Source organism: Mus caroli, unplaced genomic scaffold (genome assembly GCF_978045245.1).
Source record: "Mus caroli unplaced genomic scaffold, Mus_caroli_1 scaffold_5, whole genome shotgun sequence".
NCBI lineage: Eukaryota > Metazoa > Chordata > Mammalia > Rodentia > Muridae > Mus > Mus caroli.
In genome coordinates this window covers 93,910,032-94,054,210 of record NW_028227260.1, presented here as the reverse complement: position 1 = coordinate 94,054,210, position 144,179 = coordinate 93,910,032, and the positions used below count along the sequence as shown (strand labels likewise).

Genomic DNA, 144,179 nt, shown 5'->3' with positions numbered 1-144,179 from the left:
GTCTTTAATTTTTTATTTTAATCTTTATTTTTATTTTTTATCTGTATGGGTATTTTTGCCTGCCCATATGTCTGCATACCCCATTTCGTGCATTGTCCATGAAGGCCAGAAGAGGGCACTGGGTGCCTTGGGACTGGAGTTACAGACAGTTGTGAGGCAACATTTGGGTGCTGGGAACTGACCCTGGGGCCTCTGGAAGAGCAATCAGTGCTCTTAACTACTCAGTCATCCTCCAGGCCCATATATGTGTTTTGTACAGTGGCATTTTGCAGTTTTAGTCAAACTTGGTATTGCAAAGTGTTAAAGTATATAGTAGATATATGGCTGTATCTCATACCAGTCTCTAACTTTTGGACATTCTTGAAATATTTTATTTTGTAGAGATTTTTAATTCCAATCTGGGGTTTCTACCCTGCCTTTGACCAATTAGTTCCTAGATCAAACACACAACAACCTTTATATTTACAGTAAGCCTTAATCAGCACTAGAGTTGGGCAGATATCTACCCTCTAATGTTTTGACATTGTTTTCATTTTGTTTTGTAAAAAGACACAGCAAACTAAAATTCTTATTAGGACAAGAGTGAAGCTTAACAATGCAATAATTATAACTGGCAAGTTATCAATTTCCTGTAGATCCATCCCTCTTGACCTGTTCTAAATAGTCTTAGTTAAAGTCCAAAAGATCTTCATTTTGTTTATAATCTTTATCTGTCTGTCTATTCTTTTCCCAAAATAACAACTTCCAACCCTATTACCTGATCTGAAGTTTTCTGTGCCTTTGTCTCCCTTTGGTGTTACAATCAGGACTCTGCAGTGGTTTCTGATTCTTTTATTCATAAGGAGAGGCTGCTTGTAGAAAAGAATCCGTGTCTTTTGTGCTCCTGAGCTCGTGTTTTCCTCTGTTTCCTATGTGTGACATGTTATTGCCTTTTTTCTACCGGAAAAAATGGCATAAGTACAGCTGTAAGCCCCCGTGTGGTTTGTTCAGGGCTTGGGCCCTAGCTGCAACTGGTAAGGCAGCATTTGTACCAATTCTAGGCCTTAGCCACCAAGGTATGGGCAGCTGGGAGAGTAGGGCTTGGCTGCCTTGTGTCCTACCTAGACTTGGGAACACAGAAAGCAAGCACAGGCCCAACCTCGAGATGCTCAGATCCGATCACTGTGTGCCAGTGAGAAATTCGGGTTGGAAATACAACTGCTGCTTTTAGGGCTGTGTCCCAGCATACAGTTATGCCTTGTGTTGGGAGGGAGTCTCAGATAGTTTGGTTCTATGCCCAATGCAAGGTAGGCCAAATTGTAGTACAACCAATTCAAACTTATCACCGAATAGCTTACAAATAAATGAGATTCAGACTATGGTTATTTTATTTGGCTTTGACAATTACTGGGGGTAACCTTTAATCTATTCTTCTAACTGTGGTCTGGCTACTGTTATGTCCAGAACATGGGGTTCCCACAAACCACCAGAGATCACCAGGAGTCCAACTCGTATGCAAAAGCAAAGGGTCTTTATTTAAGCTCAAGCTCAGACCTCTCCAACTTCTCCAACATAGTGGACAGGAGTGGAAGGCCCTGAGCTGGTAAAACCTTGCTTTTTTATTCTGTTTTCAGCAGAGTTAGGGTCCTTCCAAGTCGGCAGTTCCACGATTGGTTAATACTTAAGAAATTACAGCTTTGTACATTCTTATTGGCTATCAATGATTTCAACTTGTTATGTATAATGGTGGTTAGCTTAAGAAGGCTTCTGGAACATTTGGTACTTCCAGTTACTAAGGGTGGAGTGGCTGTTGTTAGGGAAGTTATTGCTGTTACTAGGCTGTTACTAGTTGTGGCTCTCTTAGTTCCTAGAACAAGCTGTGGTTGTTCCAGTAACCAAGTTCAAACTAAGGACAAGTTTAACATAAGATGGAGCCTGAACACAAAATGGAGTTTGTAGTATTAGGCTGGGCCCTTCAGCAACCTCCCCAGTGGTGTATCCCAGATACTTGCTGTTTCTCTTGGCCCTGTGCTCATCATCCATTTTTCATCATGTTGGCTTCCTCTCCCTCATGTTTCCTGCTATGGCTTGTAGATTGATGCTGGGGTCCTGTCCTGGTCAGGTATCGAGGTGGGGCACAGGAAGGCCGACCAGAGGCTGATGACCTCTGGCCATTAACTCTCTCTTACTGGTCTGGGGGCCAGAAGCTGATGGCTTCTGGCAATTTAACTAAGTGTTTCTTAGGGTATAAGCCACCAGCACATTGTGGTGTATATCTGAGCAGAAAAGCTTTAGTAATGCATCCAGGTCATAGAAAATATGGGGAATTCTGAGCATTGCACAGAAAGATAACGCACCCTCTAGCAGGGGTGAGTGGGTAGGGGAATAAAGAGATGTTTACAAACTCATAGTCACATACAGAGAAGAGATATAGAATTTAGGTTTATGTCAGAGGCACACTACTACAGATCCACCATATTCTATCGCTGTCCAGTAGACATTGTCCACGTCTAGAAATAAACAAGAAAATCCATTTAAGAAGACACCTGTCATAGGAAATGGCCTTGTTCTGGGTTTGGATGTTTAACAGCATCTTTAGTACAGCGACAGAGGTGAATCATATATCAACATAGTATAGATGGGCTATGAAGAAGTGCATGGGCATGCACAGGTGGAAGTGAAGCTGATGGCCAAGATGATGATGCTCAGGTTCCCCGCTGTGACAATCATATATGTATACAGGAACAGGCTGAGGAGGAGGGGATGATACTCAGTCACCTCTGGCTGTTCCAGGAGGAGGAATTCTTAGATGGTGGTTACCACTGCCTGTCTCCATAGCATCTAATTTTCTTAATTGTGCCTTGGAAATCTGTCTGCCCAGAGGAACAAAGGTAGTCTGGGGAAACATGTATGATACCCCTTGTCATACTTTGAAGTAGTAAGGAAAGAGGGGATGGCACCTGTACAGCCCTCAAGTATGTGTGTAGCTGATGAACTCTCTGTGAGAAACTCAATTGAGAGTCCATTTTGCTTTTGCAACAAGAAAGAATTAGGCAGTAATGAAGACAAAGAGAATTCAAAGTAAAGTCAGAGGCCTGTGGAAAGAGTGGGCAGAGTCAGCAAGGACAACTGCTTTATCAATTTATCAAACCCTCAACAAAAGAAGATGGTATAATTAAACCATCCAAAAGAAAAGACAGGCTGACCAGCACCGGGGTAGCTAGGACGCAGAGTTGGCTGACACACGCCAGCTACCCACGACACCACTACGGGACCTTAAGACTTCTGGTGAGTGGAACACAGCGTCTGCTCCAATCTCTAAACAGAGACAACTATAACAACTAACTCTAGAGATTACCAGATGGCGAAAGGTAAACATAATAATCTTACCAACAGAAACCAAGACCACTCACCATCATCAGAACCCAGCACTCCCACTTCGCACAGTCCAGGGCAGCCCAAAACACTGGAAAAGCTAGAAATTAATAAAGAAAGAAATTAAGGACTTTTTGGAGTTTAATGAAAATGAAGACACAAAATACCCAAACTTATGGGACACATTGAAAGCATTTCTAAGAGGAAAACTCATAGCTCTGAGTGCCTCCAAAAAGAAACTTGAGAGAGCACACATTAGCAGCCTGACAACACACCTAAAAGCTCTAGAACTAAAGGAAGCAAATTCACCCAAGAGGAGTAGACTGCAAGAAATAATCAAACTCAGGGGTGAAATCAACCAAGTGGAAACAAGAAGAACTATTCAAAGCATCAACCAATCGAGGAGCTGGTTCTTTGAGAAAATCAACAAGATAGATAAACCCTTAGCCAGACTCACTAGAGGGCATAGGGAAAGTATTCTAATTAACAAAATCAGAAATGAAAAGGGAGACATAACAACAGATCCTGAAGAAATCCAAAACACCATCAGATCCTTCTACAAAAGGCTATACTCAACAAAACTGGAGAACCTGGATGAAATGGACAAGTTTCTAGACAGATACCAGGTACCAAAGTTAAATCAAGATCAGGTTAATGATCTAAACAGTCCCATATCCCCTAAAGAAATAGAAGCAGTCATTAATAGTCTCCCAACCAAGAAAAGCCCAGGACCAGATGGGTTTAGTACAGAGTTCTATCAAACCTTCAAAGAAGATCTAATCCCAGTTCTTCACAAACTATTCCACAAAATAGAATCAGAAGGTACTCTACCCAACTCATTCTATGAAGCCACAATTACTCTGATACCTAAACCACATAAGACCCAACAAAAATAGAGAACTTCAGACCAATTTCCCTTATGAATATTGATGCAAAAATCCTCAATAAAGTTCTTGCTAACCGAATTCAAGAACACATCAAAACAATCATCCATCCTGACCAAGTAGGATTCATCCCAGGGATGCAAGGATGGTTCAATATAAGAAAATCCATCAATGTAATCCATTATATAAACAAACTCAAAGACAAAAACCACATGATCATCTCGTTAGATGCTGAAAAAGCATTTGACAAGATCCAACACCCATTCATGATAAAAGTCTTGGAAAGATCAGGAATTCAAGGCCCATACCTAAACATGATAAAAGCAATATACAGCAAACCAGAAGCCAACATCAAAGTAAATGGTGAGAAGCTGGAAGCAATCCCACTAAAATCAGGGACTAGACAAGGCTGCCCACTCTCTCCCTACCTATTCAACATTGTACTTGAAGTCCTAGCCAGAGCAATTAGACAACAAAAGGAGATCAAGGGGATACAAATCGGAAAAGAAGAAGTCAAAATATCGCTTTTTGCAGATGATATGATAGTATACATAAGTGACCCTAAAAATACCACCAGAGAACTCCTAAGCCTGATAAATAGCTTCGGTGAAGTAGCTGGATATAAAATTAACTCAAGCAAGTCAATGGCCTTTCTGTACACAAAGGATAAACAAGCAGAGAAGGAAATTAGGGAAACAACACCCTTCTCAATAGTCACAAACAATATAAAATACCTTGGCGTGACTCTAACTAAGGAAGTGAAAAATCTGTATGATAAGAACTTCAAGTCCCTGAAGAAAGAAATTAAAGAAGATCTCAGAAGATGGAAAAACCTCCCATGCTCATGGATTGGCAGGATCAAAATTGTAAAAATGGCTATCTTGCCAAAAGCAATCTACAGATTCAATGCAATCCCCATCAAAATTCCAACTCAATTCTTCAACGAATTGGAAAGGGCAATCAGCAGATTCATCTGGAATAACAAAAAACCTAGGATAGCAAAAACTCTTCTCAAGGATAAAAGAACCTCTGGTGGAATCACCATGCCGGACCTAAAGCTTTACTACAGAGCAATTGTGATAAAACCTGCATGGTATTGGTATAGTGACTGACAAGTAGACCAATGGAACAGAATTGAAGACCCAGAGATGAACCCACACACCTATGGTCACTTGATCTTTGACAAGGGAGCTAAAACCATCCAGTGGAAAAAAGACAACATTTTCAACAAATGGTGCTGGCTCAACTTGCGGGTATCATGTAGAAAAATGCGAATTGATCCATTTCTATCTCCTTGTACTAAGGTGAAATCTAAGTGGATTAAGGAACTCCACATAAAACCAGAGACACTGAAACTTATAGAGGAGAAAGTAGGGAAAAGCCTCGAAGATATAGGTACAGGGGAAAATTTCCAGAATAGAACAGCAAAGGCTTGCGCTGTAAGATCGAGAATCCATAAATGGGACCTCATAAAATTGCAAAGCTTCTGCAAGGCAAAAGACACCGTCAATAAGACAAAAAGGCCACCAACAGATTGGGAAAGGATCTTAACCTATCCCAAATTGGATTGGGGACTAATATCCAATATATATAAAGAACTCAAGAAGGTGGACTCCAGAAAATCAAATAAACCCATTAAAAAATGGGGCTCAGAACTGAACAAAGTATTCTCACCTGAGAAATACCGAATGGCTGAGAAGCTCCTGAAAAAATGTTCAACATCCTTAATCATCAGGGAAATGCAAATCAAAACAACCCTGAGATTCCACTTCACTCCAGTCAGAATGGCTAAGATCAAAAATTCAGGTGACAGCAGATGCTGGCGAGGATGTGGAGAAAGAGGAACACTCCTCCATTGTTGGTGGGATTGCAAGCTTGTACAACCACTCTGGAAATCAGTCTGGCGGTTCCTCAGAAAATTGGACATAATACTACCAGAGGATCCAGCAATACATCTCCTGGGCATATATCCAGAAGATATCCTAACCGGTAAGAAGGACACATGATCCACTATGTTCATAGCAGCCTTATTTATAATAGCCAGAAGCTGGAAAGAACCCAGATGCCCCTCAACAGAGGAATGGATACAGAAAATGTGGTACATTTACACAATGGAGTACTACTCAGCTATTAAAAGGAATGAATTTATGAAATTCCTAGGCAAATGGATGGACCTGGAGGGCATCATCCTGAGTGAGGTAACCCAATCACAAAGGAACTCGCACAATATGTACTCACTGATAAGTGGATATTAGCCCAGAAACTTAGGATACCCAAGATATAAGATACAATTTGCTAAACGCATGAAATTCAAGAAGAACGAACACCAAAGTGTGGACACTTTGCCCTTCTTAGAAATGGGAACAAAACACCCATGTAAGAAGTTATAGAGACACAATTTGGAGCTGTGACGAAAGGATGGACCATCTAGTGATTGCCATATGCAGGGATCCATCCCATAATCAGCTTCCAAACGCTGACACCATTGCATACACTAGCAAGATTTTGCTGAAAGGACCCAGATATAGCTGTCTCTTGTGAGACTAGGCCGGGGCCTAGCAAACACAAAAGTGGATGATCACAGTCAGCTATTGGATGGATCACATGGTCCCCAATGGAGGAGCTAGGGAAAGAAGATTACTTTGAGAAGTCAGGAATAATTCTAATAGGTCTGTGCTTATATGTTACTTGGCCTCTTTCCCTTGCAGCTTTTAATATTCTTTCTTTGTTCTGTACATTTAGTGTCTTGGTTATTATTTGATGGGAGGATTTTTTTTCTGTTTCAATCTATTTGGTGCTCTTTAAACTTCTTCTACTTTCATAGGCATGGTCTTTAGGTTAGGAAATTTTTCTTGTAGGATTTTGTTGAAAAATATTTTCTGGGCTTTTGAGCTGGGATTCTTCTTCTTCCTCAATTCCTAGTATACCTTGGTTTGGCCTCCCATATTTCCTGGATACTTTGTGTCAGGATTTTTTTTACAATTAACATTTCTTTGACCAGTGTATCATTTTCTTCTATTATATCTTCAACGTCTGAGATTTCCTCTTCCATCTTTTGTATTCTGTTGGTGAAACCTGCCTCTGCCATTCCTGTTTACATACCTAAATTTTCATTTCCAGAATTACCCCTGCTTGTGTTTTCTTTATTGATTCTATTTCCATTTTCATGTCTTGAACAGTTTTATTTGTATGGGTTTTTCTTTGAGGGATTTATTCATTTCCCCTAATCACTTGTTTGTGTTTTTCTAGATTAAAAAATTATTCATCAATTAATTTATTTACTGTATATCCCAAGAGCAGCTTGCTCTCCCTCCTCTCCTCCAAGTCCCCCAGTCTTCACTCCTCTCCCTCCTTCCCCTTTCTCTTTACAGAGAAGGGAGGCCTCCTATGGATATCAACCCACCTTAGCATATCAAGTTGCAATAGAACTAGAAACATCTTCTATTGAGCCTAGACAAGGCAGTCCAGTTAGGATAAAGGGATCCAAAGACAGGCAACAGAGTAACAGACAGCCTCTTCTCCAGTTGTTAGGGGACCCACATGAAGACCAAGCTACACATCTGCTACAAATATGTAGGGGGCTTAGGTCTAGCCCCTGCATGCTCTTTGGTTAATGTTTCAGTCTCTGCGAGCCCCCCCCCCATGGTCCCCGGTTAGTTGGTTCTGTAGGTTTTCTTGTGGTAGCCTTGGCCTCTGTGAATCCTTCAATTCTTCCTCTCTTCCACAAGATTCCCCCCACTCTGCCTAATGTTTGGCTGTGGGTCTGTGCATGTTTCCACCAGCTTCTAGATGAAGCCTTTCAGAGGATAGATATGCTAGGCTACTCTCTGCAAGTATAGAAGAATATCATTGGTAGTATGAGGGATTGTCTCTCTTTTATGAAATAGGTCTCAATTTGGACCACTCATTGGATGTCCATTCCCTCAATTTCTGCTCTCCCTTTACCTCTGTATATCTTATAGACAGGACAGATTTTGGGTCGAAAATTTGTAGTTCAGTTGTTGTCCCAATCCCTCCATTGGAAGTCTTGCCGGGTTTTAGATGATGGCCATTTCATTTCTCTAGGGGACTTATTCATTTCCTCTTTAAGGACTTCTATCAATTTCATAAAGTTGGTTTTAAGGTCATTTTCTTGTGCTTCAGCTATTTTGGGATAATCAGGGCTTGCTCTAGTAGAATAGCTGGGCTCTAGTGGAGACATTTTGCCTTGGCTGTTGTTGGTTGTGTTCTGACACTGGCATCTAGTTATCTGAGTTTGAGATTATTTAAGGCTTACCTGCTGATTTCTCAGTATATCTCTGTTATATGGGTTACTACTGCTGCAATAAAACATGATGAAAAAAGCAAGTTGGAGAGGAAAGTGTTTATTTTGCTTACAATTTCATATCACTACTCATCATCAAAGAAAGTCAGGACAGGAACTCAAACAGGGCAGAAACCTGAAGGCAAGAGTAGATGTAGAGAGGCCATGGAGGGGTGTGGTTACTGGCTTGCTCCCCATTGCTTGCTCAGCCTGCTTTCTCACAGAACCCAGGACCACCAGCCCAAGAATGGACCACCCTCATGAATCACTAATTAAGAAAATGCCTTATAGCCCAGATCTTGTGGAGGCATTTTCTCAAGGTTCTCTCCTTTTAGATATCTCCAGTTTGTGAGTCAAGTTGACATAAGACTATGTAGCACAGATTCCAAGTGCAGAAATCCCACGACCTAGGCTTGAGGTTGGTGTATGACCTTGTTCTTTGACTAGAGGGTCTATCTCTTTACTGGACCAGGGAGCACATTTACTACCATATATTCACAAAGAGTCTACTCATAATTCAGTATTATAGTTGATGTACACTTGTAATTGCTTTTCCTAAGGCTCTTTTGCCAAGATTTTTATCATCTAAATCATGCTCTGCCTAATAAGGCCAACAGCATTAACTACTCGACCAGATCCCTCCCCCTTAACCCAATTGCATGTTGCAAAGTCTTCATTTTGTTGCAGTACCACACTTTGAATCCTAAGACTGGGAAGTCTTTTAAAAGTAAATCTAGCTGGATATTTGTCAGATATTGTTGATCAATTTTACCAAGGCTACTGAACTTTCATATTACCTAAACTGGTTCCACTGTAGCCCTGACTTGTAGACAATGAGGCTTATAGGGGGGAAGGATATAGGGTAATTTGAATTCAGACAATTTTTTTTATTATGTATTTTCCTCAATTACATTTCCAATGCTATCCCAAAAGTCCCCCATACCATCCCCCCCAATTTCTTACCCACCCATTCCCATTTTTTGGCCCTGACGTTCCCCTGTACTGGGGCATAGAAAGTTTGCCTGACCAACGGGCCTATCTTTCAAGTGATGGTGGACTAGGCCATCTTTTGATATGTAAGCAGCTAGAGTCAAGAGCACCGGGGTACTGGTTAGTTCATAATGTTGTTGCACCTACAGGGTTGTAGATCTCTTTAGCTCCTCAGGTACTTTCTCCAGCTCCTCCATTGGGGGCCCTGTGATCAATCCAATAACTGACTGTGAGCATTTACTTATGAGTTTGCTAAGCCCTGGCCTAGTCTCACAAGAGACAGCTATATCAGGGTCCTTTCAGCAAACGCTTGCTAGTGTATGCAATGGTGTCATCCTTTCGAGGCTAATTATGGGATGGATCCCTGGATATGGCAGTCTCTAGATGGTCCATCCTTTTTTCTCAGCTCCAAACTTTGTCTCTGTAACTTCTTCCATGGGTGATTGTTTCCAATTCTAAGAAGGGGCAAAGTGTCCACACTTTCGTCTTTGTTCTTCAGTTTCATGTGTTTTGCAAATTGTATCTTATATCTCGCTATACTTAGTTTCTGGGCTAATATCTACTTATCAGTGAGTACATATCATTTGAGTTCTTTTGTGATTGTTTTACCTCACTCAGGATGATGCCCTCCAGGTCCAACCATTTGCCTAGGAATTTCATAAATTCATTCTTTTTAATAGCTGAGTAGTACTCCATTGTGTAAATGTACCACATTTTTTGTATCCATTCCTCTGTTGAGGGGCATCTGGGTTCTTTCCAACTTCTGCCTATTATAAATAAGGCTTCTATGAACATAGTAGAGCATGTGTCCTTCTTACCTGTTGGGGCATCTTCTAGATATATGCCCAGGAGAGGTATTGCGGGATCCTCCAGTAGTACTATGTCCAATTTTCTGAGGAACCACCAGACTGATTTCCAGAGTGGTTGTACAAGCTTACAATCCCACCAAAAATGGAGGAGTATTCCTCTTTCTCCACATCCTCGCCAGCATCTGCTGTCACCTGAATTTTTGATCTTAGCCATTCTGACTGGTGTGAGGTGGAATCTCAGGGTTGTTTTGATTTGCATTTCCCTGATGATTAAGGATGTTGAACATTTTTCAGGTGCTTCTCAGGCATTCGGTATTCGGGAGTGTATGGGGGACTTTTGTTCTAGCATTGGAAATGTAAATGAGGAAAATACCTAATTAAAAAAAGAAATACAGGGGAACACAAGTAAACAGGTAGAATCCCTTAAAGAAGAAACACAAAATAACCCATAAAGAATTACAGGAAAACACAACTGAAAAGGTGAAGGAATTTAACAAAACCATCCAGGATCTAAAAATAGAAATACAAACAATAAAGAAATCACAAAGGGAGACAGAAAGCCCAGGAAAGAAATCAGAAGTCATAGACACAAATGTCACCAACAGCATAAAAGAAATAGAAGAGAGAATCTCAGGTGCAGAAGACACCATAGAAAACACTGACACAACAGTCAAAGAAAATGCAAAATGCTATAAGCTCCTAACTCAAAACATCCAGGAAATACAGGACACAGGGAGAAGACCAAACCTAAAGATAATAGGTATAAAAGAGAGCAAAGATTCCCAACTCAAAGGGCCAGTAAATATCTTCAACAAAATTATAGAAGAAAACTTCTCTAACCTAAAGAAAGAGATGGGGGGCAGCTGGGGCGCAGGGTCGGCTGACACTCGCCAGCTACCCACAACACCCGCCACAGGATCTTAAGACTTCTGGAGAGTGGAACACAACTTCTGCTCCAATCCAATTGCGCGCGGGACCTGAGACTGCATTAGTTAGGGAAGCAGAAACCGGCCTGAGTAGGGCCACAGGCCTCATCCGGCCAGATCAGCACCGGGGTAGCTGGAGCGCAGGGTTGCCTGACACCCGCCAGCTACCCACGATCCCCGCCGCAGGATTTTGGGACTGCTGGTGAGTGGAACACAGCTTCTGCTCCAGTCCAATCACGCGGGACCTGAGACTGCTCTAGTTGGGGAGAGAGAAATCCGGCCTACATAGGGCCACAAGCCTCTTCCGGTCAGAAAAGCACCAGGGCAACTGGGGCGCAGGGTCGGCTGACACTCGCCAGCTACCCACAACACCCACCACAAGATCTTAAGACTTCTGGTGAGTGGAACACAGCTTCTGCTCCAATCCAATTGCACGCGGGACAAGAGACTGCATTAGTTAGGGAAGCAGAAAACCGGCCTGAGTAGGACCACAGGCCTCTTCCGGCTGGACCAGCACTGGGGTACCATCAGCTACCCACGACCCCCGCCACAGGATTTTGAGACTGCTGGTGAGTGGAACACAGCTTCTGCTCCAGTCCAATCACGCAGGACCTGAGACTGCTCTGGTCGGGGAGGCAGAAATCCGGCCTACGTAGGGCCACAAGCCTCTTCCGGTCAGAAAAGCACCAGGGTAGCTAGGGCTCAGGGTCGACTGACACTCGCCAGCTACCCACAACACCCGCCACAGGATCTTAAGACTTCTGGTGAGTGGAACACAGCTCTTGCTCCAATCCAATTGCGCGCGGGACCTGAGACTGCATTAGTTAGGGAAGCAGAAACCGGCCTGAGTAGGGCCACAGGCCTCATCCGGCCGGAACAGCACCTGTGTAGCTAGAGCGCAGGGTCAGCTGACACCCGCCAGCTACCCACGACCCCCGCCACAGGATTTTGATACTGCTGGTGAGTGGAACACAGCTTCTGCTCCAATCTTTAAACAGTGACAACGACAACAACTAACCCCAGAGATTACCAGATGGCGAAAGGTAAATGTAATAATCTTACTAAGAGAAACCAAGACCACTCACCATCATCAGAACCCAGCACTCCCACTTCGCCCAGTCCAGGGCACCCCAACACACCGGAAAAGCTAGACACGTTTCTAAAAGCATATCTCCTGATGATGGTAGAGGACTTCAAGAAGGACTTTAATAACACACTTAAAGAAATACAAAGGAACAGTGGTAAACAGGTAGAAGACAATAAAGAGGAAGCACAAAAATCCCTTAAAGAATTGCAGGAGAACACTGCTAAAGAGTTACAAATCCTTAAAGAAAAACAGGATAACCTAATCAAACAGGTAGAAGTCCTTAATGAAAAACAGGAAAACTCATCCAAACAGATGATGGAAATGAACAAAACCATACTAGACCTAAAAAGGGAAGTAGACACAATAAAGAAAACCCAAAATAAGGCAACACTGGAGATAGAAACCCTAGGAAAGAAATCTGGAACCATAGATACCAGCATCAGCAAGAGAATACAAGAGATGGAAGAGAGAATCTCAGGTGCAGAAGATTCCATAGAGAACATCGGCACAACAATCAAGGAAAATGTAAAATGCAAAAAGATCCTAACTCAAAACATCCAAGAAATACAGGACACAATGAGAAGACCAAACCTATGGATAATAGGAGTGGATGAGAATGAAGATTTTCAACTCAAAGGACCAGCAAACATCTTCAACAAAATTATAGAAGAAAACTTCCCAAATCTAAAGAAAGAGATGCCCATGAACATACAAGAAGCCTACAGAACTCCAAATAGACTGGACCAGAAAAGAAATACCTCCCGACACATAATAATCAGAACAACAAATGCTCTAAATAAAGATAGAATACTAAAAGCAGCAAGAGAAAAAGGCCAAGTAACATATAAAGGCAAGCCTATCAGAATTACACCAGATTTTTCACCAGAGACTATGAAAGCCAGAAGATCCTGGACGGATGTTATACAGACACTAAAAGAACACAAATTCCAGCCCAGGCTACTATACCCAGCCAAACTCTCAATTAACATAGATGGAGAAACCAAAGTATTCCACGACAAAACCAAATTCACACATTATCTCTCCACGAATCCAGCCCTTCAAAGGATAATAACAGAAAAAAAAAATACAAGGACAGGAACCACGCCCTAGAAACTACAAGAAGGTAATCCCTCAACAAACCTAAAAGAAGACAGCCACAAGAACAGAATGCCAACTTTAACAACAAAAATAACAGGAAACAACAATTACTTTTCCTTAATATCTCTTAATATCAATGGACTCAACTCCCCGATAAAAAGACATAGACTAACAAACTGGCTACACAAACAAGACCCAACATTTTGCTGCTTACAGGAAACTCATCTCAGAGAAAAAGATAGACACTACCTCAGAATGAAAGGCTGGAAAACAATTTTCCAAGCAAATGGTATGAAGAAACAAGCTGGAGTAGCCATTCTAATATCTGATAAGATTGACTTCCAACCCAAAGTCATTAAAAAAGACAGGGAGGGACACTTCATACTCATCAAAGGTAAAATCCTCCAAGAGGAACTATCAATCCTGAATATCTATGCTCCAAATACAAAGGCAGCCACATTCATTAAAGAAACTTTAGTAAATCTCAAAGCACACATTGCACCTCATACAATAATAGTGGGAGACTTCAACAAACCACTTTCACCAATGGACAGATCGTGGAAACAGAAACTAAACAGGGACACAGTGAAACTAACAGAAGTTATGAATCAAATGGATCTGGCAGATATCTACAGAACATTCTATCCTAAAACAAAAGGATATACCTTCTTCTCAGCACCTCATGGTACTTTCTCCAAAATTGACCACATAATTGTTCACAAAACAGGCCTCAACAGATACAAAAATATTGAAATTGTCCCATGCATCCTATCAGATCACCATGGACTAAGGCTGATCTTCAATAACAAAATAAATAATAGAAAGCCAACCTTCACGTGGAAACTGAACAACACTCTTCTCAATAGTACCTTGGTCAAGGAAGGAATAAAGAAAGAAATTAAGGACTTTTTAGAGTTCAATGAAAATGAAGCCACAACATACCCAAACTTATGGGATGCAATGAAAGCATTTCTAAGAGGAAAACTCATAGCTCTGAGTGCCTCCAAAAGGAAACTAGAGAGAGCACACATTAGCAGCTTGACAACATACCTAAAAGCAGTAGAACAAAAGGAAGCAAATTCACCCAAGAGGAGTAGATGGCAGGAAATAATCAAACTCAGGGGCGAAATCAACCAAGTGGAAACAAGAAGAACTATTCAAAGAATCAACCAATCAAGGAGCTGGTTCTTTGAGAAAATCAACAAGATAGATAAACCCTTAGCCAGACTCACTAGAGGGCACAGGGAAAGCATCCTAATTAACAAAATCAGAAATGAAAAAGGAGACCTAACAACAGATCCTGAAGACATCCAAAACACCATCAGATCCTTCTACCAAAGGCTATACTCAACAAAACTGGAGAACCTGGATGAAATGGAGAAGTTCCTAGACAGATACCAGGTACCAAAGTTGAATCAAGATCAGGTTAATGATCTAAACAGCCCTATATCCCCCAAAGAAATAGAAGCAGTCATTAATAGTCTCCCAACTAAAAAAAGTCCAGGACCAGATGGGTTTAGTGCAGAGTTCTATCAGACCTTCAAAGAAGATCTAATCCCAGTTCTTCACAAACTATTCCACAAAATAGAATCAGAAGGTACTCTACCCAACTCATTCTATGAAGCCACAATTACTCTGATACCTAAACCACAAAAAGACCCAACAAAGATAGAAAACTTCAGAACAATATCCCTTATGAATATTGATGCAAAAATCCTCAATAAAGTTCTTGCTAACCGAATCCAAGAACACATCAAAACAATCATCCATCCTGATCAAGTAGGTTTCATCCCAGGGATGCAGGGATGGTTCAATATACAGAAATCCATCAACGTAATCCAGTATATAAACAAACTCAAAGACAAAAACCACATGGTCATCTCGTTAGATGCGGAAAAATCATTTGACAAGATCCAACACCCATTCATGATAAAAGTCTTGGAAAGATCAGGAATTCAAGGCCCATACCTAAACATGATAAAAGCAATATACAGCAAACCAGTAGCCAACATCAATGTAAATGGTGAGAATCTTGAAGCAATCCCTCTAAAATCAGGGACTAGACAAGGCTGTCCACTTTCTCCATACCTATTCAACATTGTACTTGAAGTCCTAGCCAGAGCAATTCGACAACAAAAGGAGATCAAAGGGATACAAATTGGAAAAGATGAAGTCAAAATATCACTCTTTGCAGATGATATGATAGTATATATAAGTCACCCTAAAAATTCCACCAGAGAACTCCTAAGCCTGATAAACAGCTTCGGTGAAGTAGCTGGATATAAAATTAACTCAAACAAGTCAATGGCCTTTCTCTACACAAAGAATAAACAAGCTGAGAAAGAAATTAGGGAAACAACACCCTTCTCAATAGTCACAAATAATATAAAATATCTTGGCGTGACTCTAACTAAGGAAGTGAAAGATCTGTATAATAAAAACTTCAAGTCTCTGAAGAAAGAAATTATAGAAGATCTCAGAAGATGGAAAGATCTCCCATGCTCATGGATTGGCAGGATCAAAATTGTAAAAATGGCTATCTTGCCAAAAGCAATCTACAAATTCAATGCAATCCCCATCAAAATTCCAACTCAATTCTTCAACGAATTAGAAAGGGCAATCGGCAAATTCATCTGGAATAACAAAAAACCTAGGATAGCAAAAACTCTTCTCAAGGATAAAAGAACCTCTGGTGGAATCACCATACCAGACCTAAAGCTTTACTACAGAGCAATTGTGATAAAAACTGCATGGTACTGGTATAGTGACAGACAAATAGACCAATAGAATAGAATTGAAGACCCAGAAATGAACCCACACACCTACGGTCACTTGATCTTCGACAAGGGAGCTAAAAACATCCAGTGGAAGAAAGACAGCATTTTCAACAAATGGTGTTGGCACAACTGGTTGTTAACGTGTAGAAGAATGCGAATCGATCCATTCCTATCTCCTTGTACTAAGGTCAAGTCTAAGTGGATCAAGGAACTTCACATAAAACCAGAGACACTGAAACTTATAGAGGAGAAAGTGGGGAAAAGCCTTGAAGATATGGGCACAGGGGAAAAATTCCCGAATAGAACAGTAATGGCTTGTGCTGTAAGATCGAGAATTGACAAGTGGGACCTCATGAAACTGCAAAGCTTCTGCAAGGCTAAAGACACCATCAATAAGACAAAAAAACCACCAACAGATTGGGAAAGGATCTTCACCTATCCTAAATCAGATAAGGGACTAATATCCAATATATATAAAGAACTCAAGAAGGTGGATTCCAGAAAGTCAAATAACCCCATTAAAAATGGGGCTCAGAACTGAACAAAGAATTCTCACCTGAGGAATACCGAATGGCAGAGAAGCACCTGAAAAAATGTTCAACATCCTTAATCATCAGGGAAATGCAAATCAAAACAAACCTGAGATTCCACCTCACACCAGTCAGAATGGCTAAGATCAAAAATTCAGGTGACAGCAGATGCTGGCGAGGATGTGGAGAAAGAGGAACACTCCTCCATTGTTGGTGGGATTGCAAGCTTGTACAACCACTCTGGAAATCAGTCTGGCGGTTCCTCAGAAAATTGGACATAGTACTACCGGAGGATCCAGCAATACATCTCCTGGGCATATATCCAGAAGATGTCCCAACCGGTAAAAAGGACACATGCTCCACTATGTTCATAGCAGCCCTATTTATAATAGCCAGAAGCTGGAAAGAACCCAGATGTCCCTCAACAGAGGAATGGATACAGAAATTATGGTACATTTACACAATGGAGTACTACTCAGCTATTAAAAAGAATGAATTTATGAAATTCCTAGCCAAATGGATGGACCTGGAGGGCATCATCTTGAGTGAAGTAACACAATCACAAAAGAACTCAAACAATATGTATTCACTGTTAAGTGGATATTAGCCCAGAACTTAGGATACCCAAGATATAAGATACAATTTGCTAAACGCATGAAACTCAAGAAGAATGAAGACCAAAGTGTGGACACTGTGCCCCTTCTTAGAATTGGGAACAAAACACCCAGGGAAGGAGTTACAGAGACAAAGTTCCTAGCTGTGATGAAAGGATGGACCATTTAGAGACTGCCCTATCCAGGGATCCATCCCATAAGCAGCTTCTAAACGCTGACACCATTGTATACACTAGCAAGAATTTGCTGAAAGGACCCAAATATAGCTGTCTCTTGTGAGACGATGCCGGGGCCTAGCAAACACAGGAGTGGATGTTCACAGTCAGCTATTGGATGTATCACAGGGCTCCCTATGGAGAAGCTAGAGAAAGTACCCAAGGAGCTAAAGGGATCTGCAACCCTATTGTTGGAACAACATGATGTACTAACCAGAACCCCGGAGCTCTTGTCTCTAGCTGCATATGTATCGAAAGATGGTCTAGTCGGCCATCAATGGAAAGAGAGGCCCATTGGACTTGCAAACTTTATATGCCCCAATATAGGGGAATGCCAGGGCCAAAAGAATGGGAATGGGTGGGTAGGTAAGTGGGGGGCGCTATGGGGGACTTTTGGGATTACATTGGAAATGTAATCGAGGAAAATATGTAATAAAAATATTAACAATTAAAAAAAAAGAATGAACTCCTTCAATGCCACAGTGTAGGGGAATTCCAGGACAAGGAAGTGGGAGTGGGTAGGATAGTGAGCAGGAGGAGGGGGAGGGGATGGGGGGGTTGGAGAGGAAAGGAGGAAAGGGGATACAACTTGAAATGTAAATAAAGAAAATATCTAATAAGAATAAATAAATAGATAAATAAATAAATAAATGGAAGCCTTAAGGAACTTTTGACCCTCCTTATCAACTATAGAGAGCCATGAAATTTAGCAGAGTAGAAGGAAATACTTAGCAGGATATCAATCTCAGATTTCATTATCCACTTTTGGCCTAAGCCAAATGTTATGGTTTTTTACTTCTTTTCAAATCAGTCTTGTTCACACTATGATCATTGTATAATAGTGGCTGCAGTTTCAGCAGATCTGACTTATAAACAACATTGCCAATACCTGTATTATATCTGAGGTTTGTAAATGAAACAATAGCCATTGAGGTTTGAGCTTGGGCTCAGCTAACTGTGTGACCTGGGGAAAGCAGTCCCCTTGGTGAATGGATCCCAGTACAACCTCCTTTCTGACCTCTCTTAGGACTTTCTGAGTTCTTCCTTCACTGCTACTTAAAGCAAGTTACAAACCAGGGCAGCTATTGTAAAGACATGCTTTTCCTAAGATGACACATTCTTCTAGAGACAGCAACTATTACTTGTGAGGACTGCTCTCTATGTTCTTGATAACAGCCTAGAAAGCTACTGTCTGGGCTCTGGGAAACTGTGCTTCCAGGTCAGAGCCATTTGTTTCCTCCAGTGCTCTCTGAGCACTGTCTCTTTGTTTTTCTCTGGTTTCACAATAGCAAATGATATCAGGAAGATATCCAACAAGGCTTCTCCTCAGGTCCCCCTTCAAACACAGATCTGGCTCTTGCAGGTAACCTAGGCCTCTTCTCTAGAGGTTATCAAGAATGTAAGAAAATATTTAGGGAAGATACCCTGGAAGTTTTCACAGCTGGCAACTGCTCTGTGCCCTGGAATGTGCTTTGTAGAATAAAATATAATAAGGAAAAAAAAAGGAAACCACTTTAATGTCAAAGTAATAAGAGACTGATTAGATCTTAATTTATTGTTATTACACTTTTGTTTACACATTATATTATGTGTTACTGACATGCAATTTTAATAAATTATAGTTCATTAATTTATAATTCACTCAAAATAATGCAATAAGTAGAAAAATGAAGAAACTAATATGTATTAACTTATGTAAAAACCTTTCAGACATATTATTTATTAATGGTCATATATAATATGATCTCATTTACTATTTTATATAGACATATTAGCATATGTATGTATATATGTGTGTGTATATATATATATATACATATATATATGTATATATATATATGTCAGGATATGCTGTGTATCTGTGTGTGTGGGCATGTGTGCATGTGTGTGTGTATGTGTGAGTGTGTGAGTGCATGTGTGCATGTGTGCATGTGTGTGTGTGTGTAGACAGAATCTCATGTATCCTATTCTGGCCTAGAAAACACTATATAGCTCATGCTGGCTTTGAACTCCTGATCATCCTGCCTAAGCTTCCCAAGTACTCAGCTTACAGATTCATTCCACTATGACCTGAAAATGGGTGTTTGTATGCACAAAACAAAACAGAAGAGAATATGTCTCACTAAGAATGGTCCTTCTTGGAGAGTAGGAGAGACAGAAAAGGAGAAGACATATTAATATAAACTGACTTGTTATTTTCAAATGTTTTGATCATATGTGATTTCTATTTTCAGGATTTTTGTGGCTTTATTATTTTCAAGGTTCAGGCCCAATGAAAGTAAGATTCCCATATTTCTGTACATGAGAGTAAAAGGTAGAAAAGAGTAAAGTATGGCAAAACTGAGGCCAAGGGTATGCATCCAAAAACACGAAAACAAACAAACAAACAAAAAACAGACACTCAGAAGCTCCTCAATCTTTTTCACGGTAATGAAAGGTTGATGAAGAGACTGTGGGGGAGGTTGAATATTGAGTATACAAAGTTGAGAGGGTGGGCTGAGTCATAGAAGGAGATTAAATTCAACATATTTTGGGTTCCTATTGGGGAAACAGGCTGTTCACCTTGACCTCTGCCAGTCTTTTCATCAGGGCTTTTGTGACTATAGGTGGAGGAGATGGCTGAAGAGGGAAGCTTGTACTAGTATGGGTTCCATTAGGAGACAGAAGTTTGAGCAAGGGCTTGTTGTAATACCAGGAGCAGGGACAGTGATAGGAGCAGGCTCAATGAATGGGGCACTCAGGGAATTCAACTGCAGCACTCTACTCTGAAGTGAAAAGCTGGCATATTGCTCCATCTTATGCACCTGTTAGTTAAATACATACCAAAATTCTGCTCAGTACAGAGTATAAGTGGCTGTGAGACTACAGTGATAACCACCATCTATGTCAAACAAAACTGTAATCAAAATCAGCTTTCTTATTTCATTGATGTTACTTTGAGCCTCAGAAATGTCACATTCCCCCAAATGAACTCTTTAAATAGCAATTCAACTGTCACAAACTCCTTACTGCTTAAAAATTTTAAGATTAGATTTATTGGTTTTCTTTTCATGTATATAGGTGTTTTGTCTGCATGTACATCCCTGTACTACACACATGCCTGATGTCTACTGAGGCCAGAAAACAGTGCTATATCCCATGGAACTGGAGCTATGGATGGTTATGAGTTGCCATGTGGATGTGAGAATAAAACCTGGCTTCTCTGCAAGAACAACATTTGTTCTTAATCTCGGAGCCAGCTCTCCATTACCTCTTATTGACTTTTGATTTTCTGAATACCTAGACTCCTTGGAAACCTTCCCCCTTTCTCATTCCTGTGATGGAAGGGAGCATAGGAAGAAATCAGAGACCGACAATAAAGATTTTGTTTATATTTTTGGATCAAGGCAAGGAGAAAGTCAATTTCTCTTAAGTTTAGGAAACACATCAGACAAGACATTGCTCATTTAACCATCCACTGCCCCTGAGTCTGTTCCAGTTCTGTCCTATTCACTTCCTGCTCCTGCTATGTGTCGTAGTCCAGCCTTTCGCCCCCTGTTCTCAAGGCCAACTGTTGCCAACTGTGGAACATGCAAACATGAGAAATTGACATTTTTTTCAGAAACTCAAAAGGTAAACAGGTTCACATGATTTACTGATTCTCCTAATATGTACCAGCTATTGTTGAGAAGCAGAATTGGACACCATTCTTGCCATTCTGGAACCCATAGACAGGCAATGTAAACAGAACAATAATCAAAGAATTCTAGAAGTCATTGGTGAACAGCATGGTTATGGAAGTTTGGAGGGCTGTGATAGCATAAGGAAGGGACTAATTCAACCAAGAGGTTAGAGAAGACATCCAGAACAGAGTGCCACAAAGTTGGGGTGTTTACAAATAGCCAAGACACAGGAAAGAAAGCAGCTACTGCAAGTTCATCCTCTCTGGTATCCTGTTCATAATCCATTGACTGCTGAAATCCTCGGGGTTTGGAGGTGGTAATAAAGAGATAGCAATATAACTAATATAAAAATTCAAAAGTGGCCGGGCGTGGTGGCGCATGCCTTTAATCCAGCACTCTGGAGGCAGAGGCAGGCGGATTTCTGAGTTCGAGGCCAGCCTGGTCTACAAAGTGAGTTCCAGGACAGCCAGGGCTACACAGAGAAACCCTGTCTCGAAAAACAAAAAAAAACAAAACAAAACAAAAATTCAAAAGTATCTAAGATTAACTTATTACACCTTACTTCCTACAGGATTCTTTGCATCACTTCCAAGGAGTAACCTTACAGGCCTAGTCTCCATTTAAATCTTACTTAATATATCCAGCTTAGCTTCTGCTCCCACCTCAGCCAACTCTTCAAAATGCATAGCATCTCTGTTAGAAGTATTGCATTAAGGTCTAGGAAAAACAAGTTTGTGTTTAGAGGCTGTGTGTGCCAGTTGATCTTCACAACTCAACAGATGAATTAAAGTACTCTCATACAAGCAGTCTTTCATCCTATATCAAGAAAGGATAGAATGTTAAAAGCTGATAGAATGAGAGCAAGGAATACGCCTGGAAGATCAGACTAAATTCTCATCTATGAAAAGGGCTCTAGTGTTTTTTCATGGATAAAACAATTGCTAGAAAAAGATCCTTTCTAGTAAAATAGTTTTACAAAGAGAATAAAAGATGACACCATTGAAGGAAAACCACACCTTAAGCTCTGAATTTATTATTTTAGGCTTTGGGGACCTGGCTGAACTACAGTTTCTCTTTTTTGGACTCTTTCTAGTTATGCATCTCATCACCCTAGCAGGCCATACAACTATTGTACTCATCACCCTTATTGACACCTGTCTCCAGACACCTATGTATTTCTTCCTTCGGAACCTATCTGCCATTGAAATTTGCTACATATTAGTTATTGTCCCTAACATGCTGGCCAACTTCCTGTCCAGAAACCAGCGAATGCCATTCCTGGGATGTGCTCTGCAAATGCACCTATTCATTGCTCTGGGTGGAGCAGAATGTTTCCTCCTCGCTGCAATGGCATATGACCGTTTTGTGGCCATCTGTAACCCACTGCGTTACACACTCATCATCACCCGGGCACTCTGTCTGCAGATGTTGGCTCTGGCATGCATCAGTGGTTTTACACTTTCACTCACCCTTACCACACTGATATTCCTCCTGCCCTTCTGTCAGTCCCATGTCATCAACCATTTCTTCTGTGACATTCCTGCTGTTCTATTCTTAGCCTGCTCTGATACACAAGCCAATGAAATTGCAGTCTTCCTTGTATGCATGCTGATTCTGTTGATTCCCTTCTTGTTGATCCTGTTTTCCTATGGATTCATTATTGCTGCCATCCTCAGAATCCATTCAGCAGAAGGCAGGAGTAAAGCTTTCTCCACCTGTGCTGGCCACCTGTTAGTCTCTGTTATGCACTACGGCTGTGCGATATTCATCTACATTCGTCCCAAGTCCTGCTACACCCCAGAACAGGACAAAATTGTGTCCTTAATCTATACTAATATAACCCCAATGCTCTATCCTATGATCTATAGCTTAAGGAACAAAGAAGTCAAAGGTGCCCTCAGAAGACTCCTGATGAACCATAACAGATGGAGTGGCAGCCCAGTCTAATACAAGTTGAAGAAAAGGAAGGCATAACCCAACAACACTAAACAGGCTCATTTCAACAATTCAGTCATCTCATTGAAGACTGCATGTTCATGCTTTCTTTTGAGGCTTCTCCATGGTTCTTGGTACACATGGAATTTACTGCTCACTTTTCTGTATTGAAAAAGACAAAAATAATCCTAAGATATTTTAGGTGTGGAAAGCATTTCAGAATGTTCTATGGCTTGGAGATCCCCTAGATTATTCATCATTTTTAGATGCTTTTCTTTTCCCTACCATAGACAATTTCATCCATCACCAAGAACACTGCCAGAGATATGAACACTGATAAACAAGGTGATAGGATGAACCAAATAAAGCTTCTCTGGCTAAATATAAGAAACTTCCAGATCAAAACGAGGTAAAGTGAAGAGTTGGGAATAAATAAGCAGCACGGAAGCTGAATTGCTGTGCCATCAAATGATGACGTAAATATTGCTTGAGAAACAATGAAAAGCAGCAGCACTAATATTAACAAAGGCAGTATTGAGGATTTGCAATCTGCCTACAATATGATCCACCTTCAACTGCCCCACCATCCTCCCTAGGACACCTCAGTATTGGATTTCTTTCCTTTCACTCTGGGCTAAATGATCCCTCATTGCTCACATCTTGGTAAAGGGCCAACCTGGTTTTCAAGCCACGCAGGCTGCCCATAACTGACCCAGCAAGGGAAGGAGGTGTCCCTTCTTTGTGACCACATGTGCTTACACATTTTTAGAGCTGTAATTATTTGTATGTCTCCATTACCATCCTGGGTGCTCCTTAAAGGTAAAAACTATGATTCATTTCTATTATCCTAGCACCTAGCCCATAGCAAGCACCTAAGAATTGGTTATTTAGCTGAACTTTGAAACCCCATAAACTTTGGAACAGGGATGTCTTCACATGTTAATTGACTGTAAACTTCTCTTTCTGTGTGTATTGCACCTACATGTGTGCTTGTGTGAAGATACATATGTTTGTGTGGATGTATGCATGTGAAGGTGGATGCATGTGGGGGTGGGGGTGATTACATGCATTTATGTGCATGTAGAGGCCAGACAACAACCGCAGTATTCTCATTCCATATTCCTTATGTGCTGCCTATTTTCTTATTTCACTTTTCTTTATTTTAACTTCTTTATTGTTTGCTTATTAAACATACATTCTCAGACTGACACTTTATCATGAATAAAGCAACAAAAATAAGGCAATACCGTAAGATGTGTTTTACATACAAACGTCATCTTGTAAGAATAGGAAGTCTGAATCCCTATACAACAACGACAAAAAAGCCAGGAATAAAAACCATTGTATTCTGAACCTACACAAATGTGTGTGTGAAAGACAGTACACACAAAATACAGCTTACTTAGGTTCCTTCTTGGGCATAATTCCTTAATCACCATTTTGTGAAGAATGAATCTTAAGAAGTAAAAAATCTTAACTGCATTTATTTTCGCAATATCAATGTTAAACGCAGGAGAAGAAACATCATTGACTAAATGTTAAACGTTTCAAACGTAAAAGGCAACCTTAATTTTTAGTAACCCTCTAAACAGGGACTGGGGGGAAAAAAGTATGAACAAAAGATAGTAAGCAAGCATCATTTAGAATGCCTACATATATAAATCCATCTTGGGAACCATGCTCTTTGCAAGCCTAAGAAACCACTGCAACACAAGTGCAAAGTTAACTCTACACATTTGTGACAATTTTCAATCTCTTGCTTCTAAGACAATTTTAGTATATCTAATAAGTACAGCAGGTCATTTAGAAAAACAGAAACAGAATATATACCCAGTATTTGCAATTCAAACTTTTAACATGAACAATATTCAAATATAAAATTGCACTATTTTTTCTAAATATGATTTATACAATCAAGGTTTTCTTAAACAAGCCAAGCCTTAAAGATATGATGTGTACAAACTAACAGTAGTGTATATGCCAAACACATTCTTCCTATATTATGATATGACATAACTGTTTTCTGAATGAAGGTTTATGTTAAAGTTTAAGGTGTAAACGCCATAACAGACTCCTGAATTTTCAAACTTACATGTAAAAATACATTTACATCTTAAATTTCTAGAAAAGCCACGTTTTAAGTAGAAAAGCAGCACATTTTTAAACCCACCAATTTACTGAAAAAGCCATTACTTTTTATTAGAAACAATAATGCTTCTCAAGGTGTTGGCAACAAGGCATACTAGAGCACACATTTCATACAGTGTATTTCTCCCTTTAATTACTTTCCAGAAGTGGGTGGGACACCTCCTTGGCTGTGGGAAGCTGATGTATTTGATGGACTATGTAAGCTTGTACATCCTTGTACACAAACCAAACATTTCTTCCCCAAAGTATCATATCCAGAAAGCCAAAGATCATGGATACATTCAGGGATCCCATACTAGTCACAGAGACAAAGTGTCACGACAATTCTGAGTTACAAGGATCAAGTTCCTCAACAATTCTGTGTCAAGTAGCTATTTTAATATCTGTAAGAGCTTCAGCCCAGGCCAAGGAACTCACCAACCATTAAAAAAAGTAGCAACAAGATTAACAATAAAGTCAATCATGGCCAGTTTGTGACTATCCCGGTAGAGGTTCCTGTGACCAACATAGAGCAGAAGGGCAGCAATGCAGTAGAGGAACACAAAGAGTGCAAACATAACATAGAACTGTCTAGAAGAGGAGTAATCACCTAGGAGGACATGCTTTTCCCAGTTCACCACAAACACACTGACATTTGGAGGTGTATGAAATGATACCTGATTCAACCTGAATGGATAAACAAAAGTAGCTGTCACAGCCAGGTTCTTATTGCCACCAACTCTAAAAGGACAGTTCGCTTGAATTTCCGTTTTGCCCTTAAACCCACCACAGGTAGCAAAAGCAAAGATGGGAGCAAACCACTCGAGGATCTTGATGAAGCTGAGCAGCTCCTTGAGTGGGTTGAGGTTGATCTGGAAGGCAGACATCCTCTGAGGGAAAGGAGAGACGAGAGTCAGGACGCTGGGCAGAGGAGGGGAGCAGTGATACCAGAGTAAATCGGCAGTGAGAGCGGAAGGCGGGTTATTTTAGTTTTTGAGAAAAGGTCTCACTGACCTTGAACTCATCAAGCCAGCTAGGCTGGATGTTCAATGAGCCCTAGTGATCTACCTATTTCTATCTCTCCAGTTCTGGAGCTACAAGCACAAATCAATATGTTTGGAATTTTAAAATTCAGGTCCTTTGTACTCATGCACTTTATTAATTAAGCTATCTCTCCTGCCTCTAAAACTTTTAAATAACCTATCTTATTGATTGAGACATCACCTATTCTGTGTTCATAGTTCAGGGACAAAGGTCAGTGTTCTGACTATGAAAAAGTATTTGTTGATTCCATTCCCACCCACAGACTGGATTACATGTTATGGGTGCCATAAGTCCCTCTACCATACACTTGGAGAGAGATGTAATTTGAATAATTACTTTTCTAAGAACTGGATTCAGCACTGGAAATATAGAAAAGTTGAAGACAAGGTGTCTCTTCTCAAGGAGATAACAAATAAGCATAGGTTATTAGACACTAAAACAATCCATTTTAATCCAACAGTTACCTCCTATTTGTTCCTTCACCCCCAAAATTTTAGTAACTCTCATTTATGTCAAGTAGGAGAGAGCTTGGTCCCTTGATGGTACACTTCATTGAACAAATAAACATGACCATGGCCACCTTCCTCTGGACTTTGTATTCAATCAACATTTAATTTTGTATGTATTGAACTGAAAATGCATTTCTAAATAAGACATGGAACAGACAGTCTATGGATACTATCGATCTTTAATCTTGCTCAACCTTTTCAGTTTACCCCTCCTACCACTTCTGTCATAATGCCTAAATGATGAGTCTGCCCTCAGAATCACCAAAGAGTCAGAGATAGAGTTAGTATATCTTCAAGGACAGTAACAATGAGCAAGGTAGCTTTGTAGGGAAAGCAATCCTCCACATCCTGGCCAAGGTAACATCATTCTGCAGCAGGTCACCATTTACTTATTTTGTATACTGATGCTATGTGCAGACTTCAGCAAACAAAGGTAATTGCATAATAGTTTGATAGTGTATACTGAGAACTTTGAAATTTCTGATGAAGACAAAGATGTAGTTTACCTCCCCACATGGTTCCTTTCTGGGTCTTGTTTACATCTGGGAGCAGTATAAATTTAGAGCGTATAATTTCATGGAGTAGGAGCCTTCACAGTAACTCCTCTGATTGGGTGGCAAAGGTTTCCTACAAATGAACAGAAGTTAGGGGGAACAGAAGTTTCACACTGAAATGTAAATATATTAGTCCCCTTCTAATATACAGACCACATGAGATATGGTGGACATGAGCATAGCACACCATAGCTTATGTCAATTTCATAAAACAGAGAGGGCCATAGACACCTGTAGCTGGATACAGATATGGAATAGTACAAGAAGGCTAAGCAGCTTTTCTCCTCAAGGAGTATGTGGCTTCTTTTTATTCCCTGAAAGAAAACACACTAAGAGAAAATGTACCTCTGTAATGGTTTGAATATGCTTGGCCCAGGGAATGGCACTATTTGGAGGTGTGGCCTTGTTGGAATAGGTGTGTCATTGCGGGCATGGGCTTTGATAGCCTAGTCCTAGCTGCCTGGAAGTAGGTATCCTGCTAGCAGCCTTCAGATGAAGATGTAGAACTCTCAGTTCCTCCTGTACCATGCCTGCTTGGATGCTGCCATACTCCTGCCTTGATGATAATGGACTGAAGCTCTGAACCTGTAAGCCAGCCTCAACTAAATGCTGTCTTTTATAAAACTTGCCCTTGGTTGTGGTGTTTGTTCACAGCAGTAGAACCCTAACTAAGACAACCTGTGAAACAAACCTACACCTGTAGGTTTGTCTCACAAACCTATCATTCAAACGAGTAGAGACCATGCCCAGCTGATCGGCATGGTCCCCGGTTGAGGGATGGGGCCACCCACTCATCTCAAAAATTTTAACCCAGAATTGTTCTTGTCTAAAGGAAACTCAGGGACAAAAATTGAAGCAGAGACTAAAGGAAAGGATATCCAGAGACCTCCCCACCTTGGGATCCACCCCATGTGCAGACCCCAAACCCTGATGCTATTGCTGATGCCAAGAAGTGCTTGCTGGTAGGAACCTGGTAAAGCTGTCCCCTGAGAGGCTCTGCCAGCACCTGACTAATACAGATGCAGATACTCACAGTTAAACATCAGACTGAGCCCGGGGACCCCAGTGGAAGAGTTGGGGGAGGACTGAAGGGGCTGAAGGGAATTGCAACCCCATAGGAAGAACAACAATATCAACTAACCAGACACCCACACACACAGAGAGAGCTCCCAGGGACTAAACCACAATCCAAAGAGCATACATGGATGGGTTCAGGGCTCCAGCTACATATGTAGCAGAGGATGGTCTAATCTGGCATCAGAGGGAGGGGAGGCCCTTGGTCCTATGGAGGATGGATGTCCCAGCATAGGGAGATGCTGTAGTGGTGAGGCAGGAGTGGGTGGGGGTGGGGGAAGCATCTCTTAGAGGCAAAGGGGAGGGCGTAGGGGATGGGGAGGTTTGCGGAGAGGAGACCAGGAAGGAGGACAACATTTGAAATGTTAACAAATTTGATTCATAATTTCTCTTAGTTTCACTGTGTCCCTGTTTAGTTTCTGTTTCCATGATCTGTCCATTGGTGAAAGTGGTGTGTTGAAGTCTCCCACTATTATTGTATGAGGTGCAATGTGTGCTTTGAGATTTACTAAAGTTTCTTTAATGAATGTGGCTGCCTTTATATGCCTTTATATGCCCCAATATAGGGGAATGCCAGGGCCAAAAGAATGGGAATGGGTGGGTAGGGAAGTGGGGGGCGCTATGGGGGACTTTTGGGATAGTATTGGAAATGTAATTGAGGAAAATATGTAATAAAAATATTTAAAAAAAAAAGAAATGTTAACAAATAAAATAACCTATTAAAAAAAGTCATTCAAACTGTGGTAAGCTTCTTTAACACAGTCCAATAAGGCCAGGAAAGAAGTCAGATGACTTCTGAATGACTGGATTATAGAGAGACAATGAAGTAATACTCTGCCCACTCATGGAGCCACACCCAACATTACTCTCCTGACTAACAATACAAGAGATGGCATCTCATGTTCTTTTGTGTCTTGTTCAGTTTCTTTAGTATTCCTGTAGTAATGGATCTTAAGGGGACTTGCACAAGGTTGCTTACACAGTGCCTCCAACTATTGTGTGTCATGAGATTTTGGCTTGTGATCTTGCTTTCTTATCTTGGCTACCAAGTGTGAAATGTTTAGTTTTTGTTTTGTTTTGTATTGCTATGATAAAAACACTGTGACCAAAAGCAACTTGGGGAGGAAAGGGTGTGTTTCATTTCTCCATCACCGATGGAAATCAGGACATGAGCTCAAAGTAGGGAGCTGGAGGAAGGAGCGGATTCAGTGGAGTACTGCTTTCTGGCTTGCTCCTCATGGCTTGCTCAGTTTGTTCTCTTATGCAACTCAGGACCACCTGCCCATGGGTAGCTCACCCACAGTGCGCTAAGGGCCCTCCCACTTCCATCCTTAATCAAGGAAATGCCCCCACAAGCTTGTGTATAGGCCAATCTTATGGATGCATTTTTTCAACTGTGGTTCCCTCTTCTCATATAACTTGTGTCAACTTGACAAAAACTAGGATAGTTATATACATGAAATCATATCAATCCATGAGTATCTTATACATTCAGAAAAAATCTGGAAGGATATATAATCAGACCTGGAAAGATGGAGGAGTCATTCCCTATAACATGCAAAGGTCTGACATAGCCATATAATTTTAGGGGGATTTATGGTAAGGCATCTATGAAATCTAAAAAAGTAATTGAGAAAAATTTTGCAGCAGCCTTACCAGTGAATGGGTGTTGTGCCTAGAACTTCTGGTGTATTGGCACATTTTTTTGTACCCCATATTGTTCAAGTTGCCCATATCTTATATGATGTGATAAATAGGGGCCATGTAGAATTGGAGCTAAAGGTTCAGGAAGCTTTGTATGAAATTAAGATTTTTGTGCAATATATTGGACTTCTACATTATTTCATGACTGACACCAGAGTCTGTGAAAAAAGAGTGGGAGCAAAACATACAAGAACCGCCAGTCATATATAAATCTCTCAAGCAGAAAAAAATCTATTACTGGACCTCCTTCAGTGAAGAATTTATAGCAGGGCTTGGTGGCACATGCCTTTAATCCCAGCACTCGGGAGGCAGAGGCAGGAGGATTTCTGAGTTGGAGGGGAGCCTGGTCTACAAAGTGAGTTCCAGGACAGCCAGGGCTATACAGAGAAACCCTGTCTCAAAAAAAAAAAAAAAAAAAAAAAAAAAAAAGAATTTATAAGCCTATTTAATGATGGGTTAGATTGACATCTTTGAACAAACACCTTTCTGGGGCTGCACAAAATCAGACTCTATGAAAGTATCATGTGTATTTGTATACTTACAGCAATATGTAGTCTTATCTGATATTCCTGTGACAAATGCATGCAGAACATACATATTGGGAATGACAGCTTCATGTATAACTACTGAATTATGTCCAGCGCAATCACAGTAGCAAGCCCAGATAAGGAGACCCCATCCATTTTTGAAGATATTTGGTATACTGCTGCCACTAGCTGTGGTGCAGAACTAGGATGCTTTGAATTTAGGATAAAATAAATAGAAAGAAGGGAAGGGAGGGGAGGGGAGGGAAGGGAAGGGGAGGGGAGGGGAGGGGAGGGGAGGGGAGGGGAGGAGAGGGGAGGGGAGGGGAGGGGAGGAGAGGGGAGGGGAGGGGAGGGGAGAGAAGGGAAGGGAAGGGAAGGGAAGGGAAGGGAAGGGAAGGGAAGGGAGGGGAGGGGAGGGGAGGGGAGGGGAGGGGAGGGGAGGGGAGGGAAGGGAAGGGTAGCTAGTGAGGTGAGCTAAGAGCCATATAGATAGTGGTAACTCAGGAGAAATAGATACTAGGCCATCTTTGGGGTTTGATCTTATGAAGAAAACAACAAGGAAAGAAGCACTAAAAGTACAAAATTAATCAAAGCTGCTAATAATAGTCTTCCATGTGGCCACTCGTTATGTGCTAAGCCTCAGATAATCAGGAAAAGATACCCTCACAAAGACCAAGTCATTTCCTCCTGGGTGCCTGATGAGTCTGTCCCACTGAACACATGTAAAATCAGAACATGTGGAGGGGGGCAACATAGACTGGAAAATAACAAGCTTTCAGTCATCTCCATAAAGTATTCTAATATTTTACATGATACACAGACATATGAAGCTCATTTCCAGCTATGACATCTAAAAGTGATTACACTACTTGGACATATATATTAAAAATCAAAGTGCTTTTCAAACCCATAGGTAATCATTTCTTTGATGTCTCCCTGAGAAATTCATGCAACAAAATACTTTCCCTCTTGGTGCCCATCTAAGTATATTCCAAGGTCAGGGACAAGGCAAAAATGTCTTTGAGATAAGATAGTAAATATAATCTGTGACTAGAAGCTCAGGAATAAATGCAGAAGGTAGACTTTAAAAAAAAATTCCTGGTGTTGTTGTTATTGATTATATGTTTAAAGAGGCTCGTATTGACTTTGAATATGGTAAAACTGTTAACACATCTTTGGCTTATAGTGAGAATTGAATGGAAAGATTCATGGAGAGTCACATTTAGCTCAAAGCCCAGTATCTAGGTGCCAAACCAATGGCAATGAGCATTTTCCATAGCTTAGAATAGTTGTGAGCAGTACTTCCAACTGAGAGTAATTTCACAGCCTCGGCTTGGCACACTTGACTACCATGAAGTCTTTGCTGGGAACTTGAGCCAAACTTAAGTTTTTTGGAAGACAATTGGAGTGGTAGCCACATGAAATCTATATAGCTCTGGAGAGAGAAAAGTCAAATAAATGTTAATAAGGGAAAAAACAGTGGCCAAAATAGTAGCTGACATTCTACTCCAGCCCCACATGGCTTCTGTGTTTCAAAGGGCGTGCAATAATTGCCTCACTCTCTCTGTCTCTCTCTGTCTCTCTCTCTCTCTGTCTCTCTCTCTGTCTCTCTCTCTCTCTCTCTCTCTCTCTCTCTCACACACACACACACACACACACACACACACACACACACACACACTAATCCATAGGTGCACATATTTTGGGGATAGAACAGACTGGAATGTAATCAGGCCACACCAGTCAGGGAGATCAGGCTTTGGATATCATCCAGAGTACCAATCAGAAGTAGTGAATAGACCAAGCTAAGGGGATGGAAAAGAAAAAGATACCATTAAAAGGACTATCTAACACCATTTGTTGAAAATGCTGTCTTTTTTCCACTGGATGGCTTTAGCTCCCTTGTCAAAGATCAAGTGACCATAGGTGTGTGGGTTCATCTCTGGGTGATCGATTCTATTCCATTGGTCTACTTGTCTGTCGCTCTACCAGTACCATGCAGTTTTTATCACAATTGCTCTGTAGTACAGCTTTAGGTCAGAGGAAGAACCAGAGGTTCTTTTATCCTTGAGAAGAGTTTTTGCTATCCTAGGTTTTTTGTTATTCCAGATGAATCTGCCGATTGCCCTTTCTAATATGTTGAAGAATTGAGTTGGAATTTTGATGGGGATTGCATTGAATCTGTGCTGGCATAACTGGTGGATATCATGTAGAAGAATGCGAATTGATCCATTCCTATCTCCTTGTACTAAGGTCAAATCTAAGTGGATTAAGGAACTCCACATAAAACCAGAGACACTGAAACTTATCGAGGAGAAAGTAGGGAAAAGCCTCGAAGATATGGGTACAGGAGAAAAATTCCTGAATAGAACAGCAATGGCTTGTGCTGTAAGATCGAGAATCGACAAATGGGACCTCATAAAGCTGCAAAGCTTCTGCAAGGCAAAAGACACCGTCAATAAGACAAAAAGGCCACCAACAGATTGGGAAAGGATATTTGCCTATCCTAAATCAGATAGGGGACTAATATCCAATATATATAAAGAACTCAAGAAGGTGGACTCCAGAAAATCAAATAACCCCATTAAAAATGGGGCTCAGAGCTAAACAAAAAAAATTCTCACCTGAGGAATACGGAATGGCTGAGAAGCACCTGAAAAAATATTTAACATCCTTAATCTTCAGGGAAATGCAAATCAAAACAACCCTGAGATTCCATCTCACACCAGTCAGAATTGCTAAGATCAAAAATTCAGGTGACAGCAGATGCTGGCGAGGATGTGGAGAAAGAGGAACACTCCTCCATTGTTGGTGGGATTGCAAGCTTGTACAACCACTCTGGAAATCAGTCTGGTGGTTCCTCAGAAAATTGGACATAGTACTACCGGAGGATCCAGCAATACCTCTCCTGGGCATATATCCAGAAGATGTTGCAACCCGTAAGAAGGACAGATGCTCCACTATGTTCATAGCAGCCTTATTTATAATAGCCAGAAGCTAGAAAGAACCCAGATGCCCCTCAACAGAGGAATGGATACAGAAAATGTGGTACATTTACACAATGGAGTACTACTCAGCTATTAAAAAAATGAATTTATGAAATTCCTAGGCAAATGGATGTACCTGGAGGGCATCATCCTGAGTGAGGTAACCCAATCACAAAGGAACTCGCACAATATGTACTCACAGATAAGTGGATATTAGCCCAGAAACTTAGGATACCCAAGATATAAGATACAATTTGCTAAAAGCATAAAATTCAAGAAGAACGAAGACCAAAGTGTGGACACTTTGCCCCTTCTTAGAATTGGGAACAAAACACCCTTGGAAGGAGTTACAGAGACAAAATTTGGAGCTGTGACGAAAGGATGGACCATCTAGAGACTGCCATATCCGGGGATCCATCCCATAATCAGCTTCCAAACGCTGACACCATTGCATACACTAGCAAGATTTTGCTGAAAGGACCCAGATATAGCTGTCTCTTGTGAGATTATGCAGGGGCCTAGCAAACACAGAAGTGGATGCTCACAGTCAGCTATTGGATGGGTCACAGGGCCCCCATTGAAGGAGCTAGAGAAAGTACCCAAGGAGCTAAAGGGAACTGCAATCCTATAGGTGGAACAACAATATGAACTAACCAGTAGCCCCCCTGGAGCTCATGTGTCTAGCTGCATATGAATCAGAAGATGGCCTAGTCAGCCATCAGTGGAAAGAGACGCCCATTGGTTGTGCAAACTTTATATGCCTCAGTACAGGGGAATGACAGGGCCAAGAAGTGGGAGTGGGTGGGTGTGGGAGTGGGTGGGGGATCGTGTGGGGGACTTTTGAGATAGCATTGGAAATGTAAATGAAATAAATACCCAATTAAAAAAAAAAAAGAAAGGACTATCTAAGGTAAGAAACAAGATCAGGTCTACCAGTCTTGTCAGGTACAGTTGGGTTTCCTGGTCTAAGTCAACCTTATGGTAGATGCATGTCCCTTCCAAGAGGGAGAGTTCCATTTAGGCCAAATAATTACAGAAAAAAAATCCTCAAAATCTGAAATAAACAAGAAAAATAATTTGTCCTCACATAGTTGAAAGATATTGTCCTCTTGGCCTCTGATAACCTAGGGATATTAAGTAGGACATGACTAAGGCAATTGGTCAGATAGAAGGGGAACTAATGGTCTATGGAAATGAGTATTGCTAAGACAGAGAACAAATTTGGGAACTGAAAACAATGCACAGTTTGGTTATGGGTTGATTATTTATTATAGCACGTTATCCAAATTCGTGTGCTATGTATTCTTGGCCATCCAAAATCTTTAGAGATAATTAACATGAAATATTTGAAAAAAATCTGTACTAAAATAAGAAAATAGACCTTTTCCTAACATTATTGTCTAACTAATACAGTATAACAACTGCATAAACTTTACATTGTGTTAGAAATTAAAAAGATTCTAGAAACCATTTAAAGTGCTTCTGGGAGGATAGGTTACATGCAGATAATATACCATTTTATATAAAGGACTTGAGTGTGAGAAATTAGGCATCTAAGAAAGCCCTGAAACCAAACTCTCACAGATGCTAAGGTATAATTGGACTTTCTGAAGGATTCCAAGAAATGTCTTGAGTATCTGAAAAATAGATATTTGTTTAATTCCATTTTCCCCAAATTTATACACTTTTTCTATTTTATTTCTTAGGCTTAACTTATTAAAAGTTGATTTTTCAAATGTTTATTATATTCTAAACATGTCTTCTATAATTTATAAATATGGAAGTTATGAGAGTGTTCAAGTTATGGCTGGCCACATGGAGAAGAGGGACTGCTATGTGCTACGCACTTGCCTTGCTTGCATATATTTTTTGTGTGTTTAAGGATATGTGTGTTTATATGTGAGTAATTGAAGAAACAGAATACAAATGCCATTGTGTAATATTGACAAAATGTTCATTAAGCAAGCTTTCAGAGGCTCTCTTCAGGATAATTTTCAAGAACAGAGTATATGTTGCTTTTTGGAAACAGCTTTAAAGACACAGAAACAGAAAAAACTCCAATGTGTTGATCCTACAGTATCTAGCCCTGGACTCAATGTTCAGTGACTTTAGGGACTTCATTATGGTACAGTCATCCTCACTGCATGGGTAATAGGGAATTAGAAAAACTTTCAGCCTTTAATGAATTATACAGGATAATTAAAACTTCGGCAAAGTAGATCACTTGGGAACTAATTAGAAGTTTTTCTTAATAATTGGTGAATAACTTTTAAATTTTTGTTTTCCTTACAAATGTAATACATGTTAAACATAAAAATATGGGCAACTATGGAAAAGAATGTAAAATCCACCATAATCTTGTCACTTAAGGTAACTATAGTGAGCATGTACATTGAAGTGAAAATTTCTGGATTTTTTTTTTTTTTTGGAGACTCAGTTGTGTCATGTGATATTTTTCTGGAAGCTGTCTTATGAGAGGATGTTCTTCTAAAGCAGACATTTGAGAGGACACATGATGTTTGGAAAGAGTCACCACAAGTGAAACTTAGCAATGCAATATAAGGCGAACCAATACATGTATGTCATCAGCAAAGACTAGCAAGGCAGAGCAAGGCAAACCAATGCTCTAGCTCCCACTGTCTGTGGGCTCATATTTATTTTCTTTCTAAACATGTTGCATCCTTTCACTTGTTTGCTATAGCAAAATATCCTCTCACCTGTGTCTGCTTCAGGAAAACATTCTTTCAGTGTCTGCTTTAGCAAAATATTTTTTCACCTGTCTGCCCCAGCAAAACTTCATTATATCCTAAGTCTCCTAAGAAAACAGAAAATTCCACTTTATACCACATGCTGTTTTTGTTCCTAGACAGCCTCATCTAGATGGACCCTAGTTATGGCAAAGCCTGGAAGTTTTTTTTGTTGTTGTTTTGTTTTGTTTTTTGGGGCTTGTTTTGTTTTGTTTTGTTTTTTGACAATGGTCTTCATTTTCTTGGGAAATGAAAGGAGGGACAAGAGGTAGAGCATGGGAACATGAGGAACAACTTGCTATGATGGTGGGGAGGAAGACAATCCTTTTCTGGTGGGTTGTGAAATTTTGGAGCATTTTGCTAAAAATAGGAAGAGTGAGACTTCAATACCCCACTCTCACCAGTGGACAGGTCATCCAGACAAAAAGTAAACAGATAAATAATGAAACTAACAGATATTATGAATCAAATGGACCTAACAGATAATCTACAGAACATTTCATCTTAACACAAAAGAATATACCCTCTTCTCAGCATCTCATAGAACCTTCTCTAAAATTAACAATAAAGTCAGTCACAGAGAAAATCACAACAGATACAAGAAAATGGAAATAACCCCCTGTACATTTTCAGACCATCATGGATTAAAGTTGGTCTTCCAACAACAACAGAAACAACACAAAGCCCACGAATATGTGGAAACTTAACAATTCCCTGGACTCGATGACCACTGGATTAAGGAAGAAATAAAGAAATCAAAGACTTTCTAGAATTCAATGACAATAAAGACACAACATACCCAAAATTATGGGTCACAGTTAAAGCAGTGGTAAGAGGAAAGTTCATAGCACTGAGTGCCTACATAAAAAGATTTGAGAGTTCTCATATTATCAATGTAACAGAACACCTGAAACCCTTAGAACAAAAAGAAGCAAGCATATACAAGAGGAGTAAATAGCAAGAAATAATCAAATCTGGGACTGAAATCAACCCATTAGAAACAAAGAGAAAAATACAAAAAATGAACAAATCCAAAAGTTAGTTCTTTGAGAAAACCAACAAGATAGACAAACCTGTAGCCAAACTATCAGAAAGGCAAATCAACAAAATCAGAAATGAAAATGGGAGAAAAACAACAGACACTGAGGAAACACATAAAACCATCAGGTCTTATTTTAAAAGCCTGTACTCCACAAAATTAGGAAATCTTAATGAAATGGATGATATTCTTGATTGATACCACCTACCAAAGTTAAGTCAAGATCAGGCAAACTATTTAAATAGGATTATAACCCCTAAGGAAATAAAAGCACTCATTAAAAATCTTCTGATCAAAAGAAGCTGAGGGCCAGATGGCTTTAATGCAGAATTTTAACAGAATTTAAAAGAAGAGCTAATACCAATACTCCTCAAACTATTCCACAAAATAGAAACAGAAGGAACACTGCCAAATTTATTTTATGCGGCCACAGTCACCCTGATGCCTAAACCATACAAAGACTCAACAAAGAAAGAGAATTTCAGACCAATATTCCTTATGAACATTAATATAAATATACTCAATAAAATACTTGCACATCAAATCCAAGAAAAAAGCAAAAACATTGCTTACCATAATCAAATCGGCTTCATATCAGAGAGGGAGGGATGGTTCAATATATAAAAATCCTTCAATGTAATCCACCATATAAACAAACTGAGAGAGAAAAAAAACCTCCAAGATCATCTCATTAGATACTACAAAAAACCTCTGACAAAACCTAATACCCATACATGTTAAAAGTCTTAGAGAAATCAGGCACATACCTAAATACAATAAAGGTAATATGCAGCAAGCCTATGCCCAACATCAAATTAAATGGAAAGAAACATAAAGCAATTCCACAAAAACCAGGGACAAGACAAGGCTGCATAGTCTCTTGTTATCTACGCAATACAATTCATTAAGTTCTGGCTAGAGAAATAAGACAGCTAAAAGAGATCAAGAGGCTACAAAATGGAAAAGAGGAAGTCAAAGTTTCAGTATTTGCAGATGGTATGATGGTATGCATAAGTGACCCTAAAAATTTACCAGGAAATTCCTACAGCTAATAAAGACCTTCAGTGATGTGACAGGAATTAAAACTAGAAATAATGATCAATATCCCTCCTATGTACAAATGATAAATGGGCTAAGAAAGAAATCAGAGAAACAATACCCTTCACAATAGCTACAAATAATAAAACATATCTTGCTACAAATCTAACAAAGCAAGTGAAAGGCTTGTATGACAAGAACATTGAAGAAAGAAATTGAAGAAGATATTAGATGATGGAAAGGTCTCCCATGCCCATGGGTCAGTAGGATTAACATTGTAAAAATGGCCATCTTACAAAAGCAATCTACAGATTCAATGCAGTTCCCCTCAAAAGCTCATCCCAATTCTTTACAGACCTTGAAAGAATAATTCTCAGCTTTATATAGGTAAGCAAAAATCCCAAGATAGCCAAAATAATACAGTACAATAAAAGAACTTCTGGAAGTATCACCATCCATGATTTCAAGCTGTAATACAGAGCAATAGTAATAAAAACTGCATGCTATTGGCACAAAAACAGACAGTTTGATCAACGAAATTGAATTGATGATCAAGAAATGAACCAACATACCTACAGACACTTGATTTTTGATAAAGAAGCCAAAATTATACAACGGAAAAATGAAAGCATCTTCAACAAATGGTGCTGGTCTACTTGAATGTCTGCATGTAGAAGAATGTAAATAGATCCATTTCTGTTTTGTTCTCACGTTTTTCTTATTAGATTTTTTAAATTTACATTTCAAATTTTATCCCCTTTCTTAGTTTTCCCTCTGAAAATCCCCTATCCGCTCCCCCCACCCCTGCTCCCCAACCCACCCACTCCCATTCCTGGCCCTGGCATTCCCCTATACTGGGGCATACAACCTTCACAGGTCCTAGCGCCTCTCCTCCCATTGATGACCAATAAGGCCATCCTCTGCTACATATGCAGCTAGAACCACCAGTCCCACCACGTGTTTTCTTTGATTGGTGGTTTAGTCCCAAGGAGCTCTGGAGGTACTGGTTGGTTCATATTGATGTTCCTCCTATAGGGCTGCAAACTCCTTCAGCTCCTTGGGTACTTTATCTAGCTCCTTCATTGGGGACCCTGTGCTCTGTCCAATGGATAACTGTGAGCATCCACTTCTGTATTTGTCAGGCACTGGCAGAGCCTCTCAGGAGACAGCTATATCAGGCTCCTGTGAACAAGCTCTTGTTGGCATCTGCCATAGTGTCTGGGTTTGGTGGTTGTTTATGGGATGGATTCCCAAGAGGGGCAGTCTTTGTATGGTTGTTCCTTCAGTCTCTGCTCCACACTTGGTCTCTGTAACTCCTTCCATGGGTATTTTGTTCCCCTTTCTTCGAAGGATTCTGAGCTTCTGGGCTAATATCCACTTATCAGTGAGTGCATATCATGTGTGTTTCTTTGTGATTGGGTTACCTCACTTAGGATGATATCCTCCAGATCCATCCATTTGTCTAAGAACTTTATAAACTCATTGTTTTTAATAGCTGTGTAGTACTCCATTGTGCAAATGGAGTACCATATTTTCTGTATCCATTCCTTTGTTGAGGGACATCTGGGTTCTTTCCAGCTTCTGGCTATAATAAATAAGGCTGCTATGAACATAGTGGAGCATGTGTCCTTATTACCATTTGGAATATCTTCTGGGTATGTGCTCAGGAGTGGCATAGCTGGATCTTCTGGTAGAACTTTGTCCATTTTTCTGTGGAACCGCCAAACTGATTTCCAGAGTGGTTGTACAAGCTTGCAGTACCACCAGCAATGGAGGAGTGTTCCTCTTTCTCCACATCCTTGCCAGCATCTGCTGTCACCTGAGTTTTTGATCTTAGCCATTCTGACTGATGTTGGGTAGAATCTCAGGGTTGTTTTGATTTGCATTTCCCTGATAATTAAGGATGTCGTACATTTTTTTAGGTGTTTCTCAGCCATTCGGTATTCCTCAGCTAAGAATTCTTTTTAACTCTGTACACCATTTTTAATAGGGTTATTTGGCTTTCTGGAGTCCAACTTCTTGAGTTCTTGATATATATTGGATATTAGCCCCCTATCAGATTTAGGATTGGTAAAGATATTTTACCAACCTGTTGGTTGCCATTTTTGTTATTGAGAGTGTCTTTTGCCTTACAGAAGCTTTGTAATTTTTAGAGGCCCCATTTGTTTGTTGTTGTTGTTGTTGTTGTTGTTTTTAGTTGATAGTTTAGTATATTTACAAAATTAAACAGGAGCTATGAGTATAACATAGTGATATACATTAGCATAAACATGCATGAAGACCTATATTCATATCTCAGCACCAAAAATATTTGTTCAGTCATGTGCACTCACTGATAAGCGGATATTAGCCCAGAAACATAGAACACCCAAGATACAATTTGCAAAACACAAGAAAATAAAAAAGAGGGAAGACCAATGGGTGGATACTTCATTCTTCTTTAGAATAGGGAACAAAATATCCATGAAAGGAGTTACAGAGACAAAGTTTGGAGCTAAAACAAAAGGATGGACTATCCAGAGACTACCCCACCCAGGGATCCATCCCATAATCAGCCACCAAACTCAGACACTATTGCATATACTAGAAAGATTTTGCTGAAGGGATCCTGTTATAGCTGTCTCCTATGAGGTTATGCCAGTGCCTGGCAAATACAGAAGTGCATGCTCACAGTCATCTATAAGGTGGAACACAGGGCCCCCAATGGAGAAGCTAGAGAAAGCACCCAAGAATCTGAAGGGGTCTGCAACCCGATAGGTGGAACAACAATATGAACTAACCAGTACCCCCAGAGCTCGTATCTCTAATCTGCATATGTAGCAGAAGATGGCCTAGTTGGTCATCACTGGGAAGAGAGGCCCCTTGGTATTGCAAACTTTATATGCCCCAATACAGGGGAATGCCAGGGCCAAGAAGCAAGAGTGGGTGGATAGGGGAGCAGGGCAGAGGGAGGGTATAGGGAACTTTCGGGATAGCATTTGAAATGTATATAAAGAAAATATCTAATAAAAAAAACATTTTAAAAAATTAATGGGAGGCCACATTTGTTGATTCTTGATCTTACAGCACAAGTCATTGCTGTTCTATTCAGGAATTTTTCCCCTGTACCCATATCTTCGAGGCTTTTCCCTACTTTCTCCTCTATAAGTTTCAGAGTTGCTGGTTTTATGTGGAGTTCCTTGATCCACTTAGACCTGAGATTTGTACATGGATAAGAATGGACCAATTCACATTCTTCTACATGCTAACCACCAGTTGAGTCAGCATCATTTGTTGAAGATGCTGTCTTCTTTCCACTGGATGGTTTTAGCTCCTTTGTCAACATTCAAGTGGCCATAGGTGTTTGGGTTCTTTTCTGTGTCTTCAATTCTATTCCATTGATCTACCTGTCTGTCATTGTACCAGTACCATGCAGTTTATCACAATTGCTCTGTAGTACAGCTTGAGGTCAGGCATGGTGATTCCACCAGAGGTTATTTTATTGCTGAGAATAGTTTTTGCTATCCTAGGTTTTTTGTTATTCCAGATGAATGTGCAAATTGCCCTTTCTAACTCTGTGAAGAATTGAGTTGGAATTTTGATTGGGATTGCATTGAGTCTGTAGATTGCTTTCTGCAAGATAGCCATTTTGACTATATCCATCTGCCAATCTATGAGCTTAGGGAGACTATTTCTTCTGATGAGTTCTTCTTCAATTTCTTTCTTCAGAGTCTTGAAGTTCTTATCATATAGACTTTCAGTTGCTTAGGTAGAGTCACACCAAAGTATTTCATATTATTTGTGACTATTGTGAAGGGTGTTGCTTCCCTAATTTCTTACCTAGCTTGTTTATCCTTTATGTTCAGAAAGGCCACTGATTTGTTTGAGTTAATTTTATATCCAGCTACTTCTCTGAATTTATCAGGTTTAGGACTTCTCTTGTTGAATTTTTGGTGTAGGTTATGTATACTATCATATCATCTGCAAATAGTGATATTTTGATTTCTTTCTTTCCAATTTGTATCCCTTTGATCTCCTTTTGTTGTCTAATTGCTCTAGCTAGGACTTCAAGTACTATGTTGAATAGGTAGAGAGAGAGTGGGCAGCCTTTTCTAGTCCCTAATTTTTAGAGAAATTGCTTTAAGTTTCTCTCCATTTAGTTTGACGTTGGCTAGTCGTTTGCTGTATATTGCTTTTACTATGTTTAGGTATAGCCTTGAATTCCTGATCTTTCCAAGACTTACCATGAAGGGGTGTTGAATTTTGTCAAATTCTTTCTCAGCATGTAATGAGGTGATCACATGGTTTTCTTTGAGTTTGTTTATATAGCGGATTCCTTTGATGGATTTCTGTATATTGAACCATCCTTGCATCCTTGGGATGAAGCCTACTTGGTCTTGATGTGTTCCTGGATTTGGTTTTAAGAATTTTTTTTAAAGATTTTTGCATTGATATTCATAAGTGAAATTGGTCTGAAGTTCTCTTTCTTTGTTGAGTCTTTGTGTGGTTTAGGTATCAGAGTAATTGTGGCTTCATAAAACAAACTGGGTAGAGTACCTTCAGTTTCTATTTTGTAGAATAGTTTCAGGAGTATTGGAATTAGGTCTTCTTTGAAGGTCTGATAGAACTCTGCACTAAACCCATCTGGTCCTGGGTTTGTTGTTGTTGTTGTTGTTGTTTTGGTTTGGTTTGGTTTGGTTTAGTTGGGAGACTATTAATGACTGTTTCTATTTCTTTAGGGGATATGGAACTGTTTATATCATTAATCTGATCCTGATTTAACTTTGGTACCTGGTATCTGTCTAGAATATTGCCCATTTCATCCAGTTTTTCCAGTTTTGTTGAGTATTGCCTATTGTGGTAGGATCTGATGATGTTTTGGATATCCTCAGGTTCTGTTGTTATGTCTCCTTTTTCATTTCTGATTTTGTTAATTAGGATAAGGTCCCTGTGCCCTCTAGTTAGTCTGGCTAAGGGTTTATCTATCTTGTTGATTTTCTCAAAGAACCAGCTCCTGATTTGTTTTTTGTTTGTTTCCACTTGGTTGATTTCAGTCCTGAGTTTGATTATTGCCTGCAGTCTACTCCTCTTAGGTGAATTTGCTTCCTTTTGTTCCAGAGCTTTTAGGTGTACTGTCAAGCTGCTCATGTATGTGCTCTCCAGTTTCTTTTTGGAGGCACTCAGAACTATGAGTTTTCCTATTAGGACTGCTTACATTGTGCCCCATAAGTTTGGGTCTGTTGTGGCTTCATTTTCATTAAACTCTAAAAAGTCTTTAATTTCTTTCTTTATTTCTTCTTTGACCAAGTTATCATTGAGTAGGGTGTTTTTCAGCTTTATGTGGACTTTCTATTATTTATATTGTTATTGAAGATCAACCTTAGCCCATGGCGATCTGATAGAATGCATGGGACAATTTCAATATTTTTTTTATCTGTTGAGGCCTGTTTTGTGACCGATTATATGGCCAATTTTGGAGAAGGAACCATGAGGTGGTGAGAAGAAGATGTGTCCTTTTGTTTTAGGATGAAATATTCCATAGATATCTGTTAAATTCATTTGTTTAATAACTTCTGTTAGTTTTACTGTGTCTCTGTTTAGTTTCTGTCTCCAGGATCTGTCCATTGATGAGTGTGAGGTGTTGAAATCTCCCACTATTATTGTGTAAGGTGCAATGTGTGCTTTGCATTTTAGCAAAGTTTGTTTTTTTTTTTTTTTTTTGGGGGGGGGAAGTTCAGGTACTTTATTCAGTTGCAAATTAGGAAGGCACAAGCTCAGTCTCTGGTCTGGTTTTAGAATAGTAAAAAGGTCAGAGACATTCTGGAAGTAGGGGATGTGCTCTGAATTAACTTTGCTAGGTAGTTAAGAATATAAGAATCTCTAATATTGGACTGAATATTAGACCAGTCTAAGATTGGGTTAGAATGACTGGTCATACTGAAGAAAAGAGAAAAATCATTATGACTCTATTAAATGACTGATCTCACTAAGTCAGAATATACAGTCTCTGATGTACTATTGCCATAAAGTTAAAAGGCTTGAAGCTAGTCTAAACTGGAAAGATGGCAAGCAAGGATGGATCTAAAACATGAATCTAATTCATTTTCTTAGTCATTTCAATCAAGACACTGAGTCAACTTACCTGCCAGCTCATCACACGAATTAACCAATATGCTTTTGCAGCGTTCTGTGGAGAGAACTTGTTTTTCCATTTCCTTTTTTTTTTTTTTTTAGAAAGCACTCATTTATTTTATTTTTTTTTTATATTTTTATTACATATTTTCCTCAATTACATTTCCAATACTATCCCACAAGTCCCCCATAGCGCCCCCCACTTCCCTACCCACCCATTCCCATTCTTTTGGCCCTGGCATTCCCCTATATTGGGGCATATAAAGTTTGCAAGTCCAATGGGCCTCTCTTTCCATTGATGGCCGACTAGGCCATCTTTCGATACATATGCAGCTAGAGACAAGAGCTCCAGGGTTCTGGTTAGTACATCATGTTGTTCCAACAATAGGGTTGCAGATCCCTTTAGCTCCTTGGGTACTTTCTCTAGCTTCTCCATTGGGAGCCCTGTGATACATCCAATAGCTGACTGTGAACATCCACTCCTGTGTTTGCTAGGCCCCGGCATCGTCTCACAAGAGACAGCTATATTTGGGTCCTTTCAGCAAAATCTTGCTAGTGTATGCAATGGTGTCAGCGTTTAGAAGCTGATTATGGGACGGATCCCTGGATACAGCAGTCTCTAAATGGTCCATCCTTTCATCACAGCTATGAACTTTGTCTCTGTAACTCCTTCCCTGGGTGTTTTGTTCCCAATTCTAAGAAGGTGCACAGTGTCCACACTTTGGTCTTCATTCTTCTTGAGTTTCATGCGTTTATCAAATTGTATCTTATATCTTGGGTATCCTAAGTTTTGGGCTAATATCCACTTATCAATGAATACATATTGTGTGAGTTCTTTTGTGATTGTGTTACTTCACTCAAGATGATGCCCTCCAGGTCCATCCATTTGGCTAGGAATTTCATAAATTCATTCTTTTTAATAGCTGAGTAGTACTCCATTGTGTAAATGTACCATAATTTCTGTATCCATTCCTCTGTTGAGGGACATCTGGGTTCTTTCCAGCTTCTGGCTATTATAAATAGGGCTGCTATGAACATAGTGGAGCATGTGTCCTTTTTACCGGTTGGGACATCTTCTGGATATATGCCCAGGAGAGGTATTGCTGGATCCTCCGGTAGTACTATGTCCAATTTTCTGAGGAACCGCCAGACTGATTTCCAGAGTGGTTGTACAAGCTTGCAATCCCACCAACAATGGAGGAGTGTTCCTCTTTCTCCACATCCTCGCCAGCATCTGCTGTCACCTGAATTTTTGATCTTAGCCATTCTGACTGGTGTGAGGTGGAATCTCAGGGTTGTTTTGATTTGCATTTCCCTGATGATTAAGGATGTTGAACATTTTTTCAGGTGCTTCTCTGCCATTCGGTATTCCTCAGGTGAGAATTCTTTGTTCAGTTCTGAGCCCCATTTTTTAATGGGGTTATTTGACTTTCTGGAGTCCACCTTCTTGAGTTCTTTATATATATTGGATATTAGTCCCTTATCTGATTTAGGATAGGTGAAGATCCTTTCCCAATCTGTTGGTGGTTTTTTTGTCTTATTGATGGTGTCTTTAGCCTTGCAGAAGCTTTGTAGTTTCATGAGGTCCCACTTGTCAATTCTCGATCTTACAGTACAAGCCATTACTGTTCTATTCAGGAATTTTTCCCCTGTGCCCATATCTTCAAGGCTTTTCCCCACTTTCTCCTCTATAAGTTTCAGTGTCTCTGGTTTTATGTGAAGTTCCTTGATCCACTTAGACTTGACCTTAGTACAAGGAGATAGGAATGGATCGATTCGCATTCTTCTACATGTTAACAACCAGTTGTGCCAGCACCATTTGTTGAAAATGCTGTCTTTCTTCCACTGGATGTTTTTAGCTCCCTTGTCGAAGATCAAGTGACCATAGGTGTGTGGGTTCATTTCTGGGTCTTCAATTCTATTCCATTGGTCTATTTGTCTGTCACTATACCAGTACCATGCAGTTTTTATCACAATTGCTCTGTAGTAGAGCTTTAGGTCCGGCATGGTGATTCCACCAGAGGTTCTTTTATCCTTGAGAAGAGTTTTTGCTATCCTAGGTTTTTTGTTATTCCAGATGAATTTGCAGATTGCACTTTCTAATTCGTTGAAGAATTGATTTGGAATTTTGATGGGGATTGCATTGAATCTGTAGATTGCTTTTGGCAAGATAGCCATTTTTACAATGTTGATCCTGCCAATCCATGAGCATGGGAGATCTTTCCATCTTCTGAGATCTTCTATAATTTCTTTCTTCAGAGACTTGAAGTTTTTATTATACAGATCTTTCACTTCCTTAGTTAGAGTCACGCCAAGATATTTTATATTATTTGTGACTATTGAGAAGGGTGTTGTTTCCCTAATTTCTTTCCCAGCCTGTTTATTCTTTGTGTAGAGAAAGGCCATTGATTTGTTTGAGTTAATTTTATATCCAGCTACTTCACCGAAGCTGTTTATCAGGCTTAGGAGTTCTCTGGTGGAATTTTTAGGGTCACTTATATATACTATCATATCATCTGCAAAAAGTGATATTTTGACTTCATCTTTTCCAATTTGTATCCCTTTGATCTCCTTTTGTTGTCGAATTGCTCTGGCTAGGACTTCAAGTACAATGTTGAATAGGTATGGAGAAAGTAGACAGCCTTGTCTAGTCCCTGATTTTAGAGGGATTGCTTCAAGCTTCTCACCATTTACTTTGATGTTGGCTACTGGTTTGCTGTAGATTGCTTTTATCATGTTTAGGTATGGGCCTTGAATTCCTGATCTTTCCAAGACTTTTATCATGAATGGGTGTTGGATCTTGTCAAATGCTTTTTCCGCATCTAAGGAGATGACCATGTGGTTTTTGTCTTTGAGTTTGTTTATATACTGGATTACATTGATGGATTTCCGTATATTGAACCATCCCTGCATCCCTGGGATGAAACCTACTTGGTCAGGATGGATGATTGTTTTGATGTGTTCTTGGATTCGGTTAGCAAGAACTTTATTGAGGATTTTTGCATCAATATTCATAAGGGATATTGGTCTGAAGTTTTCTATCTTTGTTGGGTCTTTTTGTGGTTTAGGTATCAGAGTAATTGTGGCTTCATAGAATGAGTTGGGTAGAGTACCTTCTGTTTCTATTTTGTGGAATAGTTTGTGAAGAACTGGGATTAGATCTTCTTTGAAGGTCTGATAGAACTCTGCACTAAACCCATCTGGTCCTGGGCTTTTTTTAGTTGGGAGACTATTAATGACTGCTTCTATTTCTTTGGGGGATATAGGGCTGTTTAGATCATTAACCTGATCTTGATTCAACTTTGGTACCTGGTATCTGTCTAGGAACTTCTCCATTTCATCCAGGTTCTCCAGTTTTGTTGAGTATAGCCTTTGGTAGAAGGATCTGATGGTGTTTTGGATGTCTTCAGGATCTGTTGTTATGTCTCCTTTTTCATTTCTGATTTTGTTAATTAGGATGCTTTCCCTGTACCCTCTAGTGAGTCTGGCTAAGGGTTTATCTATCTTGTTGATTTTCTCAAAGAACCAGCTCCTTGATTGGTTGATTCTTTGAATAGTTTTTCTTGTTTCCACTTGGTTGATTTCACCCCTGAGTTTGATTATTTCCTGCCATCTACTCCTCTTGGGTGAATTTGCTTCCTTTTGTTCTAGTGCTTTTAGGTGTGTTGTCAAGCTGCTAATGTGTGCTCTCTCTAGTTTCCTTTTGGAGGCACTCAGAGCTATGAGTTTTCCTCTTAGAAATGCTTTCATTGCGTCCCATAAGTTTGGGTATGTTGTGGCTTCATTTTCATTGAACTCTAAAAAGTCCTTAATTTCTTTCTTTATTCCTTCCTTGACCAAGGTATCATTGAGAAGAGTGTTGTTCAGTTTCCACGTGAAGGTTGGCTTTCTATTATTTATTTTGTTATTGAAGATCAGCCTTAGTCCATGGTGATCTGATAGGATGCATGGGACAATTTCAATATTTTTATATCTGTTGAGGCCTGCTTTGTGACCAATTATGTGGTCAATTTTGGAGAAGGTACCATGAGGTGCTGAGAAGAAGGTATATCCTTTTGTTTTAGGATAGAATGTTCTGTAGATATCTGCCAGATCCATTTGATTCATAATTTCTCTTAGTTTCACTGTGTCCCTGTTTAGTTTCTGTTTCCATGATCTGTCCATTGGTGAAAGTGGTGTGTTGAAGTCTCCCACTATTATTGTATGAGTTGCAATGTGTGCTTTGAGCTTTACTAAAGTTTCTTTAATGAATGTGGCTGCCTTTGTATTTGGAGCATAGATATTCAGGATTGATAGTTCCTCTTGGAGGATTTTACCTTTGATGAGTTAGAAGTGTCCCTCCCTGTCTTTTTTAATGACTTTGGGTTGGAAGTCAATCTTATCAGATATTAGAATGGCTACTCCAGCTTGTTTCTTCATGCCATTTGCTTGGAAAATTGTTTTCCAGCCTTTCATTCTGAGGTAGTGTCTATCCTTTTCTCTGAGATGAGTTTCCTGTAAGCAGCAAAATGTTGGGTCTTGTTTGTGTAGCCAGTTTGTTAGTCTATGTCTTTTTATCGGGGAGTTGAGTCCATTGATATTAAGAGATATTAAGGAAAAGTAATTGTTGTTTCCTGTTATTTTTGTTGTTAAAGTTGGCATTCTGTTCTTGTGGCTGTCTTCTTTTAGGTTTGTTGAGGGATTACCTTCTTGTTGTTTCTAGGGCGTGGTTCCTGTCCTTGTATTGGTTTTTTTCTGTTATTATCCTTTGAAGGGCTGGATTCGTGGAGAGATAATGTGTGAATTTGGTTTTGTCGTGGAATACTTTGGTTTCTCCATCTATGTTAATTGAGAGTTTGGCTGGGTATAGTAGCCTGGGCTGGAATTTGTGTTCTTTTAGTGTCTGTATAACATCCGTCCAGGATCTTCTGGCTTTCATAGTCTCTGGTGAAAAATCTGGTGTAATTCTGATAGGCTTGCCTTTATATGTTACTTGGCCTTTTTCTCTTACTGCTTTTAGTATTCTATCTTTATTTAGAGCATTTGTTGCTCTGATTATTATGTGTCGGGAGGTATTTCTTTTCTGGTCCAGTCTATTTGGAGTTCTGTAGGCTTCTTGTATGTTCAAGGGCATCTCTTTCTTTAGATTTGAGAAGTTTTCTTCTATAATTTTGTTGAAGATGTTTGCTGGTCCTTTGAGTTGAAAATCTTCATTCTCATCCACTCCTATTATCCATAGGTTTGGTCTTCTCATTGTGTCCTGTATTTCTTGGATGTTTTGAGTTAGGATCTTTTTGCATTTTACATTTTCCTTGATTGTTGTGCCGATGTTCTCTATGGAATCTTCTGCACCTGAGATTCTCTCTTCCATCTCTTGTATTCTGTTGCTGATGCTCGTATCTATGGTTCCAGATTTCTTTCCTAGGGTTTCTATCTCCAGTGTTACCTCATTTTGGGTTTTCTTTATTGTGTCTACTTCCCTTTTTAGGTCTAGTATGGTTTTGTTCATTTCCATCATCTGTTTGGATGTGTTTTCCTGTTTTTCTGTAAGGACTTCTACCTGTTTGATTATGTTATCGTGTTTTTCTTTAAGGATTTGTAACTCTTTAGCAGTGTTCTCCTGCAATTCTTTAAGGGATTTTTGTGCTTCCTCTTTAGTGTCTTCTGCCTGTTTAGCAGTGTTCTCCTGCATTTCTTTAAGTGTGTTATTAAAGCCCTTCTTGAAGTCCTCTATCATCATCAGGAGATATGCTTTTAAATCCGTGTCTAGTTTTTCCGGTGTGTTGGGGTGCCCTGGACTGGGCGAAGTGGGGGTGCTGGGTTCTGATGATGGTGAGTGGTCTTGGTTTCTGTTAGTAAGATTATTACGTTTACCTTTCGCCATCTGGTAATCTCTGGGGTTAGTTGTTATCGTTGTCACTGTTTAAAGATTGGAGCAGAAGCTGTGTTCCAGTCACCAGCAGTCTCTAAATCCTGCGGCGGGGGTCGTGGGTAGCTGACGGTACCCCGGTGCTGGTCCAGCTGGAAGAGGCCTGTGGTCCTACTCAGGCCGTTTTTCTGCTTCCCTATCTAATGCAGTCTCTGGTCCCGCGTGCAATTGGATTGGAGCAGAAGCTGTGTTCCACTCTCCAGAAGTCTTAAGATCCTGTGGTGGGTGTTGTGGGTAGCTGGTGAGTGTCAGCCGACCCTGCGCCCCAGCTGCCCAGGTGCTTTTCTGACCGGAAGAGGGTTGTGGCCCTATGTAGGCCGGATTTCTCTCTCCCCAACCAGAGCAGTCTCAGGTCCCACGTGATTGGACTGGAGCAGAAGCTGTGTTCCACTCACCAGCAGTCCCAAAATCCTGCAGCGGGGGTCGTGGGTAGCTGGCGGGTGTCAGGCAACCCTGCGCTCCCGCTACCCTGGTGCTGATCCGGCCGGATGAGGCCTGTGGCCTTACTCAGGCCGGTTTCTGCTTCCCTAACTAATGCAGTCTCAGGTCCCGCGCAATTGGATTGGAGCAGAAGCTGTGTTCCACTCACCAGCAGTCCCAAAATCCTGCGGCGGGGGTCGTGGGTAGCTGGCGGGTGTCAGGCAACCCTGCGCTCCCGCTACCCCGGAGCTGATCCGGCCGGATGAGGCCTGTGGCCTTACTCAGGCCGGTTTCTGCTTCCCTAACTAATGCAGTCTCAGGCCCCGCGCAATTGGATTGGAGCAGAAGCTGTGTTCCACTCACCAGCAGTCCCAAAATCCTGCGGCGGGGGTCGTGGGTAGCTGGCGGGTGTCAGGCAACCCTGCGCTCCCGCTACCCCGGAGCTGATCCGGCCGGATGAGGCCTGTGGTCCTACTCAGGCCGGTTTCTGCTTCCCTAACTAATGCAGTCTCAGGTCCCGCGCAATTGGATTGGAGCAGAAACTGTGTTCCACTCTCCAGAAGTCTTAAGATCCTGTGGCGGGTGTTGTGGGTAGCTGGCGAGTGTCAGCAGACCCTATGCCCCAGCTGCCCCGGTGCTTTTCTGACCGGAAGAGGGTTGTGGCCCTATGTAGGCCGGATTTCTCTCTCCCCAACCAGAGCAGTCTCAGGTCCCGCGTGATTGGACTGGAGCAGAAGCTGTGTTCCACTCACCAGCAGTCCCAAAATCCTGCAGCGGGGGTCGTGGGTAGCTGGCGGGTGTCAGGCAACCCTGCGCTCCCGCTACCCCGGCGCTGATCCGGCTGGATGAGGCCTGTGGCCCTACTCAGGCCGGTTTCTGCTTCCCTAACTAATGCAGTCTCAGGTCCCGCGCAATTGGATTGGAGCAGAAGCTGTGTTCCACTCACCAGCCGTCCCAAAATCCTGCGGAGGGGGTCGTGGGTAGCTGGCGGGTGTCAGGCAACCCTGCGCTCCCGCTACCCCGGCACTGATCCCTCTCTCTTTTTAAAAATTATTCTTTAATCATTTTTTTACAATCCAGACTTTATCCCCCTCCTGGTCCACCCTCTGACTGTTCCACATTCCACACTTCCTCCCCCTATTCCAGTCTCCATCCCCACCCCAACCACCTCCCCACTTCCTGGGACCCCAAGTCTCTTGAGGATTAGGTGAATCTTCTCTGACTGAGTTCAGACCCTGAAGTCCTCTGTTGTATGTGTGTTGGGGGCCTCAAATCAGCTAGTGTATGCTGCCTGGTTTTTGGTTCAGTGTCTGAGAGATCCCGGGGGCCCAGGTTAGTTGAGACTGCTGGTCCTCCTACAAGGTCACCCTCCTCTTCAGCTTCTTCCAGATTTTCCCTAATTCAACCACAGTGGTCACTAGCTTCTGTCCACTAGTTGGGTGCTAGTATCTGCATCTGACATTTTCAACTGCTTGTTGCTTCTCTTGGAGGGCAGCTATGATAGGCTCCTGTCTGTAAGCACATCATAGCACCAGTAATAGTGTCAGGTCTTGGAGCTTCCCCTTGAGATGGATCCTAAGTCCCTCTCCCCACTGTAGGGCATTTCATCTAAGGTCCTATCCTTTGAGTCCTGAGAGTCTCTCACCTCCCAGGTCTCTGGTGCATTCTAGAGGGTCCCAACCTCCCCCTATCCCAGGATGCATATTTCCATCCACTCTGCTGTCCTTTCAGGCCGTAAGGACAGGAGGACTGTGGTCACCACAGGCTACCACCCTGGGGGACGCCCTGGGAAGTGGGGAGAGCCAGGGATGCCTGGTAGTCTCTGGAGATCGGTCAGAGGGACCAAGTTCTGTTTATGAAGTGGAAGCTTACCCCTCCAAAATCGTCTAATTCTTTTGCCTGCTTGTGGAGGACGAGAAAGGGTCCCATGTGTCTGGATCTGTTGGTTTCTGTTTTGTGTGTTTTTGTGTATGTGTTTAGAGCTATGTGAAAATCTAGAGAAGCACTAGTGTGGCTGGAGAAGCCCTGCTAGGAGCCGATTGCAAACGCTGCTCTTAAAGGGACCAAGCCCTGCTAGGAGCTGATTCTTCTCAAGTTCTATGGTAAGGGAACTGATGGCTGTTTTTCCTACAAAAATCTCTGTACTTGTGATTATTGGATTCATCAGGTGACAAGGTGCTCCTCTCTTGAAATTACAGCTAGAAAAATTAAGAATTTTGATTGTTTTAAATAAGCAAATGTATGCAGCCATTTCATTTTTGTTTCTGAATGGTTTTAAAGGTATAAATGTTTTCTATATGTCTTGGTTATAGATCATTGGCTCATAAGTTATTGGTTAGGATTAAAAGTTTGTAACATTAGTGACAGAAAGTTGGCTTAAAAGTGGTAGCTCAGGGCTGGAGTCATTTTCAAACAAAAAGCACCTGGCATAAACCAGCCCAGAAAACTAGGCCTCCAAAGATACTTCTAAATTGAGATAATATTTTATGTAATTCTTATCCTAGAAAGTAGACTTATAGAGATAAGATTTTAAAACAATGTCTCTTTAATGGAACATTAAAATTTACACTGTCATGCATTCATGAATTGGCAGCCAAACTTCGCAATATTTCTAATATTGACTTTAGAGAGAATAAATTATTTAAAATTGGGTCTTGCTTTCCAAAAATATTAGATATATCCTAATATTGCAACAAAAACTTAAAAATTATGGTTAAAATTGCCAGTGTTCCATTGACTGCAGCCTGCAGTTTGATCACAAGCTTAAGATTTTTAACTCACCCATATATTGTTAATTAAGATTATTACAAGAGTAATCATCTTATGAGAGCACTAATGCTGCTCACTTTGGCCATTCAGCCATACAAAGCAAGGCAGAGTTAACTAGATATATTCGCCTTTGTGCAGAAATTAGACCCTCACACAATCAGTTTGGCTATGGTTGTGGCCTTGCAGGACCATAAGAGGTTATAAAAAAATGTTTAAGGTATAAGTCATCTTAAGAAATACTGTACAAAATTAGAGGCATGGACAGACAGACAGTTGAATTGTTCCCCTGGAATCTGTCCTCACTGCAGGAGGGCCAAGACTCAGGCAGTATGCACAGTTTAAGAAATACTTACAGTTAATGCAAAGCTCAGAGCAGCCTCAGAGAGGCTTGTCCTTGTCTGGACCCAGAATCTTGCCTGGAGCCTGCTTCTTTTGTTCCACCCCAAGACTGGAGTTCCTGCCTTGGCCTGCTTCCCTATTATAGCTGAAAGATTGAGGCTTGTTTCCTTGTCCTTGGCCAAAGTCAGATTCCTGCCTAGTGGCATTCCATAGGTCTCTCCTCAAAGCATTCCATAAAAATACATCTACTATATTTATAAACCACTTCTATGGGAGAGAAGTATATGTGACTAGATCACATGTTTGTTCTTTTGAGTTTCCTCCTACTTCAACACAGATAATCGAATAGTGTGCTGTAGCCAGTGTTTTAAAATGTTAAAAAATCAAGCTTTAATTTGTATATTAATATATATGTGTATATATATATATATATATATATATATATATAGAGAGAGAGAGAGAGAGAGAGAGAGAAAGAGAAAGAGAAAGAGAAAGAGAGAGAGCATGCTCAGAGTTTACAATTGCTTAAAATTGTTCATCCCTCAGATACTATGAATTTGCAATTTTGCAATTGTTTATGCATATACAACTCATAAGAACACAAAAATAACTAGCCATATAACCTTGTTCTTTACATCATCAAAATAGTAATGGCTTAAGATAATACTTTAGTATTAAAAAAATGTGCATGTCAAATTGTAAAAGTTTATTCTCAGTGTCCACAGTTTCTACCTGTTTCCACATAATGGTGTTAATTCTTGAAGACTTATACTTAATTATTGCAAATGGATACTCTTATTTCTGATTAAATAAATAATTAAATAAATAAAATATGCACATGTGACTATTTAATATCTTTTCAGGTTTTCTAGTTACAACTGCTCTACAAGAGAAACAACTGAAAGTGTAATTAGTCACTGCCTGTGTTAATTTTTTAATAGACTTGGTGTTCCAAATCAGATTAAAACAGATATTAAAACTGAGTATAACAGTCAAGTATTTGAGATGTTTTGTTAACAATTTAATAATTCTCAAAGACAAGGTATTGTGGAACTTTAAAAACTCTACCTTCTTAAAAAACAAAGAAGGGGAGGAATTATATCCCCATGCACATTATTTAAATCACATTTTTATTTTTAAAAATTTTAAATTTGGATGTCAAAGAACTTACTAAATGCCTCATAGTATCCTAAAACTAGACATAATTATGTCTAGGTGAGATGGAAAGGATCCACTTATTGACACATGGCATGAGCCTGTTCAGATATTTATTATGGGGGGAAGGGGGCGGTGTTTCTGTTTTTTTTTCCACAGAATGCTGCAGGAGCATGCTAGCTTCCAGAATGATTCGTGTGACAGGCTGACCTGTGAGTTCCGGAGTGCCCTGAAAGTGGTGACAAGAAAGCTGTATTGAGTGCACAGAGAAAGAGGAATTGGGGAGAGCAGCCACTTGCAAGCAGGATAAAGAAACTCTTCCTATCAACGCCATGGGCTACAGCAAGGAGAGCGGACCTGGTGTCAACTTGGGGACAACTAAAAATGATGACCCGTGAGACAGAGGGACCGCTACAGTGTATTTGACAAGATTTCGTCAGAGACACTTTTTGGCCATTCAGGCCAACTCCCCGATAGCTGTGAAAGCTTGTGTACCTACCTATATGCTGTATTGTTAGATAATTTTAAAAGTTAAGATCACCAATCTTGACAAGTCCTTTCATATTCATTTTAATTCTTGTCAATTAACGAATTGTGTAGATCCTAATTTAGATTGTAGGTTGGCGGGTGTCAGCCGACCCTGCGCTCTAGCTACCCCGGTGCTGGTCCAGCCGGAAGAGGCCTGTGGCTCTACTCAGGCCGGTTTTCTGCTTCCCTAACTAATGCAGTCTCAGGTCCCGCGCGTAATTGGATTGGAGCAGAAGCTGTGTTCCACTCACCAGAAGTCTTAAGATCCTGTGGCGGGTGTTGTGGGTAGCTGGCGAGTGTCAGCCGACCCTGCGCCCTAGCTACCCTGGCGCTTTTCTGACTGGAAGAGGCTTGTGGCCCTACTCAGGCCGGATTTCTGCCTCCCCAACCAAAGCAGTCTCAGGTCCCGCATGATTGGACTGGAGCAGAAGCTGTGTTCCACTCACCAGCAGTCTCAAAATCCTGTGGCGGGGGTCGTGGGTAGCTGGTGGGTGTCAGCCGACCCTGCGCTCTAGCTACCCCGGTGCTGGTCCGGCCGGAAGAGCTGAAAAGTTTCTATAAGGCAAAGGACATAGCCAATAGGACAAATTGGCAACCTACAGATTGGGAAAAAGTCTTCATTAACCCCACATCCAATAGAGGGCTAATATCTGAAATATATAAAGAACTCAAGAAGCTAACCACCAAGAAACCAAACAACCCAATCAAAATATGTCTTTGTTTTTATACCCTGACAAGTTCCAATTTGCTTACCAATATGTCCTTGAGAGACTGCCCAAGCCTGAAAGAAATGGCCTTAGTCAAACATAGATACAGTGTACCATAAACTTGCCACAAAAGGATTTGTGGTCATTATTTATCATCCTGAAATTAGTCATGCTTTGTGCTGGTTGCTTTTAAAAGACACTGAAAAAATAGACTTGCTCACTGGCATGGTATTAACCAGCAACCCTCCCATCTCTGTCTCTTGCATCTTCTTTCTGCCTTTCCTATAATCATCCTCACTCCCACAGTCATGGCTCCCATGTTGACAGACCAGCAGGCTCCAGTAGAATGGCTACCAATGTGAAAGCTCTCCTATGGGGAGTGGGGGGAAGCAGTGAAGGACACTGCTGGAAGTAGAGGCTCAAGAAAAGTGAAACTTTTGGCAGCAGTGAGTAACTTTTGGAATTAAAAGACATAGGAAATCACAGATAAGGGAGTTCAGAAAAAGTAAGGGAACTCAGAAAAAATAAGGGAGCTCATAAATTTAAAAGTCAGAAAGAAAAAAGGGAGAAAAGTAGAAAAAAGAAAAGAAAAATGGGAACAGGGACAGCATGCTTTTTGTGCAAATGCTTAATATGCTTCTCTAAAATAGAGCAAGCACAATTACATCACTTTTTAGATTTTGTAGAGGTTTGTCCTTGGTGTCCTGAGGAAGATACAATAAATTTAGTAACCTGGAAGAAACTTGGAGAAAAGACTTCAAAATTATTATGATGTGCACAGACTAGGTAAAGTGCCTTTAGATACCTTTAGTCATTGGATCCTGACTAGAGATAGTTTAGACCCTAGACATGAGAGGGAAAAATGGGTTTTGGAGAAGCGGTCCTTCTAGTTGTCCAGGAATGCTTTGGAGAAAAAAAAAAAAAGGAATGAGAAAGTAAGCTGTTTTAGAACCCTTCTAATGTCAAGAGGAAGTCAGGAGACATCTTGCTTCCTCTCTGGTTCCCACTGGAGGAATGCCTAGTTCTGGTTCTGGGTACCTTTGGTAGGATATCTGGGTCCCTTTTTGTGGTACATCTGGTTCTCTTCCCTATTTCCTGTCCTTGGCACACCAGTCTGTCCATGTCTGTCAGTTTGTGTCGGTGGTTTCGTTTTGTTGCTTGATAGTTGCTCTGTTTTTGTTGTTGTTGTTGTTGTTTATTTGTTTTATTTATTTATTTATTTAGAACAGAAGTATTTTTTAATTAGGTATTTTCTTCATTTACATTTCAAAAGCTATCCCAAAAGTCCCTATACCCTTCACCCCCCACTCCCCTACCCAACCACTCCCACTTCTTGGCCCTGGTGTTCCCCTGTACTGAGGCATATAAAGTTTGCAAGCCCAAGGGGCCTCTCTTCCCAATGATGGCTAACTAGGCCATCTTCTGATACATATGCAGCTAGAGATACGAGCTCTGGGGGTACTGGTTAGTTCATATTGTTGTTCCATCTATAGAGTTGCAGACCCCTTTAGCTCCTTGGGTACTTTCTCTAGCTCCTCCATTGGGGGGCTTGTGATTCATCCAATAGCTGACTGTGAGCATCCACTTATGTGTTTGCCAGGCACTAGCATAGCCTCACAAGGGACAGCTATATCAGGGTCCTTTCAGCAAAATCTTGCTAGTGTATGCAATGGTGTCAGTGTTTGGAGGCTAATTATGGGATGGATCCCCAGGTGTGGCAGTCTCTAAATGGTCCATCCTTTTGTCTCAGCTTCAAACTTTGTCTCTGTAACTCCTTCCATGGGTGTTTTGTTCCCAATTCTAAGAAGGAGCAAAGTATCCACACTTTGGTCTTCATTTTTCTTGAGTTTCATGTATTTTGCAAATTGTATCTTGTATCTTGGGTATTCTAAGTTTCTGGGCTAATATCCACTTATCAGTGAGTACATATCATGTGAGTTCTTTTGTGATTGGGTTACCTCACTCAGGATTATGCCCTCCAGGTCCATCCATTTGCCTAGGAATTTCATAAATGCATTCTTTTTAATAGCTGAGTAGTACTCCATTGTGTAAACGCACCACATTTTCTGTATCCATTCCTCTGTTGAGGGGCATCTGGGTTCTTTCCAGCTTCTGGCTATTATAAATAAGGCTGCTATGAACATAGTGGAGCATGTGTCTGTCTTACCGTTTGGAACATCTTCTGGATATATGCCCAGGAGAGGTATTGCTGGATCCTCCGGTAGTACTATGTCCAATTTTCTGAGGAACCACCAGACTGATTTCCAGAGTGGTTGTAGAAGCTTGCAATCCCACCAACAATGGAGGAGTGTTCCTCTTTCTCCACATCCTCGCCAGCATCTGCTGTCACCTGAATTTTTGATCTTAGCCATTCTGACTGGTGTTAGTTGCTCTGTTTTGTATTCAAAAGAAAAAGTGATTAAAATTTTATCTTCTGGCCATTCGCCCCTTTATTTAGTTTTAAACTCATATTGAGGATTTTGTGAGGGGAAAATAAACCTCTGAATTGGCACAACAATAACTGATAAACTACTCTTGGAGCCTTGTAACCTGCAGCTACAAGTCTATCATTGCTGGTGAAAGCACTGATAGGGGCTTCTTGTCTGTACAAACCACTCATAAAGAAACCAGCAGCTGGCTGGGCGGTGGTGGCGCATGCCTTTAATCCCAGCACTCGGGAGGCAGAGACAGGTGGATTTCTGAGTTTGAGGTCAGCCTGGTCTACAAAGTGAGTTCCAGGACAGCCAGGGCTATACAGAGAAACCCTGTCTTGAAAAACAAAAACAAAAAACAAACGAAAAAAACCCAAAACCAAAACCAAAAACCAAAAAACAAAAAACAAACAAACAAACAAAAAAAACCCCAGCAGCTTCAACAGTGAGGAAACTGATGGCTGTTTCTCCTACAAAAATCTCTGTGATTGTGATTATTGGGTCAGTAGGTGACAAGGTGCTCCTCCCTTGAAATTATAGCTAAAAAAAGTAAGACAATTTTGTCTGTCTAGTGTAAATATGTAAACGTGTGTAGACATTTCATTTTGTTTCTCACTGGTGTTAAATGAATAAATATTCTGTACATGTCTTGGTTATAGATTACTGGCTTATAAGTCATTGGGTACTGTTGAAAAAAAGATTGTAACATTAGTAACAGAAAATTGGCTTAAAAATGGTAACTCGCCGGGCATGGTGGCGCACGCCTTTAATCCCAGCACTCGGGAGGCAGAGGCAGGCGGATTTCTGAGTTTGAGGCCAGCCTAGTCTACAAAGTGAGCTCCAGGACAGCCAGGGCTACACAGAGAAACCCTGTCTCGAAAAGCAAAAAAAAAAAAAAAAAATGGTAACTCAGGGTTGGAGTCATTCTGGGCAACAACACATGGCATGAGCTGACCCAGGGTAATAGGTCTATAAAGATATCTCTAAATTGAAATAATGTTTTTATGTAATTCCTGTCCTAGAATCCAGACTTATGAAATATAAGATTTTTTAAAAAATGTTTCTTTAATGAGGTATTAAAAGCTGCACCATCATGCATTCATATACAAGATGAAAATAATGTACTTGGTATTGATTTTATAGAGACTGGATTGTTTAAACTGTTAAAATTATGGTTACACTCTTAAAAATGTGTTTTGCATGCCAAAATAATGGTTATGCTCTGATGTTGCAAAACAATTTTAAAATTATAGTTAAATATATATAAAGCTAACAGAAAATTGGCAGTTTACAATTCAATCACACGCTCAAGATTTTAATTCCCCTTTGGTTGTCTTCTGAACATAAAATTAAAGATGCTTTTCATCGTGCTAAAAACATCTCTGTTCAATCTGTATATTTAGCCTTCTGGGTTGAGAGAAAAAGTTCTGTGCCTTTTAAGTCAAACCAATAGGTCTCAAAGGCATGAGTCTACTCCTGTTGTCTAACAGACATCTGTTAACTATATTTCTAAAATATGGATTTCAATACAATGGAAAATACTAATGTACATCCTCTTTTAAACTAAAGTTCACATAAGCTTCAGGGAATCAAGAGTCTAAGACTTTGATCTCCCTGTCACAGATCAAATGAACTCCAGATAACTATACCTGCTTGTTTTGATCCAATCCAACAGGTGCCCCCAAATATAATTTATATAAACTAACATGTACCATACAAGTTAGAAACTATATACATTAAAACATGTATATAATAATGACGTGTATGTTTGTACATGCATGTGTAGATATAAATTATACATTAAGTACAATTTATACAAGTTAAATATAACATGATTTATATACATGAATATATATTATATACAGTAAAAATAAATAATATGTATTAAATATTAAGTACATACTTTAAATGGAAAGTATATATATATTAAATATATACTATATATGCTAAAATATGAATTAAACATGAATTAAAACCAAAAAAGTATGTTGTAATCTATATAATACACATAATTTCACATGTCCTCAAGGACAGGGAATTATAGAACACATCCATGGAACTCTAAAAAATAAGTTACATAAAATAAAAAGGGGGGAGTTGTATAATCCTTAACCACAAATTTTTATTTTGAATTTTTTGACCTTTGATACCAAGGGACTCTCTACTGCTGCATGTCTATGGCATCCTACAACTCACCATATTTATGCCCTTTCGAAATAAAAGAATCCACTTATTTGCGTATGGCATGATTCTTATCTAGTATTAATATGGGGAAGAGAGTATATTTGTGGTTTTTGTAGGATGCTGAAGGAGGGAGGTGGCAGCCAGAGTGATTGGTGAGACATGCTGATGCTGGGACAAAGAATGATGCTGACTATGATCTTGCTGAGTGCCCTAACAATGGTAACAAGGAAGTTGTATTGGACATATGTTCCTGACCCACCTTTGCTACACCCTTCTGCATGGTCAAGACCAGAAGAACTTTGTGACCTGTAGTAATACTCAGATGTTTGGATTTCCTTGGTCTGAGAGTAAAAAGTATTGCAAATTGGTAAATTACACTGTTTTGGGTGAGGGCCTACCTATTTGTTTTACTAGAAATAGTACCCGCGCTGGAAGTGTTTCTGTATACCCTCAGACTTGAAAGAAGAATATCTCAAGATTGTAATGCAAAGTATTAAGATAGGAATGCCTATATCTCAGACTGGACAGGCTGCCTTGCTTCGGGCTTTTAGGCATTGCAGGGCAGCTAACATGGAGACTGGAACTTGCCTTCAACAAATCAATCAAATAGAGAAGTTGTTATAATGACCCTCCTCTATCCTTTAATGTGACAGGTTATTCCAATTTAATCAAGGACTGGTCTGGAAATCAACCCAATATTGACAAAAGGAAGTGACAATAGGCATTTGGAAGGCTGGTTCTGGAAATTTTCAGAGACATATTTGGAAATTGGCAGCTACCTTGTATGATATTATGTTTACTGTAGGTAAAAATGGAACAATTTCTGGGGTTAAGCTAAATGTAACATCCTGTATTACCACACCTAATCTTTTACTAATTGGGACTGTTACCTTTGTTATAGGCTCTGATGAGTTCAATGTTTCTTGTTTTAATTGTCTTTTGTCTAGTTGTGTTACTGTGCTGGATGATGGTCAATATGTTATGGTAGTACATCAACCAGCTTTTATTATGATTCTTGAACGTTCATCCGAACCCTGGTATTTCTAAAAATGCTTACAAGTATTAGAAGAATTACATCACACTCTAGAAAGGAGCAAATATATGGTTGGGCTGATCATTGCCAGTATTGTTGCTCTCATAACACTTATATCTAGTGCTACTACTTCTGCATTAGCTTTAGCATAATAGGTACAAACAGCTAGTTTTGTTAATCATCTTACAGAAAATGTAACAGATGCCCTTAGCATATACAAGAATTTGGATAGAAGGCTAGAACAAAGAATTGGTGCATTATATGATATAGTGCAGATCATGGGAGATGAGGTACAAGGAATCAAAGTCAGAAGCCACATGGAATGTCATGCTTGATACCTATGGATTTGTATGTATAATGAGAGGCAGCAAAGTGGACAAGAGTAAAAAGACACCTTTGAGATATTTGGCATAATACTAATGCTAATTATTCCTTAGATTTGTTCACCCTGCATAAGGAAGTTGTAAGTTTGAGAAATGCAAAGCCTTTGTCTTTTGATGCTTCTAGCACTGCAAATAATATTCTCAAAAGATTATAGGCCAATTTTTCCTTCATGGTCCTTGTTTACATCTCTCATATTGGGCATAGCAGGTGTACTGGCTAGTTTTGTGTCAACTTGACACAGCTGGAGTTATCACAGAAAAAGGAGCTTCAGTTGAGGAAATACCTCCATGAGATCCAACTGTAAGGCATTTTCTCAATTAGTGATCAAGGAGGAAAGGCCCCTTGTGGGTAGGACAATCTCTGGGCTGGTAATCTTGGTTCTATAAGAGAGCAGGGTGGAGTCTGCTCAGTGGAGAGTGTGGACTGCAGAAGCTAACAGCTTCTGGGTCAGGCAGAAGCCACAGAGCTTCTGGGGCAGACAGCAATTCAGGCTCCAGACATCCGGGCACCTTCCCTGCCAGAGGAGAGGTGTCTGCCCCACCCGGGAGGGCTATGCCACAGTATCTGGGGAAGCCATCTTGGGTTCCCAAATTCCACCAAGACTGGTCTGCGCAGGGGAGAGTGTGGACTACAGAAGCTACACAGTTTGTGGGACAAGCCCTGTGGCAGGCTTTCATCTTCTGCCAGGAGGCAGGTCCAAATGCCAGATATCTGTCCACCTTTCCTGCAAGAGGAGAACTTGCCTGCAGAGAGTGCTCTAACCACTGAAACTCAGGAGAGAGCTAGTCTTCCAGGTCTGCTGATAGAGGCTAACAGAATCACAAGAGAAACAAGCTCTAACCAGAGGCAACTATAACAACTAACTCCAAAGATTACCAGATGGCAAAAGGCAAACATACCAATCCTACTAACAGAAACCAAGACCACTCACCTTCATGAGAACCCAGCACTCCCACCTCAGCCAGACCTTGGTACCCCAACACACCTGAAAAGCAAGACCCGGATTTAAAAGCATATCTCATGATAATGGTAGAGGACATCAAGAAGGACTTTAATAACTCACTTAAAAAAATACAGGAGAACACTGCTAAAGAGTTACAAGTCCTTAAAGAAAAACAAGAAAGCACAACCAAAGAGGTGGAAGTCCTTAAAGAAAAACAGGAAAACACTTCCAAACAGGTGATGGAACTGAACAAAAACAAGCTAGACATAAAAAGGGAAGTAGACACAATAAAGAAAACCCAAAGTGAGGCAACGCTGGAGATAGAAACCCTAGGAAAGAAATCTGGAACCATAGATGCGAGCATCAGCCCCAGAATACAAGAGATGGAAGAGAGAATCTCAGGTGCAGAAGATTCCATAGAGAATATCTGTACAACAATCAAAGAAAATACAAAATGCAAAAAGATCCTAACTCAAAACATCCAGGAAATCCAGGACACAATGAGAAGACCAAACCTAAGGATAAAAGGAGTAGATGAGAATGAAGATTTTCAACTTGAAGTGCCAGCAAATATCTTCAACAAAATTATAGAAGAAAACTTCCCAAACCAAAAGAAATAGATGCCCATGAACATACAAGAAGCCTACAGAACTCCAAATAGACTGGACCAGAAAAAAATTCCTCCCAACACATAATAATCAGAACAACAAATGCACTAAATAAAGATAGAATATTAAAAGCAGTAAGGGAAAGGGGTCAAGTAACATATAAATTCAGGCCTATCAGAATTACACCAGATTTTTCACAAGAGACTATGAAAGCCAGAAGATCCTGGACAGATGTTATCCAGACACTAAGAGAACACAAATGCCAGCCCAGGCAACTATACCCAGCCAAACTTTCAATTACCATAGCTGAAGAAACCAAAGTATTCCACGCCAAAACCAAATTCACACATTATCTTTCCACAAATCCAGCCCTTCAAAGGATAATAACAGAAAAAAAAATCAATACAAGGACAGAAACCACGCCCTAGAAAAAGCAAGAAAGTAATACTTCAACAAACCTAAAAGAAGACAACCACGAGAACAGAATGCCAACTCTAACAACAAAAATAATAGGAAGCAACAATTACTTTTCCTTAATATCTCTTAATATCCATGGACTCAATTCCACAATAAAAACACATAGACTAACAGACTGGCTACACAAACAAGACTCAACACTTGCTGCTTACAAGAAACCCACTTCAGGGAAAAAGACAGACACTACCTCAGAGTACAAGGCTGGAAAACAGCTTTCCAAGCAAATTGTCTGAAGAAACAAGCTGGAGTAGCCATTCTAATATCTAATAAAATCGACTTCTGACACAAAGTTATCAAAAAGACAAGGAAGGGCACTTCATACTCATCAAAGGAAAAATCTTCCAAGAAGAACTCTTAATTCTGAATATCTATACTCCAAATGCAAGGGCAGCCACATTCATTAAAGAAACTTTAGTAAAGCTCAAAGCACACATTGTACCTCATACAATAATAGTGGGAGACTTCAACACACCACTCTCATCAATGGACAGATTGTGGAAACAGAAATTAAACAATGACACAGGGAAACTAACAGAAGTTATGAAACAAATGGATCTGACAGATATATACAGAACATTTTATCCTAAAACAAAAGGATATACCTTCTTCTCAGCACCTCATGGTACCTTCTCCAAAATTGACCATATAATTGGTCACAAAACATGCCTCAACAGATACAAAAATATTGAAATGGTCCCATGCATCCTATCAGATCACCATGAATTAAGGCTGATCTTCAATAAAAACATAAATAATAGAAAGCCAACATTCACGTGGAAACTGAACAACACTCTTCTCAATGATACCTTGGTCAAGGAAGGAATAAAGAAAGAAATTAAAGACTTTTTAGAGTTTAATGAAAATGAAGGCACAACGTACCCAAACTTATGGGACACAATGAAAGCATTTCTAAGAGGAAAACTCATAGGTCTGAGTGCCTCCATAAAGGAACTAGAGAGAGCACACATTAGCAGCCTGACAACAGACCAAAAACTCTAGAACAAAAGGAAGCAAATTCACCCAAGAGGAGTAGATGGCAGGAAATAATCAAACTCAGGGGCGAAATCAACCAAGTGGAAACAAGAATAACTATTCAAAGAATCGACCAAAGGAGGAGCTGATTTTTGAGAAAATCAACAAGATAGATAAACCCTTAGCCAGACTCATTAGAGGGCACAGGGACAGCATCCTAATTAACAAAATCAGGAATGAAAAGGGAGACATAAAAACAGATCCTGAAGAAATCCTAAACACCATCAGATCCTTCTACAAAAGGGTATAGTCAACAAAACTGGAAATCCTGAATGAAATGGACAAATTTCTACACAGATACAAGGTAACAAAGTAAAATCAGGATCAGGTTAATGGTCTAAACAGTCCTATATCCCCTAAAAAAATAGAAGCAGTCATTAATAGTCTCCCAACCAAAAATAGCCCAGGACCAGATCGGTTTAGTGCAGAGTTCTATCAGGCCTTCAAAGAAGATCTAATTCCAGTTCTTCACAAACTATTCCACATAATAGAAGCAGAAGGTATCCTACGCAATTCATTCTATGAAGCCACAATTACTCTGATACAGAAACCACACAAAGCCCCAACAAAGATAGAGAACTTTAGACCAATTTCCCTTATGAATATCGATGCAAAAATACTCAATAAAATTCTTGCTAACCAAATCCAAGAACACATCAAAACAATCATCCATCCTGACCAAGTAGGTTTCATTCCAGGGATTCAGGGAAGGTTTAATATATGGAAATCCATTAACATAATCCATTATATAAAGAAACTCAAAGAAAAAAACCCCATGATCATCTCCTTAGATGTGGAGAAAGCATTTGACAAAATCCAACACTCATCCATGATAAAAGTCTTGGAAAGATCAGGAATTCAAGGACCATACCTAACCATGATAAAAGCAATCTACAGCAAACCAGTAGCCAACATCAAAGTAAATGGTGAGAAGCTGGAAGCAATCCCACTAAAATCAGGGACTAGACAAGGCTCCCCACTTTCTCCCTATATATTCAACATTGTACTTGAAGTCCTAGCCAGAGCAATTCGACAACAAAAGGAGATAAAGATGATACAAATTAGAAAGGAAGAAGTAAAAAACATCGCGTTTTGCAGATGATATGATAGTATATATAATTGACCCAAAAAATTCCACCAGAGAACTCCTAAACCTGATAAACATCTTCAATGAAGTAGCTGGATATAAAATTTACTCAAAGAAGTCAATGGCCTTTCTCTAAACAAAGGATAAACAGGCTGAGAGAGAAATTAGGGAAACAACACCCTTCTCAATAGTCACAAATAATATAAAATACCTTGGCGTGACTCTAACTAAGGAAGTGAAAGATCTGTATAATAAAAACTTCAAGTCTCTGAAGAAAGAAATTAAAGAAGACCTCAGAAGATGGAAAGATTTCCCAAGCTCATGGATGGACAGGATCAATATAGTAAAAATGGCCATCTTGCCAAAAGCAATCAACAGATTCAATGCAATCCCCATCAAAATTCCAACTCAATTCTTCAACAAATTCTTCAACAAGGGCAATCTGCAAATTCATCTGGAATAACAAAGAACCTAGGATAGCAAAAACTCTCCTCAAAGATAAAAGAACCTCTGGTGGAATCAACATGCCTGACCTAAAGCTGTACTACAGAGCAATTGTGATAAAATCTGCATGGTACTTGTATAGGGACAGACAAGTAGACCAATGGAAAAGAAATGAAGACACAGAAATGAACCCACACACCTATGATCACTTGATCTTTGACAAGGGATCTAAAACCATCCAGTGGAAAAAAGACAGCATTTTCAACAAATGGTGCTAGCAGTACTGGCAGTTATCATGGAGAAGAATGTGAATTGACCCATTCCTATCTTCTTGTACTAAGGTCAAATCAAAGTGGATCAAGGAACTCCACATAAAACAAGAGAGAGTGAAACTTATAGAGGAGGAAGTGGGGAAAAGCCTCGAAGACATGGGAAAAAGGGAAAAATTCATGAATAGAACAGCAATGGCTTGTGCTGTAAGATGGAGAATTGACAAATGGGACCTCATAAAACTGCAAAGCTTCTGTAAGGCAAAAGACACCGTCAATAAGACAAAAAGGCCACCAACAGATTGGGAAAGGATATTTGCCTATCCTAAATCAGATAGGGGACTAATATCCAATATATATAAAGAACTCAAGAAGGTGGACTCCAGAAAATCAAATAACCCCATTAAAAATGTGGCTCAGAGCTAAACAAATAATTCTCACCTGAGAAATACTGAATGGCTGAGAAGCACCTGAAAAAAATGTTCAGCATCCTTAATCAAGAGGGAAATGCAAATCGAAACAACCCTGAGATGCCACCTCACACCAGCCAGAATGGCTAAGATCAAAAATTTAGGTGACAGCAGATGCTGGTGAGGATGTGAAGAAAGAGGAACACTCCTTCATTGTTGGTGGAATTGCTAGCTTGTACAACCACTCTGAAAATTGTTCTGGCAGTTCCTCAGAAAATTGGACATAGTACTACCGGAGGATCCAGCAATACCTCTCCTGGGCCTATATCCAGAAGATGTCCAAAAAAAAAAAAAAAAAAAACCAAACAAACAAACAAAAAAGAATGCCGGGCATGGTGGCACACGTCTTTAATCCCAGCACTCGGGAGGCAGAGGCAGGTGGATTTCTGAGTTCGAGGCCAGCCTGGTCTACAAAGTGAGTTCCAGGACTGCCAGGCTACACAGAGAAACCCTGTCTCAAAAAAACAAAAACAAACAAACAAACAAACAAACAGAAGATGTCCCAACCGGTAAGAAGGACACATGCTCCACTATGTTCATAGCAGCCTTATTTATAATAGCCAGAAGCTGGAAAGAACCCAGATGCCCCTCAACAAAGGAATGGATACAGAAATTATGGTACATTTACATAATGGAGTACTACTCAGCTATTAAAAAGAATGAATTTATGAAATTCTTATCCAAATGGATGGACCTGGAGGGCATCATCTTGAGTGAGGTAACACAATCACAAAGGAACTCACACAATATGTATTCACTGATAAGTGGATATTAGCCCAAAACTTAGGATACACAAGATATAAGATACAATTTGCTAAACGCATGAAACTCAAGAAGAATGAAGACCAAAGTGTGGACACTATGCCCCTTCTTAGAATTGGGAACAAAACACCCATGGAAGGAGTTACAAAGTTTGGAGCTATGATGAAAGGATGGACCATCTAGAGACTGCCATATCCAGGGATCCATCCCATAATCAGCTTCCAAATGCTGACACCAGTACATACACTAGCAAGATTTTGCTGAAAGGACCCAGATATAGCTGTCTCTTGTGAGACTATGCCGGGGCCTAGCAAACACAGAAGTGGATGCTCACAGTCAGCTATTTGATGGATCACAGGGCTCCCAATGGAGAAGCTAGAGAAAGTACCCAAGGAGTTAAAGGGATCTGCAACCCTATAGGGGGAAGAACATGATGAACTAACCAGTACCCCCTGGAACTTGTGTCTCTAACTGCATATGTATCGAAAGATGGCCTAGTCCGCCATCACTGGAAAGAGAGGCCCATTAGACTTGCAAACTTTATATGCCCCAATACAGGGGAATGCCAGGGCCAAAAGAATGGGAATGGGTGGGTAGGGAAGTGGGGGGGTAGTATGGGGGACTTTTGGGATAGCATTGGAAATGTAATTGAGGAAAATACATAATAAAAAAAAATTGTGGAAAAGAAAAAAAAGAAAAAAGGGGGGGGGGAAGAGATCAGCCTGAGCCAGCCAGGGGAAGCAAACCAGTAAAGATCATCCCTCCATGTCCTCTGCATCAGCCTTGGAGTAAAGGGGTCATGCAGTACTTTGGAGATGCCAGTACCATGAGATGACCATCAAGAGCATCAGCAGTGGAGTACAGGCATCTGGAGCCTAGAGGATGATGCATGTGCTACAAAGGGCATGGCTGGAGAAGTGACCCAAGTCCTTGGAGCAGCCCAGAAGATTGTGAGTTTAATACTAGACATTGGATGGTTAGAGATTGATTTTTGCTTTTGATTGTGACTGTGCCCTGATATTTTCCCTCTTGAAGGAAGAAACTATTTTAGTGGCGCCCACAGTTAAGAGACTTTTAATTGTAAAAAGACTTTGGATTTTAAAAGATTTTGGACATTTTAAAGGGATTGACTTTTAATATGTAAAGACTGTGGGACTTTTAAAGTTGTTTAGATCGTGGGGATGAATAAGAAATTAAGGGTTGAGGCTTACTAGTGATGTATTTGTGTGTCAAGTTGACAAGGGGTCAATTGTACTGGCTAGTTTTTTGTCAACTTGACACAGCTGGAGTTATCACAGAAAAAGGAGCTTTAGTTGAGGAAATGCCTCCATGAGATCCAACTGTAAGGCATTTTCTCAATTAGCGATCAAGAGGGAAAGGTCCCTTGTGGGTGGGACCATCTCTGGGCTGGTAATCTTGGTTCTATAAGAGAGCAGGCTGAGCACGCCGGGGGAAGCAAGCCAGTAAGAACATCCCTCCATGGCCTCTGCATCAGCTCCTGCTTCCTGATCTGCTTGAGTTCCAGTCCTGACTTCCTTGGTGATGAACAGCAGTATGGAAGTGTAAGCCAAATATACCCTTTCGTCCCCAACTTGCTTCTTGGTCACGATGTTTCTGCAGGAATAGAAACCCTGACTAAGACAGCAGGATTTGGATTTGTTATCCGTTTATGGCATGTCTATTACATGTACTTTTGAGAGTAATCATCAGAGGTTTTACAGATATCAAAGCAGAGTTATATAAATTCAAGCTCCAACATCTTCCATGGCAGAAGTTGGGAGTCAATGATGGGTAAAACCATCTTCAAAACCTTCTCAACGTAAGACAGGACATGAATAAAGATTGTTCACATGCCAATGATGGCTATGAGCTGTGTTTTCAGATGGCAATCTAAGACAGGCACAACTTTCTGGTCCATTGACTGATAAAGTGCCTCTTATAGATTAAAAAAAGAAAAGATAAGTAACATTCTTTCAGAGGTGTATCAACCTAAGACAGGGCATGAATACTAGTATTCATGTGCCAATGACAGATAAGGTCCACACCCCTTGAGGAGATGCCCAAGACAGGTACAATCTTTATGTGCCAATAGCTGAGACAGCTTTGGTTTGTATAGATAAAAAGGCATGCGTGTGGGGAGCACTTTTAGAATTAATTTGACTAACTTCTTGCTTGTGATTAATCATGAATGAGTCTGTTGACATTTGTCTCTGTTTTTATACCCTGATAATTTCCTCTGCTCATCTATATGTCCTTGGGAGACTGTCCTAGCCTGATGGAAATGACCTTAGTCAAACATAGATGCTCTGTACCAAAAATTCACCATGTAAGGATTTATGGTCATTGTTTATCTTCCTGGAATTGGGCATGATTTGTGTTGCTTGCCTTTAAAGCACACTGAAAAAATACACTTGTTAGATAGCATGGTACTGAACTGCAGCCCTACCATCTCTGTCTCTTGCATCTTCTTTCTGCCTTTTCTATAATCATCCTTACTCCCCCAGTCATGGTTCCCATGCTGACTGACCTGATCAGCAGTAGATGAAAAGAAGTAATAGTTGTACAGAAATTAATGAAATAGAAACAAAAATGAGTAAAACTAAGATTTCACTCTTTGAAAATATAAACCATTGCCATAAATCTAACCAAACTAACCAAAACAGACAAGACATAAATTAATAAAATTGAAGATGAAAAGGGAAACATTATAAAGATACTAGTTACATTGAGAAATTTATTAGAATATTGTGGCAGCCCTTGGCCACATGAACTGGGTCCTCCTGAAAAGCAGGCTGGGGCTAAAAAGAGAATAGACAGCTGTAAGAAAAGAGACAAGGCCACGACAAATGCTGACCAAAGCCCAATGTTTACTAAAAATCTGGACCATTTAGAGACTGCCGTATCCAGGGATCCATCCCATAATCAGCTTCTAAACGATGACACCATTGCATACACTAGCAAGATTTTGCTGAAAGGACCCAAATATAGCTGTCTCTTGTGAGACGATGCCGGGGCCTAGCAAACACAGGAGTGGATGTTCACAGTCAGCTATTGGATGTATCACAGGGCTCCCAATGGAGAAGCTAGAGAAAGTACCCAAGGAGCTAAAGGGATCTGCAACCCTATTGTTGGAACAACATGATGTACTAACCAGAACCCCGGAGCTCTTGTCTCTAGCTGCATATGTATCGAAAGATGGCCTAGTCGGCCATCAATGGAAAGAGAGGCCCATTGGACTTGCAAACTTTATATGCCCCAATATAGGGGAATGCCAGGGCCAAAAGAATGGGAATGGGTGGGTAGGGAAGTGGGGGGCGCTATGGGGGACTTTTGGGATAGCATTGGAAATGTAATTGAGGAAAATATGTAATAAAAATATTAAAAATAAAAAAAAATCTGTGCTTATATAGGGGGAAAGCCCATCTCCCTCCGATCCACTCTTGAATCCTGTCACCAGCCTATAGGCAATTTGTCTGACAGCAAGTAAATTGGCAGTAAGGTGTTAACTGGGTTGCCTGCTGTCTCAGGAATTTCTCAGGAAAGCATGTTCACCCTCTCAGTAGGTAGCAGCATCTTGGAGAAGAACAGCACCAGTAACAGAACAATAGAATCATCTAGGTGGGAAGACTACACCCCAGGTGATCTCATTCATAGTGGCAGCAAGGTCTGAATCAGCCTGCTCAAGACTGGGGGAGGCTACAGGATATACTTTATATTACATCTCATTTAACTGAAAGAGGTTAAAAAAGAAAGGATGGATTTTCAGAAGCAAGTAACCTGGCAAAACTAAACCAAGACAAGTTAATTTATAGGCATCTGTGGCACACTCATATCTAATGGGAATAGTGAATCTCATAAAGCCAGCACAGCTGCTTGACAGAAACCTGCAAAGCTGAGCCAAGTCCTGCAGTCTTCCACTTTTGGTCTCTATCTCTAGAGGTTGTGTGCATGGGTGGGTCTTGATATTTGTACAACTTCAGATATTGGATTGACAGAAATTTTCTTATGAATCATTTATGGCTTTCCCCAGGAGTACTGCTTCTAAGCTTCCTCAAGAAAGTCCTGAGCATACTACCCCTCCAACTTCTAGGGAAATATCCTTATTTGGCCCTTCTTGAAGATTTACCTTACACCCTTGAAGGTGACTAAAATAAAGACACTGGAGAATGAGGCTCTGACTACAAGATATGCTTGGAACGTCTGACCTTGTACTCAGGAACAAGATAATCTAAGCAAAGTAAACTTATAAAAGTAAACAAGATTTGGTGGGCTAGAACAGCAGATCACGTTAAAAGCCTCTTCTTACTATACACTCATGCAATTACGTGGCATATAAGATTTTGGCCACAAATGGTATGCCCCTCTAGGAAAAGTTATAGCAACAAAGTTAGATTGGCCTGAGTTATCTCTGCCTTACACAGTGGCTTATATTGATGGATAAAGAATGGTGTGGATAAATGATAAAAGAATGAAGTATTAAGAACTCCCTTTCTTAGAAAAGTTAGTTTGTATAGGACCACTGTTGTATGTCCAAGGAACAAAAGAATACCAAAATTAGACATATAAATAAATTCTACAAAGATATAAAATATAAACATTGTATTATGGCAGAAATTGAGTAGTAACTACAGCATCTTTGGTCTGACGATTTTTCTTGGTCCTAATGACAATAAACATTCTAACCATTAAAATTTGATAATACACAGCTTGGGACATAGCAGTCTTTCCAGGCTTGAATAGATATTTTCTTTCTGTCTAGTACCTTTGAAAACAAAAGATTGTTAAAAGTTGGGTGTTGCAGTAATTCTTTTCAACCCAAATATGCCACAGCAATGAAAACACAACTCAATTAATATAAATACATGCTGTGTGCCTAGATTGGGCAGATCTACTGCTACACTACCGTCTTCTACAGCTTATGAGACCCCTTAGAACTTGCAGTTTCTCCAGGCCATGTGCTTCTGCTCCACTTTTCTTCTTCCTCCTGCTCTGCATCCTCTCCCTCTTCCATTTTCTCCTTCTTCTCTCTCCCCCTACCTTCTGCTCCACCTTCCCTTTATCTGCCCAATCATCAGCTCTCCTTTATTTTACAAATTAAGGTGGGAAGCAGGTTTACAGGAAATTACCTGAGTGTTGACTCATTCCTTGTTTGCAGCCACTCACAGGAGAATGGAATTAACATCAAATATAATTAGCCCCAGGGCTATCCTTTCTGTCCAATTAAAAGACTATTTTATCTCAGATATAATTGAACATAACTATTATTATTCTGTAATTTATAGAGTAGAAGAAACCTAACACCCAGTTCATCATCTTTGTTATTAAATAGACACACTGTCATCTATCCTTAAAGACTATAGTTATGCACCTGGCTATGGCTTGGCTTTAGATTGAATGCCATCTGAAAACCGTTCTCTCAAAACTGTTCCTCTCAAAGTAAAAGCCTGGGTTAGCTAGGGGACTATGTGGTTTTTCAATCCCATCAGAAATCCAAGAATGACTGATATTAACTGAAAATATGTAGGAAGCCTAACACAGCTTCCAAAACTTAGCCAATTTATAGAGACCACTGATCACTTGGACAGTCCCTTACTTCAACATGTTGGAGCATCAGCCTTCAGCTTACTGGCCAGAGTCATTAGACAGACTTAGAGAAACAGGAATATTAAGGACTAGACTACTCTCTCTTTGCAGAATCAAGCTGTCCTAACCTGTAATTGTGTCCTTTTTTTATGTCTGTAGATGAAATGAGGCAAATCTTGCCTAGTGGCTATTTTGCCACAACTGGAGTAACTCAAAGATACTCAGTTTCTTCTTTGAATCCAAGACAGGGAAAGCTGTCAGGAGCAGACTAGTCTCAACAACAAGTAAATAATAACATTAAACATCACATTCTGTGGACTTCTGATGTTTTTGAAAACAAACCATCAATCTGAAGTAATCTAGACTATTGTCTGTTAACTACTCTCAGCCATTTCTGATTAAAATAACTGAAAACACACTAACAATAAACTCAGAGCCATGAATTTCCTATTTGGCCCTTAACTCACAGGCTTAAACTTCTCAGATCTCTTTATAACAACAGCAATAGAAGGACTGTGTCTAAGCCTTGTACTTCAAAATTTTTAGTGTCAAAGACAACCTATAAAAACACCCCCAGTCCCAAAGCTCAGGGAACTGGGATGACGACTCTTCATAACTTCTTCAAGCTGAATATGGGCATTGAGATATTTTTGAAGGGAGGGGGAAGTGTAGGGAAATGGGGGACTTGGTTGGCCTTAAGAAGGCCACACCAATGATTGTATTAGTCTCTGATGTCTGTGTCCTGACTGGATCCAGATGAAAAACCAAGACATCAGGAGTCCAGGCAGGTCAGTTAAGCATGGCTGAAGATGAAATTCACCAAGGCTGTATACTCTGTAATATATAAATCTCAAAACAAAATTTTAGTATCATCAAGATAAACTTTTTGTTTGATTCTCTGGAATCTAGTTCTCAGGGGGTCTCCCTCTATCAAATCTGATCCATAGAAATCTGGAAGGTGTAAATACCTTAATTACCTTTTGCAAACACACAAAGACAAAATCTTTCCCCCAACTCAGCATAGCCTTCAGCCGTAACCAGGGAAACCTGTAGCTTGCCCTCTGTCCCAGAAGAACAAAAAACCAACAACAATACTCAAAATTACACACATTTTAACCTATTTAGGCCTTTCTAATTTGTCATGTCAGGATTTAAACCCAAAATTCCTGTGGAGCCCATGTCAGACAGAATATGATTCTCCTGCAAACTTTATTATAACATCTTTAAAACAATTGATTCACACTTCTATTTTCCTTTCCTTTTCCCCCTTTCCCCCTTTCCCCCTTTCCCCCTTTCCCCCTTTCCCCCTTTCCCCCTTTCCCCCTTTCCCCCTTTCCCCCTTTCCCCCTTTCCCCCTTTCCCCCTTTTCCCTTTTCCCCCTTTCCCCTCCCCTTTCTCCTTCCCTTCCCTTCCCTTTCCTTTTCTTTCTATACCTGTTTATAAGAGGCAGCTTGTCAAACCAGGATTTAAACCCAAAATTCCCATGGAGCTCATGTTAGACAGAAATGAGTATCCTGTAAGACTTATTGTATCTTTATACCATCTTTAAGTATCAAATGGTTATATTTCTTTCTTTATATAAATGAATTACCTGGTCCAGCGCCCTTTGTACCTTTGTCTCCCAATTCTTTATTCATAGGGAGAAGCTGAGTGTAAAAAGACCCGCATTGTCTGTGTCCCTGTTTGGAGATGGGGGAGGCAGGGTGGGGAGCGAAAGATATAGGGAAGCAAACACAGAAAGGCTCTCTCAGGCATAGATGCTTCTCTACAGTTCTCTGTAGGCTCCTCAAACCCAGTCAGCTTCAAATCCATGCTGCTACAGTCTAGGTAACTGCCCAAGCCCCATTCAGGGGTTGGGGGGCAGTGATTTTTTTATCTTAGGTTAGTTGAGTTCAAATCAATACGTTGGGCGCCATTTTGTTGCAGTAAATCTCCACCCACATATGCCCCAGCAATGAAAACCTGAGTGCTGACTCATTCCTTGTTCGCAACCACTCACAGGAGAACGGAATTAACATTGAATATAATTAGTTGGGTTGTGGGGTTGATGAGGAAAACTTATAGTGAAAGATAACTCTGCTGTGCCACTGTTTATTAATAACGACTAAACTATGACCAAGAGAAAGTTAAAACACATGTCCAGGGACAAAAATAATATCATCTATGGCTTGGAACAACATGAATCTAAACTTGCCTACTGAGTTCTGTATAAATGATCACTCTGACTGCCAGTCAGTCAGGATGCACGTCACCCCCTACCCTGAGAGTCATCACTACCACTGTGCCTGATTCATTCCTTCTTTATCTCCACTAAGGGACCTGGCAGATCTTTAATAAGTAAAAATTAATTAATTAATTAATTAAAAAATGAAACAACAAAAACAAAAATTCTGACTTGGCACACTTTTAATCCCAGGACTCCAAGAGGCAGAGGAAGGCAGATCAAGAGTTCTAGGCCAGCTTAGTTTATTTAATGAGCTTCTAGACAGAATTATGTAATGTAGAAATACCATAGCTAAAGAAGAAGGGTCCTGTTTATTAATAATCAATAATATTTATTTACAAATAAAATTATTTATTACCAATAAATAATTTATTATTTATAAATAATAAATCCATTATTTATCCAATGGTAAATAATGGATTGGGGAAATTGTGGATCATCATCTCCAATGGCTGTTGTACAAAATATTGACACAAGGTAGGGCTATTTAACATTCCTTGTGGCAGGAATTTCCAATGATATCTTTTTATTGGGCAAACTCTATTGAAGGTAGGTACTGAGAAAGCAAACCTTCCCTTATCACATTCATGTAGAGGAATTGTGAAAAAGCAATCTTTTAGATCAATCAATATGATAGGCCATTCCTTAGGCAACAAGGAAGGCAATGGGATTCCAGGTTGCAAAGAACCCATTGGCTGAATACTAATCTGATTAATTGCTCCGAGATCTGTTAACATCCTCCATTTGCCAGATTTTTAAAAATGACTAATACTGGAGAATTCTAAAGGCTGGTGGACTCCTCTATATGCTAAGCCCCCCAGCTGCTCCTGGACTAGCTATTCTAGTGCCTATAGTTTTTCTTTTGCCATAGACCATTGATCACTCCAAATGGGTTGGTCAGTCAACCACCTTAGTGGTAAAACTGTTGATGTCTTATCAGCAGTGACTCCTTGAGATAGAACTACATTGTCAGCCCCTGCTGTACCTTGTTTATGGACAGCCTGGATAGTCTGTAACTGCCTTCAATAACGTTCCTTAACTATTTTTTTTTAATTAGGAGCCTGACTGGTTTTGTGGCTGGCCTCTGAAATTGAGGGGATATTAATTTGTTCTTTTTTTTTCCACTGCTGTAACAGATCTCTTCCCCATAAGTTAATGGCTATATCAGCCATGCATGGCCTCAATTTTCCTATCTGACCTTCAGGTCCTGTACATTTAAGCCATATGGCACTTTGCTTTGTTTTGGATAAAGTCCCAACTCCTTGAAAGTGTATGTCTATTTCTTGAAGTGGCAAACTTGCAGGCCAAGATTTTGGAGAAATAATGGTGACATCTGCTCCAGTGTCGACCATCCCTTCAATCTCAATATTGTTTACTAGTTAGTATTCTTGGCTTGGGCCTTTTATCTTCTATAGAAGTTTGCCAATATATTCAGTTTTGGCCCCCTTTTAGGTTTTTTGAATTGTCTATAGAATTTGCCTCCACCTTGTTATCTGGTCTCACAACATCTGTTCTTAGAGCAGTGACGTTTAATTGTCCTGAGGAAGACAACTCTCCCTATCTGGCATTGAGGCCTGCAAGAGCCCCACCCCAGGAGTTTTTTGGTAAAGTGTTGCCCCATTTGTCTATTGCTCTATATTCCCTAGCCAAATGTCAGCCTTTGCCAGATCTTTTACATGTTCCAGAAGGCATAGGCCCCTGTGGGGGATTAATTTGGTTTTCCCTGAAGTTTATTCTGAGATGACTCTGCTCACCACAATTAAAACATTTGAAGTTTTGGGTCATCTCTAGGTCTCTAGTGGCAGCTATTAAGGTCATATCAGTGGAACAAGGTCTAACTTCAGCTGTATATCTAACCTACTCTTCTATTGATGCTGACCTTGCCCTCAGTGGTCTGACTACTTCCTTGTATTCAGAATTAGCACTTTTTAAAGGTTAGACTCAATCATTGCCTTTCTTGCTGCTGGATCTGATACATTCCTTTCCACAGCTGGAGTTAACCTTTGCAAAAAGTCAATGTAGGTTTCTTTTGTACCTTGCATGACTGGAGGAAGTGGTTCGTGTCTTTTCCTGATTCTGTGACTTTGTCCCAGGCATTTAAGGCTGCCAATGAGCACGATGGCAGAGTTTCCTCATCATATACAGCCTGTACCTCTACCTCAGCAAAGCGACCTTCACCTAGCAGCTGATCTGTGGAAAGCTCTCTACCCCTGGCTCTATTTTGTCATGCTATCACCTTTGCCTCTTCTCTCCACCATGAGAACCATTGTAAATGTGAAGCTGGATCTAGTATTGCTTTTGCCATAGCCTTCTAGTCTTGGGGAGTTATTCTATTTTTAATAGCCCAAGAAATCAGGATTTGTTTTACAGATGGCAAATGCATTCCAAAATTAGTGACATTTTCCTTAAATTTTCTCAGTTCTAACACATCCACGGGTTGCCATATGAATTCCTGATAATCCTGGAGATGATCATCTTCTGGAGGGCTTTGTTGTATACTAATCAGATGAACTAAAGTTTGTTTTCTGATAACCTTTGGTTGGCGGTCTCTAATTTTATCTTCTGTCTCTACCTTCATTTTCCTTAATCGAAAATTTAAGTTCCTCCCTTAAGGTCTGTGCCCATGCTTCATATCTCTTCTTTTGTCTCTCCTCCTGTTCCTTGCATTCCTGTATTCTCTGCTCAAGGTTCTGCTTCCACATTTCAATTTTTTCTTTATATTGCAATTCTGATATTCTACTATCAATTTTATTTTGATTGATTAATTTTAAAAGGTTATTCTCCATGTCCTGCTACCAATACTCATTTTCTCTCTGCTGCTCAGTCTGATCTGTGAGCTCCTGTATCCTTTATTCTAGCATCTTTTTCAGCTCCTGTCTCCCATGTTCATTTTCTTTCTTTCTTTCTTTCTTTCTTTTCTTTTCTTTTTTTTTTTTTCCCGAGACAGGGTTTCTCTGTGTAGCCCTGGCTGTCCTGGAACTCACTTTGTACACCAGGCTGGCTTCGAACTCAGAAATTCACCTGCCGCTGCCTCCCAAGTGCTGGGATTAAACGCGTGCACCACCACCACCCGGCTTCCCACCTTCATTTTTGACTTTCTGTATCTTATTCTGGTCTATAATTTCCTGTGTCTTCAATTCTAGTGTCTCCTCTAGGCCGTGTTGCAAAATCTTAAATTTCTCTTTCTGTTGTTCATGCTGCTCTGTAAATCCCTGTTTCTTCTTCTGTTCTAGGATCTGCTTCCATAATTTTAGCTTCTCCTTATGTTGTAATTCTGATATTGTAGCATCTAGCTTACTTTGATTTACTAGCTTTAGTAAATATCCTCTAGACTTTGCTTCCAAACCTTATCTCTATCTCCTTGCAGCTAAGTCTGGTCAATGAAATTCTGCATCCTTTTTTTCTAACATCTCTTCCAGATCCTGTTTCCTCTTTCTGTTGCTTATCTTGACCTATAAAATTATATATATTATATATTGTATATTTTATGTTGTCTCTTATATCTTATATCTTATATATTGTATATTACATTATATTATATATTATGTATCATATATTGTATATTATATATCATATGTTATGCTATATGTTATTATATGATATATAAAATTATTATATATTATGTATTGATTGTTATATATTAATTATATGTCATATATATTGCATGTTGTATATTGTATATATAATCAATTTATAATTATTACCTGATCTGCAGCCCTTTTTACCTTTGTCTTCCTCTGCTGTTCGATTCAGGACACTGCAGTCCTCTCTGATTCTTTTATTTGAAGGGAGGGGCTGACTGTAGAAAGACCCTAGGCTTCTGAGTTGGCTCTCTGTCTTTTGTTTGGGTTGCAGATGTCAGTGTGTGTGTGTGTGTGTGTGTGTGTGTGTGTGTACTAATCTCAGGCAGCCTCCAGCACAAGCAGTTGGGAGAGTAGGTCTGGCCCTCCTATGTCCTGTGTAGACATGGAGGACACAGGGGAGGGAGCACAGAAAGGCTCCCTTGGGCATAGGTGCCCCGAATTGCTCACTGTATCTGCCAGAAAAACTACTATCTCTCAGGCAGTTACACTACAGAATCCCCTGTCTCTCCCTGGGAATCCAACACAGTGCTGCCCAAGTCCAGCTCCAAGCTGGGGTGCTGCCTCTGACTATAGCTGTCTGCCTGGGACTTGGGGAGGAAGTCTCTCAGCAGTTCTCTGTAGACCCCTCAGATCCAGTCAGATTTTAATCCACATACTGCTGCAGCCTTAGCTCACTGCTGAAGCCTTTTATTGAGAGGTAGGAGGTGCATGGAAGGACAGTGGACCTGTAGACTTTTTCCAATCAGGAAGTCTAGCTAAGAAAGAAAACTACAGATGCAAATGCCATCAGCCATCTGTCCTGGTCTCTCTCCTTTAAAAAGTGATGATGGAGACTGAAGAGATGTCTCAGCACTTAAGAGCACCTCCTGCTTTTGGTCAAGATCTGGACTCAGTTTTCAGCATCTACATCAACTCACTCATGACTTCCTGTAACTCCAGTTCCAGGGAATCTGGACTCCATTGGCACCAGCACACATACACATATATACTCCATGCTTGGATGTGCAGATGCATGCATACATGTAAAATACATAGGTACATAAATAAATAAATCTCTCTTTTAAAAGTTTGGCAATGGCTGGTGACAAGTGCTAGGCCAGGAAGAGGAGTGAGGAAATAGAGAAATGGGGAGGGTTTTTTAATTAATTATTTTATTTATTTACATTCCAGCCATTGCCCCCTCCAGCACCCTGCCCCCAGTTCCTCAACCCATTTCCCCTCCCCCTTGCCTCTGAGAGGGTCCTTCCCCTCTCCTTTCCCACAGGCCTCCCCCTTCCCTGGGGACTCAAGTCTCAAGAGCCAGGGGTCTCGGTAAATTGAGACTACTGGTCTTCTTATGGGTTGCCCTCCTCTTCAGATTCTCCAATTCTTCCCCTAATTCTTCCATAGGGGTCCCTGACTTTAGTCCAATGGTTAGGTGCAAGTATCTGTTTCTGTCTCAGTCAGCTGCTGGTAGGGCCTCTCAGAGGGCAGTCATGCTAGGCTCCTGTCTATAAACACATCATAGCATCAGTAACAGTGTTGGGCCTTGGTGCCTCCCCACCTCCATCAAATGGATCCCAAGTTGGGCCAGTCACTGAGTAACCTTTCCTTCAGTCTCTTCTCCATTTGTGTCCCTCCAGTTCTTTTAGATGCGGACAATTCTCGGTCAGAAATTTTGATTGTGTTTTAATAACTCTATCCCTCCACTTGGGGCTCTGTCTATCTACTGGAGGTAGACTCCTCGAGTTCCCTCTCTCACTGTTGGGAATTTTGGCTAAGGTTACACCCATTGAGCCCTAAGAATCTTTCACCTCCTGGGTTTCTGGGACTTTCTATAAGGATCCTAACATTCTCCCACTCCTCAAACCGCATATATCCATTCATTCTCCTGATCCTTTGGGCTTCTCTCCTGTCTCCCCCACACACCTGATCCTGCCTCCCATTTTCTCCGTCCTCTCCCATCTCCCACCCCACTCCCTCCCTCCCACTGCCTCCCATGATTATTCTGTTTTCTCTTCTAAGTGAGATTGAAGTATCCACTGTATGGTTTTGGCTTCTTTGTCGAAGTTTAATAGGGGTGTGGGTTTATTTCTGGGTCTTCTATTCTATTCCATTGATAAAATATCTTCTTCTAACTCTTATCAATCAAGTGAAAGATATGTAAGACACGAACTTCAAATTGAAAAGGACCTCTGCAGAGCTCCGGCGAGCCTGCCACGAGGTTCTCGGGAGATCTGCCACCTCCATCCCAAGTGCCTGTGTCTGGCAGAGCCGGTATGAGAAGAGACAACCCTTCTCCGCCTCCGGGATAATCAAGAGTTTTGGCCGGACCTTTGAGTACACCACGGGATAGTGAGGAACCCGGTGAAAAGCACAGACTATGGCGCTGAAACGGATTAATAAGGAACTTAGTGATTTGGCCCGTGACCCTCCAGCACAATGTCCTGCAGGTTGGAGATGACATGTTTGACTGGCAAGCCACAATTATGGGACCTAATGACAGCCCATATCAAGGTAGTGTATTCTTTTTGACAATTCATTTTCCTACAGACTACCCCTTCAAACCACCTAAGGTTGCACTTACAACAAGAATTTATCATCCAAATAGTAACAGTAATGGCAGCATTTGTCTTGATATTCTAAGATCACAGTGGTCTCCTACTTTAACTATTTCTAAAGTTCTTTTATCCATTTGTTCACTGCTATGTGATCCAAACCCAGATGACCCCCTAGTGCCAGAGATTGCACGGATCTATAAAAGAGACAGAGATAAGTACAACAGAATATCTCGGGAATGGACTCAGAAGTATGCCATGTGATGCTACCTTAAAGTCAGAATAACCTGAATTATAGCTGGAATAAACTTTAAATTACTGCTCCTTTTTTGGTTTTCTTATCCGGCTGCTCCCCTATCAGACCTCATTGTTTTTAATTTTATTTTTTGTTTACCTCCCTCACACACAACCAGCAAATGATGTCTTACAGGTACGAGTTCACTCTGCACGCTGGACTCTGATAGGGTATCTCCACTCATGGCAAGAATATAAGGTACTTCTGAGTCTGGGGGGCGGGGGCTAAATTGAGGCTCCTACCACATAGGTACCAAAAGGTCAGTGGTTAACTCTGGCTTCAAGACCTAGCAGAGTATCCTTGTCTTATATTTCCAACTGCAGCTATAGCAGCTGTAGCAGCTTTAGCAGCTGTAACAGCTGTACCAGCTGTAACAGCTGTACCAGCCGCATCTGCCACAGCAGCATCTTGGCCATCAGCTTGCAATGTTACTCACACTTCTTCCACACCCTAAGAGCCCCTCATCACCCAACTCCCTCCAATCAGGAAACACAATTCCCCAACCCGGGAAACACAGAGAAGTTCTACCCCTCAAAGCACTTGCGGCTTTGCTGAGCATGCAAATACATCTCTTCCATATGACAAGGGCAAGCTTGTGTCCTGGACTCCAAGCAGAGGCTGCTGCTGTAACAGATAGTTTCTATATGCCCACTCTGCTTATGGAACACAGTAATCCAGGGCCATGATAAGCTTACCCTTTCAGTCACACTAATCAGTGTCACTAGGCAATGCCAGATGAAGAGAACTGAATTGTAATTGTTTGTGAGGATGTCATGAGTCAATGCAGAAACGTTTGGGTGGAGCAGTAGGTCAGAACCAATATAGTCTTAACAGGTCAGGGTGTTAGGGACGCGGGTCAGTCAACTTGCACTGGTTCTCTGAATACCCGCCTGACTGAGCTTCCAAAGCCTCAAGTTTGTTAGGATCAGTGCCATTCGTGGGTGGAGCAGCCTGGAAGAAGCCTAAGTCCCTATACAACCTATACAAGTCCCCTGAGAAGGAGCTGTGTGAAACAGCTCTACTTTTCTGGCTCTCAGAGATGCCGAGCTCCCCTCCCCCCGCCCTTCCCACAGAGTCTGGACAGAACACTAGGTTACAGGGAACCAACCCTCGCGAGATCTTGTTTGCTCATGCGCAGTGAGTCTCACGTGCTGTTCGAGGCATAAACCCGCTGCCTGCGCTTAGCACGGGAACATCCTTTTCTTAGTCAAATTGAGAGTGGTACGGTTGTGTTAGTGACTGAATTGGGGCACTGAGGGAAAAGCCAGAGTAGTCATGCAGGACCCTGTTGAGGGCTTAGATGAGAGATCAGGGGTTGAAGAAGGTGAAGATAGCCAACGGAGGCCTGAAGCTCCCGATGCCCAGGCTAGCTCTCAAAATTCGGCAACTGAAGGTGACCATGGCAACGACCCTCAGAGTTGCCCACAAGATTCTGGGAGACCAGCTGCTCCTAGGACCCCGGCTACCCCTGGAAGTCAGGCTGCTCCAGGCAGCCCCAGCCCAGGGAGTGCTGTAGGGTCTGGAGCAGCAGCTGAAGAGGCAGCTGGCATTCCTCACAGCGAGCAGGCGACACTTGTCCCTGGGCCCAGCGGAGATACTGCATCAACTGGAAATCGACTCCTGGAGTTGTATCCTTTCCGAGGAGACCGTGGCAGGGCCTACCGGAAGATAAGGAGGCTAAAACTTCCATGAAAGGCTTCCGGAGCACAGCTGACTAGGGGTAGGACAGACAGGTACAATGTGGGCAGGCAGTCGTGACAGGACAAGGAGACTCCTTGCCTGAGAGGGCTGAAGAGTATAGAAGAAGATGAGGACCACTGGGGAGGTAGGAGATGACTGGGCTTTGGTTGCAGGAGGGTTCTTTGCCAGGCAGGCCTAGTAGGTCTCTCCAGGCAAAGGTAGAGTATGCAGCGGATAGTGCCTTAACATCATCTCGTCCCAGCTCTGTAACAGTGCCTTTCAGGACTGCAGTGGAGGCAGACATGGCACGCAGATCCCTGGTCGCCAGTGCCCGTCCCCAGCAAGCGATGGTTCAGCAGGAGTTAACAGTGAATGACAGTATCCTGGCTGTGTCAGTATTCCAAAAGTCTGGAGGGGTGGCATCAAGTTTGGGAGGCAGTGTGCACTCTAGTGGTGCCCTAAGGGAGACACTGGAGGGATTTTAAGTAAGCAGGAAGACATTGGGGTGGCGGACCCGAACAGATCCCTCATCATTTCCCCGACAGTGTCTCTTCTCTCTCAATTTTAGTGGATGGACTACTGATGACCCTGTCTTCTTCCGGATTCCAATCAACACTTTCCTTGACCAGCTCTCCCTGGTGATGAGAAACATTCAGCGCCTGGAGTTTGTGGCTGTTGTCAAACGAGGACAAGGAAGAAATCGTGAATCCTAACATGTTACCAGATACAAGAAAAGTCAGAGCGTTTCCTGTTTTGAGTAGTTGTTATTTTGAACTTAACCTTCAGCGCTGCAATGCTGTGTGCTCCATATCAGTCAGTATCTTTCAGTTACTGAAGGAATGCGTGTTTAAATGTTACTGAACAAAATAAAAAAGAGCAAATATTTTTCATCTGATTTTACTTTAAAGTGGCAGAAACCTCCAGAATTTCTCTCATCTGTGTGCTCCGGTGGAGAAAAAGTTCTGGAATTTAAATGTTTGAGTAGTCCAAAGTAATGTAAGACAGTTTGGGATATGGAAGGAAAATTCAATTCTGTAATTTCAGTCAAGCAACACAAATTATTGACAATATTTTACAAATCCAGATGCTTGTATATGTACTGGTTCATTTTGTGAGGATCACATATTTGCACGTGCATGTGTTTGTGTGTATACAAACATGTATGCTTTGTATATGGAAGCCAGATGTAGACTGGGGATGTCTACTCTAGGGGCCTGGATTACTTTGTTGTTTGTTTTATTTTATTTTATTTTGTTTTGTCTGTTAGCGAATCCAGAGATTAAAGCTTACCAATTTCGGTTTGTAGAGCAGCTGTGCCACTTAAGGAAGACTCTGGCAGTAAAAGGAACCCCTGATGAATGACCTGGCCAGGTCAGCAGAATTCAGAAGGGGACACTTTCCTTCCAGGGAGGTGATGGGACATCTAACTTGCAACCAGCTCCCCCTTCCCTTCCCTTCCCTTCCCTTCCCTTCCCTTCCCTTCCCTTCCCTTCCCTTCCCTTCCCTTCCCTTCCCTTCCCTTCCCTTCCCTTCCCTTCCCTTCCCTTCCCTTCCCTTCCCTTCCCTTCCCTTCCCTTCCCTTCCCTTCCCTTCCCTTCCCTTCCCTTCCCTTCCCTTCCCTTCCCTTCCCTTCCCTTCCCTTCCCTTCCCTTCCCTTCCTTCCCTTCTTCCCTTCCCTTCCCTTCCCTTCCCTTCCCTTCCCTTCCCTTCCCTTCCCTTCCCTTCCTTCCCTTCCCTTCCCTTCCCTTCCCTCCCTTCCCTTCCCTTCCCTTCCCTTCCCTTCCCTTCCCTTCCTTCCCTTCCCTTCCCTTCCCTTCCCTTCCTTCCTTCCCTTCCCTTCCCTTCCCTTCCCTTCCCTTCCCTTCCCTTCCCTTCCCTTCCCTTCCCTTCCCTTCCCTTCCCTTCCCTTCCCTTCCCTTCCCTTCCCTTCCCTTCCCTTCCCTTCCCTTCCCTTCCCTTCCCTTCCCTTCCCTTCCCTTCCCTTCCCTTCCTTCCCTTCCCTTCCTTCCCTTCCCTTCCCTTCCCTTCCTTCCCTTCCCTTCCCTTCCTTCCCTTCCCTTCCCTTCCCTTCCCTTCCCTTCCTTCTCCCTTTCCCTTCCCTTCCTTCCCTTCCCTTCCCTTCCCTTCCCTTCCCTTCCCTTCCCTTCCCTTCCCTTCCTTCCCTTCCCTTCCCTTCCCTTCCCTTCCCTTCCCTTCCCTTCCCTTCCCTTCCCTTCCCTTCCTTCCCTTCCCTTCCCTTCCTTCCCTTCCCTTCCCTTCCCTTCCCTTCCTTCCCTTCCCTTCCCTTCCCTTCCCTTCCCTTCCCTTCCCTTCCCCTTCCCTTCCCTTCCCTTCCCTTCCCTTCCCTTCCCCTTCCCTTCCCTTCCCTTCCCTTCCCTTCCCTTCCCTTCCCTTCCCTTCCCTTCCCCTTCCCTTCCCTTCCTTCCCTTCCTTCCCTTCCCTTCCCTTCCCTTCCCTTCCCTTCCCTTCTTCCCTTCCCTTTTCTTTTTCCTTTCCTTTTCTTTTTTCTTTTCTTTTTTCTTTTCTTTTTCCTTCTTTTCTTTTCTTTTTCCTTCTTTTCTTTTCTTTTTTTTTTTTCCTTTTCTTTTCTTTTTCCTTTTCTTTTCTTTTTCCTTTTCTTTTCTTTTTCCTTTTCTTTTCTTTTTCCTTTCCTTTCCTTTCCTTTCCTTTCCTTTCCTTTCCTTTCCTTTCCTTTCCTTTTCTTTTCTTTTCTTTTCTTTTCTTTTCTTTTCTTTTCTTTTCTTTTCTTTTCTTTTCTTTTCTTTTCTTTTCTAACTGTTTTCAGCTTTACAAGGCTGACATAGATGAGCCCTATAATGAAGCTTCCTCATAATATGGCTACTGATTATTGCAGGTATTTTACAGTAAATGTTTAGCTCCACTGGTCAGGACAAACTGGATGTTTTTCTTGTGTAAATGTTGGGAATCATCAGCCTGCAGCTTCCTATTATATTTGAGGTCTTCCTTCCTCCTTCCTTCCTTCCTTCCTTCCTTCCTTCCTTCCTTCCTTCCTTCCTCCCTCCATTCTTTCCTTCCTCCCTTCCTTTATTTCTTCCTTCCTTCCTTCCTCCCACCCTCCCTACCTCCCCTTCCTTCCTTCCTTCCTTCCTTCCTTCCTTTCTTCCTTCCTCCCTCCCTTCATTTCTTTTCTTCCTTCTTTACTCACACCTTCCATCCATCCCTCCCTTAGTTCCTTCTTTCCTTCCTTCCCTTTCAAACCAGATAATTTCAACTTAGGGGTGTCCAAATAATGGAATGTGATGCAAGATTAGTATCATTTAAATTCGTGACAGGGAACAAATACCAAAATTGTACCTAATCAGTCACTTAGCTGGATATAGAACCTGTAACTCACCAGCCCCAGCTGCCTGATGCCATGTGAAGGAACAAACTGGTTTTGGATTTTTTTTTCTTTACAGCTTTAATGTGATATAATTAATTTGAAACTTAGTTTTAATAAAACCGGTTTTCAGACATAGGTAAGTATAGAAATAAATAGGCAGAGCCTTGCAAGTGATTCCACTTGGCAGGATAGGGTGGGAATGTTTTCTAGTGATTCTGTTTCCTGCTAAAGGGTGGCACTCATGGAGCAAGGAACTATGGTTCTCTCTTAGGATGTAGAAGAGTAGTAAGCAGCCATGCCTACTGTGGGACAAGGGGCACAGGCTTTCTCATTCTCTTCCCCACCCCCACCCCACTCCCATTTTCCTAAAAATTAGCAACTGCAGAGGCACATTCCAGTTACCAAGTAAAACTTGACTTGAGCTCGGTGTCAGAACTCTTGTTGCCAACTTGTCACTCCTGATGACCAGGTGTTTTTCTTGTTGCCTGTTGCCTGTTTTGTCCTGAGAAATGGCTCCACACAGCACAGGCTGGCCTCAGAATCAGCATGTAGCAAAGTAACACTTTGAACTCCTGATCTTGCTGCATCTACTGATAGAGTGCATGAACCAAGGACCCATAACCCCTCCCACCACCACCTGGTACCACCACCCTGGATCAATCCACTATCCCACATTTCACAACACCAAGGTCTGTCCACACTGGACCATCTCCACCATCCTTCTGTGCTCTCCCTATTGCCCGAGATGTACCTTGCACAGAAGTGTCTCCTTGGTGCCCTCCAGAAACCCCCCTAAGACCAACATACATACTCAGACATACAGACATGCCATAAACCTAGACCTGCTATTGACTGGACAGAACCTGACACAAATGTAGGCATCCTTCTCCTGGCCCTTTCTGGCTGTGGGTCCAGGTTATCCATCTAGTCCTTATGTAGTGTCCTAGCAGATGGTTCTTGCTAGTCTTCCCTCCCATGTCATCAAGTACCCTGGGCCCAGAGCACACTGAGAGTGGCCATAGGGACAAATTCCCTTGTACCTATCCTGCTGACTGTCCATTCTAATCCAGTTCTGACTGTGTATGTTCTCGCATGTTCACGTGTGCATGTGTGTATACATGTGCGTGTGCATGTTATGGATTTTCGGGAAACAGATCGAGCAAGGCAACTTGGTCGAACCACCATGAGGGTCTTGAGGTCTCCAGGTGTCTAGAACCCAGACCAGGCCTGGTTTCATAGGCAGTCTGAACATTGCTGTCACCCTAAGCTTTCTGAAGCCCTGGGGTTGCATGACCCTTGTGAGTGGGCCAGTTTACCGAGAATGGGTGGTATGGGGTCCATTTCAGCAATCCAGCTGCAGATCATCAGAGGTTCTTGAGGTCTATGGGAAGTACCGTTTTGGCCAGAGCCAATTCTCGCTTGGTCCTGTTTTCACAAGCTCTGTGGGCCTCACCTCACGTGGTTCACTGTGGAGAACAGAGTGGGATTTGGAGCAGGCACCTCAGTCTTTCCTAGAACCTGCAGGGGACAGTGGAGTCGGTGGTGGATCCCGAGACTGCCTGAGCAGCCATGAAGGTCCCCAGCAGCAGCACGGGTGACTCACGGAACAGCAGAGATGACCATAGTTGCCTCCCAAGCTCTGGTGCCCAGGATAGTGGAGATGGTGCCGAGAGGGCCGAGGGTAATGCCAGGGTGCCAAATGGTTCTGGCTGCTCTGAATCCCCCGAGGTGGTGAAGGCACAGAAGAGGACGAGAAGCCACCACAGGATCCAGAGTAGGAGGCAGAAGGCGAGGAAAGCCAATTCCTAGAGTTGTATCCTTTCAGACGTTTGTGACAGCAGCTGAGAGGGGTAGCCTAGAGGTGTCCTGAGTTGGCCAGGGAGAGGGGTTGTGGGGACATCACCTCATTATCGGGACGTCTTAAGGAAGTGGTGGTGGAGGAATGGTGGGAATCGAGGGCCCTGGAGGAGGCAGCCTGTGTGGAGAGGACAACACGACGAAGTCACCTTAACAGAATCCCCACCAGTGACCACAAGTGCCTTTCATGTCCTTCATAGATGCAGAGATCACGCATATGTACCTGACCCAGGATGAGGAGTCCCTGGAAGGAGCAGTTCACAGGGAGCTCAGAGTGGCTGGCAGTGACTGTGAGGAGCCGCCCTCACATTCGACATTACAAGATGGCGCTGACCTCCTGTGTTCTAAGTAGTAAACAAATTATCTGCGCATGTGCCGCGGCTTTCCATTCCATGTTCTCTGCCTTCCCCGTGATGACAACTCCAGTGGATGGGCTGCAGCCAATCAGGGAGTGACACGTCCGAGGCGGCAGACAATCCTCCATAAAAGGGATGGGGTTTCGCCATTCTCTCTCTCTTCTCCTCTGGCTCCTGAAAAGTAAGCAATAAAGCTTTTGCCACAGAAGATTCTGGTTGTCCTGGGCGTGTTCTTGCTGGTGGGGACAAAAGCTCGGGATAAGTGACCTGGTGATGTAAGTTCTAGAAGGGGAGGAGCCTGCTTGGGGGGCAGTAGGCAGCTGTTTATTGCACCCCACTGTACATTTGCAGACACCTAAAAGACTCACTGTGAGGAGGGGGTGTGAGCCTGACAGGGAGCCTGAGGGAGTCCTGGAAGGACTGGGTCCATGGGCTTGGCAGGAGGCATGGAGGAGGATTGGGCCGAGGTGAGCATTCAGTGGCTCCTAGTGTGACTTTTCCTCTCCCCTCGCTTTCAGTCAAGTAACTTCTGAAGACTCCGGCCTCTTCTATGGTTCTGTCTCCTCCCTGCTCAGCCAGCTTTCTACAGTGGTGACTGCCCTGAGGTTCTTTGTGCCTGAGTTCTTCGAGCCTCATCTGGAGTAGAGGGCTTGGGCTCTCAGCATGCATCCTCCAGCCCGTACACACTGTACCCTTCCCTAGGGCAAAGACTCCCACAGTAGTTGCTTTACTGGGGCAGGGAGGGTGGTGGTGGTAATCCTTTCTCTGTGCTTGCCCTGGGATGGCTCAATGTTCGCCATCACTAAAAATAAAATAAAACAGGGAGACTGGTCTGTGCCTCTGCCTCTGCCTTTGCCTCTGCCTCTGCCTGTACCTTTACCTGTGCCTGTGCCTGTGTTTGTGTTGTCATTGTGTTGAACTTTTTTCAGCTTTCATATATATGTGGGCTTCCTGTATTTTGCTGTTGTTGAATACCAACCTTAGTCTGTGGTGATTTCATAGAATCCATGGGATAATTTCAATACTTTTGTATCTCCTGAGGCCTGTTTTGTGACCGATTATATTGCAGTTTTTTAGGAGGTACCTTGAGATGCTGAGAAGAAGGTATATTCTTTTGTTTTAGGATGAAATATTCTTAGATATCTGTCAAAACCATTTGGTTCATAACTTCTGTTAGTTTCACCACATCTCTGTATAGTTTCTGTTTCCATGATCTGTTCTTTGACGAGCATGGGGTGTTGAAGTCTCCTACTATTATTGTGTGAGGTACAATGTGTGTTTGGGCTTTAGTAGTTTCTTTTATGTATGTGGTTACCCTTACTTTTGGAGCATAGAATTTCAGAATTGAGAGTTCATCTTGGTAGAATTTTCCTTTGATGAGTATGAAGTGTCCTTCCTTATCTTTTTTGGTAACTTTTGGTTCAAAGTCCATTTTATTGTATATTAGAATGGCTACTCCAGGTTGTTTCTTGGGACCATTTGCTTGGAAAATTGTTTTCCAGCCTTTTATTCTGAGGTGGTGCCTGTCTTTGTCACTGAGGTGTATTTCCTGTATGCAGCAAAATGCTGGATCCTGTTTATGTATCTAGACTGTTAGTCTATGTCTTTTTATTAGGGAATTGAGTCCATTGATGTTAAGAGATATTAAGGAAAAGGGATTGTTGCTTAGTGGGGTTTTTTCTTGTTGTTGTTAGAGGTTGAATTATGTTTGTGTGACTATCTTCTTTTGGGTTTGTTGAAAGATTAATTTCTTGCTTTATCTAGGTTATAGTTTCCCTACTTGTGTTGGAGATTTCCATCTATTGTCCTTTGTAGGGATGGATTTGTGGAAAAATATTGTGTAAATTTGTTTTTGTAATGGAATATCTTGATTTCTCCATCTATGGTAATTGAGAGTTTTGCTGGATATAGTAGTCTGGGCTGGCATTTGTGTTCTCTTAGGTTCGGTATGACATCTGCCCAGGATCTTCTAGATTTCATATTCTCTGGTGAGAAGTCTGGTATAATTTAGATAGGTCTGTCTTCATATGTTACTTGACCCTTTTCCCTTACTGCTTTTAATATTCTTTCTTTGTTTTGTGCATTTGGTGTTTTGATTATAATGTGACAGGAGGAATTTCTTTTCTGGTCTTGTCTATTTACAGTTTTGGAGGCTTCTTGTATGTTCATGGGCATCTCTTTCTTTAGGCTCAGGAAGCTTTCTTCTATAATTGTGTTGAAGATATTTACTGTCCCTTTAAGTTGGGAATCTTCACTCCCATCTATACCTGTTATCCTTAGGTTTGGTCTTCTCATTGTGTCCTGGATTTCCTGGATGTTTTGGGTTAGGACCTTTTTGATTTTTTCATTTTATTTGATTGCTGTGTCAATGTTTTCCATGGTATCTTCTGCACCTGAGATTCTCTCTTCTATCTCTTGTATTCTGTTGGTGATGCTTGCATTTATGACTCCTGATCTCTTTCTAGGTTTTCTATCTCCGGAGTTGTCTCCCTCTGTGGTTTCTTTATTGTTTCTATTTACATTTGGAAACCATCTTGGATGTTTTTTTTTTTCAATTCCTTCACATGTTTGGTTGTGTTTTCCTTTAATTCTTTAAGGTATTTTTGAGGGCTTCTACCCGTTTACCTGTATTCTACTGTATTTCTATAAGGAAGTTATTTATGTCCTTCTTAAAGTCTTCTATTATCATCATGAAATGTGATTTTTACCATTAGGTATTTTCTTTATTTACATTTCAAATTTTATCCCCTTTCCTCCTTTACCTCCCCCGGAAAACCCCATTGTCCCTTTCTCCCTCCCCCTTCTCACTAACCAACCTATTCCTGCTTCTCTGTCCTGTCATTCCCCTATACTAGGGCATTGAGCCTTCACAAGACCAAGGGCCTCTCCTCTTTTTGATGTCCACAAGGCAATCCTCTGCTACATATGCGACTGGAACCTTAAGTTGCTCCATGTGTACTCTTTCATTGGTGGTTTATTCCCTGGGAGCTCTGGGGCTACTGGTAGGTTAATATTGTTGTTCCTTCTATGGGGCTGCAAACCCCTTCAGCTCCTTGGGTCCTTTCTCTAGTTCATCCATTGGGTATCCTGTACTCGGTTCAATGGATGGCTGTGAGCATACACTCCTGTACAGGCACTGGCAGAGCCTCTCAAGAGACAACTATATCAGGCTCCTGTCAGCAAGCACTTCTTGGCATCCTCAATAGTGTCTGTGTTTGGTAACTGTATATGGGATGGATCCCCAGGTGGAACAGTCACTGGATGGCCTTTCCTTCACTTTCTCCTCCAAACGTTGTCACTGTATCTGCTCCCATGGGTATTTTGATCCTTCTTCTAAGAAGAACTGAAGTATCCACACTCTGCTCTTCCTTCTTCTTGAGCTTCATGTGGTCTGTGAATTGTATCTGGAGTATTCGAAACATTTGAGCTAATATCCACTTATCATTGAGTGCATACCATGTGTGTTCTTTTGTAATTGGGTTACCTCATTCAGGATGATATTTTCTAGTTCCTTCCACTTGCCTAAGAACTTCATGAATTCATCATTTTTAATAGCTGAGTAGTACTCCATTGTGTAAATGTACCACATTTACTGTATCCATTCCTCTGTTGAGGGACATCTGGGTTCTTTCCAGCTTCTGACCATTATAAATAAGGCCGTTGTGAACATAATGGAGCATGTGTCTTTACTACATGTTGGAGCATCTTTTGGGTATATTCCCATGAGTGGTATAGCTGGTCCTCAGGTAGCACTATGTCCAATTTTCAGAGGAATCACCAAACTGATTTCCAGGGTGGTTGTTCTTGCTTGCATTTCTGCCAGCAATGGAGGAGTGTACCTCTTTCTCCACATCCTTGCCAGCATCTGCTGTCACCTGAATTTTTGATCTTAGCCATTCTGATTGGTGTGAGATGGAATCTCATGATTGTTTTGACTTGCATTTCTCTGATGATTAAGGATGCTGAACATTTTTTCAGGTGCTTCTCAGCCATTCGGTATTCCTCAGGTAAGAATTCTTTGTTTAGCTCTGAGCCCCATTTTTTAGTGGGGTTATTTGATTTTCTGGAGTCCACCTTCTTGAGTTCTTTATATATATTGGATATTAGTCCCTTATCTGATTTAGGATAGGTAAAGATCATTTCCCAATCTGTTGGTGGCCTTTTTGTCTTATTGACGGTGTCTTTTGCCTTACAGAAGCTTTGCAGTTTTATGAGGTCCCATTTGTCAATTCTCGATCTTACAGCACAAGCCATTGCTGTTCTCTTCAGGAATTTTTCCCCTGTGCCCATATCTTTGAGGCTTTTCCCCACTTTCTCCTCTATAAGTTTCAGTGTCTCTGGTTTTATGTGGAGTTCCTTGATCCACTTAGACTTGACTTTAGTACAAGGAGATAGGAATGAATCAATTCACATTCTTCTACATGATAACCACCAGTTGTGCCAGCACCATTTGTTGAAAATGATGTCTTTTTTCCACTGGATGGTTTTAGCTCCCTTGTCGAAGATCAAGTGACCATAGGTGTGTGGGTTCATTTCTGGGTCTTCAATTCTATTCTATTGTTCTACTTGTCCGTCTCTATACCAGTACCATGCAATTTTTTTTTTATCACAATTGCTCTGCAGTTCAGCTTTAGGTCGGGCATGTTGATTCCACCAGAGGTTCTTTTATCCTTGAGAAGAGTTTTTGGTATCCTAGGTTTTTTGTTATTCCAGATGAATTTGCAGATTGCTCTTTCTAATTCCTTGAAAAATTGAGTTGGAATTTTGATTGGGATTGTATTGCATCTGTAGATTGCTTTTGGCAAGATAGCCATTTTTACAATGTTAATCCTGCCAATCCATTGAGCATGGGAGATCTTTACATTTCCTGAGGTCTTCTTTAATTTCTTTCTTCAGAGACTTGATGTTCTTATCATACAGATCTTTCACTTCCTTAGAGTCACGCCAAGGGATTTTATATTATTTATGACTATTGAGAAGGGTGTTGTTTCCCTAATTTCTTTCTCAGCCTGTGTATTCTTTATGTAGAGAAAGGCTATTGACTTGTTTGAGTAAATTTTATATCCAGCTACTTCATTGAAGCTGTTTTTCTGGTTTAGGAATTCTCTGGTGGAATTTTTAGGGTCACTTATATATACTATCATATCATCTGCAAACAGTGATATTTCGACTTCTTCCTTTCCAATTTGTATCCCCTTGATCTCCTTTTGCTGTCTAATTGTTCTGGCTAGGACTTCAAGTACAATGTTGAATAGGTAGGGAGAAAGTGGGGATCCTTGTCTAGTCCCTGATTTTAGTGGGATTGCTTCCAGCTTCTCACCATTTACTTTGATGTTGGCTACTGGTTTGCTGTAGATTGCTTTTATCATGTTTAGGTATGGGCCTTGAATTCCTGATCTTTCCAAGACTTTTATCATGAATGGGTGTTGGATTTTGTCAAATGCTTTCTCCGCATCTAATGAGATGATCATGTGGTTTTTGTCTTTGAGTTTGTTTATATAATGGATTACGTTGATGGATTTCCGTATATTAAACCATCCCTGCATCCCTGGAATAAAACCTACTTGGTCAGGATGGATGATTGTTTTAATGTGTTCTTGGATTTGGTTAGCGAGAATTTTATTGAGTATTTTTGCATCGATATTCATAAGTGAAATTGGTCTCAAGTTCTCTTTCTTTGTTGGGTCTTTGTGTGGTTTAGGTATCAGAGTAATTGTGGCTTCATAGTACAACTTGGGTATTGTTCCTTCTGTTTCTAATACTCTAATAGTTTGTAGAGTATTGGTATTAGGTCTTCCTTGAAGGACTGATAGAATCTTCACTGTGCACTAAACCCATATGGTCCTGGGCTATTTTTGGTTGGGAGACTTTGAATGACTTCTTCTATTTCTTGTACTGGCTGATTTTATGTGTCAATTTGACATGAGCTGGAGTTATCACAGAGAAAAGAGACTCCCTTGAGGAAATGCTTCCATTAGATCCAGCCGTAAGGGATTTTCTCAATTAGTGATCAAAGGTTGGAGGACCCCTTGTGGGTGGTGCCATCCCTGGCCTAGTAGTCTTGGGTTTTATAAGAGTGCAAGATGAGCAAGCCAGGGGAAGCAAGCCAGTAAGTAACATACCTCCATGGCCTCTGCATCAGGTTCTGATTCCCAACCTGCTTGAGTTCCAGTCCTGACTTCTTTTGGTGATGAACAGCAATGTGCAAAGTGCAAGCTGAGCAAACCCTTTCCTCCCCAAATTGCTTCTTGGTCATGATGTTTGTGCAGGAGTAGAAACCTTGACTAAGACAGACCTTTACTCATCAATAAAGCTTCTTTACATTATATATGATGAGCACACAATGTTCAGTAGCATGTCCCTGTGTCTGCTATTTTGGATGAGGGGTTCATAAGCACTCCCATATGTTTTCCCAGGTAGAAGTGTTTGTGTCTCTTGGATTCCACCACACACATACTTTTTCATTGTCCTTTTAAAGATTTATTTTATTTGTAGGTTTGGGGAGGGAAGAGCAGATGCTTGTGAGTACACATGGCCCTGGAAGCCAGAGGCTTCAGGTCTCCTGGAACCAGAGATACAGACATTCATGAGACACCCCTCCCCCAGAGTGGGTGCTGTGAATTATGGTCCTCTGGATGAACAGTAAGTGCTCTTCATTGCTGAGGTATCTCTCCAAACCCTGCTAGTTGATTTTAATTATGCCAAAAGTAGTGGGTTTTGGTATGGGGTTTTCCTAGATATTTTGTCTTGATTTCTTCCCCCACCCCCTCCATCAACCCAATACCCTCCCCTGCTGAGTCCTTGTCTCTTCATTCTACTTCCTCTTTTGTTTTCATGTACTTTGTGTTTTGTTAATCACTATTTTTCATTTTTAATTTTTTTAAAATTTGTATGTGTGTTTTCCATGCATGTATGTCTGTGCACCATGTATATGTACACTTGGTGCCGACAGAGGCCAGAAGAGTGCATTAGCTAACCAACACATGAGTGCTGGGAATTGAACCCATGTCCTCTTGAAGAACAGTCAGTATTTTTAACTGCTGAGCCATCTCACCAGGCCCCTCTTCCTCTCTATTTTTCTCCTTTTCTTCCTCTCACTAACTTTTCTTATTGCTTGTTACTTGTTGCTGTGTTATTTACAATAATGAAGAAACAGAACAAGCCTATATGTCCATCAATGGATGAATAGGTAAGAAGAGCTGATACATATGAACACGGTGCCAGAATTGTTGATGGGCTGGTGATACTCTGGTTGCAAATGACTTCACCAACAACAGAAGGCAGATGTAGACTTTATAAGATACACCACAGGGTAGATACTGTAAGCATGACAGTAGAAAGTGTTGGCACAGTGGCAATCAAAAAAGTTGCTAACATGTGGGGGGGGGAGCAGTCAGTCGGTGTTTTAGTGAAATGGTGTCCTGGAAAGGTTGTACTTGGGGCTTATCCTATCTAGTATCATACATGCCTTGGGTAATGGTGGTCTTGTCTCCTATAAAAAATGGCTCACTATTGAATACACATCTGCCATAGTTAGCTTTTGTGAACTTGACACAAACTAGAGTCACCTGGGAAGAGGCAGCCTCATTTAAGGAATTGCTTCCATCGGCTCTGTCTGTGAACCCAAGTATGGGGCAGTTTCTGAATTGATGATGGATGTGGAAAGGTCCCATCCCACACTGGGCAATGCCATCCATGGAGAGATGGTCCTGGATTATGTAAGAAAACAAGCTAAGTAGCTCTTGGGAAGCATGACTAGGTGAGCAATGTTCCCCTATGGTTTCTGTTTCAGTTCCTACCTTGAATTACTGTCCTCCATGATGGGATGTAAAATGTAAGCCAAAGGAACCATTTTCTTCTCAAATTGGTTTTGTTCAGTGTTTTATCACAGTAACAGAAAGCAAATCAGAACAAGTATCCTAAATTGGCATTGATGTGTTTCCAGCGGAGAATACTATCTCTTCTCTCCAGCTACACTGCTCATCACAAGGGTATGATAGATATCTCTTTGCCACATTACAATGTGGACATTGAATGCATGTAAAACTCACAAAATAGGTAGGCTTTGGTGGGAGGTTGGAAAGGGCACATGAATGAAAAATTTAGTTCCCACACAAACAAGTTCTCCTCCCAAGACCTTATACATGAGACTCACCTAATGAGGTCAGCAGATGAGCAAATGGACACATAAAAATGAATACAGTAGAAATATAGGGGCAATCTGGATACCAGTCAGATGAGTCTTCTTGAGAGCCCTTCCCTGTGAAAGGGACAAAGATAGAAGGAGAATGATGATGATGAGGAGGAGGAGGAGGAGGAAAGAAAGGAAAAATACCTTTGCTCAGAAGCAAAAAAGACTGTCAACAAGACCAAAACTTGATCTCTCTAAAGAAGACCTAGTGTACTTCCTTTATGTTTTTTGTAACTTATAATGAAGGGAATGAGCATGGGAGCTTACACTGTAACCCACAGAATCCTTCAACAAATACACATTAAGTTTGGTTCCACCAACAGGTGAAAAACTATAAGTGCAAAAGACTCATCTTGCTCAGAGAAGAATTCAGTCTCAAGGTGGCTAAGAAAAGGTGCTAGCAGCAAAGAGAAATGAAAAAGAAGGAATGAAGAAGAGTGTTTCTTAGGGTATAAGCCACCAGCTCATTGTGGTGTATATCTGAGCAGAAAAGCTTTAGTAATGCATCCAGGTGATAGAAAATATGGGGAATTCTGAGCATTGCACAGAAAGATAACGCACCCTCTAGCAGGCGTGAGTGGGTAGGGGAATAAAGATATGTTTACAAACTCATAGTCACATACAGAGAAGAGATATAGAATTTAGGTTTATGTCAGAGGCACACTACTACAGATCCACCATATCCTATCGCTGTCCAGTAGACATTGTCCACGTCTAGAAATAAACAAGAAAATCCATTTAAGAAGACACCTGTCATAGGAAATGGCCTTGTTCTGGGTTTGGATGTTTAACAGCATCTTTAGTACAGCGACAGAGGTGAATCATATATCAACATAGTATAGATGGGCTATGAAGAAGTGCATGGGCATGCACAGGTGGAAGTGAAGCTGATGGCCAAGATGATGATGCTCAGGTTCCCCGCTGTGACAATCATATATGTATACAGGAACAGGCTGAGGAGGAGGGGATGATACTCAGTCACCTCTGGCTGTTCCAGGAGGAGGAATTCTTAGATGGTGGTTACCATTGCCTGTCTCCATAGCATCTAATTTTCTTAACTGTGCCTTGGAAATCTGTCTGCCCAGAGGAACAAAGGTAGTCTGGGGAAACATGTATGATACCCCTTGTCATACTTTGAAGTAGTAAGGAAAGAGGGGATGGCACCTGTACAGCCCTCAAGTATGTGTGTAGCTGATGAACTCTCTGTGAGAAACTCAATTGAGAGTCCATTTTGCTTTTGCAACAAGAAAGAATTAGGCAGTAATGAAGACAAAGAGAATTCAAAGTAAAGCCAGAGGCGTGTGGAAAGAGTGGGCAAAGTCGGCAAGGACAACTGCTTTATCAATTTATCAAACCCTCAACAAAAGAAGATGGTATAATTAAACCATCCAAAAGAAAAGACAGGCTGACCAGCACCGGGGTAGCTAGGGCGCAGAGTTGGCTGACACCCGCCAGCTACCCACGACACCACTACGGGACCTTAAGACTTCTGGTGAGTGGAACACAACGTCTGCTCCAATCTCTAAACAGAGACAACTATAACAACTAACTCCAGAGATTACCAGATGGCGAAAGGTAAACATAATAATCTTACCAACAGAAACCAAGACCACTCACCATCATTAGAACCCAGCACTCCCACTTCGCCCAGTCCAGGGCAGCCCAAAACACTGGAAAAGCTAGAAATTAATAAAGAAAGAAATTAAGGACTTTTTGGAGTTTAATGAAAATGAAGCCACAACATACCCAAACTTATGGGACACAAAGAAAGCATTTCTAAGAGAAAAACTCATAGCTCTGAGTGCCTCCAAAAAGAAACTAGAGAGAGCACACATTAGCAGCTTGACAACACACCTAAAAGCTCTAGAACGAAAGGAAGCAAATTCACCCAAGAGGAGTAGATGGCAGGAAATAATCAAACTCAGGGGTGAAATCAACCAAGTGGAAACAAGAACTATTCAAAGAATCAACCAATCAAGGAGCTGGTTCTTTGAGAAAATCAACAAGATAGATAAACCCTTACAGACTCACTAGAGGGCATAGGGAAAGTATTCTAATTAACAAAATCAGAAATGAAAAGGGAGACATAACAACAGATCCTGAAGAAATCCAAAACACCATCAGATCCTTCTACCAAAGGCTATACTCAACAAAACTGGAGAACTTGGATGAAATGGACAAGTTTCTAGACATATACCAGGTACCAAAGTTAAATCAAGATCAGGTTAATGATCTAAACAGTCCCATATCCACTAAAGAAATAGAAGCAGTCATTAATAGTCTCCCAACCAAAAAAAGCCCAGGACCAGATGGGTTTAGTGCAAAGTTGTATCAGACCTTCAAAGAAGATCTAATCCCAGTTCTTCACAAACTATTCCACAAAATAGAACCAGAAGGTACTCTCGCCAACTAATTCTATGAAGCCACAATTACTCTGATACCTAAACCACAAAAAGACCCAACAAAGATAGAGAACTTCAGACCAATTTCCCTTATGAATATCGATGCAAAAATCCTCAATGAAGTTCTTGCTAACCGAATCCAAGAACACATCAAAACAATCATCCATCCTGACCAAGTGGGTTTCATCCCAGGGATGCAGGGATGGTTCAATATACGGAAATCCATCAACGTAATCCAGTATATAAACAAACTCAAAGACAAAAAACACATGATCATCTCATTAGATGCTGAGAAAGCATTTGACAAAATCCAACACCCATTCATGATAAAAATCTTGGAAATATCAGGAATTGAAGGCCCATACCTAAACATGATAAAAGCAATCTACAGCAATCCAGTAGCCAACATCAAAGTAAATGGTGAGAAGCTGGAAGCAATCCCACTAAAATCAGGGACTAGACAAGACTGTCCACTCCCGCCCTACCTATTCAACATTGTACTTGAAGTCCTAGCCAGAGCAAGTAGACAACAAAAGGAGATCAAGGGGATACAAATTGGAAAGGAAGAATTCAAAATATCACTTTTTGCAGATGATATGATAGTATATATAAGTGACCCTAAAAATTCCACCAGAGAACTCCTAAGCCTGATAAACAGCTTCAATGAAGTAGCTGGATATAAAATTAACTCAAACAAGTCAGTGGCCATTCTGTACACAAAGGATAAACAGGCTGAGAAAGAAATTAGGGAAACAACACCCTTCTCAATAGTCACAAATAATATAAAATACCTAGGCATGACTCTAACTAAGGAAGTGAAAGATCTGTATGATAAGAACTTCAAGTCTCTGAAGAAAGAAATTAAAGAAGATCTCAGAAGATGGAAAGATCTCCCATGCTAATGGATTGGCAGTATCAACATTGTAAAAATGGCTATCTTGCCAAAAGCAATCTACAGATTCAATGCAATCCCCATCAAAATTCCAACTCAATTCTTCAAGGAATTAGAAAGGGCAATCAGCAGATTCATCTGGAATAACAAAAAACCTAGGATAGCAAAAACTCTTCTCAAGGATAAAAGAACCTCTGGTGGAATTACCATGTGGGACCTAAAGCTGTATACAGAGAATTGTGATAAAACCTGCATGATATTGGTATAGTGACTGACAAGTAGACCAATGGAACAGAATTGAAGACCCAGAGATGAACCCACACACCTATGGTTCTTGATCTTTGACAAGGGAGCTAAAACCATCCAGTGGAAAAAAGACAACATTTTCAACAAATGGTGCTGGCACAACTGGCGGTTATCATGTAGAAAAATGCGAATTGATCCATTTCTATCTCCTTGTACTAAGGTCAAATCTAAGTGGATTAAGGAACTCCCCATAAAACCAGAGACACTGAAACTTATAGAGGAGAAAGAAGGGAAAAGCCTCGAAGATATGGGTACAGGGGAAAAATTCCTGAATAGAACAGCAATGGCTTGTGCTGTAAGATCAAGAATCGATAAATGGGACCTCATAAAATTGCAAAGCTTCTGCAAAGCAAAAGACACCTTCAATAAGACAAAAAGGTCACCAACAGATTGAGAAAGGATCTTTACCTATCCTAAATCAGATAGGGGGCTAATATCCAATATATATAAAGAACTCAAGAAGGTGGACTCCAGAAAATCAAATAACCCCATTAAAAAATGGGGCTCAGAGCTGAACAAAGAATTCTCACCTGAGGAATACCGAATGGCAGAGAAGCACCTGAAAAAATGTTCAACATCCTTAATCATCAGGGAAATGCAAATCAAAACAACCCTCAGATTCCACTTCACTCCAGTCAGAATGGCTAAGATCAAAAATTCAGGTGACAGCAGATGCTGGCGAGGATGTGGAGAAAAAGGAACACTCCTCCATTGTTGGTGGGATTGCAAGCTTGTACAACTACTCTGGAAATCAGTCTGGTGGTTCCTCAGAAAATTGGACATAGTACTACCGGAGGATCCAGCAATACCTCTTCTGGGCATATATCCAGAAGATGTCCCAACCGGTAAGAAGGACACATGCTCCACTATGTTTATAGCAGCCTTATTTATAATAGCCAGAAGCTGGAAAGAACCCAGATGCCCCTCAACAGAGGAATGGATACAGAAAATGTGGTACATTTACACAATGGAGTACTACTCAGCTATTAAAAAAAATGTATTTATGAAATTCCTAGGCAAATGGATGGACCTGGAGGGCATCGTCCTGAGTGAGGTAACCCAATCACAAAGGAACTCGCACAATATATACTCACTGATAAGTGGATATTAGCCCAGAAACTTAGGATACCCAAGATATAAGATACAATTTGCTAAACGCATAAAATTCAAGAAGAACGAAGACCAAAGTGTGGACACTTTGCCCCTTCTTAGAAAGGGGAACAAAACACCCATGGAAGGAGTTACAGAGACAAAATTTGGAGCTATGACGAAAGGATGGACCATCTAGTGATTGCCATATGCAGGGATCCATCCCATAATCAGCTTCCAAACGATGACACCATTGCATACACTAGCAAGATTTTGCTGAAAGGACCCAGATATAGCTGTCTCTTGTGAGAATATGCCGGGGCCTAGCAAACACAGAAGTGGATGATCACAGTCAGCTATTGGATGGATCAAACGGCTCCCAATGGAGGAGCTAGAGAAATTACCCAAGGAGCTAAAGGGAACTGCAACCCTATAGGTGGAACAACAATATGAACTAACCAGTACCCCGGAGCTCTTGTCTCTAGCTGCATATGTATCAAAAGATGGCCTAGTAGGCCATCACTGCAAAGAGAGGCCCATTGGACTTGCAAACTTTATATGCCCCAATACAGGGGAATGCCAGGGCCAAAACGGGGGAGTGGGTGGGTAGGGGATTGGGGGGGTAGGTATGGGGGACTTTTGGGATAGCATTGAAAATGTAAACGAGGAAAATACCTAATAAAAAATAAATTAAAAAAAATAAAATAAATGAGATTCAGACTATGGTTATTTTATTTGGCTTTGACAATTACTGGGGGTAACCTTTAATCTATTCTTCTAACTGTGGTCTGGCTACTGTTATGTCCAGAACATTGGGTTCCCACAAACCACCAGAGATCACCAGGAGTCCAACTCGTATGCAAAAGCAAAGGGTCTTTATTTAAGCTCAAGCTCAGACCTCTCCAACTTCTCCAACATAGTTGACAGGAATGGAAGGCCCTGAGCTGGTAAAACCTTGCCTTTTTTATTCTGTTTTCAGCAGAGTTAGGGTCCTTCCAAGTTGGCAGTTCCACGATTGGTTAATACTTAAGAAATTACAGCTTTGTTCATTCTTATTGGCTATCAATGATTTCAACTTGTTATGTATAATGGTGGTTAGCTTAAGAAGGCTTCTGGAACATTTGGTACTTCCAGTTACTAAGGGTGGAGTGGCTGTTGTTAGGGAAGTTATTGCTGTTACTAGGCTGTTACTAGCTGTGGCTCTCTTAGTTCCTGGAACAAGCTGTGGTCGTTCCAGTAACCAAGTTCAAACTAAGGACAAGTTTAACATAAGATGGAGCCTGGACACAAAATGGAGTTTGTAGTATTAGGCTGGGCCCTTCAGCAACCTCCCCAGTGGTATACCCCAGATACTTGCTGTTTCTCTTGGCCCTGTGCTCATCATCCATTTTTCATCATGTTGGCTTCCTCTCCCTCATGTTTCTTGCTATGGCTTGTAGGTTGATGCTGGGGTCCTGTCCTGGTCAGGTATCGAGGTGGGGCACAGGAAGGCCGACCAGAGGCTGATGACCTCTGGCCATTAACTCTCTCTTACTGGTCTGGGGGCCAGAAGCTGATGGCTTCTGGCAATTTAACTCTCTAGCTATGCAGGAGCTAAAAGCTCTTGGCTTCTGGCAATTAAATCCTGATAATAGCAGCAGGGGAATTAGAAACTTAGTTACTTGTGCTCTCTTCTCTTTGACTCAGGGAATTCTGGCCAAGAGAGAGGCTTGGAGGTACTTAACTTCATGAGCCAGATAGAAAAGAAAAAGAGAGGAAGGAAGGAGAGAGGAAGGAAGGAAGGAAGGAAGGAAGGAAGGAAGGAGGGAGGGAGGGAGGGAGGGAGGGAGGGAGGGAGGGAGGGAGGGAGGGAGGGAGGGAGGGAGGGAAGAAGAAAGGGAGGGAAAGAGGGAGGGAGGGAGGGAGGGAGGGAGGAAGAAAGGAAGGGAGGAAGGAAGGAAGGAAGGAAGGAAGGAAGGAAGGAAGGAAGGAAGGAAGGAAGGAAGGAAGGAAGGAAGGAAGAGGCAGAACAGCACACATAGACAACATGCATACTGAATGAAGCAGGAAAAAGCCACACCACTAATTTATTGTTGTTCTTAGTTTTATTTCCTTCTCAGGATAATTGATCACATTTAAGCATTGTTTTACACTCCCTAAGTTCATAGTAAGTATAAGGCAATAGTTTATGTCATAAGCTGATAAGTCTTAAGGAGTTACAGCAGAATTGTTTACATGTGTTCCCATTAAGACTAGTACCTGACTGAACATTCATTATCTATTTTCTAGCTCCATTAATTCCTTAATAGGTTTAAAGCAATAATTTTCATATCATAATTTAGCATGGATTTGTCAAGAGAAAATTCATCTGCCTTGTGTCTTATTATTTTGATGTCTTGTATAGAAAAACTTGACCATCATTTATTTTCTTTCCTTGCACCTACAATAAATTGCCCATTCCCAGTTTATGGCTTTTAGTTACCAGATAGTGGCCTCGTTCCTAACCTAGAAGGAATGCTTTCCTTGAATGCAAATTTGTTCCAAACCTGCCTTCTTTTCCTAGTTCAATTAGCCCACGACACAGGAAGGTTTACAGAGCTCTATTTGCAGCTTTTATTCTACATGGGACTTGAGATTACTTGTATCAATTTAGGAGTTCTTTAAAATCATGATCAGGAATTGTGAAATCATCAATTGCTTACACAGCATTGCTACATGAAAGTGCATCTTCCTATTGATTCTGCAGGAGATTGCCTAACAAGAGATCTGACCAACAAAGTCGATAAATACCCCCCAAATCATTAAGCTATGTAATAGTGGCAGGAAAGGCATGCCAGCAGTGAGAAGTAATTCTGGGATGAAGTCTCTGAGGACCCTGTATCTCAAAGAGCACTACCACAGCCGTGCAAAATAGTGAGTTGGCCATCATCAGAAAACTCACTTGCTTGCCATAGCCTTTCTTAGATGGCTTCTGAGAGGTTGAATAAGCAAACAGAGGTTCACATCATGAGAAGTTTAATTCTGGGATCTCAATCTGAGTACATTACATAACATATTCATGACAATGCTTACAAAGTAGCCTGTGGTATAGTACAGTATTTTTCTTAATTCTTGATCTATGTCCTCAGCCCTATGATGTTTACAATTTTCCATCTATGGACAAGATACACACTTTCTTATCCCACTGATATTTACTTAATCATATGACTTCCACAATATAATGCAATATGGACAATTTAGCAACATGCTAATTTCATCTCCAGCCCTAAGAGGCATCACAACTATCTCACTCAAACTTTTGCCAAAATTACAAAAGAATATATATCCAGATTACCTTCTTTTCCCAGAATAAGAAACTCATGGTGGGATGGGCATTCTAGCTATGTGATGTTCTATAAAATAGGCATACTGTAATTTATTTAGACATTGATCAAAAGGGCACTTAGGACCTTCATTCAAAACATTTTACAAGTCTAAAGAGTGCTTTAACAAGCATTTTGCATGTACATAGGCAAGCATTTCGGTGCTATAGACTCATCTAGGTGGCATGATGATATAAGATAACTCATAGTTTTCCCGCTATTTTCCTGGAATTGATGACTAAAGTTCACAGCCATGAAAACGCTTCATGATATCCTCCATCATAAGGGATCAGAGAAACTCATTCAGCATAAGTCAACTTTCTGTACCTTCCTTACTAAATCAGCAGAGGTGCTAGAATTAACTTTTGTGAGAAATACCCATTGTCCCAAGATTCTTCTAGATTGAGAAGGATCCAGAGGCATGGTAAGTGACAGCTTGTTCCATGTTATATATTTTTAGAACTATCAGGCTTGCAAATATACCAATCTATTCTCTAAGCAGCCGATTGGGAAGATATTTGTCATCTGGGGACCATGTTCCTAAACAAATGGGTAACCTAAAAGTTTGATTTTTATTGTTATTTAAATTGTTCCCCCTAAAGGCTGTTCAAGTTTTTATTCTACCTTGAATGACATTTCCTTAAACCCTCATCAACACTAAATGTTTTCATTTTTTAGTTAATACAAGTTAAAGTACCAACAATAGTTAATCTATTGTTGCTTAACTGTAAATGTTAGTTCTTTACAGAATTGGATGTTTGTACCCTTTTGCCATTTTCCAACTGGAATATTTATTATCTATATTAATTGCATGCGATTTATCTATAAAGACCATAAATAATTTTCTGTCATGAACTTGCAAACTCTGGTCCTCATGTGGAACTTGCATTTTAATTTTACTTAAGATGAAGCAGTTTTATACTTTTGCCATAAAATTCTTGTTCTTGTGTGACTTCAATTATTCAAAAGCTTTGCAAGTCCTTTCCCATTTCTAAAGTGACAATCAGAGATGTGAAGTTACCAGGAAAACTAAAACCACCATCTAGTATGCTGTTGTGTGCTTGAGGAATTAGGACTTGACCCCACAATTTACCCTCCTGAGAACAGCTTTCACGTCCTTATTTCTTAGGGTATAGATGAGTGGATTTAGCATTGGTGTCACTGCTGCATAAAATATTGAGACAATTTTGTCCCCATTGTGAGATATTTTGCTCTGTGGTCTCATATAAATATATATTAGTGTCCCAAAGTATATAGTAACTACAATCAAGTGAGAGGCACATGTAGAAAAGGCTTTAAGCCTGGCCTTAGTTGGATGGATTCTTAAAACAGCCTTGAGGATGCAAAGGTAAGAGATAAGAATGAAAATTAAAGGTACTGGCATTGAAATGACAGCACAAGCTATCATCATAATCTGTAAAGAAATGGTATTAGAACAGAGCAATTTGAAGATGGCTTGAACCTCACAGGAGAAATGATTGACTACATTCTGCCCACAGAAACTGATTGGAAAGAGTAGAATGGGCAGAACAGTGAGAAGGAGGGCTGCCATCCAGGCAAGCAAAGCCATGAAAATACATACTCGAGAAGACATAACCAGATTATACCTTAGTGGATTTGAAATAGCTACAAGTCTGTCATAAGCCATAATGGCAAGCAGAAAACATTCGGCCAGTGCTAAGAAAGCCCTGAAAGCAAGCTGGGTAAAACAGGAGCTGTAAGAGATAGTGGAGAAGTTATACAATGAATTCACCATGATCAAGGGTACAACACTGGTAGAAAATAGAAGATCCAGTAAAGACAAGTTACCAAGAAAGAAATACATTGGTGTGTGCAATTGAGAGTTGCCTCCTACTAGGAAAATAATCAAACTGTTTCCTGCCAAAGTAACTATATAGAGAAACATCAGTGTCCAGAAGACAACACTCTGGGATGTGGGATGCCTAGACAGTCCCACAAGAATGAATTCAGTCACTTTGGTATAGTTTCCAATTTCCTGATAATTCATTATCTTCATCCACAGCTACAGGAGGGGTCAGAAAACAGAAGAATCAAATCTTTGTCAATGTAATATTACCATGTTGGTTAAAGCAATCAACCTTTGACACAAGTTCATCTCTAAAGTTTAAGCCACTAAACTGACAGAAGTTTCATTAACACACCCCCATCCTTGATTGAAAAATAAAGACAATCCCTTAGTGAAATGATGAAGATTTGCAGATTTCTGTGAAGACAAGTATTTAAGGAAGAAATGTAAGGTGATCTGTTGAGCCTTCTGGACAACAAGCTTCCCATGAACTTCCAATTCAAGCTAAATGAAGCCTGAACACAAATGGAAACCAGTGATTCAATCACTTAAACACCAAAAAAGATACTATGGCACCACAGGATAAAGAAAAGACAAAAGAAAATTTAAGACTAGTAAGTAAGGCTATTTAGAGGAAGGACCAAATGAAGACCTGTCATGCTGGGTGTCTCTACTCTCTTCAGGGTGCCTATATGTGAGAAAGTGGATGGTTCTGTTGGACTGGGAAAACCACATTTTGGCTTTTGTCTCAAATAGTCTTTCAACCTGACAAAATATAGGCTAATCTTCATTGCATCAAAATGATGAGATTTGAGATTTTGATCATTTCCAGCATATCCTGAAGCAACAATGACAGAATAAACAGATATAAACAGCTTTTCATATACATAATATTTTGGAGTTTTCAAAATAAGAATTAGTAAGAAAAATATTACTCACTTCAGTTGTAGAGAAATGAGCCTGCCCCTCACTTTATCTGTGCCCCAAAGTCTTTGAACAGTCCTGTCAAGAAAAGGGGTCCTCTTTGCCACCTCATGATTGGTGAGTCAAATCTCTGTCATATGATTGCTCACATTTCTCCAACTGCTTCCCACCTTGTGACTTGGATACTTTGAGTAGTGATAGATCCTCAAAAAGGGTGCAGGGCTTAGAAAATGATCTGAGCAAAGCAGGATTGCAGAGTGGATGTAGAGAAGAGAAGGCGACTTTCCCGTAATACAGGAAAGTAATTGTCATATCCACTTACAGTGCTCCATATCATAGAATTGACAATTGAGAGGACTACAACTAGTATGGGCTAAATCCTCAAAGATCTGCCAAACCTTCTGCCTCTAGAACAGTAGATTGCAAATATCTTTATTTATCTCCCTTCTGGAGAATGCTGGAGACCTGTTCACACATAGGCATTGAAAGTTGTTATTTGGATTTAAGTTTAGTTGAAAAGATATAATTTCTTGTTTACCACAATTACTTATAATTTAAGACTACCCCTGGATTAATATTCTTCAGAAAATCCTGGGCACAGCTGATTTTAAACAGAACTAAGACCATAGAATCTGTCAAAGATCACTGGCAGATATGTTGCATGGTGGGCTCCTGATGAAAATGTTGCTGCCATAGTATTCAACCCAGAACACAACAGTCATTTTGGAAGGTGGTCATTTCTTGTTGTCATCTCCAATCTCACACAGAGCCTTTTCCTTATAAAATCACAATATGCTTTCCCAAACTCAACAATGTTTTGGACAGCTGTTAAGTCTTCACATACCTGAAATATGGACTTGCAGTTCTCTTGGAAGATAACTGTTGTTTATGAAGGTAGAAAATGAACATGGAGATACAGATAAGGATTTTTTTTCCTATGAGGAATAGGCTAAATTTCACTCTTTCCATAACTATTAACATTTCCCAATGAGTTGGTCCCAAGATCCTGAGGTCCACCTGGGACAGGCACAAGGGACATCTCTCTCTAAACACAATCTTGTTAAAACCTTCAGAGGCCTGGAGTATGGAAATACTGGAAGTAAAATTGTCTGAATTCAAATTACCCTATATCCTTCCCACCTATAAGCCTCATTGTCTATAAGTCAGGGCTACAGTGGAAACAGTTTAGGTAATATGAAAGTTCAGTTGTCTTGGTAAAATTGATCAACAATATCTGGCAAATATCCAGCTAGACTTACTTTAAAAAGACTTCCCAGTCTTAGGATTCAAATTGTGGTACTGCAACAAAATCAGGACTTTGCAACATGCAATTGGGTTAAGGGGAGGAATCTGGTCGATTAGTTAATGCTGTTGGCCTTATTAGGCAGAGCAAGATTTAGGTGATAAAAATCTTGGCAAAAGAGCCTTAGGAAAAACAATTACAAGTGTACATGAACTATAATACTGAATTATGAGTAGACTCTTTGTGAATATATGGTAGTAAATGTGCTCCCTGGTTGAGTAAAGAGATAGACCCTCTAGTCAAAGAACAAGGTCATACACCAACCTCAAAGCCTAGGTCGTGGGATTTCTGCACTTGGAATCTGTGCTGCCTAGTCTTATGTCAACTTGACTCACAAACTGGAGATATCTAAAAGGAGAGAACCTTGAGAAAATACCTCCACAAGATCTGGGCTATAAGGCATTTTCTTAATTAGTGATTCATGTGGGTGGGCCATTCTTGGGCTGGTGGTCCTGGGTTCTGTGAGAAAGCAGGCTGAGCAAGCAATGGGGAGCAAGCCAGTAACCTCACCCCTCCATGGCCTCTCTACATCTACTCTTGCCTTCAGGTTTCTGCCCTGTTTGAGTTCCTGTCCTGACTTTCTTTGATGATGAGTAGTGATATGAAATTGTAAGCAAAATAAACTCTTTCCTCTCCAACTTGCTTTTTTGATCATGTTTCATTACAGCAGTAGTAACCCATATAACAGAGATATACTCAGAAATCAGCAGGTAAGCCTTAAATAATCTCAAACCCAGATAACTAGATGCCAGTGTCAGAACACAACCAACAACAGCCAGGGCAAAATGTCTCCACCAGAGCCCAGCTATCCTACTACAGCAAGCCCTGAATATCCCAAAATAGCTGAAGCACAAGAAAATGACCTTAAAACCAGCTTTATGAAATTGATAGAAGTCCTTAATGAGGAAATGAATAAATCCCCTAGAGAAATGAAATGGCCATCATCTATAACCAGGCAAGACTTCCAATGGAGGGATTGGGACAACAACTGAACTACAAAATTTTCGACCCAAAATCTGTCCTGTCTACAAGATATACAGAGGTAAAGGGAGAGCAGAAATTGAGGGAATGGACATCCAATGACTGGTCCAAATTGAGACCTATTTCATAAAAGAGAGACAATCCCTCATACTACCAATGATATTCTTCTATACTTGCAGACAGTAGCCTAGCATATCTATCCTCTGAAAGGCTTCATCTAGAAGCTGGTGGAAACATGCACAGACCCACAGCCAAACATTAGGCAGAGTGGGGGGAATCTTGTGGAAGAGAGGAAGAATTGAAGGATTCACAGAGGTCAAGGCTACCACAAGAAAACTTACAGAACCAACTAACCAGGGACCATGGGGGGCTTGCAGAGACTGAAACATTAACCAAAGAGCATGCAGGGGCTAGACCTAAGCCCCCTACACATTTGTAGCAGATGTGCAGCTTGGTCTTCATGTGGGTCCCCTAACAACTGGAGAAGAGGCTGTCTGTTACTCTGTTGCCTGTCTTTGGATCCCTTTATCCTAACTGGACTGCCTTGTCTAGGCTCAATAGAAGATGTTTCTAGTTCTATTGCAACTTGATATGCTAAGGTGGGTTGATATCCATAGGAGGCCTCCCTTCTCTGTAAAGAAAAAGGGGAAGGAGGGAGAGGAGGGAAGACTGGGGGACTTGGAGAAGAGGAGGGAGAGCAAACTGCTCTTGGGATATACAGTAAATAAATTAATTGATGAATAATTGTTTTAATCTAGAAAAATACAAACAAGTGATTAGGGGAAATGAATAAATCCCTCAAAGAAAAACCCATACAAATAAAACTGTTCAAGACATGAAAATGGAAATAGAATCAATAAAGAAAACACAAGCAGGGGTAATTCTGGAAATGAAAATTTAGGTATGCAAACAGGGATGGCAGAGGCAGGTTTCACCAACAGAATACAAAAGATGGAAGAGGAAATCCCAGATGTTGAAGATATAATAGAAGAAAATGATACACTGGTCAAAGAAATGTTAATTGTAAAAAAAAAGTTCTGACACAAAGTATCCAGGAAATATGGGAGGCCAAACCAAGGTATACTAGGAATTGAGGAAGAAGAAGAATCCCAGCTCAAAAGCCCAGAAAATATTTTTCAACAAAATCCTACAAGAAAAAATTCCTAACCTAAAGACCATGCCTATGAAAGTAGAAGAAGCTTAAAGAGCACCAAATAGATTGAACCAGAAAAAAAAAAATCCCCCCATCAAATAATAACCAAGACACTAAATGTACAGAGCAAAGAAAGAATATTAAAACCTGCAAGGGAAAGAGGCCAAGTAACATATAAGCACAGACCTATTAGAATTATGCCTGACTTCTCAACAGAGACTCTAAAAGCTAGAAGGGCATGGACAGATATTCTACAGATTCTAAGAGACCACAGATGCCAGCCCAGACTACAATACTCAGCAAAACTTTCAATTACCATACATGGAGAAAATATATTTCATGAAAAAGTCAAATTTAAGCAATATCCATCTACAAATCCAGCCCTACAGAAAGTGCTAGAAGAAAAATTCCAACCCAAGAAGGTTAACTACATCCATGAAAACACAGGAAATAAATAACCACACATCAGAAAAACCAAAGTAAGAGACTTTCTCTCTCTCTCTCTCTCTCTCTCTCTCTCTCTCTCTCTCTCTCTCTCTCTCTCTCTCTCATACACACACACACACACACACACACACACAGATACACACACACACACAATTGCCAACAACAACATAAGAATAGCAGAAATTAACAATCATTGTCCATTGATACTTTTCATTACTAATGGCCTCAATTCCCCAATAAAAGACACAGATTAACAAATGGGTACAGAAACAGAATTCATCCTTTTACTGGATATGAGAAAAATACCTCAACATCAAGTATAAACATTACCTCAAGGTAAATAGTTGGGAAAGGATATTTCATGCCAATGAACCTTAGAAGCAAGACAATGTAGCCATTTTAATATCTAACAAAATATTCAAACCACAATTAAGCAAAGAGATGGGGACATACACTACATATTCATCAGAGGAAAATCCATCAAGATGATATTTTAATTCTTAACATCTATGCTCCAAACACAAGGGCACCCATACTTGTAAAACAAAAAGTACCACAATTTAAATCACACATTGATCGTAACACATTGATAGTAGGGAAGTTAAATACCCCATTCTCACCAATGGACAAATCATCTACAAAACAATTAAACAAAGAAATGCTGGAGCTAACTGGAGTAATAAACTAAATAAACATAACATATACTTACAAAACATTACACCCAATTGCAATATTATGGACCTTCTTCTCAGCAACTCATGAAACTTTCTCCAAAGTTGACCACATACTCAAATAAAGAGCAAGTCTCAACAGAGACAAGAAAATTGAAACAACACCCTGTACTCTAGCAGACTACTGTAGATTAAAGCTGGATTTCAACAGCAACAGAAACAACAGAAAGCTTACAAACTCATGGAAACTGAACAACTCTCTACTCAATGATTACTCAGTCAGGGAAGAAATTAAATATATATATATAGACTTTGTAGAATTCAATGAAAATGAAGACACAGCATACACAAACTTACTGGACACAATAATATGAGTGCTGAGAGGATAATTTATAGCACTAAGTGCCTTCATAAGGAAACTGGAGAGATCCTACACTAGCAAATTATCAGCGCAACTGAAAGCTCTAAAACAAAAAAGAAGCAAGCACACCCAAGAGGAGTAGATTAGCTAGAGCAACAAGACTACTAAAGGTGATCAAGGGCCTACAAAACGGAAGTCAAAGTTTTACTATTTGCAGATGATATGATAGTATACATGAGTGAACCCAAAAATTTACCAGGAAATTCCTACAGCTAATAAAGACCTTCAGTGATGTGGCAGGATATAAAACTAGAAATAAAGATCAATATCCTTCCTATGTAAAAAATGATAAATGGGATAAGAAAGAAATCAGAGAAACAAAACCCTTCACAATAGCTGCAAATAATAAAACATATCTTGCTGCAAATCTAACAAAGCAAGTGAAAGGCTTGTATGACAAGAACATTGAAGAAAGAAATTGAAGAAGATATCAGATGATGGAAAGATCTCCCATGCTCATGGGTCAGTAGGATTAACATTGTAAAAATGGCCATCTTACAAAAGCAATCTACAGATTCAATGCAGTTCCCCTCAAAAGCTCATCCCAATTCTTTACAGACCTTGAAAGAATAATTCTCAGCTTTATATAGGAAAGCAAAAATCCCAAGATAGCCAAAATAATACTGTACAATAAAAGAACTTCTGGAAGTATCACCATCCATGATTTCAAGCTGTAATACAGAGCAATAGTAATAAAAACTGCATGCTATTGGCACAAAAACAGACAGTTTGATCAACAGAATTGAATTGAATTGCTCTCTATACCAAATCTACCAGGAGACAGCTGGTCTCCTAGGAGTGCTGACATACTTGAGAGCACAAGTAAGACCACCACTTCTGCTCAAATACCTGGCCCAAAAGGAACCCACCCAGAGCCTTCAGGACACAGGAACCAAGGAACAGCCTGGGACAGGATCTATTTGGATTCCATCTGCCCCTCCTGTGCCACAGCTCTCCATACACAAATTCTTCCCAGAGAATGCTGGTCTCCCAGGAGTGCTGACACACAGACTTACAGGAGACTTACAAGCCACATTCAAGACAGCAAGACCAGCTAACACCAGAGATAACCAGATGGGAAGAAGCAAGTGCAAGAACATAAGCGACAGAAACCAAGGTATTTGGCATCATCAGAACACAGTTCTCTCACCACAGCAAGTCTTGGATACCCCATCAAATTGGAAAAATAAGAATTTGATTTAAAATCACATCTCATGATGATGATAGAGGACCTCAAAAAGGACATAAATAATTCCCTTAAAGAAATGCAGGAGAACACAAGTAAACAGGTAGAATCCCTTAAAGAAGAAACACAAAATAAACCATAAAGAATTACAGGAAAACACAACTTAAAAGGTGAAGGAATTTAACAAAACCATCCAGGATCTAAAAATGGAAATACAAACAATGAAGAAATCACAAAGGGAGACAGAAAGCCCAGGAAAGAAATCAGAAGTCATAGACACAAATGTCACCAACAGCATAAAAGAAATAGAAGAGAGAATCTCAGGTGCAGAAGACACCATAGAAAACACTGACACAACAGTCAAAGAAAATGCAAAATGCTATAAGCTCCTAACTCAAAACATCCAGGAAATACAGGACACAAAGAGAAGACCAAACCTAAGGATAATAGGTATAAAAGAGAGCAAAGATTCCCAACTCAAAGGGCCAGTAAATATCTTCAACAACATTATAGAGGGAAACTTCTCTAACCTAAAGAAAGAGATGCCCATGAACATACAAGAAGCCTACAGAACTCCAAATAGAAAGAACTGGAAAAGAAATTCCTCCTGTCACAAAATAGTCAAAATATCAAATGCACAAAACAAAGAAAGAATAATAAAAGCAGTAAGGCAAAAAGGTCAAGTAACATGTAAAAGGAGACCTATCAGAATAATACCAGACTTCTCACCAGAGGCTATGAAAGCTAGAAGATCCTGGGCAGGTTTCATACAGTCCTTAAGAGAACACAAATGCTGGCACTGGCTACTATACCCAGCAAAGCACTCAATTATCATAGACAGAGAAAACAAGATATTCCATGACAAAAACACATTTACACAATATCTTTCCATAAATCCAGCCCTAGAAAGGATAATAGATGGAAAACTCCAACACAAGGAGGGAAACTACACCCTTGAAAAAGCAAGAAAGTAATCTTCTTTCAAAAAACTTAAAAGCAGATAGCAACACAAACATAATTCCATCTCTAACAATAACACCAAAAAACAACAGAAAGCAACAATCACTATTCCTTAAAATCTCTTAACATCAATGAACTGAATTACCTAATAAACAGAAATGTACTAACACACTGGATACATAAACAGGACCCATCATTTTGGTGCTTACAGAAAACACACTTCAGTGACAAAGACAGGCACTACCTCAGAGTAAAAGGCAGGAAAACAATTTTCCAACCAAACTGTGCCAAGGAACAAGCTGGAATACCCATTCCAATACCGAATAAAATCAACTTTCATCCACAAGTTATCAAAAAAGATAATGAAGGACACTTCATACTCATCAAAGGAAAAATCTACCAAGATAAACTCTTAATTCTGAACATCTATGATCCAAATGCAAGGACATCCACATTCATAAAAGAAACTTTACAAAGGGTCAAAGCATACATTGTACCTCATACAATAATATTAGAAGATTTGAACATCCAACTCTCATCAACTGAAATATCATGTAAAAAGAAACTAAACAGAGATGCAGTGAAATTAACAGAATTTATTAGCCACATGGATTTAACAGATGTCTATAGAACATTTTGTGCTAAAACAAAAGTATGTACCTTCTTCTGAACACTTCATTGTACCTTCTCCAAAACTGACCATATAATCAGTCACAAAAGAGGCCTCAAAAATACAAAAATATTGAAATAATCCCATGCACCCTTTCAGATCACCACGAACTAACACTGGTCTTCAAAAATAACAAATACAAGAGAAAGCCCACATACACATGGAAGCTGAACAATGCTCTCTACTCAGTGATAACTTGGTCAAGGAAGAAGTAAAGAAATAAATTAAAGACTTTTTCGAGGTCAATGAAAATGAAGGCACAACATACCCAAACTTATGGGACACCATGAAAGCAGTGCTAAGAGGAAAACTTATAGCTCTGAGTGCCTTCAAAAAAGGAACTGGAGAGAGCATACACTAGCAGCTTGACAGCACACCTGAAAGATCTAGAAAAAAAAAGAGGCAAATTCACCCAAGAGGAATAGACATCAGGAAATAATCAAACTCAGGGCTGTAATCAACCAAGTAAAAACAAAGAAAACTGTAAAAAGAATCAATGAAACTAGGAGCTGGTTCTTTGAGAAAATCAACAAGATAGATAAATTCTTAGCCAAACTAACCAGAGGGCACAGAGACAGTATCCAAATTAGCAAATCAGAAAAGAAAAGGGAGACATAACAACAGAAACTGAGGAAATTCCTAAAATCATCAGATCCTACTGCAAAAGCCTATACTCAACAAAATTGGAAAATCTGAAAGAAATGGACAATTTTCCAGACAGACACCAGGTAACAAAGTTAAATCAGGATCAGATAAACCATCTAAACTGTCCCATAACACCTAAAGAAATAGAAGCGATCATTAAGTCTCTGAGCCAAAAAAAAAAAAAAAAAAAGTCCAGGACCAGATGGTCTAGCATAGAATTCTATCAGACCTTCAAAGAAGACCTAATACCACTACTCTTCAAACTATTTCACAAAGTAGAAGCAGAAGGAACACTACCCAATTCGGTCTATAAAGTCACATTTATGCTGATACCAAAAGCACACAAAGACTCAACAAAGAAAGAGAAAATTAAAGCAATTTCTCTTACAAATATCAATGCAAACACATTTTGGAGAGGATGTGGTGAAAGAGGAACACTCCTCCATGGCTGGTGGGATTGCAAACTGGTACAAACACTCTAGAAATCAATCTGGAGTTTCCTCAGAAAATTGGAAAGAGATCTACCCAAAGACACAGCTATACCACTCTTGGAAATGTACCCAAAATATGGCCCATCATGCCACAGGGGCATGTGTTCCAAGTGGCCTTATTTTTGATAGCCAAGAGCTGGAAACAACCTAGATGTCCCATGACAGAAGAATGGATACAGAAAATGTGATTCATTTACACAATGGGATACTACTACTCAGCTATTAAAAATGAGGACATACTGACTTTTGTGGGCAAATGGATTGAACTAGAAAATATCATCCTGAGTGATGTAACTCAGACTCAAAAGGACATGCATGGTATGTACACACTAATAAGTGGATATTAGACACACACACACACACACACACACACACAAACCATACAGAATACACAAGTTAGAGTCCACAGAATTCAAAAAGCTCAACAAGCTGAAGTGCCCAAGTGAAGATACCTCAGTCCCACTTGAGAGAGAGAAGAAAGCAATCATAAGTGGGGAGGGAGGAAGGGACCTGGGAGGGAAAGTGAATGGGGAGAGGGGAACCTGATCTGGTATTGGGTGAGGGAAAAGGACTGAAGCCCCAAGGAGCCTGAGGAAAAGAAGGTCCATTGACAGGCCCAAAAAGGGGATCCAGGTCAAGGGGAGGACCCAAGGCCTGACTCTATTACTGAGGTTATGGGGTACTCACAATAAGGAAGAGTCAGATGCAGATATTTGCACCAACCAATGGACAGATGCAGTTGACCCATGTTGTTGAATTAGGGAAGGCTGAAAGAATTTGAGAAGGGTGATCCTATAGGAAGACCAGCAGTCTTAATTAATCTGGATCCCCAAGATCTTTCAAACACTGGACCACCAAACAGACAGCATACACCAGCTGCTATGAGGCCTCAAGCACACATACAGTAGAGAACTTCCAGGTCTATGTTCATTCAGATATGATGCACCTAACTGTCAAGACACTGGAGGCCCCAGGGAATTTAGAGGTCAGATGGGGTGGTGGGTGGGGGCATCCACGTGAAGACAGGGTGTGGTGGGGAGGAAATGTGAGCAGTTGGAGGGTGGGAGGGGAGGGGAATGGAATATGGAGTGTAAAAAATGAATTACAAAAAAATTAAATAAAAAATATACTCAATTAAATTCTCACAAACTGAATCTAAGAACACATCAAAACAGTCATTCATCAGGATCAAGTAGGCTTCATCCCAGGGATGCAGGGATGGTTTAATATAGGGCAATCCATCAATATAATCCACTACAGAAACAAACTCAAAGAAAGAAATCACGTGATCATCTCATTAGACGGTGAAAAAGGATTTCACAGAATTCAACACCCCTTCATGGTAAAAGTCTTGGAAAGATCAGGAATTCAAGGCCCATACCTAAACATAATAAAAGCAATATATAGTAAACCAGTAGCCAACATCAAACTAAATGAAGTGAAACTTGAAGCAATCCCACTGAAATCAGGGAATAGACAAGGCTGCCCACTCTCTACCTATTCAATATAGTACTTGAAGTTCTAGCTGGAGCAATTAGACAACAAAAGGAGATCAAGGGGATACAAAATGGAAAGGAAGAAGTCAAAATATCACTATTTGCAGATGATATGATAATAGAATTAATTGACCCCAAAAATTGCACCAGAGAACTTCTAAACTATATATATATATATATATGTATATATATATATATATATATATATATATATATATATATATACACTTCAGCAAAGTGGCTGGACATAATATTAACTCAAACAAATCAGTAGCCTTCCTTTATATAAATGATAAACAGGCTAAGAAAGAAATTAGTGAAAGGATACCCTTCACATTATACACCAACAAAAGAAATAACCCAATTAAAAATTGAACACAGACTAAACAGATAATTCTCCAAAGAGGAATTTCTTTCTTTCTTTCTTTCTTTCTTTCTTTCTTTCTTTCTTTCTTTCTTTCTTTCTTTCTTTCTTTCTTTTTTTTTTCAACACCACAGTTACATCATCTTTTATTAAAAGCAGATATATGAATTCTAAATTCATCTTAGAAAGAACATGTTTCCATGACCCCACCCCCACCCCGCACCACAGAAGGAGTCTGCCATCCTAGGCAAGTATCCGGGTGCAGTGCAGACATAACGAATGCTGCGTGTCCACACAGGCTGCTTTCCTGGATCCTGCGGTACCACAGGATGTTGTTGGTCTTGATGTACACTTTGGCCCACTTACCTTTACATTCCAGGCACACTATATAGCATTCAGTATTTACATACATTTGAACAGAGCAGACATAATGTGTGTTCCAAGAATAACATTTTGTGGACTTATGTGTTAGAAAGAACTCCATGTTTCAATCTCTTTATGTCTTAGCTACCTTTGAGAAGACCAGTTCCATATAAATACATAAGCTGGAACATACATTTAGAAAAGCTTACAGAAATCAATGTAAACTACATTGTATCTGCCCATAACAAATTAATTAAGCCCTGTTTCCTCTAATGCTAAAATAAAAAAGCAGCTGGCCATTACACTTTATAGTAGGTTCCAGACCAAATATAATGTGATCATTGGCATTGTGGGCCAGATGGGTCTGTGTCTACCGCTGTCATTCTGGGATTTGTTCCTTTTTGTCAAAGTGTTCTACATACATTTGCCAAGAACATTTACATTAAACTTCAAATTACTCCTGGTTGTATCCAGAATATATGTTAGGAGCCTCTAAAAGGAATTTGTTTTCTGCCAACTATGCCATGTTAGTAATTACTGAGACAACAGTGAAGCCTCTGGGGAAGGCAGGTGCCCAGTGTGCAGGCACAGGTCAAACAATAACTCAGCAGCACTCAGTTCTTCTTGCTTTTCTTCAGGTAGCGATTCCGCAAAGACTTGTTGAAACCCATGATTATTTTAAAATACATCCAACGAGGCATGATTGAGTTTATTGAGCCCATGAGAGCGTGGATCACATATCCAGTGGTTCGGGTCTGCAAACCTACTGTTTTAATTGCAGACTTCACAAATGTCTCTGCAGAGGGCTTATCCAAAGTCGGCTTCCGTATTTTTGCCAGTTTTGTAGCTACAAGGTATGGCATGACACTCTGCACAAAGATGCCCTTGCTCTTATACTCCTCATGGAGGCACTGAGAGAAGAAATCTACAAAGGCCTTGGTTGCAGAGTAGATTGTCAACAACGGAACCGGGAGCATGCCACTGGCTGAGGAGATGTTGAGAATCACCCCTTTAGATCTTTCTACCATGCCAGGCAGCACCAAGCGTGTCACCTTGCAAACGGAAAGCACATTAATATTTATCAGTTTCTTGATGGTGTTGTCCAAGTCGGGAATTTCCAAAAAGTATTCCGGATACTCGTATGACATGCCCACATTGTTCACTAAAACGCCAATCTCAAGACCAGACAGGCCTGTCTTAATTTTATCATAAATATCATCCAATGAAAAGTCGACAGCAATGGTCCTTGTTTCAACGTTGAATTTTTCTTTGATGTTGTTGGAAACCTGATTCAGTTTATCCTGGGACCTGCTGATCAGGACAATCTTCATTCCACGATTTGCTAACTCTTCTGCATATGCTTTTCCAATTCCATCAGTGCCACCTGTAACAACTGCCCATTCTCCGAGCCGCGGGCCGACCGAGGCCTCGTTGCCCACGCACCACACCTGGAAGGCCCTGAAGAGCGAGTACAAGGCTCGCAGGGCCAAGTAGGCAATGGTGCTCGCGCCCACCCAGTACAGGAAGCCGGCAGCCGGGGGAGCGCACTCCATGGCTCGTGACTAGGCCTCACTACTACGGTGAATGGGTCTTTCTTTCTTTCTTTCTTTCTTTCTTTCTTTCTTTCTTTCTTTCTTTCTTTCTTTCTTTCTTTCTTTCTTTCTTTCTTTTTTTTACAGTGTGGGAAAGGAAGTTTATTTAAGGATGTGGGGAGAACATGGCAGCGCCCTTGGGCTAGCCAGCAAGGCAGCAATCAGTCAAGGAGAACAAGGCGGCAATCAGTGGAGACTGAAACACTGCCCAAATCCTATCCAGGGAGGGCACGGGTGGGTGGGGGGTCAAAAGGGCATGGGGCAGCGCTGGCTGCAACTCCAGAAGACAAAGCCTGGTGTCTGATGCCAGGATGGGAGTTTGAATCCTGGAGGCAGAAGATGGCGGCAGGAATCTGAAGGCAGTGTGAGCCCAGCAGAACCTAAGTGGTGGTGGGGACTCCATTACTGCCTGGAAACTGGCTCCACAGGCGCTCTACAGGGCTGGGCTCTGGAGCCCAGAGGCTACTCACTCGGGCGCCCTCAGCACTGACAGCAGCTCCCTCTGCTCTCTGTATAGAACCTGCTATGTTTGCTGGAGGGCCTGAACCTGCTGCTGCAGTTCCTCCACCTGCCTGTGCCCTGCCAGTTCCTGGTTTTTGGCTTCCTGTTTCCGAACTTGATGGCACAGGGTATCCTGTTGCTTCAGGAAGTAGGGTGCCATGACACTACACAGGTCTTTCTCTGGGATTCCACTGGGTCTCCAGGCTGGCTCTCCGTACTCTCTGCCTTCTTCTTCTTCTTCTTTTTTTAATTTTTAATATTTTTTATTACATATTTTCCTCAATTACATTTCCAATGCTATCCCAAAAGTCCCCCATAGCGCCCCCCACTTCCCTACCCACCCATTCCCATTCTTTTGGCCCTGGCATTCCCCTATATTGGGGCATATAAAGTTTGCAAGTCCAATGGGCCTCTCTTTCCAGTGATGGCCGACTAGGCCATCTTTCGATACATATGCAGCTAGAGACAAGAGCTCCGGGGTACTGGTTAGTACATCATGTTGTTCCAACTATAGGGTTGCAGATCCCTTTAGCTCCTTGGGTACTTTCTCTAGCTTCTCCATTGGGAGCCCTGTGATACATCCAATAGCTGACTGTGAGCATCCACTCCTGTGTTTGCTAGGCCCCGGCATTGTCTCACAAGAGACAGCTATATTTGGGTCCTTTCAGCAAAATCTTGCTAGTGTATGCAATGGTTTCAGCGTTTGGAGGGCTTCATCTTGAGTGAGGTAACACAATCACAAAAGAACTCACACAATATGTATTCACTGATAAGTGGATATTAGTCCAAAACTTAGGATACCCAAGATATAAGATACAATTTGCTAAACGCATGAAACTCAAGAAGAATGAAGACCAAAGTGTGGACACTGTGCCCCTTCTTAGAACTGGGAACAAAACACTCATGGAAGGAGTTACAGAGACAAAGTTTGGAGCTGTGATGAAAGGATGGACCATCTCTGCCTTCTTCTATGATCTTATCCAGGGAGTCAGGACAGCTTCTAGGATCCCCTCCTCTTTGATTTCTGAGATTTCCTCCTGAGCAGAGAGGAAGAAAGACCTCATGCAGGCCCTCCGTGGAAGGAAGCATCTGTACTGCTAACAGAAGTGGGTGGATGTCTGCAACTGAGCCACAAACTTGTCATAGATCCTCTGCGTCACCTCAGGGTTCAACTGGTAGAAGTGTTTGTAAGAAGTGGTGAACCTCTCGTAGCTCCTGTCAGCGACTAGCTTCTGGAGGAAAGTGTCTACTATGGTGTCCAGGAGTTTCACCCTGGGGATGGTCGAATCCCCTGGCACAACTTCCAGAGAGGAGCCCTCAGGCCCCCTTTCCGAAGCCTCGCTATCTCGGCTCATCTCCTCTTTTTTTTTTTTTTTAACAATTTTTATTAGATATTTTCTTCATTTACAATTCAAATGCTATCCCGAAAGTCCCGTATACCCTCCTCCCCCTGCTCCCCAAACCACCCACTCCAGCTTCCTGGCCCTGGCAATCCCCTGTACTGGGGCATATAATCCTCACAAGACCAAGGGCCTCTCCTCCCATTGATGGTCGACTAGGCCATCCTTTTCTACATATGCAACTAGAGACACAAGCTCTGGGGTGTACTGGTTAGTTCATATTGTTGTTCCTCCTACAGGCTTGCAGACCCCTTCAGCTCCGTGGATACTTTATCTAGCTCTTTCTTTTGAGGACCCTGTGTTCCATCCAATAGATAACTGTGAGCATCTACTTCTGTATTTGCCAGGCACTGGCACAGCCTCACAAGAGACAGGTATATCCCGGTCCTATCAGCAAAATCTTGCTGGCATATCCAATAGTGTCTGGTTTGGTGGTTGTTTATGGGATGGATCCCCGGGTGGGGCAGTCTCTGGATGGCCCTTCCTTCTGTCTCAGCTCTGAACTCTGTCTCTGTAACTCCTTCCATGGGCATTTTGTTCCCCATTCTAAGAAGGAACGAAGTATCTACACTTTGGTCTTCCTTCTTCTTGAGTTTCATGTGTTTTACAAATTGTATCTTGGGTATTCTAAGTTTCTGGACTAATATCCACTTATCAGTGAGTGCATATCATGTGAGTTCTTTTGTGATTGGGTTACCTCACTCAGGATGATATCCTCCAGATACATCCATTTGTCTAGGAATGTCATGAAATCATTGTTTTTAATTGCTGAGTAGTACTTCATTGTGTAAATGTACCACATTATCTGTATCCATTCCTCTGTTGAGGGGCATCTGGGTTCTTTCCAGCTTCTGGCTATTATAAATAAGACTGCTATGAACATAGTGGAGCATGTGTCCTTCTTAACAGTTGGAGAATTTTCTGGGTATATGCCCAGGAGTGGTATTGCTGGATCTTCCGGTAGAACTATGTCCAATTTTCTGAGGAACTGCCAAACTGATTTCCAGAGTGGTTGTACCAATTTGCAGTCCCACCAGCAATGGGGGAGTGTTCCTCTTTCTCCACATCCTCGCCAGCATCTGCTGTCACCTGAGTGTTTGATCTTAGCCATTCTGACTGGTGTTAGGTGAAAACTCAGCATTGTTTTGTTTTGCATTTCCCTGATGATTAAGGATGTTGAACATTTTTAGGTGCTTCTCAGCCATTTGGTATTCCTCAGTTGAGAATACTTTGTTTAGCTCCAATATAATTTTTAAATAATTTTTTTTACAGTCCAGTTGTTACCCTCCTCCTTTTCTGCCCTCCCATCCCATTCCTCATCCCACTCCTCCTCCCCCATGTCTCCAAGAGAATGTTTCCCTCCTCCCAGTCCCCATCCCCTACCCAGTCAGACCTCTCTACTCCCTGGGGCCTCTAGTCTCTTGAGCATTAGGTGTGTCTTCTCCCACTGGGGCCAGAGTAGGCAGTCCTCTGCTCTATAGGTTTCTAGAGCCTCAGACTAGCTTGTGCATGCTGCCTGATTGGTATATCAGTGTCTGAGAGATCTTGGGGTCCAGGTTAGTTGAGACTTTGACCAATATAATTTTCAGTGGGCACCTGCTTGCTCAGCCTGCAGAAGAGGAAATGTGCATTTGGAGTTAAAAGAAACCCCTAAGTCATTATATGTTACAGTTGTTCCCTCAAGATGAGAAAAGATGAAAAACTTTAGGTTCTCTCTGGTTCTGTTTACCTAAACAAGGTAACAGGGTAAATGTGAATATCTCAGGGCATTTGTAGTGAAGTAGTTCTTTTCAATATTCCCAAGGACTTCTCCTGGGAAGGACTTGGCCTGTCTCAGGTTTCCTGGCCATGGCGCATTGCATTGTGTCCCCTCTCAAAATTTGTATAGGCCTTTACCTCTAGAACCTACAAATATGATCTTATGTGGAAATAAATAGGATGACTGTACATGTGGTCAAATTAAAACAAAAGAAATTATTGCGAGCATTACAGTAAAGGGAGGTGGTATAGAGTATTTTCTAGGATGCAGAATTATTGGCGAGGAAACTAACAGAAATCTGAGGTTTTCAATTCAGATATTTTTGCACATCAGATACTACAATTACTAAGAAATTCATAATATTAACACTTAGATTGAGAGTTTTGGGAAGTAAGATTTGGTTAAAAACAGTGCACCTTGTTGCAGCCATAATGAGTTCTGACAAAATTGAGAAATATCACAAGGCAGTGTCAGCATATAGGAAATGAAACTCAGGTTTTATACCGGTGTATGGTTATTTGCTGCAACTTACTGTAGAAGTCAAATGTGCATACCAATTCCCAACATATCCACTAGTGTAAACCTGCAATGACCCATTAAAGGAAAGTGTTGAGTTTGTAGAACAGGCTGATATCACTACTTTTCACATAGCTGAATGAAAAGGTTGGGGGAAAAGAGGATATCTTCCCATACCTAGAACCTTTGGTATTTGATTTAAAAATGAAAAAGCTGAATATTTTACCAAATATGATGAAATGTTTACATCCTAGAGGAAACTAGAAAGAAAGAGTTATCCCAGAGTGCACATATAATATTTGACAGATTTTAATGTTTCTCAATTTACTGGGCTTAACTATTAAAGTCTGTGGTGTATTCATGGGAAAAAGTTTTTTTTTCTTTCTGTTTTCTCAACTCAAATTATCTGTGTCTACCATTGCCAATATATCTCACAGAAGTTTCTATAAGACCACACAACAATTACTAGAATTTTCTCTAACAATAAAATCCAGTTTGCTAAGTTGTTTCTAATATGAATTCTTTCCTGCCATAGATTACACTGGGATGAAAATAATGTTCGAAATGAATGTAATTTGAAGGCTTAAGTGCAATGACATTATAAAAGGGGGCTAATTATGTCTGTTAATCTTATTAGGTAGATTTAAAAGAGATTGAAGTCCTAATTCCAATCTCTTTTTAACCTCATATGGAGGCTCTGGGTGGTTTGTGGGGCCAGAGCTCTAAAATTTAAGCCACTATCCATGTTCATTCAGTGACTCCTGGTGAAGATTTTACTTTTTCATTGTTTATTTATAACAAACATTCTTCATAATAACCTCCAATCAGAAATTCTTTGACACTATGCTTTCAGTCTTTATCAGTCACACAACAGAATCATATGATGCATTCATCCTGTGACTGGACCACGGATAGCATCATTTCTAAACTGGCTATTTAAGCTGTCTGTAACCTTGTTAATTTTAAGGCACATTCATCTGGACTGATGCATGGTTTTTGGAGCCAATGATGTGGTTGTGTGTGGAACTTTTGTTTTTTTTTTTTTTTTTCTGTTTTGTTTTGTTTTTTGGATTTTCGAGACAGGGTTTCTCTGTATAGCCCTGGCTGTCCTGGAATTCACTTTGTAGACCGGTCTGGCCTTGAACTCAGAAATCGACCTGCCTCTGCCTCCCAAGTGCTGGGATTAAAGGTGTGTGCCACCACGCCCCACTTTGTGTGGAACTCTTTTAAGGCACATATAGTCTACAAGGTCACTTGCATCATTCTGTATGTCCAAGCCATGCCTCGCTCACATAAATGTAGTGCAAGGGCAGAAACTTCATGATGAGCTTTATATTCTAACTCTCTGGAATTTACTTTCATTGTTTAAAAACATCTAGCAATTTGCAAAGGCAACAACCTCAATATCTTTTCTCATTTGAGGTGGCTTACTTTCAAGGTGTTAAGTTTATACTTAAAACCCAAGTTTATAAGGGGTGTTTAGGTTCCATGTTTCTTGTTTAATGATGTGTACAGGGGACTACTCCCTGATGTTGTCAAGAATCCAACACTGTAGTCCCCCTAATCCCAGGATGTTAGGCAACTCTATTATGCCATTGTCAAGGTTCTGTAATTATTATTACCTATGCTCTATAATGATGGATGCCATTCTGGCAACTGAAAATATAGATTAAGAATGAACTCCTTCAATGCCACAGTGTAGGGGAATTCCAGGACAAGGAAGTGGGAGTGGGTAGGATAGTGAGCAGGAGGAAGGGAAGGGGATGGGGGGGTGGAGAGGAAAGGAGGAAAGGGGATACAACTTGAAATGTAAATAAAGAAAATATCTAATAAGAACAAATAAATAAATAAATAAATACAAAAATGGAAGCCTTAAGGAACTTTTGACCCTCCTTATCAACTATAGAGAGCCATGAAATTTAGCAGAGTAGAAGGAAATACTTAGCAGGATATCAATCTCATTATCCACTTTTGGCCTAAGCCAAATTTTATGGTTTTTTACTTCTTTTCAAATCAGTCTTGTTCACACTATGATCATTGTATAATAGTGGATGCAGTTTCAGCAGATCTGACTTATAAACAACATTGCCAATACCTGTATTATATCTGAGGTTTGTAAATGAAACAATAGCCGTTGAGGTTTGAGCTTGGGCTCAGCTAACTGTGTGACCTGGGGAAAGCAGTCCCCTTGGTGAATGGATCCCAGTACAACCTCCTTTCTGACCTCTCTTAGGACTTTCTGAGTTCTTCCTTCACTGCTACTTAAAGCAAGTTACAAACCAGGGCAGCTATTGTAAAGACATGCTTTTCCTAAGATGACACATTCTTCTAGAGACAGCAACTATTACTTGTGAGGACTGCTCTCTATGTTCTTGATAACAGCCTAGAAAGCTACTGTCTGGGCTCTGGGAAACTGTGCTTCCAGGTCAGAGCCATTTGTTTCCTCCACTGCTCTCTGAGCACTGTCTCTTTGTTTTTCTCTGGTTTCACAATAGCAGATGATATCAGGAAGATATCCAACAAGGCTTCTCCTCAGGTCCCCCTTCAAACACAGATTTGGCTCTTGCAGGTAACCTAGGCCTCTTCTCTAGAGGTTATCAAGAATGTAAGAAAATATTTAGGGAAGAAGGGAAGATACCCTGGAAGTTTTCACAGCTGGCAACTGTTCTGTGCCCTGGAATGTGCTTTGTAGAATAAAATATAATAAGGAAAAAAAAAAAAGGAAACCACTTTAATGTCAAAGTAATAAGAGACTGATTAGATCTTAATTTATTGTTATTACACTTTTGTTTACACATTATAATATGTGTTACTGACATGCAATTTTAATAAATTATAGTTCATTAATTTATAATTCACTCAAAATAATGCAATAAGTAGAAAAATGAAGAAACTAATATGTATTAACTTATGTAAAAACCTTTCAGACATATTATTTATTAATGGTCATATATAATATGATCTCATTTACTATTTTATATAGACACGTTAGCATATGTATGTATATATGTGTATATATATATACATATATATATATATGTCAGGATATGCTGTGTATCTGTGTGTGGGGGCATGTGTGCATGTGTGTTTGTATGTGTGAGTGCATGTGTGCATGTGTGTGTGTGTGTATGTGTGTGTGTGTGTAGACAGAATCTCATGTATCCTATTCTGGCCTAGAAAACACTATATAGCTCATGCTGGCTTTGAACTCCTGATCATCCTGCCTAAGCTTCCCAAGTACTCAGCTTACAGATTCATTCCACTATGACCTGAAAATGGGTGTTTGTATGCACAAAACAAAACAGAAGAGAATATGTCTCACTAAGAATGGTCCTTCTTGGAGAGTAGGAGAGACAGAAAAGGAGAAGACATATTAATATAAACTGACTTGTTATTTTCAAATGTTTTGATCATATGTGATTTCTATTTTCAGGATTTTTGTGGCTTTATTTTTTTCAAGGTTCAGGCCCAATGAAAGTAAGATTCCCATATTTCTGTACATGAGAGTAAAAGGTAGAAAAGAGTAAAGTATGGCAAAACTGAGGCCAAGGGTATGCATCCAAAAACACGAAAACAAAAACAAAAAAACAGACACTCAGAAGCTCTTCAATCTTTTTCACGGTAATGAAAGGTTGATGAAGAGGCTGTGGGGGAGGTTGAATATTGAGTATACAAAGTTGAGAGGGTGGGCTGAGTCATAGAAGGAGATTAAATTCAACATATTTTGGGTTCCTATTGGGGAAACAGGCTGTTCACCTTGACCTTTGCCAGTCTTTTCATCAGGGCTTTTGTGACTATAGGTGGAGGAGATGGCTGAAGTGGGAAGCTTGTACTAGTATGGGTTCCATTAGGAGACAGAAGTTTGAGCAAGGGCTTGTTGTAATATCTGGAGCAGGGCCAGTGATAGGAGCAGGCTCAATGAATGGGGCACTCAGGGAATTCAACTGCAGCACTCTACTCTGAAGTGAAAAGCTGGCATATTGCTCCATCTTATGCACCTGTTAGTTAAATACATACCAAAATTCTGCTCAGTACAGAGTATAAGTGGCTGTGAGACTACAGTGATAACCACCATCTATGTCAAACAAAACTGTAATCAAAATCAGCTTTCTTATTTCATTGATGTTACTTTGAGCCTCAGAAATGTCACATTCCCCCAAATGAACTCTTTAAATAGCAATTCAACTGTCACAAACTCCTTACTGCTTAAAAATTTTAAGATTAGATTTATTGGTTTTCTTTTCATGTATATAGGTGTTTTGTCTGCATGTACATCCCTGTACTACACACATGCCTGATGTCTACTGAGGCCAGAAAACAGTGCTATATCCCATGGAACTGGAGCTATGGATGGTTATGAGTTGCCATGTGGATGTGAGAATAAAACCTGGCTTCTCTGCAAGAACAACATTTGTTCTTAATCTCGGAGCCATCTCTCCATTACCTCTTATTGACTTTTGATTTTCTGAATACCTAGACTCCTTGGAAACCTTCCCCCTTTCTCATTCCTGTGATGGAAGGGAGCATAGGAAGAAATCAGAGACCGACAATAAAGATTTTGTTTATATTTTTGGATCAAGGCAAGGAGAAAGTCAATTTCTCTTAAGTTTAGGAAACACATCAGACAAGACATTGCTCATTTAACCATCCACTGCCCCTGAGTCTGTTCCAGTTCTGTCCTATTCACTTCCTGCTCCTGCTATGTGTCGTAGTCCAGCCTTTCGCCCCCTGTTCTCAAGGCCAACTGTTGCCAACTGTGGAACATGCAAACATGAGAAATTGACATTTTTTTCAGAAACTCAAAAGGTAAACAGGTTCACATGATTTACTGATTCTCCTAATATGTACCAGCTATTGTTGAGAAGCAGAATTGGACACCATTCTTGCCATTCTGGAACCCATAGACAGGCAATGTAAACAGAACAATAATCAAAGAATTCTAGAAGTCATTGGTGAACAGCATGGTTATGGAAGCTTGGAGGGCTGTGATAGCATAAGGAAGGGACTAATTCAACCAAGAGGTTAGAGAAGACATCCAGAACAGAGTGCCACAAAGTTGGGGTGTTTACAAATAGCCAAGACACAGGAAAGAAAGCAGCTACTGCAAGTTCTTCCTCTCTGGTATCCTGTTCATAATCCATTGACTGCTGAAATCCTCGGGGTTTGGAGGTGGTAATAAAGAGATAGCAATATAACTAATATAAAAATTCAAAAGTGGCCGGGCGTGGTGGCGCACGCCTTTAATCCAGCACTCTGGAGGCAGAGGCAGGCGGATTTCTGAGTTCGAGGCCAGCCTGGTCTACAAAGTGAGTTCCAGGACAGCCAGGGCTACACAGAGAAACCCTGTCTCGAAAAACAAAAAAAACAAAACAAAAAAAAAATTCAAAAGTATCTAAGATTAACTTATTACACCTTACTTCCTACAGGATTCTTTGCATCACTTCCAAGGAGTAACCTTACAGGCCTAGTCTCCATTTAAATCTTACTTAATATATCCAGCTTAGCTTCTGCTCCCACCTCAGCCAACTCTTCAAAATGCATAGCATCTCTGTTAGAAGTATTGCATTAAGGTCTAGGAAAAACAAGTTTGTGTTTAGAGGCTGTGTGTGCCAGTTGATCTTCACAACTCAACAGATGAATTAAAGTACTCTCATACAAGCAGTCTTTCATCCTATATCAAGAAAGGATAGAATGTTAAAAGCTGATAGAATGAGAGCAAGGAATACGCCTGGAAGATCAGACTAAATTCTCATCTATGAAAAGGGCTCTAGTGTTTTTTCATGGATAAAACAATTGCTAGAAAAAGATCCTTTCTAGTAAAATAGTTTTACAAAGAGAATAAAAGATGACACCATTGAAGGAAAACCACACCTTAAGCTCTGAATTTATTATTTTAGGCTTTGGGGACCTGGCTGAACTACAGTTTCTCTTTTTTGGACTCTTTCTAGTTATGCATCTCATCACCCTAGCAGGCCATACAACTATTGTACTCATCACCCTTATTGACACCTGTCTCCAGACACCTATGTATTTCTTCCTTCGGAACCTATCTGCCATTGAAATTTGCTACATATTAGTTATTGTCCCTAACATGCTGGCCAACTTCCTGTCCAGAAACCAGCGAATGCCATTCCTGGGATGTGCTCTGCAAATGCACCTATTCATTGCTCTGGGTGGAGCAGAATGTTTCCTCCTCGCTGCAATGGCATATGACCGTTTTGTGGCCATCTGTAACCCACTGCGTTACACACTCATCATCACCCGGGCACTCTGTCTGCAGATGTTGGCTCTGGCATGCATCAGTGGTTTTACACTTTCACTCACCCTTACCACACTGATATTCCTCCTGCCCTTCTGTCAGTCCCATGTCATCAACCATTTCTTCTGTGACATTCCTGCTGTTCTATTCTTAGCCTGCTCTGATACACAAGCCAATGAAATTGCAGTCTTCCTTGTATGCATGCTGATTCTGTTGATTCCCTTCTTGTTGATCCTGTTTTCCTATGGATTCATTATTGCTGCCATCCTCAGAATCCATTCAGCAGAAGGCAGGAGTAAAGCTTTCTCCACCTGTGCTGGCCACCTGTTAGTCTCTGTTATGCACTACGGCTGTGCGATATTCATCTACATTCGTCCCAAGTCCTGCTACACCCCAGAACAGGACAAAATTGTGTCCTTAATCTATACTAATATAACCCCAATGCTCTATCCTATGATCTATAGCTTAAGGAACAAAGAAGTCAAAGGTGCCCTCAGAAGACTCCTGATGAACCATAACAGATGGAGTGGCAGCCCAGTCTAATACAAGTTGAAGAAAAGGAAGGCATAACCCAACAACACTAAACAGGCTCATTTCAACAATTCAGTCATCTCATTGAAGACTGCATGTTCATGCTTTCTTTTGAGGCTTCTCTATGGTTCTTGGTACACATGGAATTTACTGCTCACTTTTCTGTATTGAAAAAGACAAAAATAATCCTAAGATATTTTAGGTGTGGAAAGCATTTCAGAATGTTCTATGGCTTGGAGATCCCCTAGATTATTCATCATTTTTAGATGCTTTTCTTTTCCCTACCATAGACAATTTCATCCATCACCAAGAACACTGCCAGAGATATGAACACTGATAAACAAGGTGATAGGATGAACCAAATAAAGCTTCTCTGGCTAAATATAAGAAACTTCCAGATCAAAACGAGGTAAAGTGAAGAGTTGGGAATAAATAAGCAGCACGGAAGCTGAATTGCTGTGCCATCAAATGATGACGTAAATATTGCTTGAGAAACAATGAAAAGCAGCAGCACTAATATTAACAAAGGCAGTATTGAGGATTTGCAATCTGCCTACAATATGATCCACCTTCAACTGCCCCACCATCCTCCCTAGGACACCTCAGTATTGGATTTCTTTCCTTTCACTCTGGGCTAAATGATCCCTCATTGCTCACATCTTGGTAAAGGGCCAACCTGGTTTTCAAGCCACGCAGGCTGCCCATAACTGACCCAGCAAGGGAAGGAGGTGTCCCTTCTTTGTGACCACATGTGCTTACACATTTTTAGAGCTGTAATTATTTGTATGTCTCCATTACCATCCTGGGTGCTCCTTAAAGGTAAAAACTATGATTCATTTCTATTATCCTAGCACCTAGCCCATAGCAAGCACCTAAGAAATGGTTATTTAGCTGAACTTTGAAACCCCATAAACTTTGGAACAGGGATGTCTTCACATGTTAATTGACTGTAAACTTCTCTTTCTGTGTGTATTGCACCTACATGTGTGCTTGTGTGAAGATACATATGTTTGTGTGGATGTATGCATGTGAAGGTGGATGCATGTGGGGGTGGGGGTGATTACATGCATTTATGTGCATGTAGAGGCCAGACAACAACCGCAGTATTCTCATTCCATATTCCTTATGTGCTGCCTATTTTCTTATTTCACTTTTCTTTATTTTAACTTCTTTATTGTTTGCTTATTAAACATACATTCTCAGACTGACACTTTATCATGAATAAAGCAACAAAAATAAGGCAATACCGTAAGATGTGTTTTACATACAAACGTCATCTTGTAAGAATAGGAAGTCTGAATCCCTATACAACAACGACAAAAAAGCCAGGAATAAAAACCATTGTATTCTGAACATACACAAATGTGTGTGTGAAAAGACAGTACACACAAAATACAGCTTACTTAGGTTCCTTCTTGGGCATAATTCCTTAATCACCATTTTGTGAAGAATGAATCTTAAGAAGTAAAAAATCTTAACTGCATTTATTTTCGCAATATCAATGTTAAACGCAGGAGAAGAAACATCATTGACTAAATGTTAAACGTTTCAAACGTAAAAGGCAACCTTAATTTTTAGTAACCCTCTAAACAGGGACTGGGGGGAAAAAGTATGAACAAAAGATAGTAAGCAAGCATCATTTAGAATGCCTACATATATAAATCCATCTTGGGAACCATGCTCTTTGCAAGCCTAAGAAACCACTGCAACACAAGTGCAAAGTTAACTCTACACATTTGTGACAATTTTCAATCTCTTGCTTCTAAGACAATTTTAGTATATCTAATAAGTACAGCAGGTCATTTAGAAAAACAGAAACAGAATATATACCCAGTATTTGCAATTCAAACTTTTAACATGAACAATATTCAAATATAAAATTGCACTATTTTTTCTAAATATGATTTATACAATCAAGGTTTTCTTAAACAAGCCAAGCCTTAAAGATATGATGTGTACAAACTAACAGTAGTGTATATGCCAAACACATTCTTCCTATATTATGATATGACATAACTGTTTTCTGAATGAAGGTTTATGTTAAAGTTTAAGGTGTAAACGCCATAACAGACTCCTGAATTTTCAAACTTACATGTAAAAATACATTTACATCTTAAATTTCTAGAAAAGCTACGTTTTAAGTAGAAAAGCAGCACATTTTTAAACCCACCAATTTACTGAAAAAGCCATTACTTTTTATTAGAAACAATAATGCTTCTCAAGGTGTTGGCAACAAGGCATACTAGAGCACACATTTCATACAGTGTATTTCTCCCTTTAATTACTTTCCAGAAGTGGGTGGGACACCTCCTTGGCTGTGGGAAGCTGATGTATTTGATGGACTATGTAAGCTTGTACATCCTTGTACACAAACCAAACATTTCTTCCCCAAAGTATCATATTCAGAAAGCCAAAGATCATGGATACATTCAGGGATCCCATACTAGTCACAGAGACAAAGTGACACGACAATTCTGAGTTACAAGGATCAAGTTCCTCAACAATTCTGTGTCAAGTAGCTATTTTAATATCTGTAAGAGCTTCAGCCCAGGCCAAGGAACTCACCAACCATAAAAAAGTAGCAACAAGATTAACAATAAAGTCAATCATGGCCAGTTTGTGACTATCCCGGTAGAGGTTCCTGTGACCAACATAGAGCAGAAGGGCAGCAATGCAGTAGAGGAACACAAAGAGTGCAAACATAACATAGAACTGTCTAGAAGAGGAGTAATCACCTAGGAGGACATGCTTTTCCCAGTTCACCACAAACACACTGACATTTGGAGGTGTATGAAATGATACCTGATTCAACCTGAATGGATAAACAAAAGTAGCTGTCACAGCCAGGTTCTTATTGCCACCAACTCTAAAAGGACAGTTCGCTTGAATTTCCGTTTTGCCCTTAAACCCACCACAGGTGGCAAAAGCAAAGATGGGAGCAAACCACTGGAGGATCTTGATGAAGCTGAGCAGCTCCTTGAGTGGGTTGAGGTTGATCTGGAAGGCAGACATCCTCTGAGGGAAAGGAGAGACGAGAGTCAGGACGCTGGGCAGAGGAGGGGAGCAGTGATACCAGAGTAAATCGGCAGTGAGAGCGGAAGGCGGGTTATTTTAGTTTTTGAGAAAAGGTCTCACTGACCTTGAACTCATCAAGCCAGCTAGGCTGGATGTTCAATGAGCCCTAGTGATCTACCTATTTCTATCTCTCCAGTTCTGGAGCTACAAGCACAAATCAATATGTTTGGAATTTTAAAATTCAGGTCCTTTGTACTCATGCACTTTATTAATTAAGCTATCTCTCCTGCCTCTAAAACTTTTAAATAACCTATCTTATTGATTGAGACATCACCTATTCTGTGTTCATAGTTCAGGGACAAAGGTCAGTGTTCTGACTATGAAAAAGTATTTGTTGATTCCATTCCCACCCACAGACTGGATTACATGTTATGGGTGCCATAAGTCCCTCTACCATACACTTGGAGAGAGATGTAATTTGAATAATTACTTTTCTAAGAACTGGATTCAGCACTGGAAATATAGAAAAGTTGAAGACAAGGTGTCTCTTCTCAAGGAGATAACAAATAAGCATAGGTTATTAGACACTAAAACAATCCATTTTAATCCAACAGTTACCTCCTATTTGTTCCTTCACCCCAAAAATTTTAGTAACTCTCATTTATGTCAAGTAGGAGAGAGCTTGGTCCCTTGATGGTACACTTCATTGAACAAATAAACATGACCATGGCCACCTTCCTCTGGACTTTGTATTCAATCAACATTTAATTTTGTATGTATTGAACTGAAAATGCATTTCTAAATAAGACATGGAACAGACAGTCTATGGATACTATCTATCTTTAATCTTGCTCAACCTTTTCAGTTTACCCCTCCTACCACTTCTGTCATAATGCCTAAATGATGAGTCTGCCCTCAGAATCACCAAAGAGTCAGAGATAGAGTTAGTATATCTTCAAGGACAGTAACAATGAGCAAGGTAGCTTTGTAGGGAAAGCAATCCTCCACATCCTGGCCAAGGTAACATCATTCTGCAGCAGGTCACCATTTACTTATTTTGTATACTGATGCTATGTGCAGACTTCAGCAAACAAAGGTAATTGCATGATAGTTTGATAGTGTATACTGAGAACTTTGAAATTTCTGATGAAGACAAAGATGTAGTTTACCTCCCCACATGGTTCCTTTCTGGGTCTTGTTTACATCTGGGAGCAGTATAAATTTAGAGCGTATAATTTCATGGAGTAGGAGCCTTCACAGTAACTCCTCTGATTGGGTGGCAAAGGTCTCCTACAAATGAACAGAAGTTAGGGGGAACAGAAGTTTCACACTGAAATGTAAATATATTAGTCCCCTTCTAATATACAGACCACATGAGATATGGTGGACATGAGCATAGCACACCATAGCTTATGTCAATTTCATAAAACAGAGAGGGCCATAGACACCTGTAGCTGGATACAGATATGGAATAGTACAAGAAGGCTAAGCAGCTTTTCTCCTCAAGGAGTATGTGGCTTCTTTTTATTCCCTGAAAGAAAACACACTAAGAGAAAATGTACCTCTGTAATGGTTTGAATATGCTTGGCCCAGGGAATGGCACTATTTGGAGGTGTGGCCTTGTTGGAATAGGTGTGTCATTGCGGGCATGGGCTTTGATAGCCTAGTCCTAGCTGCCTGGAAGTAGGTATCCTGCTAGCAGCCTTCAGATGAAGATGTAGAACTCTCAGTTCCTCCTGTACCATGCCTGCTTGGATGCTGCCATACTCCTGCCTTGATGATAATGGACTGAAGCTCTGAACCTGTAAGCCAGCCTCAACTAAATGCTGTCTTTTATAAAACTTGCCCTTGGTTGTGGTGTTTGTTCACAGCAGTAGAACCCTAACTAAGACAACCTGTGAAACAAACCTACACCTGTAGGTTTGTCTCACAAACCTATCATTCAAACGAGTAGAGACCATGCCCAGCTGATCGGCATGGTCCCCGGTTGAGGGATGGGGCCACCCACTCATCTCAAAAATTTTAACCCAGAATTGTTCTTGTCTAAAGGAAACTCAGGGACAAAAATTGAAGCAGAGACTAAAGGAAAGGATATCCAGAGACCTCCCCACCTTGGGATCCACCCCATGTGCAGACCCCAAACCCTGATGCTATTGCTGATGCCAAGAAGTGCTTGCTGGTAGGAACCTGGTAAAGCTGTCCCCTGAGAGGCTCTGCCAGCACCTGACTAATACAGATGCAGATACTCACAGTTAAACATCAGACTGAGCCCGGGGACCCCAGTGGAAGAGTTGGGGGAGGACTGAAGGGGCTGAAGGGAATTGCAACCCCATAGGAAGAACAACAATATCAACTAACCAGACACCCACACACACAGAGAGAGCTCCCAGGGACTAAACCACAATCCAAAGAGCATACATGGATGGGTTCAGGGCTCCAGCTACATATGTAGCAGAGGATGGTCTAATCTGGCATCAGAGGGAGGGGAGGCCCTTGGTCCTATGGAGGATGGATGCCCCAGCATAGGGAGATGCTGTAGTGGTGAGGTAGGAGTGGGTGGGGGTGGGGGAAGCATCTCTTAGAGGCAAAGGGGAGGGCGTAGGGGATGGGGAGGTTTGCGGAGAGGAGACCAGGAAGGAGGACAACATTTGAAATGTTAACAAATAAAATAACCTATTAAAAAAAAGTCATTCAAACTGTGGTAAGCTTCTTTAACACAGTCCAATAAGGCCAGGAAAGAAGCCAGATGACTTCTGAATGACTGGATTATAGAGAGACAATGTAGTAATACTCTGCCCACTCATGGAGCCACACCCAACATTACTCTCCTGACTAACAATACAAGAGATGGCATCTCATGTTCTTTTGGATCTTGTTCAGTTTCTTTAGTATTCCTGTAGTAATGGATCTTAAGGGGACTTGCACAAGGTTGCTTACACAGTGCCTCTAACTATTGTGTGTCATGAGATTTTGGCTTGTGATCTTGCTTTCTTATCTTGGCTACCAACTGTGAAATGTTTAGTTTTTGTTTTGTTTTGTATTGCTATGATAAAAACACTGTGACCAAAAGCAACTTGGGGAGGAAAGGGTGTGTTTCATTTCTCCATCACCGATGGAAATCAGGACATGAGCTCAAAGTAGGGAGCTGGAGGAAGGAGCGGATTCAGTGGAGTACTGCTTTCTGGCTTGCTCCTCATGGCTTGCTCAGTTTGTTCTCTTATGCAACTCAGGACCACCTGCCCATGGGTAGCTCACCCACAGTGCGCTAAGGGCCCTCCCACTTCCATCCTTAATCAAGGAAATGCCCCCACAAGCTTGTGTATAGGCCAATCTTATGGATGCATTTTTTCAACTGTGGTTCCCTCTTCTCATATAACTTGTGTCAACTTGACAAAAACTAGGATAGTTATATACATGAAATCATATCAATCCATGAGTATCTTATACATTCAGAAAAAATCTGGAAGGATATATAATCAGACCTGGAAAGATGGAGGAGTCATTCCCTATAACATGCAAAGGTCTGACATAGCCATATAATTTTAGGGGGATTTATGGTAAGGCATCTATGAAATCTAAAAAAGTAATTGAGAAAAATTTTGCAGCAGCCTTACCAGTGAATGGGTGTTGTGCCTAGAACTTCTGGTGTATTGGCACATTTTTTTGTACCCCATATTGTTCAAGTTGCCCATATCTTATATGATGTGATAAATAGGGGCCATGTAGAATTGGAGCTAAAGGTTCAGGAAGCTTTGTATGAAATTAAGATTTTTGTGCAATATATTGGACTTCTACATTATTTCATGACTGACACCAGAGTCTGTGAAAAAAGAGTGGGAGCAAAACATACAAGAACCGCCAGTCATATATAAATCTCTCAAGCAGAAAAAAATCTATTACTGGACCTCCTTCAGTGAAGAATTTATAGCAGGGCTTGGTGGCACATGCCTTTAATCCCAGCACTCGGGAGGCAGAGGCAGGAGGATTTCTGAGTTGGAGGGGAGCCTGGTCTACAAAGTGAGTTCCAGGACAGCCAGGGCTATACAGAGAAACCCTGTCTCAAAAAAAAAAAAAAAAAAAAAAAAAGAATTTATAAGCCTATTTAATGATGGGTTAGATTGACATCTTTGAACAAACACCTTTCTGGGGCTGCACAAAATCAGACTCTATGAAAGTATCATGTGTATTTGTATACTTACAGCAATATGTAGTCTTATCTGATATTCCTGTGACAAATGCATGCAGAACATACATATTGGGAATGACAGCTTCATGTATAACTACTGAATTATGTCCAGCGCAATCACAGTAGCAAGCCCAGATAAGGAGACCCCATCCATTTTTGAAGATATTTGGTATACTGCTGCCACTAGCTGTGGTGCAGAACTAGGATGGTTTGAATTTAGGATAAAATAAATAGAAGAGAAGGGAAGGGAGGGAAGGGGAGGGGAGGGGAGGGGAGGGGAGGGGAGGGGAGGGGAGGGGAGGGGAGGGGAGGGGAGGGAAGGGAAGGGAAGGGAAGGGAAGGGAAGGGAAGGGAAGGGAAGGGAAGGGAAGGGAAGGGAAGGGAAGGGAAGGGAAGGGAAGGGAAGGGGAGGGAAGGGTAGCTAGTGAGGTGAGCTAAGAGCCGTATAGATAGTGGTAACTCAGGAGAAATAGATACTAGGCCATCTTTGGGGTTTGATCTTATGAAGAAAACAACAAGGAAAGAAGCACTAAAAGTACAAAATTAATCAAAGCTGCTAATAATAGTCTTCCATGTGGCCACTCGTTATGTGCTAAGCCTCAGATAATCAGGAAAAGATACCCTCACAAAGACCAAGTCATTTCCTCCTGGGTGCCTGATGAGTCTGTCCCACTGAACACATGTAAAATCAGAACATGTGGAGGGGGGCAACATAGACTGGAAAATAACAAGGTTTCAGTCATCTCCATAAAGTACTCTAATATTTTACATGATACACAGACATATGAAGCTCATTTCCAGCTATGACATCTAAAAGTGATTACACTACCTGGAAATATATATTAAAAATCAAAGTGCTTTTCAAACCCATGGGTAATCATTTCTTTGATGTCTCCCTGAGAAATTCATGCAACAAAATACTTTCCCTCTTGGTGCCCATCTAAGTATATTCCAAGGTCAGGGACAAGGCAAAAATGTCTTTGAGATAAGATAGTAAATATAATCTGTAACTAGAAGCTCAGGAATAAATGCAGAAGGTAGACTTTAAAAAAAAAATCCTGGTGTTGTTGTTATTGATTATATGTTTAAAGATAGGCTGGTATTGACTCTGAATATGGTAAAAGTGTTAACACATCTTTGGCTTATAGTGAGAATTGAATGGAAAGGTTCATGGAGAGTCACATTTAGCTCAAAGCCCAGTATCTAAGTGCCAAACCAATGGCAATGAGCATTTTCCATAGCTTAGAATAGTTGTGAGCTGTACTTCCAACTAAGAGTAATTTCACAGCCCAGGCTTGGCACACTTGACTACCATGAAGTCTTTGCTGGGAACTTGAGCCAAACTTAAGTTTTTTGGAAGACAATTGGAGTGGTAGCCACATGAAATCTATATAGCTCTGGAGAGAGAAAAGTCAAATAAATGTTAATAAGGGAAAAAACAGTGGCCAAAATAGTAGCTGACATTCTACTCCAGCCCCACATGGCTTCTGTGTTTCAAAGGGCGTGCAATAATTGCCTCACTCTCTCTGTCTCTCTCTGTCTCTCTCTGTCTCTCTCTGTCTCTCTCTGTCTCTCTCTGTCTCTCTCTGTCTCTCTCTGTCTCTCTCTCTGTCTCTCTCTCTGTCTCTCTCTCTGTCTCTCTCTCTGTCTCCCTCTCTGTCTCTCTCTCTGTCTCTCTCTCTGTCTCTCTCTCTGTCTCTCTCTCTGTCTCTCTCTCTGTCTCTCTCTCTGTCTCTCTCTCTGTCTCTCTCTGTCTCTCTCTGTCTCTCTCTGTCTCTCTCTGTCTCTCTCTGTCTCTCTGTCTCTCTCTGTCTCTCTCTGTCTCTCTCTGTCTCTCTCTGTCTCTCTCTGTCTCTCTCTGTCTCTCTGTCTCTCTCTGTCTCTCTCTGTCTCTCTCTGTCTCTCTCTGTCTCTCTCTGTCTCTCTATGTCTCTCTCTCTCTCTCTCTCTCTCTCTCTCTCTCTCTCTCTCTCTCTCTCTCACACACACACACACACACACACACACATCCATAGGTGCACATATTTTGGGGATAGAACAGACTGGAATGTAATCAGGCCACACCAGTCAGGGAGATCAGGCTTTGGATATCATCCAGAGTACCAATCAGAAGTAGTGAATAGACCAAGCTAAGGGGATGGAAAAGAAAAAGATACCATTAAAAGGACTATCTAACACCATTTGTTGAAAATGCTGTCTTTTTTCCACTGGATGGTTTTAGCTCCCTTGTCAAAGATCAAGTGACCATAGGTGTGTGGGTTCATCTCTAGGTCATCGATTCTATTCCATTGGTCTACTTGTCTGTCGCTATACCAGTACCATACAGTTTTTTATCACAATTGCTCTGTAGTACAGCTTTAGGTCAGAGGAAGAACCAGAGGTTCTTTTATCCTTGAGAAGAGTTTTTGCTATCCTAGTGTCTTAGTCAGGGTTTCTATTCCTGCACAAACATCATGAAAAGAAGCAAGTTGGGGAGGAAAGGGTTTATTCGGCTTATACTTCCATGCTGCTGTTCATCACCAAAGGAAGTCAGGACTGGAACTCAGACAGGTCAGGGAGCAGGAGCTGATACAGAGGCCATGGAGGGATGTTCTTTACTGGCTTGCCTCCCCTGGCTTGCTCACCCTACTCTCTTATAGAACCCAAGACTACCAGCCCAGGGATGGTCCCACCCACAAGGGGCCTTTCCCCCTTGATCACTAATTGAGAAAATGCCTTACAGTTGGATCTCATGGAGGCATTTCCTCAACTGAAGCTCCTTTCTCTGTGATAACTCCAGCTGTGTCAAGTTGACACAAAAATAGACAGTACAATTGACCCCTTGTCAACTTGACACACAAACACATCACTAGTAAGCCTCAACCCTTACATTCTTATTCATCCCCAAGATCTAAATAACTTTAAAAGCCCCACAGTCTTTACATATTCTTAAATTTTCAATCTCTTTAAAATATCCATCTCTTTTAAAATCCAAAGTCTTTTTACAATTAAAAGTCTCTTAACTGTGGGCTCCACTAAAACAGTTTCTTCCTTCAAGAGGGAAAATATCAGGGCACAGTCACAATCAAAGCAAAAATCAATCTCCAACTGTCCAATGTCTGGGATCCAACTCACGATCTACTGGGCTCCTCCAAGGGCTTGGGTCACTTCTCCAGCCATGCCCTTTGTAGCACACACGTCGTCCTCTGGGCTCCAGATGCCTGTACTCCACTGTTGCTGCTGCTCTTTGTGGTCATCTCCTGGTACTGGCATCTGCAAAACACTGCGTGACCCCTTCATTCCTGGGCCTTCAATTACAACTGGGGCTGCACCTTAAACAATGGCCTTCCATGGCCTCTCACAGTGCCAAGCCTGAGCTGCTGTGTGACCCCTTCATGCCTTCAATACCAGTACCACCTGGGTGACCCTTACACATTACCAAGTCCCACTGCAGAAGGAGTACAACCTTGCCTGTCTCTGGAACACAGCCTCTTTGTGCTTTCTGAAAACATTTCCCAGAAGATGTCATCTCAACGATGCTGGTCTCTTCTTAATCACCGCTAATTTCTTAGCTCCAGCTAACCAGCATCAATAGTCCCAGTAATGCAAAGTTTTTGCTTTAGTAGTTCTGGTATCTTGTTAATCACAGCTGATTCTTCAGCCCCAGCTAACCAGAACTACAAAATCTTCACAATAAAAACAGCAATGGCCCTGAAGAGAGTCTTTAATTTTCCCTCTGAAATTTCACAAACCAGGTCTCCATCTTCTGCACTGTTCTCAGCATTATCTTCCAAGCTCCTACACAACATCTGACAGAGCTCTTAACAACGAATGGATCTTCAAGCCCAAAGTTCCAAAGTCCTTCCACAGTCCTCCCCAAAACATGGTCAGGTTGTCACAGGAATACCCCACTCTGCTGGTACCAATTTGTCTTAGTCAGGGTTTCTATTCCAGCACAAACATCATGACCAAGAAGCAAGTTGGGGAGGAAAGGGTTTAATCGGCTTACACTTCCATGCTGCTGTTCATCACCAAAGGAAGTCAGGACTGGAACTCAGACAGGTCAGGGAGCAGGAGCTGATACAGAGGCCATGGAGGGATGTTCTTTACTGGCTTGCCTCCCCTGGCTTGCTCACCCTACTCTCTTATAGAACCCAAGACTACCAGCCCAGGGATGGTCCCAAGCACAAGGGGCCTTTCCCCCTTGATCACTAATTGAGAAAATGCCTTACAGTTGGATCTCATGGAGGCATTTCCTCAACTGAAGCTCCTTTCTCTGTGAT

General features: G+C 40.9%; 4 protein-coding genes and 5 pseudogenes across 4 annotated transcripts; 4 read left to right on the top strand and 5 right to left on the bottom strand.

The window, feature by feature from the left end:
- Positions 1-22,239: 22,239 nt before the first annotated feature.
- Positions 22,240-23,196, top strand: LOC147004690 (olfactory receptor 10K1-like). Its single transcript, XM_085837825.1, has one exon. The coding sequence runs from the start codon at positions 22,240-22,242 to the stop codon at positions 23,194-23,196; it is 957 nt and encodes a 318-aa protein (XP_085693951.1).
- Positions 23,197-25,465: 2,269 nt separating this feature from the next.
- LOC147004689 (synaptophysin-like protein 1) lies at positions 25,466-27,092 on the bottom strand (annotated as a pseudogene).
- A 55,249-nt stretch (positions 27,093-82,341) lies between these two features.
- Positions 82,342-82,884, top strand: LOC110286717 (ubiquitin-conjugating enzyme E2 D3 pseudogene; annotated as a pseudogene).
- A 1,166-nt stretch (positions 82,885-84,050) lies between these two features.
- On the top strand, positions 84,051-85,368 carry LOC147004688 (uncharacterized). The gene is made up of 3 exons (XM_085837687.1): positions 84,051-84,447; positions 84,762-84,890; positions 85,068-85,368. The coding sequence occupies exons 1-3, from the start codon at positions 84,095-84,097 to the stop codon at positions 85,210-85,212; spliced, it is 627 nt and encodes a 208-aa protein (XP_085693813.1). The 5' UTR covers positions 84,051-84,094; the 3' UTR covers positions 85,213-85,368.
- Positions 85,369-107,345: 21,977 nt separating this feature from the next.
- On the bottom strand, positions 107,346-108,293 carry LOC110286212 (olfactory receptor 13H1-like). The gene has a single exon (XM_021152684.1). The coding sequence runs from the start codon at positions 108,291-108,293 to the stop codon at positions 107,346-107,348; it is 948 nt and encodes a 315-aa protein (XP_021008343.1).
- An 11,623-nt stretch (positions 108,294-119,916) lies between these two features.
- LOC110286242 (very-long-chain 3-oxoacyl-CoA reductase pseudogene) lies at positions 119,917-121,741 on the bottom strand (annotated as a pseudogene).
- A 475-nt stretch (positions 121,742-122,216) lies between these two features.
- LOC110287431 (polyamine-modulated factor 1-like) lies at positions 122,217-123,606 on the bottom strand (annotated as a pseudogene).
- Positions 123,607-131,771: 8,165 nt separating this feature from the next.
- Positions 131,772-132,728, top strand: LOC110286241 (olfactory receptor 10K1-like). The gene has a single exon (XM_021152703.1). The coding sequence runs from the start codon at positions 131,772-131,774 to the stop codon at positions 132,726-132,728; it is 957 nt and encodes a 318-aa protein (XP_021008362.1).
- A 2,269-nt stretch (positions 132,729-134,997) lies between these two features.
- LOC110286240 (synaptophysin-like protein 1) lies at positions 134,998-136,622 on the bottom strand (annotated as a pseudogene).
- Positions 136,623-144,179: the final 7,557 nt, after the last annotated feature.

Excerpts from the sequence above, each read along its gene's own strand:
- LOC110286212 (XM_021152684.1), bottom strand. The coding sequence starts at position 108,293 with ATGAAGATAATGAATTATCAGGAAATTGGAAACTATACCAAAGTGACT.
- LOC147004690 (XM_085837825.1), top strand. The coding sequence starts at position 22,240 with ATGACACCATTGAAGGAAAACCACACCTTAAGCTCTGAATTTATTATT.
- LOC110286241 (XM_021152703.1), top strand. The coding sequence starts at position 131,772 with ATGACACCATTGAAGGAAAACCACACCTTAAGCTCTGAATTTATTATT.
- LOC147004688 (XM_085837687.1), top strand. The coding sequence starts at position 84,095 with ATGCAGGACCCTGTTGAGGGCTTAGATGAGAGATCAGGGGTTGAAGAA. Across the intron at positions 84,448-84,761 it reads GGAAATCGACTCCTGGAGTT|CTCTGTAACAGTGCCTTTCA; the intron begins GTATCCTTTCCG and ends ATCTCGTCCCAG. Across the intron at positions 84,891-85,067 it reads AATGACAGTATCCTGGCTGT|TGGATGGACTACTGATGACC; the intron begins GTCAGTATTCCA and ends TCTCAATTTTAG.